Source organism: Salvelinus fontinalis, chromosome 4 (genome assembly GCF_029448725.1).
Source record: "Salvelinus fontinalis isolate EN_2023a chromosome 4, ASM2944872v1, whole genome shotgun sequence".
Lineage (NCBI taxonomy): Eukaryota > Metazoa > Chordata > Actinopteri > Salmoniformes > Salmonidae > Salvelinus > Salvelinus fontinalis.
In genome coordinates, this window is record NC_074668.1 from 51,902,885 (window position 1) to 52,047,063 (window position 144,179).

The window sequence follows — 144,179 nt, forward strand, 5'->3', positions numbered from 1 at the left end:
TTGGCACAACGCATCCTGGACAAAGGACCACCTCCGCACGGCAAGTGCGGGGAGCTGACACAGGACGCACTGGGCTGTGAAGGTGCACCGGAGATAGAACGCGTAGAGCTGGTGTAGGATATCCTGGACCGAGGAGGCGCACTGGAGACCAGGCGCGCTGAGCCGGCACCACCAGTCCTGGACAGATGCCCACTTTCGCACGGCAAGTGCGGGGAGCTGGCACAGCACGCACCGGGCTGTGGATGCTCACTGGAGACACAGTGCGTATCACCACAAAACATGGTGCCTGCCCGGTCACACGCTCCCCAAGGTGAGTACGGGGAGTTGGCTCTGGTTTAAACCCTGGCTCTGCCATCCACCCCGTGTGCTTCTGTCGTAGTTGCGAACCCCGGAGTCGTCGTTGATCCTCCTTCGCTGCCTCCCCCTGCTTCCATGGTAGGCTCTTGTCTCCTGCCATGATCTCCTCCCACGTCCAGGAAGTCCTCCACTCCCTTCTCTCCAGTGCCCAGGATCCCTGCTCCTCCTGGCCACACCGCTTGGTCCGTTTGTGGTGGGATCTTCTGTTACGTTCGTTGATGGAAGGATCGGACCAAGGTGCAGCGTGGTAGGCGTACCTCTTTCTTTTATTGATGAGACCGAATATAAAATAAAAATACAAAACGAAACGCACAGTTCTGTAGGGCTGGAAAGCAACAGTACAAAAACAAGATCCCACAAACTAAAGTGAAAAAAAGGCTGCCTAAGTATGAACCCCAATCAGAGACAACGATAGACAGCTGCCTCTGATTGGGAACCATACCAGGCCAACAAAGAAAAAGCAAACATAGATTGCCCACCCTAGTCACACCCTGACCTAACTAAATAGAGAATTAAAAGGATCTCTAAGGTCAAGGCGTGACAGCCATAGTGAATAATTGTAATGTTTGTTTATGTGTCAATTAATCCCATAAGGGATAGGATGCCAATTGGCGATTTGACACAACAACAAAAAATCATAATACAGAATAGTACTAACAGAATGTGGAGAAGGAGCAAGAGAAGGTGAGGAAGAGAAAGTTGACACAGGGAAATTTAGTGACCTTTGCCGTTGGAGACCAGGTCCTGAGAAGGAACATCCAGAGCCAGCAAAGGAAGTGTGGTAAATTGGACCATGACCAGTTGGGCCCATATACTATTGCCAGAATTTAGGGGAAGAATGCAGACCTGCTTTCTAAGGAATGGATGTTAACCCCAATGATAAACACTAACGACCTGGTCATGTTCAGAGAGGAAAAGGAAAGAATCCCACACAAATCCTGTCGATTTACTACCCCATCTGCTGCCTCTTCTGCTGGTCACACTGCAGGCCCCTCTGTTTTATTTGATTTATTTTAGTGTATTTTGTTCACCTTCATTGTTCTTTTGTTGTCCTTCCTGAGTAATTTACTTCAACCATCTCATACTTCATCCTTCCTTCACCAATCTTGTTCCGTTTTGCCAACCTCCTAAAGCAGTTCCCCAACCTTAACCGACCTCAGCCTGCCACCATCACTAGACCTCAGCTTCTGCCTGCCACCATCACCAGACCTCAGCTTCTCCCTCCTACAATCACCAGACCTCAACCTCTGCCTGCCACCATCACCAAACCTCAGCTTCTGCCTCCCACCATCACCAGACCTCAACTTCAGCTTCAGCCTCCCACCATCACAAGACCCCAGCTTCAGCCTCCCACCATCACCAGACCCCAGCTTCTGCCTGCCACCATCACCAGACCCAAGCTTCAGCCTCCCACCATCACCAGACCTCATTCTCAGCTTCGACCTCCCACCATAACCTGACCTCAGCCTCTGCCTGCCATCATTGTCTCTGCTCCCATCATCCCCCATATCCTCTTATCCTGTTTCCCCTCCTGTGTCGCCAGCCTCCACCATTGGTGCATCAAGACCTTTCAGGGATGCATCTGGCCTCAAGGCTACTGATATAGAGTGTGTGGTGACTTATTTCTGTATTTACCAAATGAGGAAAGTTACAAACTTCACACACCAGTCAGAGTTATACTTAAACTACATCTTTAATAATAAGAGCTTTACAATAGCCTTTGACTTTCAATGATGCGCCATCTCTAATGAACCATTGAAAGTGACAACAGAAAAGTACAAAGATCTTTTATAGCCAAGATTACATCCCTCTCAACCTACATGACGAACCACAGATCTTAGGAACAGTTCACAAAGGGACTTTATAATTGAGAAAGCCAGATAACATTCACTATAAATTATCATTCAGTTTGGTCCCTAATATGAGGTTCTAATCTCGTTCCTGGTACTTCATAGCACCAAAACATTACCTCATGTTATCTGGAATGCTCTTTAGATTTTATCAACCAAAGACATAAACCTCCTCTGTCAGTGCTATCTCATAGAGGCCCATCCTCAGTGGAACACGCACACAATAGTTAACAGAATACTCTATTCTGTCGAATAAAACAACCATTATAACGCAATACAAGCATTATAACATAATCTTGCAATTTTCCACGGCAAGTGTGAGTTCTGATTCAAAGTAACACATTTATCCACATTCAAATTAATAAATGGTCAGAACATCTTGTTTCCTCCAGGGCTGAATGACATCTAGGCTGGGAAAGCTGGGGGCATTTTGTGGAGTAGTGACCCTATAAAAACTGTTGTCATGGAAATTACCACCAGGGACACCTGAAGTCAATCTTAAATGAATCATTCTTTATTAACAGCAAGCTGGAGAGGTCACAGTCAAACTTACATGCATAAACTACAGGTCTGAAGTGAGCTCCACCGGGGCAGTCCCGTTAGTTCTCTTATATGCTGCTTACACAGACAAGTTATATTTGCATGATTTTGCTTTTTCATCATTCATAATTAATTCATCAGCATCTGGTTCATGCATGTGACCGACCAATACCTCACAACAATTCTTTTCTCCAAGCTGAGACCTTGAAACTGAGATATCCCTTTCCATTCTCAAAACAATGTTGTGGGCGTACTGCAAAATTGCAGTTACTGATAGTGATGATTCCTGTCACGTTCCTGACCTATTTCTGTTAGTTTGTTGTATGTGTTAGTTGGTCAGGACGTGAGTTTGGGTGGGCATTCTATGTTTTCTGTTTCTATGTTGGTTTAAGGGTTGCCTGGTATGGCTCTTAACTAGAGGCAGGTATTTGGCGTTCCTCTAATTGAGAGTCATATTTAGGTAGGTTGTTTCACTGTGTTCATTGTGGGTGGTTGTCTCCTGTGTCAGTGTTTGTCGCACCATACGGGACTGTTCGGTTTGTTTTTGTACATCGTCATTTTGTGTAGTCTATTTTCCCTGTTCGTGCGTTCTTTGTGTTTAATGTAAGTTCGTCGTCCAGGTCTGTCTACTCCGTTTGTTGTTTTGTTAGTTATAGTGAAGTTCGTGTTTTTTTCGTCTTGTCTTTGAATAAATTATGTGTTCACAACCCGCTGCGCCTTGGTTCCATCACTACTCCTTCTTTTCCGTTGAAGAGGAGGAGGACCACCAATACAGATTCCTCCCAGGCATGATCAATCAGTCACTTGCATGAACCTAGTCAAATTGGTTATTAGAAAAGCACAAACACAGCATTTTCCTTCATATTCCCTCCTCTCCTCTTCTGTGTTAATAATCGTTCAATTTTAAGGTAAGCATTAGATTATAGCTTCTATCAAAATGTTATATACTTCTATTAAAGTAAGGGAAATCAACACATAAAACCAGACACTTCATCATTTAAAAGCCTTCATTCTGGCTTTTACAATCTAATTAGTATGGTATGACTATCATCATAATAAAGGTTATACTTCTATTAACGGGAGTGAATTTATCAAAAATACACACACATACACAGCATGTTAATAACACAATTAGGCAAACTAAGAAAAAATACACACGCTGCAGCTCATTTGGAATTTGGGATCCCCAACTTCCAAACCATGTTGCAACTTTCACTCTGGCTGTGGGGAATTATTCTTAGAAACAGTGTATTTGGCGAGATCAGTCATATTAGAAGAGTGATCTGGGACAGAAGTACAACATTCATCGCCAATGATTGCACGAGTGCCCCCTTTCCTGCCAAAAGATAGTCAAGAGCCTCTCTGTTTTGCAGAGACAATTTACGCAATTCTTTTAGCATTGCCACTTTTCTCCACGTGTTTAAAGATCTCCCGAATTTGATTTAGGGCATATGCAACTCCATATCCAGGGAAAAACATACCAAAGAACCTGGAGGCAAGTGCCTGAGTGTGAGATGTCATCTAGAGACCTCTTATCTAGAGACCTCTTATTTGATCCATTAAGATTCATAGGACATTGTTGGTCATAGTCTTAAAATTAATTTCTTGCCAATTGGTAGGTTCTAAATGAACCTATTAAAAAACTCACGGACGCTTAATAAAGCTCAAACAAAGTTTATTCACCAATTGGGTCAATACAGCGGCATAAGACAAAAGACATATTGACACAAGCACTGATATTTAACCCTTTATCTTATGCTGAGTCACCTCCTACACATCTGAACCCGGACAAAATTCCCCAAACACTTCCCAATTGTTAGTGCAGTTCAAGTCTGCAGACATTTTCTCATCTCCCGTCCTGTACACACGTGTTCATATCTTCCGTCTGTTGCCTGCATCGCAGTCATAGTTGTTTTCGTAACCAATGATAACTTTGGAGATGTGTGCGTTTCTATCAAAGTAAGTGCCTTATTACGTTATAATAGTTTATGCATGTCATTATGTCGTTTCTACTGTAGCATAATATTTTGTGTATATTCCTTATAACACGCGAGGTAACATTACTCATTTCATAACCTTTATGGTGTTATACTCAATGCTTAGGTAGTTAGCTACATTCTTCTATTAGCTCTGGAAAACAATGCTAATTGCATCAGAGAAATATTAGCAGGTGTTGTATTTTGAAGCTACCCTGGCCTTATGACTCCCAAGTGGCAGAGCTGTAAGGAACAGCGTCTCAGTGCTAGAGGCGTCACTACAGACACCCATGTTCAAATCCAGACTGCGTTTCTATCAAAGTAAGTGCCTTATTACGTTATAATAGTTTCTGTATGTCGTGTTATACCGTTTCTACTGTAGCTCACTGTGTGTATGGAGCATAATATATTTGTGTATATTCCTTATAACCGCAGACACCCGAGGTAATGTTACTAATTTCATAACCTTTATGGTGTTATAGTCAATCGTGCTTATGTAGCTAGTTACATTATTCTATTAGCTCTGTAAAACAATGCTAATTGCATCAGAAGTATTGGCTTGTTGTATTTTGAAGCTACCCTGGAAATGTTTTAAAATATCTTCTTATACCACTTGGTTGTTTTCTGAGTGCATTACACAAAGCTGTTTTATCATGTCCGCGTTATCCACTGCCCCCATTTTGAGGTTATAGTCAAGTACACAGTCTGGTTTGATTTTTCTTTCTCCCGTCAGGTGGTCCACCTTCCCTGTGGCCGACGTGGTTGCTGTATGGACAGTGGAGAGGACATGGATGTCTCGTTTGTCATGCCACTTTACTGCCAGATGTTGACATTTCTTATTTTGTATAACAGGTCATTTAGGATGGCAGAAGCATTGTTGATGAAATGCAGTTTAAAGAGGGTGGCAAAGAAGGGAGTTGCAAACATACGATCTGTGATCCAGTATTCTCTTAGGGAGTTCTTTACTATTCCCATGAGAAGGACTGTCACCAGGAAGGTATACATTTCACAAATTGTGGTTGTCCCCCCCCACTCCTGGCTCTCTCTTCTCCAGTAGCTCCAAGGCATAGCGATTGGTCTCTGCTATGTCTCCCACCAGCTCCTCTGTCAGAAAGAACAGATGAAAATGGCAAGGGGCGTTGCACTCCAGACTGGGACTCATCAAAGCAAACAGCAGGGCCAGGAGGGGTGAAATGGCTGGCAGCCTTCCAGCTACCACAGAACTCCTGTACTTCATCCATTGTCGGTCTGCCTCCATCAGCATCTTCAAAGGGAACTGGAACTTTGTCAGTGTAAAAGGGGTCCTCAGATTCAGGGTTCTCAATGGCTGGGGGGCAGCTCCCCACTGTCAGAATCTGATTCCTGACTTTCAGTCTCATTGTCAGAATTGTTTTAAATCTCCAGAATTTCCGCATTTGTGAGTTGTCTCCTTTTGAAAGACATTGCTAATGCTACAACTTAGCTCACTAGCTACATACATAAACAACAAGACTTGAATGGCTCTGAGTGAGCGGTTACGTGATTGACTGCCTGCACGCGCCATTTGTATCAATAAATCACTATCAGAAAATGTTTTGTGTGGTAATTATTGATATATTTACTGTATGCATTCCGATTCTTGCATAGATTGTAATGGGCACATAGTGTGTGTGTAAAATACTTTTTTGAAGGTTGTACGGATTATGATGAGCTAAGCTAATTCCAGCTATGTGTGGAGCCATGTTTGTTGACATACAATGCATTCTGGGGTCACGTAATTGTCTATCGGACCAAAGATGTTATACCAAAATGAGGTGAGTCAGGGTTCACAATTTTTTTTGAGTACTTCAGGAAGTGAATGGTGGGATGTGAACGATGGTAGACGACACACCCCTTCAACATGCATACTACAAACAGACCAAACTCATCTTGTCTTCTCTTATTATCTTTGGTTTCTTTGAGGAAAAAAAGCATGGCTACGCACTGAAACTAATCGTTGGAATACTTTAGATTTCTAGAAAGTGTTTTACTCAATTATTTTTATCAACGGTGAGCTCACCCGCCATGTGATGAATTATACATAGTAATTGCTATTAGCTAAATCATATTGTAGTTTATGTCAGCCGAGAGTTAGAAAATATGACCGCTTGTTAACACAAGCGTCAATATTTTCTCAGTTAGCGCTAGGACAAATGTAGCCTACATTTTTCCGGTTAGGATGATTGTGTTATGCTATAGATACTTCTGTGAATATCTGAACATTGCATCCAAAAATAAACTGCTCACACTCTAGACATAACTTTGTAAGGACTGTGTTTGTGTAAATAGTTTCAGCAAAAAATTGTGGCCAGTTCAAATGCTGATTGTTGCGTCATTCGAAACTGGCCGTTCTAAATATGCGTTCCAGGACCTCCAGTAAAGGGTGGAAGGAGGACGAGAAGCTGAGAGATGCGGATGAGAGTAAGCCCCAGCAGGAGGTAGCCACGGTAACAGAGAAGCCGTGGATGCTTCCGTATGATGCTGGGTTCTGACCTTAGTTCCTTTTTTATGTCTTTATTTTGGTTGGTCAGGGTGTGAGTTGGGGTGGGCATTCTATGTTGTTTTTCTATGTTTTGTTCTGTTGTTATATTTCTATGTGTTTGGCCTAGTATGGTTCTCAATCAGAGGCAGGTGTCAGTCGTTGTCTCTGATTTGGAGCCATATTTAGGTATCCTGTTTTCTATTGTGTTTTGTGCGTGATTGTTTCCTGTTTCAGTGTTTGCACCATACGGGACTGTTTCGGTTGTTTGTTCGTGTTTTGTTCTGTGTTCATTTTGATTTATTAAAAATCTATTATGGACACTTACCACGCTGCACATTGGTCCGATATTTCCTACTCCTCAGACGAAGAGGACGAAAAGCCGTTACAATTTTAAAAAACAACAACACTGCCGGTTAAATCAAAATAACAAATACAATTTGAATTACAACCCTTGATAACTCGATCTTAAAATAATTGTATTGCATAAGGTAATTAAAGGAATGGTAAAATAGACTCGAGACAGGTTTCTCTCATTCAGGGGCAGCGCTCTCTCTGTCCTTCTCTGGTGGTCCAAATCACACGTAGGACTGTTGATAAATTATAAACTTCTTCACAATGATCAGTGTTTGCATATTACATTTAAATCTTATCCAATGTCTCTAGCCTGTGTTGTTATTTTGCTGAACACTAGATGGTTGAATTTTATTTTTGGCAGTGAAACGAGGCTACTCAGGCAAGAAAAAAAAAACTCACCAAAAATGTTGTTTTGTTGTATTGAAAAAAAAATGTGAATCACGTTTTTATTTGGCATAGCCCCGATGGCATTGCCAGGGGTATGTGTGCCCCAGTTTGGGAATACCTGCCCTAGTTGATCCTGCCCAGTGGAGCCTCCTCAGAGGAGGGAGGAGAGGACCATCTTTCATTCAGAGACTTGTCCCGAAGTCTCTGCATTGTCTTGGCTGTGTGCTTAGGGTCGTTGTCCTGTTGGAAGCTGAACCTTACATTTACATTTACATTTAAGTCATTTAGCAGACGCTCTTATCCAGAGCGACTTACAAATTGGTGCATTCACCTTATGACATCCAGTGGAACAGCCACTTTACAATAGTGCATCTAGATCATTTTAAGGGGGGGGGGGGGGCAGAAGGATTGCTTTATCCTACCTTCACCCCAGTCTGAGGTCCTGAGTGCTCTGTAGCAGGTTTTCATCAAGGATCTCTCTGTACTTTCCTCTGTTTTCTTTCCCTAAATCCTGACTAGTCTCCCAGTCCCTGCCACTGAAAAACATCCCCACAGCATGATGCTGCCACCACCATGCTTCACCATAGGGATGGTATTGGCCAGGTGATGAGCGGTGCCTGGTTTCCTCCAGACGTGACGCTTGGCATTCAGGCCAACGAGTTCAATCTTGGTTTCATCAGAGCAGAGAATTTTGTTTATCATGGTCTGAGAGTCCTTTAGGAGCCTTTTAACTTCTCTAGGATAGGGGGCAGCATTTTCACGTTTGGATGAAAAGCATGCCCAAATTCAACTGCCAGTTACTCATCCCCAGAATATAAGATATGCATATTGTTAGTAGATGTGGATAGAAAACACTCTGAAGTTTCTAAAACTGTTTGAATCTGTCACGTTCCTGACCTTATTTTCCTTTGTTTAGCTGTGTTTAGTTGGTCAGGACGAGAGCTGGGTGGGCAGTCTATGTTGTTTGTTTCTATGTTTAGTTTCATTGTTAATTAGCCTTATATGGTTCTCAATCAGGGGCAGGTGTTTGACGTTTCCTCTGATTGAGAACCATATTAAGGTAGGCTGTTCACACCATTTGTTTGTGGGTGATTGTCTTCCGTGTCAGTGTATGTACCACACGGGACTGTTTCGTTTGTCTAGTCTGTTCCTGTTCGTGCGTTCTTCGTTTTATGTAAGTTCATATGTTCAGGTCGGTCTACGTCATTTGTTATTTTGTAATTTCTCAAGTGTGCTTCGTGTTCGTCTTTAAATAAATTCATCATGTATTCCACACAAGCTGCGTTTTGGTCCGATCCATGCTCCTCCTCAGACGAGGAGGAGAACAATCGTTACAGAATCATGTCTGTGAGTATAACAGAACTTATTCAGCAGGCGAAACCCCGAGGACAAACCATTCAGATTTTTTCTTTTAGGTCTTTTCAATGGTATTTCATTGGGAATACAGATTTCTAATTGACCTTCTTGCAGTTCCTACCGCTTCCACTGGATGTCAACAGTCTTTAGAAAAGGTTGAGGGTTTTTCCTTTGTGTAATGAAGAAGTACGGCCATTTTGAGTCAGGGTCACTTGTTGTGTCCTGTTTGTTAGAGGCGCATGACCAGAAGACTAGCTACAGTTTGTTTTAATCCTGTATTGAACACAGATCATCCCATCTTAAATTTTATCGATTATTAATGTAAAAAAATACCTAAAGTTGTATTACAAAAGTAGTTTGAAATGTTTTGGCAAAGTTTACAGGTAATTTGAGATATTTTGTTATCACGTTCCCCACGTTGGAACCGGTGTTTTTCAGGATCAAACGCGCCAAATAAATGGACACTTTGGATACATATCGACGGAATTAATCGAACAAAAGGACTATTTGTGACGTTTATGGGACATATTGGAGTGCCAACAACAGAAGCGCGTCAAAGGTAAGGCAAGGTTTTGTGTAGCGCCTGCAGGGTTGAAATATGCTTCTCGCTCTGTTTAATATGGTGCTATTCTCAGATAATAGCATCGTTTGCTTTCGCCGAAAAGCCTATTTGAATTCTGACAGGTTGGCTGGATTCGCAACCAGTGTAGCTTTAATTTGGTATCTTTCATGTGTGATTTAATGAAAGTTAGATTTTTATAGTAATTTATTTGAATATTGCGCTCTGCATTTTCTCTGGCCTTTGGCCAAGTGAGACAGTAGCGTCCCACCTAAACTCAGATTTTTGGATATAAATATGAACTTTACCGAACAAAACATAAATGTATTGTGTAACATGAAGTCCTATGAGTGTCATCTGATGAAGATCATCAAAGGTTAGTGATTAATTTGATCTCTTTCTGCTTTTTGTTACTCCTCTCTTTGGCTGGAAAAATAGCTGTGTTTTTATGTGGCTATGTACTGACCTAACATAATCGTTTGGTGTGCTTTCGCCGTAAATCCTTTTTGAAATCAGACATGTTGGCTGGATTCACAACAAGTGTAGCTTTAATTTGGTGTCTTTCATGTGTGATTTCATGAAAGTTGGATTTTTATAGTAATTTATTTGAATTTGGCGCTCTGCATTTTTACTGGCTTTTGGCCAAGTGGGACGTTAGCGTCCCACATATCCCAGAGAAGTTAACAAACTCCAAGTGGGCTGTCATGTGCCTTTTACTGAGGAGTGGCTTCCGTCTGGCCACTGTACCATAAAGGCCTGATGGATGGAGTGCTGCAGAGATGGTTGTCCTTCTGGAAGTTTTCTCATATCTCTACAGAGGAACTCTGGAGCTCTGTCAGAGTGACCATCGGGTACTTGGTCACCTCCCTGACCAAGGTCCTTCTCCCCCGATTACTCAGTTTGGCCAGGCGGACAGTTCTAGGAAGAGTCTTGTTGGTTCCAAACTTCTTCCATTTAGGAATGATGGAGTCCACTGTGATCTTAGGGACCTTCAATGCTGTGTACAGTTTTTGGTACCCTTCCCCTAGATCTGTGCCTCGGCACAATCTTGTCTCTGAGCTCTACGGACAATTCCTTCGACCTCATGGCCTGGTTTTTGCTCTGACATGAACTGTCAACTGTGGGATCTTTTATATAGACAGGTGTGTGCCTTTCCAATTCATGTCCAATCAATTGAATTCACAATAGGTGGACTCCAATTAAGTTGTAGAAACAGCTCTAGGATAATCAATGGAAACTCAATTTCGGTCTCATAGCAAAGGGTCTGAATACTTATGTAAATAAGGTATTTCTTTTTTTATTATTTATGAATTTGCCAACATTTCAAAAAACCTGCTTTTACATTATCGTTATGGGGTATTGTGTGTATATAGATGAGGATTTTAAATTTATTGAATCAATTTTAGAATAAGGCTAATGTAACAAAATGTTGTAAAATTGAAGGGCTCTGAATACTTCCAGAATGCACTGTAGCTACATTAAATTATATTATTTGCTACTAAAAAGACTGAGTCGAGTCCAAGAAAGAGAGAAGCTCGCAATTTGGGGCATTCCTGCATTATACTTCTATTGGTCCATTTTTAAGCTAGGACTCCTGTACACAGGCGGCAAGCAGAGGTGGTCCAGTACAGTAGGTGGCGGTAATGTACCATAACGTTGTTGCCAACTCTCGATAAACCCCACAGAAGAAGAGGCAGAGGTGACAACGCCGGTAGCTAGCTAGGACAACGGTAATGTGATTCCATACATTAAAACTAGTTAGATGGAGTTTGTCTTCTCCCTCTCTCTCCCTGCAGTCTAGAACTGGAAAGCTGCAAGAATGAGTCATGTGGTTTGTGATGTTTCTTTGTGCACTACTAGCTCCCCAATTATGGCCATAGGGCTAAAAACATGGTATCACATTATACTTGTGTGCTAGGATGGAAGTTTTTCTTTGTCAATACACCCAACAATAATAATTTGGCATATAACCCATAGTATATCAACTGTCAATACCTTTCACATTTATAATTGTATGTGTCATGAACCCATTGTGACAAAAATAACTGTAAGGTCAATTTCCCCATCTCACTCGCAGGTTCTGGCCTCAAGAGATTGATCTTCAACAGAAAGCTCCTCTGGCACCCATGTGAGTCGATGTTGTCTACTGGATATTTTTTTTACCTATCTGCCAATAGGTGCCCTTCTTTGCGAAACCATTGGAAAACTTCCCTGGTCTTTTTGGTTGAATATGTGCTTGAAATTCACTGCTCAATTGAAGGACCCTACAGATAATAATGTGAGGGGTACAGAGATGGGCACAGTGAGTCCATGCAACTTATTATGTATGTTAAGCACATTTTTACTCCTGAACTTATTTAGGCTTGCAATAACAAAAGGGTTGAATATTTATTGGTATACAACAATGAAAATGTGGGCAGGGAACAAGCTACCATTTCCACTGGTACTTGAAGAACTTGAATGAATGGCTTAACACAATTGACTTTAGGACTACAGTCCCAATTTTAAATGAATCATGTAACAATTAACTCATTAGGATCTGGGGCACCACCAGAGCAGTTCTTTAGAGTTACCACCTCACAAATTAAACTCTTAAAAAGGTCTTTACCTATCACATCTATAAACAGTAAATTGTTAATCATAACCTCGTATCATATCATAATTCTGAACAGTCGTAACCTCCTTGCATCTGCAAAAACCCAAACCTTACTTATGATTCAATACACACAAATTGGTTAAATTATTTATTTACTAGCTAACTAAATGGTAACACAAGATAAACATACACTTAATATGTTAAAAACAGGTCCCTAGCGGACTGACACCAATATGGCTGCTTGTTACAAAAGACATAGAGAGAGAGAGGGGGGAGGGGGGAGGGGGTGAGAGAGAGAACATTGGTACATTTAGAAACTACTCTCACTTATAGTACTCTTATACTTTGCACACGAACCACCGCCTGCTTGGAGTAAAGAAATCGTTAATGTATTTACATGAAATGGGTGTATCTCTCTCAGAACCAGGTCGCCTTGGAAAGGGGGTTGGGCCTTTTCGCGGCATGCTTGTAAGGCTTTGATTGTCCAAAAATGGTTCCAACATGTCTTCTACTGTTTGTCTCTGCAGTTGTCCGGTGACTTATCGTGTAGTCCTGAACAGAACTACAGAGTTTATTTTTCCTTCAATTCACTTTACTAATTACTTTACTTAGGACAGCTAATCAGCCGTACCAGTGATTGCCCCGGAAGTGAGTTTATCGTCTCTACCTCGTATTGAGATTCAGAGTTCAGACCACTTTAAACATGCAGCTCTACGTCTCTCGGGTCTGATATGTTCATTCTTAACTCATTATTTTATACAGCTTGTTCAAAAGGGCAGTTCTGTCAGGCTGACACGCTCTCTGACCTCACTCAGGGGCGTGACTTGTCACATGTACAAAGGTATGTAAAACTATCTCTTATAGTTTCTCAAATCACATCCCTCTCAACAAAAACACCATCATTTTTTCATATTTCATGCACAACGCATAGGATGGACACTTCACACATGCAGTGGGTATACTTTCCAAGGTACAGTTTTCCTTTGTTATTTTGTGATGTCATTAAAAATGTTATAATCAAAATGACATTAGTGTTCTTTAGATCGCCTCTGACCACTCCCCACGTTGTACGTTAGAAATATTGTTCCTGTAGTTGCTTTTGAACCTGTTAGTTTCGGCGGGAAAAAGTATTCTTGAAACAAAGCACATTCCTTGGGTGAATTTGGAGAGGGAGAAATTATTGTTTTGTCCTTGATTTACAACAGGGTGTGGGTTGTTAACCCCACCAGTTCCCTCCTCCCCCCCTCTGCTAGTGAGAGGGGGTCTGGTTGAAGTCATTCATTGCAAACCTTATCTGACCTATCCTCACATGACACTCTCATAGTTAGCTAATCTGACACACAAATCACAGACTTGGAGCAGCACATACCTGTAACTTTGACTATTCACAAGTCCTGGGAGTCTTCCACTTCCTGAAAACCACTGTAGACCCCAAAAGGCAATTGATATTTGGCTCAGATGGCATTTACCATGCAGGATGGGAGAGGAATCCGGACTCCTGGACCCAGTGTCTAACCGTAGAGGACCCACTCCAAAACGATAGGGTATAAGACCAGTCTACACTGTCTGGAAAGACAATTATAGATCTATGGTCAAAATGGATTTGAGAATCAGGAGCAGCAATAATTTTTTAACAACATGAAAACAGCTTCTTATTTTCTCTTCTTAGATTTTGTGGTTATTTCAAGTTCAATATGTAGACTTATGACTCGCTCGAGGGGGGAGACGTTCATGCAGTAACCAATATGATGCTTGAGGGTGGGCCGTTCCTGCAGATTCATTAACGCCCACATGCAGGAATGCCCCAAACTGCGGGACGCATTCACACACTATTGAGGAAAGATGAGATTAGTAGAAGTAGTAGCCTTTTAGCCTATGCATGACGTCTTTTCTTATTTCATTAAACTTTGTTTCCTTCTCATTTGTAGCCTAATTCGAATAATATATTATTCAGACAGTCACTCCCATTTTATATTTAGTCTATGCCCATGTTTTTTATTTTACATCTGTAATTGAATTACACTGAACAAAAATATTTTGTCCCATTGTTTCATGAACTGAAATAAAATATTCCAAAAAGATTCTTTCTATATTAGTGAGCATTTCTTCTTTGCCAAGATAATCTATCCACCTGACAGGCATATCAAGAAACTGATTATACAACATATTCATTACACAGGTGCACCTTGTGCTGGGAACAATAAAAAGACACTCTAAAGTGCATGCAATGCCACAGATGTCTCAAGTTGAGGGAGCTTGCAATTGGCATGCTGACTTCAGGAATGTCCATCAGAGCTGTCACCAGATGATTAAATGTTAATTTCTTTACCATAAGCCAATGTCGTTTTAGAGAATTTGGCAGTACGTCCAACCGGTCTCACAACCGCAGACCACATGTAACCCCGCCAGCCCAGGACATTCACGTGCGGGTTCATCTGAGACCAGCCACATGGGCAGCTAATGAAACTGTAGGTTTGCACAACTGAAGAATTTCTGCACAAATTGTCAGAAACCATCTCAGGGAAGCTCATATGCATGCTCATCATCCTCACCAGGGTCTTGACCTGACTGCAGTTCAGCATCGTAACTGACTTCAGTTGGCAAATGCTCACCTTCGATGGCTACTGTCACCTGGAGAAGTGTCCTCTTCTCTGATGAATCCCAGTTTCAACTGTACCGGGCAGATGGCGAGCGGTTTGCTGATGTCAACATTGTGAACAGAGTGCCCCTTGGTGGCGGTAGGGTTATGGTATGGACAGGCATAAGCTACGGACAACAACATGATTGCATTTTATCGATGGCAATTTGAATGCACAGAGATACCATGACCAGATCCTGAGGCCCATTGTTGTATCCTTCATCTGCCGCCATCACCTCATGTTTCAACATGATAATGCACGGCCCCATGTCGCAAGGATCTGTACAGAATTCCTGGAAGCTGAAAATGTCCCATTTCTTCCATGGCCAGCATACTCACCAGACATGTCACCCATTGAGCATGTCTGGGATGCTCTGGATCAACATTGGCTCCTGAGTGGTGCAGCGGTCTAAGGCACTGCATCTTAGTGCTAGAGGTGTCACTACAGTCCCTGGTTCTAATCCAGGCTGTATCACATCTGGCTGTGATTGGGAATCCCATAGGGTGGCGTACAATTGGCCCAGCATCGTCCGGGGTAGGCCGTCATTGTAAATAACAATTTGTTCTTAACTGCCCCAAAACTCTGTTATTTCTACTTTATATAGCTTGGCCTCAATCTTTTTATTTTTATAATGAATTTTTATAAACTTAATTGTTTTTCTTCCACTGCATATACACACTTATACATACAAACAACAATTTACAGATGCACACAAACAATGACTACAATCTCATCTGCCCGGACCCGCATGCTCACATCCCCATCTCAAGTACCCGCATTATTGCTTGCAACTTGGCCTCAAATTCTGGACCCAACAGCATTCCCAGAAAGCATGGACCATTATCATTATTATCCCTACACCTAGACATGATTCCGCCACAGAATCTGTGAACCTTGTCTCCTGCACAACAAAACTCTACACAACAGTTTACAGTACACTGGACCAATCGCACATGTTCGCAAACTGCAATTTATGCTCCAACTTTCCCTCCATCTTGTGCCAAAATCATCTCTTTTTAAGTCTTGATTCCAGTAGTCAAATATTTGTATCAACTGTATCTACATTGGTCAATCAAAAATTAATAATAATAATTGTCACGCCCTGGCCTTAGTTATCTTTGTTTTCTTTATTATTTTAGTTAGGTCAGGGTGTGACATGGGGGATGTTTGTGTGTTTTTGTGTAGTCGAGGGTGTTTGTAGTGTCTAGGGGGTTTTGGTAGAGTTTATGGGGTTGTGTTCAGTGTAGGGGTCTAGGTATGTCTATGGTTGCCTGAGTGGTTCTCAATCAGAGACAGCTGTCTATCGTTGTCTCTGATTGGGAGCCATATTTAAGGCAGCCATAGGCATTAGACAGGTTGTGGGTAATTGTCTATGTCTATGTTGCATGTAGGTTTGTAGCTTCACGGTCGTTTGTTGTTTTGTATTAGTTTGTAAGAGTTTGTTTCGTCTTCGTTATAATTAAAGAAGATGTATTCGTATCACGCTGCGCCTTGGTCCTCTCTTCCACATAAAGACGATCGTGACAATAATAATAATTAATAATAAATCTACTTCCTGTTTCCATGTTGACCAATCCATCGGTGAACTCCGAAAAGCCATTCAAGGACCGCTCCACAAGGCCGTGCTCCCAGGGAATGACACTGGTTCCTGTAGAATACGCCTCACTCTCTTCCACAATGTTATAGTGTTCTTAACTATGAAGTTGTTAATGTTCTTAGCTTTATCCTTTGAAAATGGACAAGTAAAAAGATACCCTGTGCATGCTCACCCATTGTTCCTCTTGGTGCATTTAGCTACATGTAAAAGCCTTGGGTAGCGAGTTGATAAAATTCTGTCTGGAATGTTAAAACCACACTCAGAATTAAGAATATGTAAAACTTTCATTTTTATACTATGAATTTGCCCTCAGAACAGCCTCAATTCGTTGGGGCATGGATTCTACAAGGTGATTCGAAAGTGTTCCAAAGGGATACTGACCCATGTTGACTCCAATGCTTCCCACAGTTGTGTCATGTTGGCTGGATGTCCTTTGGGTGGTGGACCATTCTTGATACACACGGGAAACCATTGAGTGTGAAAAATTCAGCAGCATTGCAGTTCTTGACACAAACCAGTGCGCCTGGCACCTACTACCATACCCTGTTCAAAGGCACTTAAATATTTTGTCTAGCCCATTCACCAGCTGAATGGCACACGTAGCACACCGCTGTGGCGGTCCCGAAATTTCGTCAGCCGGTGATTGTCAAGCAAATAACATGAACACATTTAGCATCTCCTGGCTCCCACACATAGCCTACAAGCCACTGCTGCTGACTTTTGGAACACCTACTGTCACGGATCCCCCCGGTAATGCTGCTCATTCTGTTTCCCAGTTCCAGAGGTCTACGTCACCGGCTTTCTCGGCTTCACTGAACGGGATTCATTATCATCAAACCCGGAATGTCTTGTCTGATTACACACACCTGGTTTCCATTTCCCCTGATTAGAATGTTATATAAACTCAGCAAAAAAAAGAAACATCCCTTTTTCAGGACCCTGTCTTTCATAGATCATTTGTAAAAATCCAAATAACTTCACAGATCTCCATTGTAAAGGGTTTAAACACTGTTTCCCATGCTTGTTCAATGAACCATAAACTAGTAATGAACATGCATCTGTGGAACGGTCTTTAAGACACTAACAACTTAGACGGTAGGCAATTAAGGTCACAGTTTTGAAAACTTAGGACATTAAAGAGGCCTTTCTACTGACTCTGAACAACACCAAAAGAAAGATGCCCAGGGTCCTTGCTCATCTGCGTGAACGTGCCTTAGGCATGCTGCAAGGAGGCATGAGGACTGCAGATGTGACCAGGGCAATAATTTGCGATGTCCGTACTGTGAGACGCCTAAGACAGCGCTACAGGGAGACAGGACGGACAGCTGATCGTCCTCGCAGTGGCAGAACACATGTAACAACACCTACACAGAATCGGTACATCCGAACATCACACCTGCGGGACAGGTACAGGATGGCAACAACAACTGCTCGAGTTACACCAGGAACGCACAATCCCTCCATCAGTGCTCAGACTGTCCGCAATAGGCTGAGAGAGGCTGGACTGAGGGCTTGTAGGCCTGTTGTAAGGCAGGTCCTCACCAAACATCACAGGCAACAACGTCGTTTCTGGACCAGACAGGACTGGCAACAAGTGCTCTTCACTGACGAGTTGCGGTTTTGTCTCACTAGGAGGGATGGTCGGATTCGCGTTTATCATCGAAGCGGGATCGATTTGGAGTTGGAGGGTCCGTCATGGTCTGTGGCGGTGTGTCACAGCATCATCAGACTGAGCTTGTTGTCATTGCAGGCAATCTCAACGCTGTGCGTTACAGGGAGGACATCCTCCTCCCTCATGTGGTACCCTTCCTGCAGGCTCATCCTGACATGACCCTCCAGCATGAAAATGCCACCAGCCATACGCTTGTTCTGTGCATGATTTCCTGCAAGACAGAAATGTCAGTGTTCTGCCATGGCCAGCGAAGAGCCTGGATCTCAATCCCATTGAGCACGTCTGGGACCTGTTGGATCGGAGGGTGAGGGCTAGGGCCATTCCCCCCAGAAATGTCTGGGAACTTGCAAGTGCCTTGGTGCAAGAGTGGGGTAACATCTCACAGCAAGAACTGGCAAATCTGGTGCAGTCCATGAGGAGGAGATGAAATGCAGTACTTAATGCAGCTGGTGGCCACACCAGATACTGACTGTTACTTTTGATTTATTTTGACCCTCCCTTTGTTCAGGGACTCATTATTCCATCTCTGTTAGTCACATGTCTGTGGAACTTGTTCAGTTTATGTCTTAATTCTTGAATCTTGTTATGTTCATACAAATATTTACACATGTTAAGTTTACTGAAAATAAACGCAGTTGACAGTGAGAGGACGTTTCTTTTTTTGCTGAGTTAATGGGCCCTCTGTTCCCTCTGTCTTCGTCGGTTATTGTTCCCATGTCCGTTGGTCGTGTGAGTACCTATGCGTTGGTGCAGCTGTTATGCTGCGTGCTTTATATATTGTGTATTACGGGTATCGTCCTATGTCGTTCACTGGATATTTTCTCCAAACGATTTGAGGGAGTGCGCCCATAGGACTATTCTGTGTTGAGCGGTTAACAAAGAAATAGGTATTCCTATATGCTTAATTTAGAGTTATTAATGTGACTTTAGTTGTACAAACGTTGGGCTATATGTTTTGATTTTTAATACGTTGTAAGGCTGCATGATGCAACTAATGATGTCGCTTAAAAGGCAGATTCTTTTTTGCGCAGGCTGTACACACTACATCATTCACAATTTGACAAGCACTTGATAATGCCTAGAATTTCACGGCGGCATGCCCTTTGTATGGCCGTAATGCACCCTAAAGAATTCTATGCTTTTTCTAGCCAATGGCCGTTGTGCCCTTCTGCCTGAGTGCTGCACGTGCCATCATGTGATCAGGTCTTTCTCACAGGCTACAAGTGAAGACAGACACATCGGGGACGCAACTGCGCGCGTCCTTATCCAATTGAAGATATTGAAGATTTTATAATATTGGAAGAATTGTCCACATTTACTTTTCGTCAGCCAACAAGATGAGTAGGCCTAACAAACAGCAAACGCACTAGCCTATATCAATCTACTATCCCCCGTAGTACAAAGGACTACCTATTCTGTGCGAGAAATTAATATTCAAAACATAGTTTGGGACAGTTGTGGGATGCGATAGATCCCAAACAAATACAACCACTAGATCCCAAATTAATACAACAACAATACAACCACCTTTTCTACGCAATATGGCTGACACAACAGATCAGAACGTTTAGCTTAAAATGTTGATAAACTATTAGGCTATTTCTTCACATTATAAGCGCAGCAATGCGCACATGGTAGTAGGCTATAAGCGTGAATGTTCCATTAGCTGAAAACACCATTATCAAAAGTGACCACAAATGCAATTATGCAAGTAATGCTTTTATTATAAAGGTGCATTTTTATGGTGAAATTATCTTCATTTTTATGGTGAAAAGTATCTTCCCCAAACTTGAAACTCACCCGCTGCTTATGTATGGCAGTTAGGTATTACACCCCTTGTAAAGTGGATTCATGTGCTTAATTTATTTGGCCACTTTAGTTGTGATATAAACCTTATTGAAACATGTAGACCTATGGGCTAGGCTACATGAAGTGTGCGACTATGATTCGAAAAACTCTCAAAAAACTGATAATATATAATTCACAAGTGAAAGGCTAATATTGTCACCCATTTATTAATGATTTTATCTTGTATTTACGTATACTAAATAATATATGAGTGACATTTTTAAAAATGTATGATGGAACGTTATCATGCACCTGTATTGAAACAGGGGTAGTGGGAAAAAAGATATGTCATCTATGCACTTAAATAGCGAATGGAGGACGTTTTCCCCCGTGATTTATTTTCATGCAAGCCAGGTAGGCTATACTCCTGTTGTAAAGATAAGCAATGTGCTTAATATTAGGAAAGTTGAGAAATAAATATAGTAGGCGTAGTCTATATAAAGCTGATCCTCCTCTTTTTACTAGAGGCCATCACTCGTGCAATTGCATAACCTATTGAAATGTTGCGCAACATGAGCTCATGGGCTCTCAATAAGTGTTTGATTAGATTTTCAATAACATTTGCATTGATGTCAGAGTGATTACAGGGACAATCGAGTGCCGAGTACAAGACAGTTAGTAAGTTTGGTAGGGTACTAATGACCATCAGAACTTGGAAAATCCTAATCACAGTGACTAAAAGGTCACGTGGAATTTGACTGCCATCATGACTCGTGACCGCAGGTGTGGCAGCCCTAGGCACATGTACACTATCCATATCTCAATTGTCTCTAGGCAAATCCTTCTTTAACCTTTCTCCTCCCCTTCATCTACACTCATAGACTGACTAGGTGAATCCAGGCAAAAGCTATGTCATGGAAAGAGCAGGTGTTCTTAAAGGGGAATTTAACCCTGGGGGAATCTGGGCTTGTTTTCATCATGTCTGAGGCATTTCTAGGACAGTGACCCCGTCCCTCCCCCAAGGCGGAATTTTTTGAAAAGGGGACAGACACTAACAACAATCCTTTGGGCAAAACTGAAAGAACTGACCATACACAATGGCTTCAAGTGATATCTCTCATCAACACGAATTAGACGATGGAGCATCTATTAACTACATGGTGACATTCAACATGTATTGCATATCCAGCAAGCTAGCTAGCTTACTCCCAAGTTTACTAGTAAACAGTGAGGAGAACCAATAATACAACCATTTACTGTTGTAGATCTCTAAAACTGAAGCTGGTTTTACCATAAAAAAAATATTTGCCTAAGCATACCTGATAGCCATTGCTGTAGGTATATCCTGTCTGCCTACCTAGCAAGGCTCATTTGTACGATCTGGTCATTGTGCAAATGTTGACGGTTATGCCATATTTCTTTCTATTAGGCTATATATTATTGTGAATGTAATATCTGTGCCTGTGCACATGTATGCACGTTTAACTAGTCTACCCTAATGTTGATGTTATGCTGGCATGGTTCAACTGTTGTTCAAACTGTACAATAGAAAATTAATACTTTTTTTTGTCTTACATACGGTATAGTGCCTGGGATTCTTTCTGGAGTGGATTCTAGATACAGAAACAGAATTCCATTACCTGCGTGTGTCATTGTAGCAGAACTGTATCCTGTAAACTTTATCCCTATTGAAAGATTAGACATTATGCTGGATTTCAAGCAGATGACTCATGAGGAACTGAATGGTAGTTTGATCATGACAACACTCCTCCCACAGCTTTACAAGTATTCCCTGAACTACTGTATGTGTCTTTGGAGTGGCAATTTCACCATGACCCATCATCTGCTGATCACCAGTTCTCTTAGCTACAGATTGTTACACCAGATAATGTGATTTAACCAAAGATTTTTGCTATCCATTACTTGGAGTTACAGGATAGGTACTGTTTGGTGTAGCACAGAGAATTTTTGACCAACCTTAGCGATGCTGTCTTCATCCTCGATTCAGGGAAAAAGGAGCCTCATAAAATGTCCTTGTCCAGTGACAGGGGTCAGTTCGAATTTAGAAAATGCTCCGTTATTAAAATAAAATAATTCTCCATAAAGTAATTCATGGAGTGTCTATTTCAAGTCTTCTCACTCATTGATTGAGACAGGTCTCTGACATGCAGCACTTTGGGGTGGACACCCACCTGTCTCGATCAATGAGAGAAGACTTGGAATCGACAAGATGTCAGCAGAAATCTTTGGGTAAATCACATTATCTTCTGTAACAATTCTAACTACAGTTCTCTGAACTTGTGTGTCTTTACACCTGAAAAATACTTGGACACACTGAACTGTACTACACTATTGATACTATTTGTTTTGTATGTTACTTTTACCATATAACATTGTTCTTGAATACCCAGGTCTCTTGAGTTAGCATTAAATATTGTACACTCTAATGTATTTTACATTTGACAAATAAACAAACATTATTTTGATATCTGGTTGATGCTACATAGCCCTGTACATCTTATTTAAATACTTGATCTTCTGTGAATCCATAAGGGCAGACAAATTTAGAAGATTTTGATAAAAATATATCCATATTTATGCTATGGTGGTTCTACATCAGGGCTATCCAACCCTGTTCCTGGAGCGCTACCGTCCTGTAGGTTTTCAATCCAACCCTAATCTAGCCCACCTGATTCGAATAATTAGCAGCGTTTACACAGGCAGGCCAATTCTGATATCCATTAATTAATTGGTCTTAATTACATCAGATCTTTTTTAGAACTGATCTGATTGGTCAAAAAAAATCTTAATTGGGATGCCTGTGTAAAAGCAGCCATAGTCCTTTATCTGGCTTCGATACACTGGCAATGGTGGGCTGGGGAAGCTGATACTCTTTGTGCTTATGGCAATGGGCTTGTCCTGTCTGCGGTGAATAACCAGCTGAATAAGACTCTGCCGATAATGGTGTAGGGCTTCTTAACCACCTACTGTTTGCTCCTCTTGCAGAATATTTGCTTGTACTGCACCTCTCCTGGAAAGACATGGTTGTTGTCTTAGCATTTTACACTTTTTGAGGAAGGTACGTAGGGCAACACACCTTTTGTTGGTAAAGGTATCAACCTAATGGGACCAGCTAGCATATTCATTATGGACAATGAGAGGACATTGGGAGCTGCTTTTGAGAGGAAAGATCAGTCAATGAAGTGAATGGGCTGGGAGACTAAAGGTGTGAAAAGTCTTAGGAAGGCAGTTCTCACACAGTATGAATTGTTGTGTATGGGAGATTGAAGAGAAATGGCACCTCAATCGCTCTCATACACAACAATACATTTACTGTCTAAGCACAACTCTTTCAACCAAAACCCCCTTCCTCATCTCAAAGTACTGTATGTAAACCTCCCCCAGCCCATTGACTTGACTGATCATTCTTGTCAATAGTAGCCCTTTGCAGGGTAATTTTGTAGACGTGTCTTGGTATTGTGTTTTGAGGATAATCTCTGCAGAGAGAATAATGAGGTGGTTGTAATTACTGTTGTAGTCTTGATTTTCTACCTTTCAGTGTCCCTTACTGGTTTGTGTTCCACAATATTGTTGTGCTCCATAACCGCAATGTGTGTCAGCTCCCTCATGCTTGTGTACACAAAAGCCCCCCGCTTTGCAGTATTTTTCAGCAGGGCACTGTGGAATGACTCCAGATAACCTGAGTTTTACAAAGAGAAAAGGTACAAATTGAAGATTAGTAGACTAAATTGATTACATGGTCCATAACACAAACCATACCAACACTACCCAATTCATGTGTATACCATGTTAACCCACTATTCCCCGGGCACGATGGCCTTTCCCTTGCTGTGAGCTAACTAGTGTCACTAAATTGGCAGCAACATTGCTAGCCAGCTGAGATTGGCTGAGAACCAGCTAAACAACCATAGACGATTTATAGAAATGCATCATTGCTACCAACAGTTAGCTATATCGACAATTATATTTTTAGTAATGGAGTTTTTTCCAGACAAGTGTAGAATAGATGGCTACCAAATTGATACTCTTTATCTAGTAAAATTAACTAGTTTACATTAGCTAACATCAGTCAAAGATAGAATGAAAGAACAAACAAACATATTTACTCTACTGAAGGTAAGCTACCAGTCTAGCAGTGACTACCATGGCATAGACAAAATTGAATAACAGTGTTGTGGCAGACCAGGGGATTGGGTCAAAATGGGTACACAGATTAGATACGGACAGAATAGGATTAGCTCAGTTTCAAAGGTGTTTATTTAAATAATAGTTCAAAAGAAAAGAATAGGTCTCCCCCATGAGACCCTATCCGGGATACCGTCTTCTTGGCTCCGGGACTTGCTGTATCCTGTGGGGATCAAAAACTGAACTCACTCCTGTTACCTCTGTCCCCAACTATATGGGAGTCCTGTCTTCCCCCACTCTCTCCCCTGTGTGCTGCCCTTCTGGCAGCTTTATGGGACTGGTACCGCTGGTGAGCAATCAGTCCCAATTAGTCCTGGCACGTCCAGCAGATGGAGCCATCGCCTCGTGATGTATACTCTGTCTGTCACCAGGCCTCGACGAGTCTCCCCCTGGTGGCTGACCTGCTGTATGCCACAGTGTGTATACCAAAAGATAGCTATATGATTTACAGGACTGTAACGTTAGCTAGTTAACTTAGCAAGCTAGCTAACGTTAATTGAGAATGTTCCGTTTTCTGGTGAAGAAAAAACATTGCTGGTATCGCATCACTTCTCAGCTGTCGTCGAAATGTATTCCCCATCAGTTCAGCCTGAAAATCCTTCTGATAATATTTGGTCACCTATCATTCTTGATAGCCCCAAGGCACTGGCAGAATCGGAGTGAATCTCTGGTAGGCAGAATGGTGAAAGATAATTCATTTTCGCGCTTGTTTGTAACTAGCACAGCCACAGAACACCACACGGTCATGATAACAAACAGTGATAAACAAAGGTCATCATAAAAAATCTTGCCTAGAGAAGTTATGAGATTACTGCGTTCGAAGTAAACAATGACATTATTCAGGTTTGTGGGCATGCCCCCTCTACCTAGCGGGCGGTATCAGCATTCGCTATGAATGCCAGACTTTGTGGTTCACTATGAGCAGATCAATAAACAGGGAGTCCAAACTTCCCGATTCTACCAGTGAAATAAAAATGTGCTTGTTCTAGCTTCTGGTTTGGATAATTGTGATGTTTACGATAAAAATGTAATGTCGTTAATATAGTAATGACTATATGTCGTGGCAGAGCCAGGGTGAAATTCCCCTTTATGTTTTGTATACTCAGTGTAGAATTTCAATACTTATATCGGCACCTAAGTATCATTGTAATATCGTATCTTGAGGTCCCTGGCAATTGCCATTTTATAACCTCATATGCCGCACAATGTTGTATTCAGGAATTCCTATAATTGATTGAAAATAAATGTTCTCAGTAGTAATCAAGCATATGTTGTTTGCTGTTGTTGCTAATATTTGAACGATTACGCTATTTGTTATTTGTGTCATGTATTATATATGATCTATCCTACTGGATGTCATTTTTCAAAGTTCTATGTATGCAATCTCATATCCTCCCCTCCCTAAGGCTACTAGGTAAATCCATTGCTCCATTGAAAAGGGAAGTGACCCCTGATTAAAAAAAAGTACATGCCGTATATCTTGTGACAGAAAAATATGAAGTGGCGTTATATAAAAGGCTGTTGTTATTCCGTATCAAAACTAGAGTCATGCACTGTTGCTTGAGTGCTTGCGTTGCTATCAACATTAACCTTGCATAGAGCGGCTGTGGTCTTGTGTAGCCAGGCGTCATGTTGTTTTCATGTTGTAAGGCAACAGCAGCAGCAAAAGTGGTTTCTTTTCTCTTTAGAAATCTTGAAACGCATTGACACTAAAACACAATGGCTACCGTTCATTACAGTGCATTTGCATTTTAGAAGACAATCATACCAGTCTGTATGATTTCCTGTCAAAAAGTTGCTACTCGTTTAGCACTACTGATATACCATAAACCAAGTGCTACTTGCTTTGTAAAAATGCCATGGAATGAACCTTGGGATGCATTGTTCACCTTTTGTTGTCTGTGACCCACTCTGGCATTCATCACCATCTTAGTGTGGCTTTAAGTTGCTGCTTGGCTGGTGAGAATGAGTAACTCATAAAGATGAAAGTCCATTAACAGATAACAGACCACTGCTTGGACGACTAGGATCTTAGAGCTCACCTGAACTGGCAACAGTAAAACATGGTGTAGGGTAAGGTTGCCCCCTAGACGCTGATCTTGGGTTAGTTTATTATATCCCCCACTGATGGTTAAAGTAACTGTCCAGTGTTTACAGATGAATTACAATATGATTTAAATATTTTTCCATCCAAAAAAGGGCAATTAAGTCTGTTAAAAGGAAAATGTTCTGTTGTAATAGTGTGGGTGTACTCCCACAACAGAATGGTGTGGGTGTGTACCGGTCATTAAAAATATGAATGATAGTAGACCGCTGATTGGCCAGCTCATTCTCCTCAAGAGGAAATAGCAAGCATTTTTTAAACTATCTGTTTGAGATACAAGTTTGAGGTGGGGTTTTTGAAATGCTTTTACTCCAATTTATTCTTTGGCCACATATGAGTATAATACAACAACATTGTTTGGGTATGTGGTAGCAAAATATGAACTTTTAAAAGTGAGATTTTCGCTGGATAGTTACTTTAAGGTTAGGATTGGGAGAGGGGAAGCTGATCCTAGATCTGTGCCGAGTGGGAAACTTTACCCCGGAGCTAGTTGGAGGGGTTTTAATGTGTTGGGAAGGGCTCAGGTGGTTCCTCAGAGCATTCCAGGGGCCCATGAGTGGTCTGGTCCATGTTTTGAGTGTGGCTGGCTCCAGGGTGAAGTCCCGTCATGATGCTCTGGTGTGAAAGGGAAATCTGGAGCACGGATGAGGCAAAGAAGTCACTCAATTGTTTCTAGCCGTAGCAGCAGGTGGACTGGCCCCTCCCTCCATTCAAATGAGTCCCCAACCAATCAGAGGACCCCCATTTCCAACCTCTGTTCAAAACCAAAAGGTGGATAAGAATTATGAGCACACACAGTTGTCTTTTTCTCTCTGACTGGCCACACATTCACTGACAAACTGATTTATTTGGGTCATTGAGGATTCCTTTGGAGCATGGATTGAGCCAAGTAATGTGGAGAAGGGTTTTATTTAGGCTAGCAGTCTAAAGTCTTTGTTTACTGTTGAGCATCATTATGATATGGACGACTGTCAAGTTGCAGTGATAAGTTCAGGCAAAGTCAGACAGACATCCTCAACCCTTTTACAAACCTTTGGTGAGTTTTTCTGTTTCTACTTTCTTTATGGGTTTGTCTGTTTCTGGACGCTGACAATATGTTACTGTTTTAGTAACTTAACCTAATGACCTAATATGCCTTTGTTTTTATTTTGAAACGTTGAATCAACCCAAAAGTTTGTATTTTATTTAGGTTGTTTTTCATCCTATTTATGTGCACATTTTTATGGTGTTCTTTAGGGGGCCTTTTGGAGGCTTAGCGGGGGGGGTTTCTAAAAGGAGATTGGAATTCCAAACCCCCTTCGTATTTAATAATTAATGTTTGGCACAACAGTAGGAAGCTTGAGAGAGTAATAGAGTAGCATGACGGGAAAGTGGGAACCTGGGGTTCGACTGTGTGTAGTCTTGATTTGGCAGCGCTGCCACTACACCCAACCCTGGTTTGCATCCCAATTGGCACTCTATTCCCTATTTAGTGCACTACTCTTGTCAAAAGTAGTGCAATATATAGGGAACAAGGTTTAAGGCTTTGTAAATTACAGGTTTAATTGTGGAATTGAATTAGTTAGAATAATTAGAAGGATTGGTTAGTTCTGCTCTTCATTATGGCCTTCATGTGACCAAACATGCCTAATCATCCATACGGAGGCCATAATTATCTGATTAATAAGTTATCAATGTGTCACATTTAAATAACATACTGTCATCATATGATCCAGGACAGCCCTTCCTGCGCCTTGCTCCTGTTTTTTACTGTACGCCCTACTGAATGTTTCTTCTTTCACATATAGGTCAGCTGAGAGTGTCAATAATGCCACAAAATGGCTGCCTTAATATTCAGAGTAAGTATGTTATGCAGTATACTGAAGATCAGGGCCCATATTCATAAAGGGTCTCAGAGTACGAGTGCTGATTTAGGATCAGTTTGGTATTTAGATCATAATGAATAAGATTACTTGGACAGGGGTGACCTGATCCTAGATCAGCACTCCTACTTCCTAGATACATACGGCCCCTGGTTGTGGTTGAATCTTGAATGTGTGGTAAAGTTAATGAAATTATTAATGATAATATGGGTCTGTGATTGAATAAACCGTTTGGACAACTATCCCGGGCTCAAGTTGTTCTCCCCATTAAACACTTTTTATTTTATTGACGTTAAATAAGTGTAAGTATTCCATGTTATTTGGTCTGCAGTAGACGGTTGGATGTGTAACCTCTTGTGTACTCGTCACAACTCTTCATTCACAGTCATTGAAGCCAGAGGACTCCTGGGGAATGAAAATAGGAAATGTGATTTTTATGTCAAGGTAAATTCTTGCTTCCCTTAGTTTGTTTACAGTTGAAACTAACACCGGGATTCAATCTGATCATTCGTTGTAGCGCGCTTGACATTGGTTAATTTTTGATTGAGACGGCATAAGCAGCATTTCTCTCTGTGAAAAGGCGCATTATCGACATGGCTCTACAATGTGTAATTGGATTGAATCCCGGCCTAGGTGTTCAAACAATTACTCCATTCTTTACAAACAAGAACATAAACAAAAAATGCATAGCTCCAAAAATTCAACTACCATATGGATGTCACCTTCTAGCATTACATTTACCCACCAAGTGGCAGGGCTGCAGTTTTTCTGAAAAAACTAATCCCAGATTTTAACTTTAAATGTCTTGTCTGCTGGTCTGTTTGTGTTTTATGAGTCCAATTATTGTCAATTTCAGCTAGCGATGATCCCAGACCTCAATCACAGTACTCATCGGAAGACAGAAACTGTACTAGACTGCAAAAATCCTCTCTTCCTTGGGACCTTTTTGCTGTGAGTGGTGTTTTTTGAAATTCTTGTGAAATCCCCTTCAGTCTGTTGAAATGTTTGATACATACATATGTTAAGCCTTATTATAAGATATTATGAGAGCGCTTACATACTTCAAGATTTTAATAAGCTAAAGTGTTATCTATCTGTGTTACTCAGGGCTATTAGTGTGGAGGATTATCAGAAGAGACTGCTGGTCACTGTGTGGAATTGCAACCCATCCTCCAGGTATTTGGTCTTTCATTTTTTTCATTATTTCAAGTATTATTTTGTTTTTGATAATGATGATAATTATAATTCTTATTATTAGTTGTATATAGCTTTGTTCGTTGAATATATGGTTTTATTATGGTATTATTATATGGTTAATTGATTATATTATTATATGTGTGATGAAGTTTGTCAACCTCCGGTCCATGGAATGTTGTTGGCTGGTCCCTGAGATGGTTAACTGACCCCAATTTAATCAGTTATACAGTGCTAATGTAAGCAGCCCCTTAAAGAGGATAAACTATAGCTTGCCAGTCCCTGGCATCAGAAAGGTTGAGAAACACTTGGCACAGGGCAGTACAAGAAGATCATTTTGAATTTAGGCAGATTTCACTGTGATCTAGATTTCACATTTCCAGGCAAGCATCTCCTTGAAGCCCTCTCCTGTCAGCTGTTCCAGTATTGGGCAGATTACAATTTATGATATGGAGGAAGGAGAACTCGGATTACATTTTCATTGACTGGGAAAATTAGAAAAACAAGGGTCATATTTCTAGTGACATTTCCCTTTGGAACCGTGGATGTAGGGTATAGTTGCCCCTATATCTTGGGTCAGTTTAGCATTTTCTCCATTAAAGGTTAGGAATGGGGGAGGGGAGCTGTTTCTCGATCTAAGGGAAACTTAACTCTGGAGCTCTTGTGTCTACAGGAGGAGTGAGTTCCTGGGCTGCATGAGTTTTGGAACACACTCGCTCATAACTTCATCAAAGGTGACTATAACCCCCACGGATTATCTTCTAATACTACAGGTTGGGACTCCTTTTTGTTGTTGTGTGTTTGAGAAGAAAAACCGAATAAAAATGTTTTGGTCAGGTACACAGTTTTGCAGATGTTATCGCTGGTGCAGCGAAATGCTTACGTATGTTTCTAGTGCCAACAGTGCAGCAATATCTAGCAATATAATATCAAGAAATTAAGACCTATCAGAATGAGTAATATCAGATTGAGCAGAGTCCGGAATATAAATATGCAGTATATAGGATGGGAACCATGACTAGAATACAGCATCTACACAAAACATGGGCAAAACAGCATTAAGTGACCAGAACACATGCTTGTGCTGTCGAGACAATTATTTTATTAACTGCTATTTTTTTTAAATCTCATCCACTGTTTACCGCTACACAGCTTTATATAACACACACACACACACACACACACACACACACACACACACACACACACACACACACACACACACACACACACACACACACACACACACACACACACACACACACACACACACACACACACACACACACACACACACACACACACACACACACACACACACACAAACAGCCATCTGTGGGCTCTGGGCTGGCCTTCGGTTGGGCATCAGCTGCTGGAGTGCAGTGAACCTCAAAGTTACTGTGCATGCAACCCTGAGGGAGGCGGTCATGAGATAGAAAACTTCTACTTCATCACAATCCCGGATCCGGGAGCACCCCCATCAGTATAAAAGCTGACTAGCATAGCCTAGCATAGCGTCACAAGTAAATACTAGCATCTAAATATCATTAAATCACAAGTCCAAGACACCAGATGAAAGATACACATCTTGTGAATCCAGCCATCATTTCTGATTTTTAAAATGTTTTACAGGGAAGACACAATATGTAAATCTATTAGCTAACCACGATAGCAAAAGACACCATTTTTCCACCATTTTTTTTCCTGCATAGGTAGCTATCACAATTTTGACTAAATAAAGATATAAATAGCCACTAACCAAGAAACAACTTCATCAGATGACAGTCTGATAACATATTTATTGTATAGCATATGTTTTGTGTGTGCATGTGCATATTTCAGGTATAAATCATAGTTTACCATTGCAGCCACCATCACAACTCTCACCAAAGCAACTAGAATAACTACAGAGACCATCGTGTATTACCTAAATACTCATCATAAAACATTCCTGAAAAATACACAGCGTACAGCAAATGAAAGACAAAGATCTTGTGAATCCAGCCAATATTTCAGATTTTTTAAGTGTTTTACAGCAAAAACACAATATAGCATTATATTAGCTTACTACAATAGCCAACCACACAACAGCATTGATTCAGGCCAACAATAGCGATAACGAATAAACCAGCAAAAGATATGTGCATATCGAAAATGTGCATATTTTGCGGCACAAATCGTGGTTATACAATGAGAAAAGTAGCCAAGCTGCCAACAATATGTCGGGAGAAATCTTGGGAGAGGCACCTAATCTAATCAGTAACTAATCCTAAACTAATCCTAATCCTAAAAAATACAGGTTGGACAGCAAATGAAAGATACATTAGTTCTTAATGCAATCGCTGTGTTAGATTTTTAAAATGAACGTTACTACGACATACAGCGTGCGTTAAAGCGAGACCGCACCGAAATTAATGGCGGAATATGAGTTTTACATTTTTCAACAGAACAACGAATTAACATCATAAATAGTTCTTACTTTTTGATGAGCTCCCATCAGAATCTTGGGCAAGTTGTCCTTTTTCCAAAAGAAACCATTGCTCGGTTGTAGATTGTCGCCTTCAACGTTGGAATTAGCAGTAAACATTAGCCATGTGGGCCAGATGTGCCCAACTCCCTAGAAGGCAGCACAAATAAATACCCGAAAATCGCAATATACTGATATAAACTGATATAACTCGGTTTAAAATAACAACATTATGATGTCTTTAACACCTATATCGAATAAAAACAGAGCCGGATATATCTAAGGGCTATAACGGGAGTTTTCTAGAACGACATCCTGATGTCCTTTTTGCGTCATGGCGAAGAGAAGAAAGGAAGGACCCCACGTTGCCAGCCCATTTATAAGCTCTCAGATCTGCCTAGCAACACCATTTCAATTCTCACTATTCGAGTTCTGTTTTACTCACAGATATAATTCAAACGGTTTTAGATACTAGAGAGTGTTTTCTATCCAATAGTAATAATAATATGCATATTGTACGAGCAAGAATTGAGTACGAGGCAGTTTAATTTGGGAACGAAATTATTATAAAGTGCAAACAGCACCCCCTATTGAGAAAAGGTTTTAAGTTAGCTGGGCAGGGCTTTGGCGCTGCTACACGTCCTCGTCATGAAAGCATTCTGAAAGTCACAAAGTAGAATTTAGAAAATCAACCTCCCTGCAGTCTCTGTTATTTTAACCTATTTTATTCTCTCCTCTCCTCTCTTTCTTCATTGTCTCTATCAACCCTGTCTCTTCATTCATTCTCTCCTCTCTCTTTAATGCCCTACTCTTATTTTCTTACTCATCCCGTTTCACAGCAACAAACACATTAACCCACAGAAACATATAAATGTTAACACTGGCGTGACCAATCATCAGACAGATTTTGTTTAATTTTGACCCCCCCCCCCCCCACCATCAGAGGCTTATGACTTTGACTGACCGTATTATACTGTGTCTGCTAGGTGATCAGTGGCTGGTATTATCTCCTGGGCGAAGAGCTGGGGAGAAGCAAGCATCTGAGAGTGGCTTCGAGACACCTCACAGGCAGGCAGGACTCTGCTGGTGAATTGAGACGGGCGCATCTGGCTTCTAAGCCACGGGGTAGGTGGGATTCACCGGATATTGAGTCCAGTTGGACAGATTTTTCTCATTCTTTTTCCTGCTTACAACTGTGGAAAAGGAAAGTGCTGCGCAGCTACTCTATATCTAATAACATTTTATGGCTTTTCGAACGTTACTATTGTAACGGCTCTCGTTTGTAGAAGGAAGAGTGGACCAAGGCGCAGCGTGGTAGGCGTACATCGTCTTTTTATTGATGACACCAAAACAAAATAACAAAGACAAAAAACGAAAGTGAACAGTTCTGTCAGGCACAGACACTAAACAGAAAACATGATCCCACAAACCCCAAAACGAAAATGACAATTTATATATGATTTGACAGTACCCCCCCCCCTCCCCCCAAAGGTGCGGACTCCGGCCGCAAACCTGAACCTATCGGGGAGGGTTCGGGTGGGCATCTACTCTCGGTGGAGGCTCCGGTGGGGGACGCAGGCCCCGCTCCGCTTGAGGCTCCCCCCACTTCGGTGGTGCCTCTGGTGCAGGGATCGTCGCCGGGACCTCCGGACCATAGATCGTCGTCGGGGACTCCAGGCTAGGAACCCCCCCCCCCCCCCCCCTCTGTAAGCTCCGGACTGGGAACCGTCGCTGGAGGCTCCGTGCCATGGATCATCACTATAGGCTCCGGGCCATGGATCTTCACTGGAGGCTTCGTGCCCTAGATTTTCACTGCAGGCCCTGGTCCATGGATGATCACTGGAAGCTTCGTACCATGGATTATCACTGGAGGCTCCGGGCCATGGATTATCACTGGAGGCTCCGGGCCATGGATCATCACTGGAGGCTCCGGGCCATGGATCATCACTGGAGGCTTCGTACGTGAAGCCGGAACAGGTCTCACCGGACTGAGAAGACGTACTGGAAGCCTGGTGCGTGGAACAGGCACCGGATACACTGGGCCGTGGAGGTCTCGAGTGTAGAGCTGGCTTACTTTCGCCCGGCAAATGCGGGGCGCTGGGCCGAAGAGACGTACCGGAGAGACGAAGAGACGTACCGGAGACCAGGAGCGCTGAGCCGGCACAATCCGTCCTGGCTGAATGCCCACTCTAGCACGGCAAATGCGGGGAGCTAGCACAGAGCGCACCGGGCTGTGAATGCGCACTGGAGACACAGTGCGCATCACCACATAACACGGTGCCTGACCGGTCACTCGCTCCCCACGGTAAGCACGGGGAGTTGGCTCAGGTCTAAACCCTGACACCGCCATTCTCCCCATTTTTTTTTTTTTGGGAGCTGCCTCTCGGGCTTCCATTGTTGATCTAATTCCTCGTATCGTCGCCGTTCCGCTCTCGCTGCCTCCATCTGCTCCCTTGAACGGCGATACTCTCCAACCCGCGTCCAGGGTCCTTCTCCATTCAGGATTTCCTCCCATGTTCACTCATCCTGGCCACGCTGCTTGGTCCATTTTTGGTGGGATCTTCTGTAACGGCTTTCGTGGTAGACGTACATCGTCTTTTTATTGATGACACCAAAATAACAAAGACAAAAAACGAAGCAAACAGTTAGTGTCAGTCACAGACACTAAACATGATCCCACAAACCCCAAAAGGAAAATGACAACATATGATCCCCAATCAGAGACAACGATAGACAGCTGCCTCTGATTGGGAACCACACTCGGCCAAAAACAAAGAAATAGAAAACATAGACTTTCCCACCCGAGTCACACCCTGACCTAACCAAACATACAGAATAACAAGGATCTCTAAGGTCAGGGCGTGACAACTATGCCTTTAGTGAAACCGATATGTCCCGTAAACAAATTCATTGAAATGTTTCACTTTGGATTGTCCTGAGTGATTCAACATCAGGGAAACAACTCAATTGGAAAGGCAAGCTGCTGAATGGGATGCCTGACATATACCTCACCGTGCTCTTTACTCATCCATTTTTCTCATCCACTTTGACATGCAGGCGATTACGTTTGATCTCCTCTGAGTGGAAGGAGGAAAGGTGGGAGAGAGGGAGGAGGCTCACTCTGACATGGAGCTGTTTAGAATGTGCGAAAGCAGCCAATGGTATTGTCTCCGTTGAATGGCTCCCTTTCATCCAGGATGTTTTAGGAGACAGTGTTACTTGAGAGAGTTGTAATCACCAAGGTTACACTGAGGAAGCCCTAGTGACAGGATAGGGGGTAGGAGTCAGGACGCATAGGACGCATCCCTTCTGCTCTGTGTCTCTGTAAACAGAAGTCTATGTAACCGCAATCTAGAGTGATCTCCACATCCCAGAGCTCTCAGCACACTACTCTCTCTGAGTTGAACTCCAGAGCCTTGACTCGCTACTGGAAAGCTTAGCAGTGCACTGCACATCAGAGTGCAGAGAGCTAGTCCGGACGCTGTTTCTTTCATTGCAAAGTGGCTGCTACTTTTGAGCTGAGATGTTTTGGAAGAGCAGTGCTTCAGCTTGGGATTCTTTGGACTATGTTTCAGAAGCTGCCTTGTCCAACCATGATGCTCCAGCCTCTGAGACGGTGCTGCCTCCAAGCCCAGAGAATATGCTATGCATAACAGTGAGTAGTACTCCATCTCTCCTCCTTTCCAGTTCTAGAGAGGACAGTACAGTATAGATGAAAGTGTGTTTGACATCCATGTGATTGCCAAAGCATGTGTTGGAAAAATTCATACTGATTCATGGATATCGGCAGTGTTTCTAAAAGCTTTAAAGGCACATTTTCATATTTTTATTTTATTTAACCTTTATTTTAGCCTGGAGTCCCCTTGAGACCAAGTGTCTTTTTCAAGGGAGCCCTGCATGAACACAATTTATTACATTTACAACATACAAAGTAATAAGTATACTTTGTTACAAGCAATTTAAAAAGCAAAGCACATTCCTCAGCAATTAACACCTGAATTGCCCTAGAGGCACCAGAGCATGAAGGTGCAGAGTACTCTGCAGATCGTTTCATAAATGGGGCGCAAAGAAAGTTTACTGTATTTAATTCTGTACTGATCAACGGGACCTCTAGAGTTAGCCATCCCTGTGATTGGCTCTGGTGGCTCGAATGTCTGTAATTTAACAATGAGTAATCTGAGAAGTTTGAATGAGGGCTTTATAAACAATAAGAGAGTAGTGCATTGATCTATGAGACTTGAGAGCCATCCTACTTTCCGATACGGAATGCAGTGATGTGTACTGAACCTATTGCTCGTAATAAAGTGTACTGATATAATGATAAACTATGATTTGTTTTATGTTATTTAATGAAAAGCATGACCTATTCCTATAAAAATGTATTATACATTTCTTAACTACATCACAAACATGCGTTTTGAAAGATATCTTTTCATCAGTCCAGATGCCCAGATATTTATATAGTACCGTCATACCTTAATGGCTCATGAGCCAAGTACAACTAATTGTCTTACCCTATCATAACCCAAAGTAGAAGGTTGTTGTACTCCATTGTTTATCTTTTTGTTGTAATTTAGTTTTTGTAAACAAACAATGTACAGTGGCAAGAAAAAGTATGTGAACCCTTTGGATTTCTGCATAAATTGGTCATAAAATTTGATCTGATCTTCATCTAGGTCACAACAATAAACAGTCTGCTTAAACTAATAACACACAAACAATTATACGTTTGTCTTTATTGATCACACCGTGTAAACATTCACAGTGCAGGGTGGGGAAAGTATTTCAACCCTTGGATTGAATAACTGGTTGACCCTCCTTTGGCAACAATAACCTCAACCTAATGTTTTCTGTAGTTGCGGATCAGACCTGCACAAAACGGTCAGGAGGAATTTTGGACTATTCCTCTTTACAAAACTGTTTCAGTTCAGCAATATTCTTGGGATGTCTGGTGTGAACTGCTCTCTTGAGGTCATGCCACAGCATCTAAATCAGGTTGAGGTCAGGATCCTGACTGGGCCACTCTAGAAAGTGTATTTTCTTCTGCTGATGATTTACTTCTGTGTTTTGGGTTGTTGTCCTATTGCATCACCCAACTTCTGTTGAGCGTCAATCAGCGGACAGATAGGCTAACATTCTCCTGCAAAACGTCTTGAGAAACTTGGGAATTAATTTTTTCAGTCGATGATAGCAAGCTGTCCAGGCCCTGAGGCAGTAAAGCAACTCCAAACCATGATGCTCCCTCCACCATACTTTACAGTTGGGATGAGGTTTTGATGTTGGTGTGCTGTGCCTTTTTTTCTCCACACATAGTGTTGTGTGTTCCTTCCAAACAACTCAACTGTAGTTTCATCTGTCCAAATAATATTTTGCCAGTAGCTCTGTGGAACATCCAGGTGTACTTTTGCAAACTTCAGAAGTGCAGCAATGTTTTTTTGGACAGCAGTGGCTTCTTCCGTGGTGTCCTCCCATGAACACCATTCTTGTTTAGTGTTTTATGTATCGTAGACTCGTCAACAGAGATGTTAGCATGTTCCAGAGATTTCTGTAAGTCTTTAGCTGACACGCTAGGATTCTTCTTAACCTCATTAAGCATTCTGCACTGCCACCTCTAGGGAGAGTAGCAACAGTGCTGAACTTTCTCCATAGACAATTTGTCTTACCATGGACTAATGAACATCAAGGCTTTTAGAGATACTTTTTGTAACCCTTTCCAACTTTATGCAAGTGAACAATTCTTAATCTTAGGTCTTCTGAGATCTCTTTTGTTCGGGGCATTGTTCACGTCAGGCAATGCAGCTTGTGAATAGCAAACTCAAATTTTGTGAGTTTTTTTCTATATTGCAAGGCAGCTCTAACCACCATCTCCAATCTCATTTCATTGATTGTATTCCAGGTTAGCTGACTCCTGACTCCAATTAGCTTTTGGAGAAGTCATTAGCCTATGGGTTCACATACTTTTTCCAACCTACACTGTGAATGTTTAAATTATGTATTTAATATAGACAATAAAAATAATGTTTGTGTTATCAGTTTAAGCACACTGTTGTGATTTAAATGAAGATCAGATCAAATTTGATGATAAATGTATGCAGAAATCCAGGTAATTCTAAAGAGATCACATACTTTTTCTTGCCACTGTATAGCTTCAAAATATGATTGAAAGTTGATGTCATGGATGGTCAGTCCTTGCATCCATAACACCATCTATGTGGTTACATTTCTCTAGCGCCATCCCTCAGCTTTTTTGTAAACACAGTGGTGGTGCTACCATTGGGCTAAAACACAAACTCGGGATTGTGGCTTTAACTTAATTGAGTATGTGTTAGGAAATAATTTTTCAGACGTGATCAAACATTCGTAAATTATGAATTGATGTGCACTCACACAGTTGTATTAGCTGATTGCATGTTGGTCCCACCAGTGCTAAATGTTTTTCATTTTGACTGTCATTACAGAAGGCAGATTTTTGTATGCATATTGAAATTGTTCTTTTAATTTTCCAAACATGAACCAGACATTACTAATACTATGTGTTCAAATTGAAGATGCATGGATGATGTGCATAGGGTTTGGCTTTGTATCCCGTTACACTACTAGCTAGCTATTACATTAATTGTGTCATTCCTCTTTACTTAGAAATGTCCTTGTTTTTGAAAAAAAAGCACAGAAAATCCATTAAAATAACATCACATTGATCAGAAATACAGTGTAGACATTGTTAATGTTGTAAGTGGCTATTGTATCTGGAAACGGCAGATTTTTTAAATGGAATATCTACATAGGCGTACAGAGGCCCATTATCAGCAACCATCACTCCTGTGTTCCAATGGCACGTTGTGTTAGCTAATCCAAGTTTATAATTTTAAAAGGCTAATTGATCATTAGAAAACCCTTTTGCAATTATGTTAGCACAGCTGAAAAGTGGCCTCCTTTTAGACTAGTTGAGTATCTGGAGCATCAGCATTTGTGGGTTTGATTACAGGCTCAAAATGTCCAGAAACAAAGCACTTTCTCCTTAAACCCGTCAGTCTATTCTTGTTCTGAGAAATGAAGGCTATTCCATGTGAGAAACTGAAGATCTCGTACAACGCGGTGTACTACTCCCTTCACAGAACAATGCAAACTGTCTCTAACCAGAATAGAAAGAGGAGTGGGAGGCCCCGGTGCACAACTGAGCAAGAGGACAAGTACATTAGTGTCTAGTTTGAGAAACAGACACTTCACAAGTCCTCAACAGGCAGCTTCATTAAATAGTACCCGCAAAACACCAGTCTAAACGTCAACAGTGAAGAGGCGACTCCGGGATGCTGGCCTTCTAGGCAGAGTTGCAAAGAGAAAAACATATCTCAGACTGGACAATAAAATAAAAGATTAAGATTGGCAAAAAAACACAGACACTGGACAGAGGAACTCTGCCTAGAATGCCAGCATCCCGGAGTGTATATACAATTGAAGTCGGAAGTTTACATACACTTAGGTTTGAGTCATTAAAACTCGGTTTTTCAACCACTCCACAAATTTGTTGGTTAGGACATCTACTTTGTGCATCACACAAGTAATTTTCCCAACAATTGTTTACAGACAGATTATTTCACTGTATCACAATTCCAGTGGGTCAGAAGTTTACATACACTAATTTGACTGTGCCTTTAAACAGCTTGGAAAATTCCAGAAAATGATGTAATGGCTTTAGAAGCTTCTGATAGGCTAATTGACATAATTTGAGTCAACTGGAGGTGTACTTGTGGCTGTATTTCAAGGCTTACCTTCAAACTCAGTGCCTCTTTGCTTTACACCATGGGAAAATCAAAAGAAATCAGCCAAGACCTCAAAAAAAATTGGAGACCTCCACAAGTCTGATTCATTCTTGGGAGCAATTTCCAAACGCCTGAAGGTACCACGTTCATCTGTAAAAACAATAGTACGCAAGTATAAACACCATGGGACCACGCAGCTGTCATACCACTCAGGAAGGAGACGCGTTCTGTCTGCTAGAGATGAACATGCTTTGGTGTGAAAAGTGTAAATCAATCCCAGAACAACAGCAAAGGACCTTGTGAAGATGCTGGAGGAAACAGGTACAAAAGTATCTATATCCACAGTATTGCATGCTCCCAAACAGCTTCACCTGGAATGCTTTTCCAACCTTTTTGAAGGAGTTCCCACATATGCTGTGCACTTGTTGGCTGCTTTTCCTTCACTCTGCGGTCCAACTCATCCCAAACCATCTCAATTGGGTTGAGGTTGGGTGATCGTGGAGGCCAGGTCATCTGATGCAGCACTCCATCACTTTCCTTCTTGGTCAAATAGGCCTTACACAGCTTGGAGGTGTGTTTTGGGTCATTGTCCTGTTTGAAAAACAAATGATAGTCCCACTAAGCGCAAAACAGATGGGATGGCGTATCGCGGCAGAATGCTGTGGTAGTCATGCTCGTTAAGTGTGCCTTGATTCTAAATAAATTACAGACTGTGTCACCAGCACAGCACCCCCACACCATCACACCTCCTCCATGCTTCACACTGGAAACCACACATGTGGAGATCAACCGTTCACCTACTCTGCGTCTCACGAAGACACAGCAGTTTGAACCAAAAATTTAAAATTTGGATTCATCAGAGCAAAGAACATTTTCCACCAGTCTAATGTCCACTGTTCGTGTTCCTTGACCCAAGCAAGTCTCTTTTATTGGTGTCCTTTTAGTACTGGTTTCTTTGCAGCAATTCAACCATGAATGCTAGATTCACGCAGTCTCCTTTGAACAGTTGATCTTGAGATGTTCACATTTTATCTTGAGATGTGTCTTACTTGAACTCTGAAGCATTTATTTGGGCTGCAATTTCTGAGGCTGGTAACACTAATAATCCTCTGAATCAGAGGTAACTCTGGATCTTACTTTCCTGTGGTTGGCCTCATGAGAGCCACTTTCATCATAGCGCTTGATGGTTTTTGCGACTGCACTTGAAGAAACTTTCAACGTTTTTGAAATTTTCCGGCTTGACTGACCTTCATGTCTTAAAGTAATGATGGACTGTCATTTCTCTTTGCTTATTTTAGCTGTTCTTGCCATAATATGGGCTTGGTATTTTACTAAATAGGGCAATCTTCTGTATACCACCCCTTGTCACAGCACAACTGATTGGCTCAAACGCATTAAGAAGGAAAGAAATTCCACAAATTAACTTTTAACAAGGCACACCTGTTAATTCCATGTGACTACGTCATGAAACTGGTTGAGAGAATGCCAGGAGTGTGCAAAGCTGTCATCAAGGCAAAGGGTGGCTACTTTGAAGAATCTCAAATATAAAATATACATTGATTTGTTTAACACTTTTTTGGTTACTAAAGGATTCCATATGTGTTATTTCATAGTTTTGATGTTTTCACTATTATTATTCAATGTAGAAAATAGTAAAAATAAAGAAATACACTAGAATGAGTAGGTGTGTCCAAACTTTTGACTGGTACTGTATATATAGCCTTATCCATATAGATCATCTTTTTACATTTTAATGTCAAATTTGACTTCTGCTATTAGGTTTTGCGTTAGCAGAGTTTTAATGGAAAGGAATGGCCTAACAACAACATCCACAAACCAATCATGTCAATGGTGGACCTCCCCCCACCCCCCACTCTTACTGTAATAAGTTATAAGTGCTTATGCTGATAATAGAAAAAGGCAAAATAATGACAGGGAAGTGTAGGCTATTGATGTTGGTGTCTTTCAAATAGCACTTCATTGTCCTGCCCTCTAACTCTCTTACTCCACCTTCCCCCGGTCCGCTTGGCAGTCGCTACTTTTCCTAGTCCCACAGACAAAGATGGGAAGTAGCAATTATTATTATTTTTTTTAATCTGCTGTTTGATTCCACTTACAAGTACTGTGGGTGTGTCCGAAATGGTACCCTATTCCCCATGTAGCCTAGTGCACCACTTTTGACCAGAACCTATGAGAATAGAGCTATGAAGCTCTGGTCAAAAGTAGTGCACTACAGTATACAGGGAATAAGGTGCCATTTTGGAAGCACACTGTGTTTTCCCTCCTGTAGAGGGAGGGGCCTTTTCAGCCCACAGTGGAAGCTGGTCAAACAAATAACTCAAATAACCTTTTCTTTGCCTCAGAATCAGGGTTCACAAACCCTCACTTTTTGAATCATATTTTAATGTCTTTACGATAAAAAAAGTGTTATTGTCTGCTGTCCAAAGCATTACTGTTATTCTGTGGTGGAAATTAAAAAAGAAGTTATGTTGAGTCATTTAATCGTAACACAATAAAAACAACACAAAGAAAATATTTGGAAATAAATATAAAATTAGATCGTACAATACACTTTTTTTTCTAGTAAAACCATCCTTCCTAGTCCTTCCATGAAGGCACTTCAAAGTACTTTACACATCTTTTCACAAACCCTGATTCCTATGAAGGTGACAAAGTCAATTTATTGGAAATTTGTGTGTGGGTTAACATGAGTCACATGAGACTAGTGTAAATGTACTGAGAGTGGAGGGACACCACTGTGTCTGTTTAGTTCAGGAAACACGTTGGCTTATCAAGCACAGACATACTGCTTGGCCACAGGTTGGGGGTTGGAAGGTGGTTTCCTGCTATTCTTCTGCCGAGTTGGGTTCCCATGAGTGGAAATGCTTGGTTCACAGCATTAGAGTCCAGCAAAGCAGGCTACTGGTCCAGCTTCACATTGCACTTGCTCTATCTGATATCCTACTGAATAATATGCTATCTGCCGCATGTATAATTTAATCTGCTGAAGCTATGCATACCATTCACGGGCTTTGCAGGGTCTGCATCGGACGGAATCTGCCTCAGGTTTGTCACACTACTTTCTTCAGGTCTGACACAGTTGGGGGGTAGAGAAGGACTGGGGAACTTCAGATTACACTGCACACAGTGATACTGTGCACTGGGAGACTAATAAATATAATACATCAGCAGTGTTGTATTAGCAGTGCTCTCATTAGACTGCCACTTCCATTATACTGTATAGGTGCAGGGGGAAATTGACCCTAGACACTGATCTTGGCATTTTCCCCACTAATGGTTATGGTTAGGATTGGGGGGAAGGTGATCCGAGATCTGTATTTAGGGGATTGTATTGATAGCTTCTAGTTAGTTTCAGTCATGTCAATATTCTGGATGGTACTGTAGTTTGGATGTTCAACCGGTAGAGTAAAGACTTGATGGAGAAATGTTGTTCATACTTCAAGCTTCAGGGATTTCATCTGAGCTGTACAGTTGAGTTCCTATGTACACCTTAGCCAAATACATTTAAACTCAGTTTTTCCACAATTCCTGACATTTAATCCTAGTAAAAATGCCCTGTCTTAGGTCAGTTAGGATCACCACTTTATTTTAAGAATGTGAAATGTCAGAATAATAGTAGAGATAATTATTTCAGGTTTTATTTCTTTAATCACATTCCCAGTGGGTCAGAAGTATACATACACTCAATTAGTATTTGGTAGCATTGCCTTTTATTTATTTTTTACTTGGGTCAAATGTTTCAGGTAGCCTTCCTCAAGCTTCCCACAATAAGTTGGGCAAATTTTGGCCCATTCCTCATGACAGAGCTGGTGTAACTGAGTCCGGTTTGTAGGCCTCCTTGCTCGCACACGATTTTTCAGTTCTGCCCACACATTTTCTATAGGATTGAGGTCAGGGCTTTGTGATGGCCACTCCAATACCTTGACTTTGTGGTTGTTAAGCCATTTTCCACAACTTTGGAAGTATGCTTGGGGTCATTGTCCGTTTGGAAGACCCATTTGTGACCAAGCTTTAACTTCCTGACTGATGTCTTGAGATATTGCTTCAATATATCCACATAACTTTCCTACCTCATGATGCCATCTATTTTGTGAAGTGCACCAGTCCCTCCTGCAGCAAAGCACCCCCATGCTTCACGGTTGGGTTGGTGTTCTTCGGCTTGCAAGTCTCCACTTTTTTCCTCCAAACATAATGCTGGTCATTATGGCCAAAAAGTTATATTTCTGTTTCATCAGACCAGAGAACATTTCTCCAAAAAGTACGATATTTTTCCCCATGTGCAGTTGCAAACGGTAGTCTGGCTTTTTTATGGCGGTTTTGGAGCAGTGGCTTCTTCCTTGCTGAGCAGCCTTTCAGCTTATGTCGATATAGGACTCGTTTTACTGTGGATATAGATACTTTTGTGCCTGTTTCCTCCAGCATCTTCACAAGGTCCTTTGCTGTTGTTCTCGGATTGATTTGCACTTTTCGCACCAAAGTACGTTAATCTCTAGGAAACAGAACGCGTCTCCTTCCTGAGCGGTATGATAGCTGCGTGGTCCCATGGTGTTTATACTTGTGTACTATTGTTTGTACAGATGAACGTGGTACAGGCGTTTGGAAATTGCTCCCAAGGATGAACCAGACTTGTGGAGGTCTACTTTTTGTCTGAGATCTTGGCTGATTTCTTTTTATTTTCCCATGATGTAAAGCAAAGAGGCACTGAGTTTGAAGGTAAGCCTTGAAATACAGCCACAAGTACACCTCCAGTTGACTCAAATTATGTCAATTAGCCTATCAGAAGCTTCTAAAGCCATTACATCATTTTCTGGAATTTTCCAAGCTGTTTAAATAAAGGCACAGTCAAATTAGTGTATGTAAACTTCTGACCCACTGGAATTGTAATACAGTGAAATAATCTGTCTGTAAACAATTGTTGGAAAAATTACTTGTGTCATGCACAAAGTAGATGTCCTAACTGACTTGCCAAAACTTTAGTTTGTTAACAAGAATTTTGTGGAGTTGTTGTAAAACGAGTTTTAATGACTCCAACCTAAGTGTATGTAAACTTCCGACTTCAACTGTAGATCTAAGTTGGCTCAACTTGAAATACATAGCTTAGCTAGCTACTCACAAGCATGTGAGCTTGAGAGATTGTTTATGAGATCTGTGCTAATTCTCTATAATGCCTGCTACATGTACATTATTAGTGAATGGTGCATGGTTCTGGTTAAATTTGTAACAAAAGGGGCATTTTCATAGACCGACTTGAAAGCCAGATCAGTGATTATTGCAAAAAAGTGCAGGTTAAACTATTTTGATAAAATAATATAATTATTTGTGGGTCTTATGGTTGTGGATAGGCTAACGTGTAGCCTACAGAATATATCCTTTTGGAATATAATCAAATATGGGGCCTATTGCAACCATCGATTGGCACTAGATTATCGCCAGATTATGACTCGCCAGCTGACGTCTCGTCGAACCGTGCTGAATTCCACTGCACAGCTGATCTCAATTGCAACCATTATAGGTCACCCTAAAATATGATGTCCGTATTACCTTAGTCCTGTTTGCAACCAAAGTCTTTCAAGATATGTTCGCCCTCTGGTTGGTATTGTATGATTGGAAACTAATGTTGGTGTGGCTTATTGTTAATACTTTATTTGTTTCCTATTTTATGTAATCCTAAAGTGTCTGGTATGGTAATTTCTTATCAAGATCGTGGGTAAAATATCCCTGGACAGTCCATATTTGAAATGTGTAAATACATAAAGTCAATCAAGGGGATTGAGTACTTTGTGCAGAAGAGTGTGGGCCAGAATCAAACCCACACCGACCTGGTAGGCCTATATGTGCACGCTGAAGGCAGTGGCCTAACCCCTAGACCACCGCATGCCATGTTTGAACAAAATGTTGATCTTAGGATACACTTGTATGTCATATTCTAGTGGGGTTATGCAGACATACCAATATCTATCTGGGGTTATTCATCTATAGAGAACGATGGTTGTTGACGTGTATGTCTGCATTTCAGATACATTTTTGTACATTTGAACAATCGGGAGATAATTATTTTGATAGCAAGCCCTGATCCCAATGACTTGACTGCCCCTGCATGGAGAGAAACTAAACTGCTATTTTTCAGTGATTTGCAAAGTTCATTTGAATTTCAGGAAGCAGGAAAATCCTCTGCGACAAAAGAGTGATCAAGTTAAGATCAACATCTGTAAAGCCAGTCAACATCTGTGATACACATTGTGTTGAAAACCTGTTTATCATCCTTAACAATGACTACTTTCTTGGCACCAACCCATACTAAACTAAAGGAATTCATTGGAATGCTAGTTGAATCATTTCAGAATAACTGTGCCAGTAGCTCGAGTGTTGTAGACCTAAGTCCACATAACCAGAGCTGAGATGCTTTATTTCCCCATTTCTGTTTGAACTGGTGCCTCTAGACAGACATCTTGATTGGGACTATTCAAACACTGTCACTGTCTTTACTGTTAGTCCAGGCCGTGGTTAGTAAATTAAAGGTCAGTCCACCTCAAAAACCACAAGAAAGAGGATTTCGACACCCACCATCTCAGATTGTTGAGAAATTAATACTGCAGTTAAAAAATTATGACTAGCATTCCTTATTTTGTAGAACTATAATTTGATCTCTGGGAAATTAAGCTAATTGATTGCACCCAAATTGCCCATTTAAATGTATAGGATTCATATAATATTCAATAAATATATTACCTAACATCCGATTTGAATCGCACTTTTTTCTAAAAATGAGTTAGACCAGAAGAATCCATACAAATAGTTCTGACCACTAGATGGTGCTGTTCCTGGTATTAATGTTAAAGGTATAGTTCACTCAAATTACAAAATGAAATATTGGTTTCCTGTAAGCAGTCTATGGACAAGGTATGACAGCAATCCATGCTTTGGTTTTGTTGTCCACTGTTTCAAATGCTAACTTTTTAGCATTTGTGGCACAAATCCAATGCAAGTCAGTAGTACCTAATATTATAATTTTCACGCTTCATGGCCAAATCATCCTAAAGTATCTACAAATATATTGTGTAGCTCAATGATGTTACTTATAGAAATGCTAATATAGTGTCCATTGAATTGCATTGGATTTGTGCCACAAATGCAAAAATGTTAGCATTTGAAACCGTTACCAGGTAAACAAAACCAAAACATAGGTTGCTTTCATACTTTGTCCATAAACTGCTTACAGGGTAAGGACACCAATGTGTAATTTGGGTGAAATATCCCTTTAAAGTTGAGCGGGGGAATATTGTTTTACAAAAAAATCACCTAATAGCAGGAACAGCACCACCTAGTGGTCAGAACCTAGTAATATCAGGTTGTAGTATGCAACATAAACCTAACAACTTCAATAACTAATTTCTCTGATCACCAAATTCACTGAGAATGCATTACATAGGGTGAAGACACAATACTCAGAGCCACAGCTCCATACTACTTGTCAGACATAGAGAACTGATACTGTCGATTTGTTGTTGGGCTGGGATTGGCGGGGGCGTCCATGGGTGGCTTTTGACCATTTCTTTGGATTCCTCAAAGTTTAGTCCAAATTGGATGTCAGGTACTGTTGAATATTATATGAATCCTATCAAATGAAATGGGCAATTTGGGTGCAATCAATTAGCTTAGAGATCAAATTATATTTAAAGAAAATAATGTTGCATGAATGCTAATCTTATCTGCTTTTAACTACAGAAATGATTTCACAACAATCTGAAATTATGTGGAACGACCCTCAAGGATGTTCGGAACAGTTCCCATGTTTGTCAGCAAATGTCTCCTTGGTCAGATCTCCCAGCAACAGCGTGCTCCGCTGTTTCTCTGGCTTCTCCACTCTTTAGTGTTTTTAATATCGCTGGCGGCTTGAGGCCGTGGCATTAAAGCTTTTGTCCTGGGAAAGCTCCCATGGAGCCCAACTTTTCATTCTTTACTGACCTGGTTACAAGGGACTCTGCACTACTGCTGCTGCTGCTATTAGTGGCTGTAGGGGGTCCAAGCCAATGGAAGATGTCACATTTGTAATGTTTACTTCTGGCCTAGGGATTTTCATGAGAAACTGATTCGCATACTGTACTGTATAGCTGCGATCACACTGCACTTAGCCCAGGGTTAACATCCTTCCTAGCCCTGGGTTAAGAGAGATTTCAGCCCAGGCTAAGAACAATGCAGTGTAAAAAGACATTATTTCTCAATGTTTGTACACTTAGACAGTGATTGATTAATTCTACGATTCAGTGTCAGTTTTTCCTTTTAAATTTGTATGAATACAATTACATGGAGGAGGGACCTCATTCTACATCAGCAGTTCTACCCTGAGACGCTTTATGAATGTGCTCCCTAATCTAGCTCCACTTTCTTACATGGGTAGGAAGGCAGCAAGTTCAATGGGAATTCAAAGTAATATGATCTCTTTGGCTCTGGCAGGTGACTATCCTTCGGGGTAAAGATGGCTTCGGCTTCACCATCTGCTCGGACTCACCTGTGCGTGTTCAGGCTGTCGATCCAGGTAAGTTGTTGCCTGGTCCCAGATCTAATTGTGCTCTCTTGCCAGCACTATGGTAAGGATGTTTGAGCAAGGCACTTAACCCTAATTGCTCCAGGGTCGCATGATAACAGGGCAATTCCACAGTTACAGAATGATGCTGAATCTCAGATTCTTTTGTTTAAAATGTATATTAAACCGAAAACAATGATTGCAAAGTTTTAAAAAACAACATATGCATAAGGACGACTTTTAACAATTTCCACTGACTATTTCATAAAAACACGTTTACTTGAAGAACAGTGCAGATGCAAAGTTTGGTAACAGAATGACAGTTTGTGCTGTTTGTGCCGTCATTCTGTTACCAAACTTTGCATCTGCACTGTTCTTCAAGTAAATGTGTTTTTAAATAAAATATTCAGTAGAAATTGTTAAAAGTTGTCTTTGTGCATGTATGGTTTGTTTAAAGCTACAATCCTTAGTTCCTACAGTGGTTCCTCAATTGAACGTTTTGAAGTTATGCTACGGTGCATTGAGATACTTTATGATATAGTACAGTATATTGCGTCACCGCAAGGGGGAGTTAGAATGCTGATTATGCTTTTGGGTTCAGTGTAATGCATTGGTACAAAGGCGCTAATGTGTCTCTCCTCACTGAATGAATGACGTCAATTGAAGAATGATGGAAACCAGATAGAAACTGATAATTGTGCATATGACTTCACAATTGAATTTGAATGAACTGAATAATGAGGATAAAGAAGAAGAGGGTGATTTGAATTTAGAACAATAGTGTAAGAATTGTTCTTCTTCTGGGCCTCAGTGGCACAGCGGTCTAACATGCTGACCAGACCACTCGCGTCTGCATGTTGATTTTGTCCACCCACATCAGACGCGTATCAGGACACGCAGGTTGAAATATTAAAACAAACTCTGAACCAACTAAATTAATTTGGGGACAGGTCGAAAAGCAATGAAACTTGCTTGCTGTTGTCCAGGGACATAAACATTTGACCACCAGAGAAGCATTTGATAGACTTCAATATTGGCTGTACTAGAGAATTTAAATATTTTTTGTAAGAACACTATACGGGATTGATTTTAAGAAATGTAGCTTAATTAATATGATACATTTAATGGTGTTTCTATTCCATGACATGAAAAATGAAACCCTTAGGGTTTCCGTTAGGATGTAACGGAAAATATGGCGCTGTACAATGTGACGGTCGGGAGTAGGCTTCAGTACTAAGAGCATAACAATTCCACACCCTAATTGGAGTCTAACCAATACCCAAACGGAGATTCAGTGAAAATAAAAATGTTATTGATTTATCCGACCCTAGCTGTGACCCCACTCTCTGAGGGTGTCTCAGGGAGAGTTAGAATATGCGAAGAACACATTTCCTATTCACACATACATATTAATACACACGTGTAAATGTGTGAAATAGGACAAATATAGGCACCCACCAAATTGTTATTTATTATTATTGTCAGGTAAGTGGTAATATAATCTCGGGCCCACCTATAACCTTAAATTTCACAATTTCAACAATTCGGTTTAGGGGGGAGAAGTATGAGATACAAAACTAGCGGAAGTGCCAGAACCACTTTAGTAAATCCACCCAAAACATGCTCGGTGCAGGTGAACATGCTCAAAACATGCTCGGTGCAGGTGAATTCTGATTTGTCCTAATATCCAGTGACACAAAATCAGCACACAGGCACAATAGTTCCTCGTTATTCGTCATATCCCACAGTCTGGTGACAGATGTAACAATACCAATTATGTTACGTAAGTCTGTCCATGAGAGGTAAGGTGTAATAATATGACTATCTGTTCAATGAGGAGTCTGAGAGTTACCTTTTGGCAATTCATCCACCCAAACAATCATTTCATTGAATGGTGTTGTCTATAAATTAGTCTCTTGTGATAATGAAAACGCCTTGGTCAGGAGGGGGTGCACCTACACCTGGCATCTTTTGAATTTCATAAGGAGAGGTCTTCATTTGGCCCCGAGAGTGTCTCAGAGGAGAGGGTGTGGACTTGTCTGCTACCATGCCAGCTCGCCGCAGGCCAATGCTCACGCAAGATTTGGTGTTGGGTTGGCGAGATTAAACATTAGTGGTTGTTCATGGAGTTACTGGATGTGTATGGCTTCTGTTACTACCATACCGTGTAGCATTATTGTTAATATTGGTTGCATTTTCATTTATACCTTCTGTTTCGTTATGAGTCATTGTGTTCTGTTGGGTTCTGTGTGTGTGTGTTTGTGTCTCAGGGAGTCCAGCGCACCAGGCTGGCTTACAGCAGATGGACACTGTGCTGCAGCTCAATGGCTTACCAGTGGAGCAATGGAAGTGTGTCGACCTTGCTCACGCATTCAGGTAGCCTACAGTCCTACACTGTCCGATCTCCCTTTGGGTTTCACCTGTCCTGAACATACAGTACATTAGGGCTGACCCGATTTTGTCGACTAGTCGATTGTTTGGTCGATAGGCTGTTGGTCGACTGAGATTTCTTTAGTCGAGCAGTCGCAATATTTATTTTATGTATGTATATATACACTGCTCAAAAAAATTAAAGGGAACACTAAAATAACACATCCTAGATCTGAATGAATGAAATATTCTTATTAAATACTTTTTTCTTTACATAGTTGAATGTGCTGACAACAAAATCACACAAAAATTATCAATGGAAATCAAATGAATCAACCCATGGAGGTCTGCATTTGGAGTCACACTCAACATTAAAGTGGAAAACCACACTACAGGCTGATCCAACTTTGATGTAATGTCCTTAAAACAAGTCAAAAGGAGGCCCAGTAGTGTGTGTGGCCTCCACGTGCCTGTATGACCTCCCTACAACGCCTCGGCATGCTCCTGATGAGGTGGCGGATGGTCTCCTGAGGGATCTCCTCCCAGACCTGGACTAAAGCATCCGCCAACTCCTGGACAGTCTGTGGTGCAACATGGCGTTGGTGGATGGAGCGAGACATGATGTCCCAGATGTGCTCAATTGGATTCAGGTCTGGGGAACGGGCGGGCCAGTCCATAGCATCAATGCCTTCCTCTTGCAGGAACTGCTGACACACTCCAGCCACATGAGGTCTAGCATTGTCTTGCTTTAGGAGGAACCCAGGGCCAACCACACCAGCATATGGTCTAACAAGGGGTCTGAGGATCTCATCTCGGTACCTAATGGCAGTCAGGCTACCTCTGGCAAGCACATGGAGGGCTGTGCGGCCCCCCAAAGAAATGCCACCCCACACCATGACTGACCCACCGCCAAACCGGTCATGCTGGAGGATGTTGCAGGCAGCAGAACGTTCTTCACGGCGTCTCCAGACTCTGTCACGTCTGTCACATGTGCTCAGTGTGAACCTGCTTTCATCTGTGAAGAGCACAGGGCGCCAGTGGCGAATTTGCCAATCTTGGTGTTCTCTGGCAAATGCCAAACGTCCTGCACGGTGTTGGGCTGTAAGCACAACCCCCACCTGTGGACGTCGGGCCCTCATACCACCCTCATGGAGTCTGTTTCTGACCGTTTGAGCAGACACATGCACATTTGTGGCCTGCTGGAGGTCATTTTGCAGGGCTCTGGCAGTGCTCCTCCTGCTCCTCCTTGCACAAAGGCGGATGTAGCGGTCCTGCTGCTGGGTTGTTGCCCTCCTACGGCCTCCTCCACGTCTCCTGATGTACTGGCCTGTCTCCTGGTAGTGCCTCCATGCTCTGGACACTACGCTGACAGACACAGCAAACCTTCTTGCCACAGCTCGCATTGATGTGCCATCCTGGAGCCACTTGTGTGGGTTGTAGACTCCGTCTCATGCTACCACTAGAGTGAAAGCACCGCCAGCATTCAAAAGTGACCAAAACATCAGCCGGGAAGCATAGGAACTGAGAAGTATCTGTGGTCACCACCTGCAGAACGACTCCTTTATTGGGGGTGTCTTGCTAATTGCCTATAATTTCCACCTGTTGTCTATTCCATTTGCACAACAGCATGTGAAATGTATTGTCAATCAGTGTTGCTTCCTAAGTGGACAGTTTGATTTCACAGAAGTTGACTTGGAGTTACATTGTGTTGTTTAAGTGTTCCCTTTATTTTTTTGAGCAGTATATATATAGCAGTATATTTTTTTATGGTGTACAAGACACCTGTCTGATTCACGCCTGTCTCAGGGTACTAATCCATTGCGGAGGCCACAGGGATAGCACAATCCATTACTGTAAGACGTGATACTGAAATTGTATATGGTTGTTTTTAATTAAAAACAATGGTGCAACATTGATAAATCTAATATTATTTTATAGCAAATGCACTTTCTCCCGCATTGGATACGGTCGTTGTCCGCGGTTCTGAAACATATTCTTTCGTGCGCCGTAGAATTTGCACCTTTCCCTTTGTTGCTATATGCATAATAGAAAAGTTAACCAGCATTTTGGGATTGAGAACAATTTTTTATTTAACTAGGTAAGTCAGTTAAGAACAAATTCTTATTTACAATGGAACAGTGGGTTAACTGCCTTGTTCAGGGGCAAAATGAAATATTTTTACCTTGTCAGTTAGGGGATTCGATCTAGCAACCTTTCGGTTACTGACCCAACACTCTAACCACTAGGCTACCTGCCACCCCAAATTCAGCAGAGGCAGCAGCAGCAGCAGAGACGAGGAGCAGCCCTTCCTTAGCCTAATTGTCTAAGAAAATTGAGAGAATAAACCCTGATTTAATTAGGTCTATAATCAATAGCCTAACTGTTAAATGGGCCTGGCTTTATAAATCATCCATATACAGTCCATTCGGAAAGTTTTCAGACCGCTTGACTTTTTACACATGTTCTTACGTTACAGCCTTATTCTGAAATGGATTCAATTGTTTTCTACATCAATCTACACACAATACACCATAATGAAAAAACAAAAACAGGTTTTTAGAAATGTTTACAAATGTGTATTAAAAATGTCAAACTTAAATTTTCAATTTACAAAAGTATTCAGACCCTTTACTCAGTACTTTGTTGAAGCACCTTTGGCAGTGATTACATCCTCGAGTTGTCTTGGGTATGACGCTACAAGCTTGGCACACCTGTATTTTGGGAGTTTCTAACATTCTTCTCTACAGATCCTCTCAAGCTCTGTCAGGTCTCTCCAGAGATGTTTGATCGGGTTCAAGTCAGGGCTCTTGCTGGGCCACGCAGGAACATTCAGAGACTTGTCCTGAAGCCACTCCTGCATTGTCTTGGTCATGTGCTTAGGGTCGTTGTCCTGTAGGAAGGTGAACCTTCAAACCAGTCTGAGGTTCTGAGCGCTCTGGAGCTGGTTTTCATCAAGGATCTCTCGATACTTTGGTCCGTTCATCTTTCCCTCGATCCTGACTAGTCTCCCAGTCCGTGCCTCTGAACAACATCCCCACAGCATGATGCTGCCACCACCGTGCTTCACCGTAGGGATGGTGCAATTTTTCTTCCAGATGTTTATGCTTGGCATTCAGGCAAAAGAGTTCAATCTTGGTTTCATCAGACCAGAGAATCTTGTTTATCATGGTCTGAGAGTCCTTTAGGTGACTTTTGGCGAACTCCAAGCGAGCTGTCATGTGTCTTTTACTGAGGAGTGGCTTCCGTCTGGCAACTCTACCATAAAGGCCTAATTGGTGGGGTGCAGCAGAGATGGTTGTCCTTCTGGACGGTTCTCCCAACTCCACAGAGGAACTCTGGAGCAAGGTCAGAGTGACCATCGGGTTCTTGGTCACCTCACTGACCAAGGCCCTTCTCCCTTGATTGCTCAGTTTGGCAGGGCCCAGCTCTAGGAAGAGTCTTGGTGGTTCTAAGAATGATGGAGGCCACTGTGTTCTTGGGGACCTTCAATGCTGTGGAAATGTTTTGGTACCCTTCCCTAGATCTCTGCCTCGACACAATCCTTTCTCGGAGCTCTACGGACAATTCTTTTGACCTCATGGCTTGGTTTTTGCCCTGACATGCACTGTCAACTGTGGGACCTTATATAGACAGGTGTGTGCCTTTCCAAATGATGTTCAATCAATTTAATTTGTAGAAATATCTCAAGGATGATCAATGGAAACAGGCTGCACCTGAGCTCAATTTCGAGTCTCATAGGAAAGGGTCTGAATACTTTCCAAATGAACTGTACTGTATATCTACAGAAATAAGACTGATCTAGCTTATGTTGCCTGTTTGAGTGTTTGTTTAATAGACTACTGATTCCGTGAGCACCAAGCCTCAAGCAAAGGAAAAATATCTGATAAAGCAATTTCACAGATTCTGCTGTTTTTATTCTTTGCTATGCTGTTTTTCATGAGAACAGACTGGTATTACTTATAACAGACATAAAAAATATATTGTAATCGAACAGCATCTGTTCACCTCGTTCCTATACCCTCCCTTTTCTTGATCTGATTACAATTATCATTATTATGATCATCATTATAATTATTAATGTCGTTATCGTTAGTAGGCTTTGTAAAATAGCCTTGTATAACCACCATCAAGCCGTAGGACCAAAGATCGTGTCCTGTTTAGTTTTTATACCTTAACTAACTTAGGCCTATATTTAAATATAGGCTACCATATCAATCAATCATTAATTCATTCAAGCCATCACACAGCATATGAGACATTCAATGCTTTGAAATAAAATCAAGGATTTTAGTTTTAAAATGAAATAAGGGGGCTTTGAATAATTAGCCTAAACAATAACTAAACCAGAATTCACGAATGCATGCAACAGGTTTCGTCTGCTGTAATAAAGGCTTTATATGTTTATTTATTTTCATTAGAATAGACTCTGTGGTACACTTATTTATTTAGTGTTGTGTATACTGTTCCAAATGGTCAGAAAGAATTATAATATTGTAATCTAACAGCTACTGTTTGGCACACAATACTCACACAACTCTTGATCCTATACTTTCCTTTTTCAGAATCTCCAGTAGTTTCCACAACTAAGTCAAATGTCTTCCCCTTCCCTCCTGAGCAACGAGTAAACATTTGCCCATTTCAAGTTTATTTTTCACGTCCTCCGCATCCATTTTGCTCTCATGTGTTACTGTGTTCGGAGTTTGTTATAACCAATTTATTGATGTGAATATGATAGGTTTTAGATCAGGCCCTGTTGGTCACATGCATGTGATGCTTACATGTTTCACGTAAAGAGAGCAAGGGTTGAGAGAATAGGGAATGTTTTTGAGGGATAGGGAATGGATTTGGTATCATACGTTTTCAGTCAGAAACAAGTAAGAAACTAAAATGGCTGTAGTGATGTTGCAGCTTCAGCACAGACAGCGCAATAATCACTTTCTGTGCTGTGGTGCCTTTTAACTGGCTTTTCACTCCAGTCACACGGGCACTCGTAATTTTTTTAGCACAGTTTGACCATCAGTCTCTTTCTTGAGTCGTCATTTTGTTATTTAATCAAACAGTGTGCTTAAAGCATCAGACAAGCTCAGTGCATATGTAGTTGAATTTATTCAAACATATGGAATATGGAAATATGCATTTAAACATTTAGACCAATCAATTGGTTGAAAGAACAGGATGACTCTCGGTCGACCAAGATTTTTTGTTGTTGTCAGGGACAGCCCTACAGTGCAACAGGTTCTCTCCTATCAAATGTGTTGTCTGAATCAACTGTCCTCTCCGTTCACAGAAACTGCCACAATGAGATCACTGTAGTGGTATGGAGGACCCTACCTATCATGAAGCCGTATTTTGAGGGCCTGATCCACAGACCATCTTATAAGGCATCTGCCTACGACACTGTGGTGTCCCCGGTGGGGAAGAAACGAGACAAGACCCCGCCTTTGCTGACCCACCCCGCCCATGGCAGACGGAGTGGACGTAAGCAAGGGCTGGTGTCAGAGGGCGGCCTTGGATCCTTGTGGAGGGACAAGCGAGAAGACAAGGGAGAGTACTACAAGGGACAGGAGCCAGACTACGGGAATACTAAGATGAGGACTCGGACCCTCAAAGGCACCCGGGTGACCTCATCAAATGGTGACAACTACATTATCCTCTCCCCTGTGGACCCGGGAAGCCAGGTGATTGTATAGACTACATTATCCATGGAGCTCAGCAAATCTTTTTGTGACTCATAGGCTGTATTCCCAAATGGCACCCTATTCCCTATGTAGTGCACTACTTTTGACCAGAGCCTTATGGGCCCTGGTCAAAAGTAGTGCACGAATTAGGGAATAGGGTGCTATTTTGAATGCAGGCTTAGGTTTAGCGCTCACTGTTCCTCTCTTGATTCATATTCAGCTTATGTTTACTCAACGTATGTAGTTCTGTCCTTGAGCTGTTCTTGTCTATTGATGGTCTGTATTGTGTCATTCTGTATTATGTTTCATGGTTTGTGTGGACCCCAGGAAAAGTAGCTGCTGCTTTTGCAACAGCTAATGGGATCCTAATAAAATACCAAAATTATACATGTCACCGCATGCACCACCGTCCATACTGTAGACCTTTAACCTCCTTGTCATCTTCTGACCTCACTAGACGGTTTTAATGCTTTTCTACTTCTCAGATCTTGCATCCCGTTTATCAAGACCGGAATGGTACACTTGGTAAGCAACTTTGATAAGATTAACTTACCAGATTTGGTAACACTTTACTAAACACTTTAAAAACGTAAGCTTGCAGGTATAATGCCTTTTAACACTTGTTAAAAGCATGTATGAGGCTTATAATACGTATTTGTTTGGGTAGTGAAGCTGCTACTTTTAATTTGGCTCTATACTCCAGACAAGATGAACTGGCAACAGACAGGGAACACAGGAGACAAAGGGTTGTGAGACAGTGGATAGTGGAATATATATGGAGGGAACGGGGCAACAGAAGACAAATAGCAGAGGGGCTAAGGATCTTGGAGATGGGGAAAGAGACGATAAAATAGAGGGACAGTTTTCTGGACTCTACCCAGAGGTGCAGATCCCAAGTGGACAGCCATCCCCTCTGCCCACGACGCTAGCAGGGAGCAGGGGTCCGATGGCGGTCCACCTGTCGTCGGTACCTGGAGGTGGTCTGAGAAGAGCGGCCCGGGCTTTCTTCCAGGTACAGCGACAATGAAGGACAGAAGGTCAGGTGTGCTGACATCTGCCTCTTGCTCCGGGAAGAGCGGGGGATGATAACCTAGGGACCACTCAAAAGGCGAGAGGGCCCGTAGCAGAAAAAGGAAGTCTGTTGCGAGCATATTCCACCCACACGAGTTTCTGGCTCCAGGTGGTGGGATTAGTGGAGACGAGGCAGCGTCTCCAGGTTGTCTCCAGGTCCTGATTGGCTCGCTCCGACTGGCCTTTGGACTGGGGATGAAAACCAGAGGACAGGCTGGCTGACGACCCAATAAGGGTGCAGAACGCCTTCCAGAACCGGGAAGAGAACTGGGGACCGCGATCGTAGACCATGTCGACCGGCAGTCGAAGGATCAGGAAACCCTGCTGCACAATGAGCTGGGCCGTCTCCTTAGCTGAGGGCAACTTAGGAAAAGGAATAAAATGGGAGGCTTTGGGAAACCGTTCCCCCGCCACCGGGGTACGGCTGGGAACACTGTGCCTTGCAGATCAGACTCTCGATTCCCCAGACAATAGCAGCCGCTAGAAGGGAGGATGGTCTCGGGGTCCGAGGGTGTAGTAGCGGGGCTGTAAAGACGTGAGAGCATGCCATGCTTCACATTCTTAGACACCGGGCCGAAGGAAGCAGTGAAATGGAAGCGAGTGAATAACGGCCCATCTCGCCTGCCTGGAGTTGAGGCGCTTGGCGGTGCGGAGATATTCCAGGTTCTAATGGTCCGTCCACACCAAAAATGGCTGTTCTGCCACTTCTAACCAGTGCCTCCACTCCTCCAACGCCATCTTGACACTGAGTAATTCTCCTTTTCCCACATCGTAGTTCCTCTCGGCGATGGGAAAGGAAGGCGCAGGGATGCAGCTTCTGGTCTTGGGCAGAGCGTTGGGACATGACAGCCCCCACTCCGACGTCCGAGGCTTCGACCTCCACCACGAATTGTTCAGTGTTATTTAGAATGGAATATGTATGTGTTTATGCAACAAATGTTAGTGCATCGTATTTTCCATATGCACAAAAAGCTTATTTCTCTCAAATTTGCTGCACAAATTTGTTTACATCCCTGTTAGTGAACATTTCTCTGGCCAAGATAATCCATCCACCTGACAGGTGTGACATATCAAGAAGAATGTGTTCATTCGTGTTCAAAAACATATTATATTCTTATTTACAATAAGTGACTCCAAAGTGACACAGTACATTATTTAGCATTAATTTCTATTGGGCACAACATAATCTGAAACACAACCAGAACAAGCGTCAAATGTATCCAACAACTTTGTAGAGCCACAAGTTTGATGTGGTCATTGCGTGCTAGGAATATAGGACCAATTACTAAACGTTTGACTACTCTAAAGACCGACTCCCCCTAAAAAGCAACTTCTTGTTTTGAAAATGACCTATGTGGCATCGATATGAGACAAACATTTAATCTGGAGTCAAATTTTACTACAAAGTGTACAGTAAAAATAATAATTCTGGTCATAAAGTCAGTCTCGTCCTAAACTGGGATTTGCGAGTTGAACAAAATGGTATGTCATGGAATGACACAGCCGGCATCACCCAAGTAATCATCAATTGCACGCGACCCCATCGTAATGCCCATGGTCAATTTGGTTTGGCATTCGATATCCCTATGGGGCTAGTTAGGGACCATCAGTAAATGTTACTCACCACCTGGATTCGGTCTTATGTAGCAAAATGTGAAAGGGTGTTTTTTACATTAGATAAAAGTAGAGACTCAGAGCTACAAAATGGTATATCATACACTGCATTTGAGGAACAATGGGAAAGTAATTCTGCTTAGAAAGTTGATCAACTTGTAAACTCACTTTTGAGAAAATCGCATTTGAATGTTTTGGTATCTAGTGAAGAGCTCTTCTTTGTCTACACCCATTCAGCATCGTTCACACCCTGTTAACACCCTGTTCACACCCTGTCAGGAATTCCATACCATGGTTGCCCTTAGTTTGAAGATGTAATCCGGAGACAGGTGTTTTCTCCATCTTTAGCTATCATACACTAATTCCACTGATTTCAAAACTTGATCCCCCAGAAAATGGAGAGGAACACTTATGCAGCTCCACTACACAATACATTTTTTTTAAAGCCGCGTTCGACAGGATTACCAACACAGACTGATGAGCTTAAATAGACAGACGCCTTCAATATGGCAGACCAACCCGAACTCCTCTCTCGGCATGTCCAGCCCACTCTTTATCTCAGCCAATCATGGCTAGAGGGACGGTTGCTAACTTTTTCTGGGGCTTAACCAACAAGGCTCGTAAGTTAACAATTTTATTCGTATTTACTGATGGCATACAAGTTTGTTATTAAGGCACATTAACGTTCAAATGTTCGAGAAGGCATTTCTGCCAAAATAAACGCATTTTGATCAAAACATTTTTTTTTTACGTTCAAATGGCTCTCCTGTGAAGTCGTGACTTGTGACATATGCCTAGTTTCCTGAATAGGGTCACAAATTACGCAATGTACATGGGACAATATTTTTAAATGTCAATAGCTCCAAATTTCAATGACTTAAAAACCTTAAATCAACTATACTGTAAATTGTTGAAATTCATTTACAAATATTGAAAGCATTTAATGAGACAACTAAAAGATCCCAAACATGAAAACATTATCCCATTTACATGGTGTAATTTATTGACGGTCCTTAACTATCCCCAGAGATAGGCTATCCAAAGTCAAACCAACTTTGCCACAGTTGCTCACCAGCCGGCTGAAGCTAATTGGCAAAATGATTTGGCTAACTCTTCCCACCTGCAAACAAACACAAGAGATACTCACATCAAACCACACCCCGAAACAACTGACGTTTGAATTCAGTCATGGCTGCTAGCATTTCTTAATGAACCAAATCTAAATATCATACCCCCCCCAAAAATGTATACTCCCCTGTGAGAGGTTAGCATGTCTTGGGAGTATGATCTTTGAGCCTCAGTAACTTTCTCACGCATCATTATTCACGATTCATTAATGATTATCTGTAATCAAGGCAGCGTCCACATTAATGTAGACGTGTTCAGAAACGATTATATTCTTACTTACAATAAAAGTGACTCCAATATATTATTTACCATTCTTTTCTATTGGGCACAACAACCTCAAACGCAACTAAAACAAACTGCAAATGCAAGTTTGTAGAGTCACAAGCTTGATGAAGTCATTGCGTGCTATAGGAATATGGGACCAAATACTAAACATTTCACTACTTTAATACTCATGTGAATTTGTCCAAATGCTTATGACACCTTCAAAATGGGGGGACTAGATAAAGTTGAAGTCGGAAGTTTACATACACTTAGGTTGGAGTCATTAAAACTCATTTTTCAACCACTCCACAAATTTCTTGTTAACAATCTATAGTTTTGGCAAGTCGGTTAGGACATATACTTTGTGCATGACACAAGTAATTTTTCCAACAATTGTTTACAGGCAGATTATTTCACTTATAATTCACTGTATCACAATTCCGGTGGGTCAGATGTTTACATACACTAAGTTGACTGTGCCTTTAAACAGCTTGGAAAATTCCAGAAAATGATGTCATGGTGTAACAGTCCTGACCTGTTTTATGTTGTTTTTATGTGTTTATGGTCAGGGCGTTAGTTTTGGGTGGGCAGTCTATGTTATTTGTTTCTATGTTGGTTTTGGTTTGCCTGGTATGGCTCTTGATTAGAGGCAGGTGGTTTGCGTTTTCCTCTAATCAAGAGTCATATTTAGGTAGGGCATTCTCACTGTTTGTTTGTGGGTGATTGTCTCCTGTGTCTGTATGTATGTTCGTACCACATGGGACTGTAGCGTTTGTTTGTTTCGTTTCGTTTCGATGTCGTCTGTTTCCTGTACGTAAGTTTATGTTTAGTTATGTAAGTTTATGTTCAGGTTTCGTCAACGTCGTTTTCTTGTTTTGTAGTTTGAAAGTGTTTTGTTTAGTTTCGTGTGGCCATCGTATTTTTAATAAAGATGGCTTATTTCCCAACTGCTGCGTTTTGGTCTGAAGATCCTTCTCTGATCACCTCATCTGAAGATGAGGAGAACACCACCCATTACAGAATCACCCACCACGCTAAGACCAAGCGGCAAGGGAAAATTAAACGGAGTAAGGGACAGGAGAGAAAGGAGCAATGGACATGGGATGATGTTTTGGACGGAAAGGGTTGCTACACTTGGGAGGAGATCCTGGCTGGGAGGGATCGCCTCCCATGGGAACAGGTGGAGGCACTGAGGAGAGCAGAGGCTACCGGGGAGAGGAACCGGAGCTATGAGGGAACGCGTCTGGCACGGAAGCCGAAAAAGCCCGTAAGTAATTCCCAAAAATTTCTTGGGGGGGGGCTAGGAGGTAGTGGGCCAAGGGCAGGTAGGAGACCTGCGCCCACTTCCCAGGCTTACCGTGGAGAGCGGGAGTACGGGCAGGCGCCGTGTTACGCAGTAGAGCGCACGGTGTCTCCTGTACGAGTGCATAGCCCAGTGCGGGTTATTCCACCTCCCCGCACTGGTAGGGCTAGATTGAGTATTGAGCCAGGTGTCATGAGGCCGGCTCAACGCGTCTGGTCTCCAGTGCGTCTCCTCGGGCCGGCATACATGGCACCTGCCTTACGCATGGTTTCCCCGGTTCGCCTACATAGCCCGGTGCGGGTTATTCCACCTCCCCGCACTGGTCGGGCAACCGGGAGTATTCAACCAGGTAAGGTTGGGCAAGCTCAGTGCTCAAGAGTGCCAGTACGTCTCCACGGTCCGGTATTTCCGGCACCACCTCCCCGCCCCAGCCTAGTACCTACAGTGTCTACACTACGCACTAGGCTACCAGTGCGTATCCTGAGCCCTGTTCCTCCTCCACGCACTCTCCCTGTAGTGCGTGTATCTAGCCCGGTGCCTCCAGTTCCGGCACCACGCACTAAGCCACCTGTGCGTCTCCAGAGCCCTGAACACACTGTATCTTCTCCCCCTACTAATCCTGATGTGCTTGTCCTCAGCCCGGCGTCACCAGTGCCGGTACCTCGCATCAGGGATAGAGTAGGCTTTGAGAGTACAGTGTGCCCTGTCCCTGCTCCCCGCACTAGTAGGAAGGTGCTTGTCATTAGCACGGTGCCTCCAGTTCCGGCACCACGCACCAGGTCTACAGTGCACCGTATCCGGCCAGAGCCATCCGTCTCCCCAGCGCCATCTGAGCCATCCGTCTCCCCAGCGCCATCTGAGCCATCCGTCTCCCCAGCGCCATCTGAGTCATCCGTCTGCCAGGAGCCTGCAAAGCCGCCCGTCTGCCATGAGCCTGCAAAGCCGCCCGTCTGCCATGAGCCTACAGAGCCATCCGCCAGACAGGAGCCGCTAGAGCCGTCAGCCAGACAGGAGCCGCTAGAGCCGCCCGCCAGACAGGATCTGCCAGAGCCGCCAACCAGACAGGATCTGCCAGAGCCGCCAACCAGACAGGATCTGCCAGAGCCGCCAACCAGACAGGATCTGCCAGAGCCGCCAGCGAGCCATGAGCAGCCAGAGCCGCCAGAGAGCCATGAGCAGCCAGAGCCGTCAGAGAGCCATGAGCAGCCAGAGCCGTCAGAGAGCCATGAGCAGCCAGAGCCGTCAGAGAGCCATGAGCAGCCAGAGCCGTCAGAGAGCCATGAGCAGCCAGAGCCGTCAGAGAGCCATGAGCAGCCAGAGCCGTCAGAGAGCCATGAGCAGCCAGAGCCGTCAGAGAGCCATGAGCAGCCAGAGCCGTCAGAGAGCCATGAGCAGCCAGAGCCGTCAGAGAGCCATGAGCAGCCAGAGCCGTCAGAGAGCCATGAGCAGCCAGAGCCGTCAGCCTGCCATGAGCGTCGAGAGCCGTCAGCCTGCCATGAGCGTCGAGAGCCGTCAGCCTGCCATGAGCGTCGAGAGCCGTCAGCCTGCCATGAGCGTCGAGAGCCGTCAGCCTGCCATGAGCGTCGAGAGCCGTCAGCCTGCATGGACCTGCCAGAGCCGTCCAGCCAGGACCTGCCAGAGCCGTCCAAACAGGACCTGCCAGAGTCCTTCAGCCGGGATCTGCCCCTTGTCCCGGTGTTGCCCCTTGTCCCGGTGCTGCCCCTTGTCCCGGTGCTGCCCCTTGTCCCGGTGCTGCCCCTTGTCCCGGTGCTGCCCCTTGTCCCGGTGCTGCCCCTTGTCCCGGTGCTGCCCCTTGTCCCGGTGCTGCTCCTTGTCCCGGTGCTGCCCCTTATTCCGGTGCTGGTCCTTATCCTGGTGCTGCCCCTTGTTCCGGTGCTGCCCCTTGTCCCGGTGCTGCCCCTTGTCCCGGTGCTGGCTGTTTATTTAGGGGAAAGTAGTTTTAGGGTGGTCAGTGGAAGGGGTAGACAGAAGAGGGGAGTGACTATGGTGGTGTGGGGACAGCGTCCTGAGCCGGAACCACCACCGTGGTCAACTGCCCACCCGGACCCTCCCCTGGACTTTGTGCTGGTGCGCCCGGCGTTCGCACCTTGAGGGGGGGGTACTGTAACAGTCCTGACCTGTTTTATGTTGTTTTTATGTGTTTATGGTCAGGGCGTTAGTTTTGGGTGGGCAGTCTATGTTATTTGTTTCTATGTTGGTTTTGGTTTGCCTGGTATGGCTCTTGATTAGAGGCAGGTGGTTTGCGTTTTCCTCTAATCAAGAGTCATATTTAGGTAGGGCATTCTCACTGTTTGTTTGTGGGTGATTGTCTCCTGTGTCTGTATGTATGTTCGTACCACATGGGACTGTAGCGTTTGTTTGTTTCGTTTCGATGTCGTCTGTTTCCTGTACGTAAGTTTATGTTTAGTTATGTAAGTTTATGTTCAGGTTTCGTCAACGTCGTTTTCTTGTTTTGTAGTTTGAAAGTGTTTTGTTTAGTTTCGTGTGGCCATCGTATTTTTAATAAAGATGGCTTATTTCCCAACTGCTGCGTTTTGGTCTGAAGATCCTTCTCTCCTCACCTCATCTGAGGATGAGGAGAGCACCACCCGTTACACATGGCTTTAGAAACTTCTGAAAGGGTAATTTACATAATTTGAGTCAATTGGAGTTGTACCTGTGGATGTATTCCAAGGCATACCTTCAAACTCAGTGCCTCTTTGCTTGACATCATGGGAAAATCAAAAGAAATCAGCCAAGACCTCCGAAAAAAATTTGTAGACCACAACTCTGGTTCATCCTTGGGAGCAATTTCCAAACGCCTGAAGGTAAGGGTGTTCATCTGTACAAACAATAGTACGCAAGTATAAACACCATGGGACCACGTAGCCGTCATACTGCTCGGTAAGGAGACGTGTTCTGTGTCCTAGAGATTAATGTACTTTGGGGCGAAAAGTGCAAATCAATCCCAGAACAAAAGAAAAGGACCTTGTGAAGATGCTGGAGGAAACAGGTACAAAAGTACCATTGTTATGTTTGGAGGAAAAGTGGGAGACTTGCAAGCCGAAGACACCATCCCAACCGTGAAGCACGGGGGTGGCAGCATCATGTTGTGGGGGTGCTTTGCTGCAGGAGGGACTGGTGTACTTCATAAAATAGATGGCATCATATGGAAGGGATATTATATGGATATATTGAAGCAACATCTCAAGACATCAGTCAGGAAGTTAAAGCTTGGTCGCAAATGGGTCTTCCAAATGGACAATGACCCCAAGCATACTTCCAAAGTTGTGGCAAAATGGCTTAAGGACAACAAAGTCAAGGTATTGGACCTCAGCCTGACCTCAAACCTATAGAAAATGTGTCGGCAGAACTGAAAAAGCGTGTGCGAGCAAGGTCGCCTACAAACCTGACTCGGTTACACAAGCTCTGTCAGGAGGAATGGGCCAAAATGCACCTAACTTATTGTGGGAAGCTTGTGGAAGGCTACCCGAAAAGTTTGACCCAAGTTAAACAATTTAAAGGCAATGCTACCAAATACTAACTGAGTGTATGTAAACTTCTGACCCACTGGGAATGTGATGAAAGAAACAAAAGCTGAAATAAATAATTCTCTCTACTATTATTCTGACATTTCACATTCTTAAAATAAAGTGGTGATCCTAACTGACCTAAGACAGGAAATCTTTACTAGGATTAAATGTCAAGAATTGTGAAAAACTGAGTTTAAATGTATTTGGCTGAGGTGTATAGTTGAAGTTTACATAACTTCCGACTTCAACTGTACATACAGACAAGTGCTTTCATTTCTAAATGGCAAAACAGATAAGTATGAAAATACCCTCAAATAAAAGGTGACATTCTATATTGTCGCTTCGTATGAACATTTTATCTCAAATCCAAAATACTGGAGTTTAGAGCCAAATTAAATGTTTTATCTTCACTGTCTAAATAAATACGTAGGGGAGTGTACTGTACAGTATGTTAACTCTATGTATATTTTTCTGAGAGGATATTGTTGCATTCATGTTTTACCAAAACAGGTAAGATTTATCAAACTCAACCAAGCGGTGGACTTCAGAAGGGCAATGGCTTTCTACAGGACACTGCTAGCGGGCTACAGGCCACAGGCTTATCTTCTCAACGCTCCATCATCGGTAAGACGGCTACCATGCTGCCCCCATCTGGCTACCAACCCAGCTATGGCAATTACCAGAACTGCACCATTGTCCAGTCTCATCTGCCCTACTCCAATTACGGAACCTACGTCACGCTGGCGCCCAAAACCCTCATCTTCCCCGTCTTTGTTCAGGTTGGCTCTTTTGTTTTATTAATTTGTGTTATTACATGATCATGTTTTTCTAGAGCTGACTGGTGGGTCTGTTGGTGTTGTTGCTGTCAGTCATATTTGTCCCTTGGCTGAACTGATCAGATGCATGATTGGTGTGTCTGGATGAGAAGCAAGTAGAAGACTATCAAACTGACAGCAGGGTAGTGTTTGAGGTGACGTTGTAGCGAAACATATCAAATTGTTGTGGAACGCAAAGCGAAAACAATTGTTTCTTATCTGACAAGTTCCAACAGTACCTCCTCATTTGATTGTTTTCTTCCTTTTCGGGCCTAGTGAACATGACCCAGCATTAGTGAGATTCATGATTGTGATGGTGTAATGTTATTTAGCATCCAATTTAAACTCGACCTAAGAGGTTTGATTTCAGAGAGATAGACAAAGTCATATCCTGTGTGTCTAACTTGGTAGAGCATGGTGCTTGCAACACCAAGGATAGTGGGTTGATTCCTGCTGGGGCAAACCATATAAAAAATGTATGCACGCATTACTGTAAGTCGCTTCGGATAAAAGAGTGTACTAAATGGCATATTCAGTATATATGATATAAAATCATGCATTATTAGCACAGTGGTGTTTACTGGTCTGTTCTCTCTTGTAGCCCCTGGAACTGTGTAGCGAGCGAACACTTCTTCTCTCAGAGGAGATGATCCTGCATGAGAGCCAGTACATGGTTATCAAGGTACAACGTCCTTTCTCTTCTGTTGTGTTATTTACGCTGACACTTCACATTGTTGCTCTTCTACCTGTGTAATTACACTGTAATGACATAGTTAGATTATTACATAATAGTTTAGCCGTAGCTTTGTAATTGCACAGCAATGAAGTTGAGTGGTTCTTGTTTTTACACCAGTGGAATAAGGAACATTCCCTATTCTTCTTGTGCATTTATAAAAAAAGCTAAACTCCGTTTCTATTGAATTATAACACAACTACTGAATCACCATTGTAATACCAAGTAACTTAATGTTAGAATAATGATCACATAAGCTATGCACAACAATTAACATTGACATTTCCTACGAATACGCCTTTTTTTTATTTAGTCTTGGAATTTGTTAAATAGTTATATTTCCTACATTATTGGTCTGCCTTTGCACCAGAGTCATTTTTCAGCACAAATGTACATTTTCTCTGTCAGGTTTCTAGTTTGCTCCAGTGACACCCCATAGAGAGATGCACAACCATGCAGTATTATTAGGACGGATTAAACATTACCTGGTAAAAGCCATATCCATATCACTGAACAATGTATTAGAAATGGAATGCTATGACTGTGTCCCAAATGCCATCCTATTGGCTATGTAGTGCACTACTTTTGACCAAGTCACGTAGGGCATTGGTCAAAAGTAGTGCACTATAAAGGGAATATGGTGCCATTTCGGATGGAATGATATGGGTGTCTTTAATGGTGATGTAGGATACACAGAACTTGATATAGTTTCTTCTCAGATACAGACTGACGGTTTATCATAAAGTAATACAAATGTGTGCTGCCTTTTCACCAAGAAGAAAGGAGATGGCTGGATTTGATGTGTCTTACAGTAAACTCAGCAAAAAAAGTTACGTCCCTTTTTCAGGACCCTGTCTTTCAAAGATAATTCGTAAAAATCCAAATAACTTCACAGATCTTCATTGTAAAGGGTTTAAACATTGTTTCCCATGCTTGTTCAATGAACCATAAATAATGAATGAACATGCACCTGTGGAACGTCGTAAAGACACTGACAGCTTACAGACGGTGCTTACAGACGGTAGGCAATTAAGGTCACAGTTATGAAAACTTAGTACACTAAAGAGGCCTTTCTACTGACTCTGAAAAACACCAAAAGAAAGATGCCCAGGGTCCCTGCTCATCTGTGTGAACGTGCCTTAGGCATGCTGCAAGGAGGCATGAGGACTGCAGATGTGGCAACGGCAAAATCCGTACTGTGAGACGCCTAAGACAGCGCTACAGGGAGACAGGACGGACAGCTGATCATCCTCGCAGTGGCAAACCTCATGTAACAACACCTGCACAGGATCGGTGCATTCGAACATCACACCTGTGGGACAGATACAGGATGGCAACAACAACTGCTCGAGTTACACCAGGAACGCACAATCCCTCCATCAGTGCTCAGACTGTCCGCAATAGGCTGAGAGAGGCTGGACTGAGGGCTTGTAGGCCTGTTGTAAGGCAGGTCCTCACCAACATCACCGGCAACAACGTCGCCTATGGGCATGAACCCGTCGTCTGTGGACCAGACAGGACTGGCAAAAATTGCTCTTCACTGGTGAGTTGTGGTTTTGTCTCACCAGGGGTGATGATCGGATTCGTGTTTATCGTCGAAGGAATGAGCGTTCCACCGAGGCCTGTACTCTGGAGTGGCATTGATTTGGAGGTGGAGGATCCGTCATGGTCTGGGGCGGTGTGTCACAGCATCATCGGACTGAGCTTGTCGTCATTGCAGGCAATCTCAACGCTGTGCGTTAAAGGGAAGACAACCTCCTCCCTCATGTGGTACCCTTCCAGCAGGCTCATCTTGACATGACCCTCCAGCATGACAATGCCACCAGCCATACGCTTGTTCTGTGTGTGATTTCCTGCAAGACAGGAATGTCAGTGTTCTGCCATGGCCAGCGAAGAGCCCGGATCTCAATCCCATCGAGCACATCTGGGACCTGTTGGATCGGAGGGTGAGGGCTAGGGCCATTCCCCCCCAGAAATGTCTGGGAACTTGCAGGTGCCTTGGTGCAAGAGTGGGGTAACATCTCACAGCAAGAACTGGCAAATCTGGTGCAGTCTATGAGGAAGAGATGCACTGCAGTACTTAATGCAGCTGGTGACCATACCAGATACTGACTGTCACTTTTGATTGTGACACCCCTTTGTTCAGGGGCACATTTTTCAATTTCTGTTAGTCACATGTCTGTGGAACTTTTTCAGTTTATGTCTCAGTTGTTGAATCTTATGTTCATACAAATATGAGTTTACATTTTATGGTCCTTATTGATTTAGTTTATAATAACTTTTTATTAGCCGGGATAGTCCACTGAGTAACACTTGCCACTGTTTTCCAGGCAGTCCTGGAATAGTATTTTAGGCATATTGTCTCAGCTTAGCTTTGCTTCCCTTCAACAGTGCGCAGATGTATGTATTTCATGGTTCTGTTATTTTATAAAATGTTATACTATACATTACTACAGTCAGGTCCATAATTATTGACACCATTAAAAAAAGATGAGCAAAAACAACTGCATAAAATAAATAATACAAATACTGTGCTATATTGCATGCATACACCACAAAAAGTGTATTTTATACTACTACAATTTCTTAGAGACAGATTTTGTTTAACAAGTAGTAAAAAAAAAATCTTTAAAAGATAGGAGTCAAAATTATTGCCAACCCTGTTTTCAGTAATCCAGCACCCTGACAGCACTGAAACTTTTTCTAAAATGTTTTATGAGATTAAAGAACACTCTAAACAGAATCTTTCCAGATCCTTGATATTCTTTGTCTGTGCTTATGGACTGCCTTCTTCTACATTCAAACCACAAGTTTCAATGGGGTTCAAGTCCGGAGACTGAGATGGCAAAAGAGTATGAGTCATAATGTCCATTAAACCTAGCGGTCAAATAAGGAAATAGTTCCAATGGTTTTTCCACCATTCATTTTTCCCATAGGGGATTTTAGAAACTCTTAAAATAAGGGTTGTGTTTCGTGTAGGCTTACCCTGGCGTGACATTTTGATAACCGTGTAAATCTCTCTAGTACAAGGTGACTTTCATCATGCGTTCTCTTTATTTTCAAACTTTCCCGCAAGTTATTTTGGCTGCTGTATTTAACATTCAGCAAACAAGAGCAAACTTGCATCCCTCTTCCAAAAGTCTATTAGTATAAGAAAGGCACTCACTTCCTCATGCTCGTTGTGCAGTATGGTAAATCTACACACAGTAACCTATAATGACAAAGCCAAAACAGGTTATTCAAAATGTTTGCTAATTTATATAAAAAAAAAAAACATACCTTATTTACATTAGTATTCAGACCCTTTGCTATGAGACTTGAAATTAAGTTCAGGTGCATCCTGTTTTTCCATTGATCATCCTTAAGATGTTTCTATAACTTGATTGGAGACCACCGGTGGTAAATTCAATTGATTTGACATGTGGAAAGGCACACACCTGTCTATAGAAGGTTCCACAGTAACAGTTGACAGTGCATGTCAGAGCAAAAACCAAGCCATGATGTTGAAGAATTGTCCGTAGAGCTCAGAGACAGGATTGTGTCAAGTTACAGACTTGGAGAAGGGTACAACACATGTCTGCAGCATTAAAGGTCCCCAAGAACACTGTGGCCTCCATCATTCCTAAATGGAAGAAGTTTGGAACCACCAAGACTCTTCCTAGAGTTGGCCACCCGGTCAAACTGAGCAATCGGGGGAGAAGGGCCTTGTTCAGGGAGGTGATCAAGAACTCGATGGTCACTATTGCAGTGCTCTAGAGTTAATTTCTAGAGATGGGAGAACCTTCCAGAAGGACAACCATCTCTTCAGCACTCCACCAATCAGGCCTTTATGGTTGAGTGAACACTGGTCAGTAAAAGGCACATGACAGCCCGATTAGAGTTTGCCAAAATTCACCTAAAGACTCTCAGACTCTCAGAAACAAGATTATCTGGTCTGATGAAACCAAGATTGAACACTTTGGCCTGACTGCCAAGCGTCACATCTGGAGGAAACCTGGCACCATCCCTACGGTGACACATGTTGTTAGCAGAATACTCCTGTGGGGATGTTTTTTAGCGGCAGGGACTGGGAGACTAGTCAGGATGGATGAAAAAATTTATTAAGCGAAGTACAGAGAGATCCTTGATGAAATCCTGCTCCAGAGCGCTCAGGAGATCAGACTGCTCACCTGCCAACAGGACAACTACCCTAAGCACACAGCCAAGACAACGCAGGAGTGGCTTCGGGACAAGTCTCTGAATGTCCTTGAGTGGCTCAGCCAGATTTGAACACGATCGAACATCTCTGTATAGACCTGAAAATAGCTGTGCAGTGATGATCCCCTTCCAACCTGACACAGCTTGAGAGGATCTGCAGAAAATAATGGGAGGAACTCCCCAAATACAGGTGTTCTAAGCTTGTAGCGTCATACTCAAGAAGACTCAAAGCTGTAATGGCTGCAAAAGGTGCTTCAACAAAGTACGGAGTAAAGGGTCTGAATACTTTTTCATTTATTTATTTGCTATTTAATTTTTTTCCACTGTATTTAACCAGGTAGGCCAGTTGAGAACAAGTTCTCATTCACAACTGCGACCTGGCCAAGATAAAGCAAAGCAGTGCGACACAAACAACAACACAGAGTTAGTTACACATGGGATAAACAAACGTACAGTCAATAACACAATAGAAAAATCTATATACCGTGTGTACAAATGTAGTAAGATTAGGGAGGTAAGGCAATAAATGGGCCATAGTGGCGAAATAATTACAATTTAGCAATTAAACACTGGAGTGATAGATGTACAGAAGATGAATGTACAAGTAGAAATACTGGGGTGCAAAGGAGCAATAACAGGAGCAAATAACAATATGGGGATGAGGTAGTTGGGTGGGCTATTTACAGATGGGCTGTGTACAGGTGCAATGATTGGTAAGCTGCTCTGACAGCTGATCCTTAAAGTTAGTGAGGGAGATATAAGGCTTCATTGATTTTTAAAATTTGTTTCAGTCATTGGCAAAAGAGAACTGGAAGGAAAGGCAGCCAAAGGAGGAGTTGGCTTCGGGGATGCCCAGTGAAATATATCTGCTGGAGCGCGTGCTATGGGTGGGTGCTGCTATGGTGACCAGTGAGCTGAGATACGGTGGGGCTTTACCTAGAAAATACTTATGACCTGGAGCCAGTGGGTTTGGCTACGAATATGAAGTGAGGGCCAGCGAACGAGAGCTTACAGGTCGCAGTGGTGGGTAGTATATAGGGTTTTGGTAATGAAACGGATGGCACTGTGATAGACTACATCCAATTTGCTGAGTAGAGTGTTGGAGGCTATTTTGTAAATGACATCGCCGAAGTCCAGGATCGGTAGGATAGTCAGTTTTACGAGGGTATGTTTGGCAGCATGAGTGAAGGATGCTTTGTTGCAAAATAGGAAGCCGATTCTAGATTTAATTTTGGATTGGAGATGCTTAATGGGAGTCTGGAAGGAGAGTTTACAGTCTAACCAGACACCTAGGTATTTGTAGATGTCGACATATTCTAAGTCAGAACCGTCCAGAGTAGTGATGCTAGACGGGCTGGCGCGTGCGGGCAGCTATCGGTTGAAGAGCATGCATTTAGTTTTACTTGCATTTAAGAGCAGTTGGAGGCCACGGAAGGAGTGTTGTATGGCATTGAAGCTTGTCTGGAGGTTTGTTAAGACTGCCAGAGGTCCGGACAACCGGCCCTCCGATTTGACACACTGAACTCTATCTGAGAAGTAGTTGGTGAACCAGGCTAGGCAGTCACTTGAGAAACCAAGGCTGTTGAGTCTGCCGATAAGAATGCAGTGATTGACAGAGTTGAAAGCCTTGGCCAAGTCGATGAAGAAGGCTGCACAGTATTGTCTCTTATTGATGGCGGTTATGATATCGTTTAGGACCTTGAGCGTGGCAGAGGTGCCCCCATGACCAGCTCGGAAACCAGATTGCATAGCGGAGAAGGTACGGTGGGATTCGAAATGGTCGGTGATATGTTTGGTAACTTGGATTCCGAAGACTTTAGAAAGGCAGGGTAGGATAGATTTTGGTCGGTAACAGTTTGGGTGTCGAGTGTCTCCCCCTTTGAAGAGAGGGATGACCGCGGCAGCTTTCCAATCTTTAGGGATCTCAGACGATACAAAAGAGAGGTTGAACAGGCTAGTAACAATTGCGTAGGATAATTTAAGAGAGAGAGAGGGTCCAGATTGTCTAGCCCAGCTGATTTGTAGGGGTCCAGATTTTGCAGCTCTTTCAGAACATCAGCTATCTGGATTTGGGTGAAAAATAAATGGGGGAGTCTTGGGCAAGTTGCTGTGGGTGGTGCAGAGTTGTTGACCGGGGTAGGGGTAGCCAGGTGGAAAGCATGGCCAACCATAGAAAAATGCTTATTGAAATTCTCGATTATCGTAGATTTATCAGTGGTGACAGTGTTTCCTAGCCTCAGTGCAGTGGGCAGCTGGGAGTAGGTGCTCTTATTCTCCATGGACTTTACAGTGTCCCAGTACTTTTGGGAGTTTGTGCTACAGGATGCAAATGTCTGTTTGAAAAAGCTATCCTTTGCTTTCCCAGCTGCCTGTCTATATTGGTTCCTAACTTCCCTGAAAAGTTGCATATCGCGGGGGCTATTCGATGCTAATGCAGTATGCCGCAGGATGTTTTTGTGCTGGTCAAGGGAAGTCAAGTCTGGAGTGAACCATATCTGTTCTTAGTTCTACATTTTTAGAATGTGGCATGCTTATTTAAGATGGTGAGGAAAGCACTTTCAAGGAGTAACCAGGCATCCTCTACTGACAGAATGAAGTCAATGTCCTTCCAGGATACCCGGGACAGGTCGATTAGAAAGGCCTCCTCGCTTTAGTGTTTAAGGGAGCGTTTGACCGGGGACCCATTAGGGACGCAGTGTAACGGTGTTCCTCCTCCTCTTCAACCGAAGAGGAGGAGTAGTGATTGAACCAAGGCGCAGCGTTGTGAAATGACATATTTTAATTAAACAAGACGGAAAAAACACGAAACGAAAACACTTGAATAATTAACAAAATAACAAAACGAATGAAGACAAACCTGAACATACGAACTTACATAAAACACTAAGAACGCACGAACAGGGAAAAATAGACTACACAAAAAGAACGATGTACAAACAAACCGAACAGTACCGTATGGTGCGACAAACACTGACACAGGAGACAACCACCCACAACGAACACTGTGAAACAACCTACCTAAATATGACTCTCAATTAGAGGAAACGCCAAACACCTGCCTCTAATTGAGAGCCATACCAGGCAACCCTTAAACCAACATAGAAACAGAAAACATAGAATGCCCACCCAAACTCACGTCCTGACCAACTAACACATACAACAAACTAACAGAAATAGGTCAGGAACGTGACACGCAGGCAATGAAGCAGTGATCGCTGAGACTTTTGTCAATGTGATATTTTAGTTAGAATTTTTTTATACATTTGCTCAAATTTCAAAAAATTTGTTTTTGCTTTGTCATTATGGGTTATTGTGAGTAGATTGATAAGGGGGGGAAACGATGTAATCAATTGCAGAATAAGTCTAATGTAACAAAATGTTGAAAAAGTCAAGGGGTCGGAATACTTTCTGAATTCATAAGCATTCACATCCCTGTTAGAATTACCTTTGGCAGTGATTACAGCTGTGAGTCTTTCTGGGTAAGTCTGTAAGAGCTTTGCACATCTGGATTGTACAATATTTTAACATTATTCTTTAAAAAAATGTAAAGTTAAAGTTTGTTGTTGATCATTGCTAGATCTTCAAGGAGATTTAAGGCAGAATTGTAACTAAGTTTTGGAAAGCAACTCTTGTCTATATTTGGCCTTGTTTTAGGATATTGTTCTACTGAAAGGTGAATTTGTCTCCCAGTGTCTGTTGGAAAGCAGAGTGAACTATGGATTTTGTTGTGCTTAGCTCTATTCCGTTTCTTTTTATTTAAAAAAAACTCCCTTGTCCTTGTCGATGACAAGCATACTCATGACATGATGCAGCCACCAGCAGGCTTGAAATTATGAACAGTGGTACTCAATAACGTGTTTGGAAGGATGCCTGTTTCTTTTTAGTGACTGGGTGTATTGATACACCAGCCAAAGTGTAATTAATAACTTCACCATGCTCAAAGGGATATTCAATGTCTGCTTTGTTTAAATTGTTTATCCATCTACCAATAGGTGTCCTTCTTTGCGAGGAATTGGAAAACCTCCCTGGTCTTTGTCGTTGAATCAGTGTTTGAAATTCACTGCTCAAATGAGGGACCTTACAGATAATTGTTTGTGTGGGGTACAGAGATGAGTTAGTCATTCAAAAATCATGTTAAACACTATTATTGCACACACAGTCCATGCAACTTATTATGTGAGTTGTTAAGCAAATGTTTACTCCCGAATTTGGGTTGAATATTTATTGACTCAAGACATTTCAGCTTTTAATCTTTTATTAATTTGTCAACATTTCTAAACATAATTCCACTTTGACATTATGGGGTATTGTATGTAGGCCAGTGACACAAAATCTCAATTTAATCAGTTTTGAATTCAGGCTGTAACACAACAAAATGTGGAAAAAGTCAAGGGGTGTGAATATTTTCTGAAAGCACTGAGGCTACGGCCCTGGGTGGGTTTGACTTTGAAAACTAGAAGCATATGCAGAAAAGTACCTGATACCTACGGGAGAATATGGTGGTGGCTATTTTGCTTCCACTTGTCCTGGGGCCCTTGTTAAGGTCAACAACATCATGAACTTTACCAAGTACCAGGAGGTTTTAGCCAAACACCTGGTTGCCTCTGCCAGGAGGATGACACTTTGCCACAAGTGTATCTTCCAGGAAGACAATAACCCCAAGTACTAATCAATATCCACAAAGAAAATTGTTAATTGACCACAAAAATCAAAATTTTGCAATGGCCATCTCAGTCTCTGGACTTGAACACCATAGAAAACCTGTGGTTTGAATAGAAGACAGAAACCGTAAGAGCAAACAAAGGATATCAAGGATCTGGAAAGATCCTGTATGGAGGAATGGCCAAGATCCCTCCCAATTCGTTCTCCAATCTCATAAAACATTTTAGAAAAAGTGTCAGTGTCGTTATCATCACAAGGGTAGGGTGTAAGAGTATTATAAACAGGGGTGCCAATATTTTTTACCACTATTTCTTTATTTTGTATTACTTGTTAAACAAAATCTCTTTGTCTGAGCAACTGTATTGGTATAAAATAATGTAATTTCCCCATTCCTTTGTTGAATACAATAATATAGCTCAGTATTTGTATTATGGATGGACTTTCCAAATAAAGTGTTACCATTTATTTTATACAGTCTTTTTTGCTGATCTTTTCAAGGGTGCCGATAATTATGGAGCTGACTGTATATACACTGAACAAAAATATAAAACGCAACATGTAAAGTGTTGGTACCATGTTTCATGAGCTGAAATAAAAATTCCTGAAATATTCCAAAGACAAAAAATGTAATAAATAAATGTTGTGCACAAATTTGTTTACATCCCGGTTAGTGACCATTTCTTGTTTGCCAAGATAATCCATCCATCTGACAGGTCTGGCATATCAAGAAGTTGATTAGATAGCATGATCATTACACAGGTGCACCTTGTGCTTGGGACAATAAAAGGCCACTCTACAATGTGCAGTTTTGTCACACAACACAATGCCCCAGATGTCTCAAGCTGAGGGAGAGTGCGATTGGCATCTGTCCAACAGATCCGTTGCCAGAGAATTCAATGTTAATTTCTCCAACATATACCAGCTCCAGCCTTGTTTTAGAGTATTTGGCAGTACATCCAAACAGCATCACAACCGCAGACCGTGTGTAACAACGCCAGCCCAGGACATCCACATCCAGCTTCTTCAATTGCGGGATCATCTGAGACCAGCCACCCGGACAGCTGATGAAACTCTGGGTTTGCCCGATCGACTTTCTGCAAAAACTGTCAGAAACTGTCTCAGGGAAACTCATCTGCGTGCTCGTTGTCCTCACCAGGGTCTTCACCTGACTGCAGTTAGACTTGATGTCAACATTGTGAACAGAGGTGTCCTGTGGTGGCGGTGGGGTTATGGTGTGGGCAGGCATAAGCTATGGACAATGAACACAATTGCATTTTATTGATGGCAATTTGAATGTACAGTGATACCGTGACGATATCCTGAGGCTCATTGTCGTGCCATTCATCTGCCCCATCACCTCATGTTTGAGCATGATAATGCAAGGATCTATACACAATTTCTGGAAGCTGAAAATGACCCAGTTTTTCCATGGCCTTCATACTCAGACATGTCACCCATTGAGCATGTTTGGGATGCTCTGGATCGACGTGTACGACAACGTGTTCCAATTCCCGCCAATATCCAGCAACTTCGCACAACCATTAAAAGAGAGTGGGACAACATTCCACAGGTCACAATCAACATCTTGATCAACTCTATGCGAAGGAGATCTGTCACCCTGCATGAAGCAAATTACTGGTTTTCTGATCCACGCCCCTACCTTTTTTCAAGGTATCTGTGATCAACTGAAGCATCTCTGTATTCCCAGTCATATGAAATCCATAGATTAGGGCCTAATGAATTTATTTATATTGACTGATTTCCTAATATGAACTGTAACTGTGTTTATTTTTGTTCTGTGTACTACGCTCTGTGACTCAGTGCCTTGCCCTCTGTCTCCCCCTGAAGGTGACATTGCTCATCTACACAGACCTGATGCTGCTGACTAGGGAGGATGAGGCAGGCCACTGTAATGTGCTGCAGAGCCCCCTGTACCTCCACCAGCTCCGCCTGCAGGATGGTGAGCGCACACACACACACACACACACACCCACACACACCACACACACCACACACACACACACACACACACACACACACACACACACACACACACACACACACACACACACACACAGAGAGTTAGACATAGATACACATAGTGCACACACACTTACACACAAGCCTGTGTTGTGTTTTTGTTGGCTGATGGGACCTCTTTGTGCTGGAGGGATGGGGCCGGGTGGATTTGGGGACTGTGGAGGCCTCAGTGACTTTGGAACTGGAGCTCAGCTGATGCCCCATTGATGCCTTGTCTGCTTCGAACAATGGACTTGTCTCCAGCTCCGACAAGTACAGAGGCAGGCGAGGTGTTTGGATGGACGGGGGGGCTGTGTATCCTTGACCTTCCCGTTACACCCCATAGCAGCACTCATCAGCTGGGGGATCTATGTGGGAATGTCCTATCGGGCTGAATTATCAAATTCCTCCCTACTCGTCTCTACTTGGAAATGTCAGAGGATGGAAGTGATATGAAGGATGAATTTTTGGATGATGCGATCGAAGGATAAACAAAGTCTATTTAAGGATGTGGGATTTGCAGTCCGTTTCTCTATGCTGTGTAAGATGTCTTTTTTCTCTCATCCTGTACAGTTCCTGCTGATGTTTTGAGGTTGTACATCATCCACTGGACAGAGGTAAACATGAATGAGCTTTTGTAATTTGTTTTAATTATTTGACTTATTATATACAAATCCAACAATACAAATTTCCATACAAAATACAAATACTGTATTATGTTTCAGGTAAAAACCCAAATGCAGACTGCATTGAAGTAACAATGTTCATTACAGCAACAGGGATGTTCTGGGACCTAAAACAGTGCATATGAGGAGAGACGAGACATAAACGAGCTGGTTTTAGAATATTGTGTTGTAGGACAGCTGAGTTACTGAAGACCGCAGGCGTTCAACTCTCAGTAGTAAATATTACCCCTATTTCTCTGTGTTGTCTATTGTAGAGGAGTGAGTGCCTGTTCAGTCTGGAGGCGTACACGGTGGAGCAGAAGAGGCGGGTACATCAGTGCCTGCGGGAGAACATTGACAAGCATCTGGAGCAGAGAGATACACTTGTACATGACCAGGTACACTGCCTACTAGGGTTCAATTGAAATGGACACCCTCCACTTCTTTCCAACTTTCGAGAAATTCTGGTTGGCGAATTCCATATTTCCTGCTTATGCCTTCCTGATTCCAGGAATATTTCAACCAGGATTTCTGGAAAACCAGGACATTTTTGGAAAGTTATGTACATTTTTCAACTTTTGCAATTTTCCTACTGTCTGCATATCTGTTTCTTATCAAGTCCATTCAAACTCACACTGTGCAGTGTCAGATGAGGCTAGAATTATACAAAATGATATCCTTTTGTGAAAGGCAAGTTGCAGAATGGTTAACCTTGATCACATAATGATATGTAGTTATTTGGATGTGAGGTGATTTGTAGTTCAGGGATTCTGCACAATCCCACTGCAATGTAGTTATTTCAAAGGCACATTCGCTACATTCTAGATCGCCTCCAAAGCTAAAGCAATGAACCAATGATTGAATAGCTGAGTGTTGCCCCGCTGTGTGTTGACAGATGTTGGAACCAATGGCTGATGTCCATTGTGAGCTCGGTATCCTAAATCTGGGCCGTCAAGCCACCGAAGAGCCCTCCTCGCATGGCCCTTCCTCCGAACCCTACAGCATGAGCAGCACGCCAGCCAATATTCTGAACCTCATCCCCCTGGTGGTGCGCAGCACAGAGGACCTCGGACAGAAGTTGCCCCTCACGCCCCCGCCGTGTACCATAGGTAAAACCTGCAAAAGCATGAGCCTGGAGAGAACGGGCATCTGGAAGGAAAGGGAGAATGTAGGGGAGGAGGGATACGAGGAGAGGCAGCAGGGTGAGGGAGAGAGCGCCACTGAGATGTCAGAGACAGCGTGCATGGGTGCCATACCTCTATCCCCCTCTCCGTCCTCCTCACTCACAGTCCCAGACGTGCGCTTCCTCGATCGCTCCTTCAACACAGAACCCATGGGGGAAGGAGAAGAAGAGGAGGATGAGGAGGACTGTGACAAAGACGGCCTGGAACGTCGGAGCATCGGGGAGTGCTCTCCCTTTAGGAAGCGGGGTGAGGGCGTGAGCGGCGGTGACGAGCCGAGGGTCCTCCACAGACGCACGCTTAGCGAAGGCAGTCTGCTGCAGGAGCTGCGCTCGCCACGTTTCATCTCCGACAGCACCATCCACCGCCTGGACAGAGGCCATGCTCCCCCACCGGGCGGCTGGATGCGGCCCTCCCCCAAGACCCTGAGGAAGGAGTTGACAAGGAACGGAGGCTCGGTGCACCAGCTCTACATGCTCCTCTCAGGGAGGAAGGTAAGTCTCTGCAAGTACCACTGCAAGTAAGATGGCGGTGCTGTTCACCTCAAGATAAAAACGTTAGACTAAATATTAGCACTTCACATACTGGTGGGCAATAACCTTCAATCTGGATAACAACACAAAACGTTTAAGATTGAAATGGACGTTAATGAACTTTAAAAGGAGAACATCTTTCTGAGATTAGCCTTACTTGACATACAGACTAGCTCAAATTTGCTTTCTTTAAAGAGAAATGAATGGTTAAAAGCCTGGGTAAAAGTCTTACTGGCACAAAAATAGGCATGATCTGTTCCCGAAGGAAATTGCAGAACGGCGCAAAGTTCTGTACCCAATCTTCAAGGAGAATAGATTAAAAGGGAAATGTGTAGCTCTTGTAGTCGATAAACTGTATATTGATAATCAAATGTTCCGAGACACAAATACTACTCTATGGCTATTCTAAATATAACAAAGTTCCTATAGAGGAGTCGAATAATGGAACACCCAATAATAGCCATGGTAGGGATTGTGAGAAAAATATAGTGCCTTTGGAAAGTATTCAGACCCCTTGACTTTTTCCACATTTTGTTACGTTACAGCCTTATTCTATAATGGATTAAATAAATACAATTCCTCAACAATCTACACACAATACCCCATAATGACAAAGTGAAAAGAGGTTTTTATAAAAAGACTTTCTATTGATCGTCCTTAAGATGTTTCTACAACTTGATTGTAGTCCACATGTGTTACATTCAATAAATAGGACATGATTTGAAAAGGCACACCCCTGTCCCACAGTTGACATAGCATGTCAGAGCAAAACAAACCAGGACGTCGAAGAAATTGCCCGTAGAGCTCTGAGACAGGATTGTGTCTAGGCATAGATCTGGAGAAGGGTACCAAAAAATGTCTGCAGCGTTGAAGGTCCCCAAGAACACAGTGGCCTCCATCATTCTTAAATGGAAGAAGTTTGGAACCACCAAGATACTTCCTTGAGCTGGCCGCCCGGCCAAACTGAGCAATCGGGGGAGAAGGACCTTGGTCAGGAGGGTGAAAAACTCAAGACCATGAGAATCAAGATTATCTGGTCTGATGAAATGCCAAGCGTCACATCTGGAAGAAACCTGGCACCATCCCTACGGTGAAGTATGGGGGTGGCAGCATCATGCTGAGGGGATGTTTGACTGGGAGACTAGTCAGGATTAAGGCAATAATGAACAGAGCAAAGCACAGAAAGATACTTGATGAAAACCTACTTGAGAGCGCTCAGGACCTCAGACTGGGGCGAAGGTTCACCTTCCAACAGGACAACGACTCTAAGCACACAGCCAAGACAATGCTGGAGTGGCTTCGGGACAAGTTTCTGAATGTTCTTGAGTGGCCCAGCAAGAGCGTGGACTTAAATCCGATACAACATCTCTGGAGAGACCTGAAAATAGCTGAGCAGCATTGCTCCCCATCAAACCTGTCAGCTTGAGAGGATCTGCAGAGAAGAATGGGAGAAACTCCCCAAATACAGGTGTGTCAAGCTGGTAGCATCATACCCAAGAAAAATAAAGGCTATAATTGCTGCCAAAGGTCTTTCAACAAAGTACTGAGTAAAGGGGCTGAATGCTTTTTTTTTAGCTAAAATGTCTAAAAACCTGTTTTTGCTTTGTCATTATGGGGTATTGTGTGTAGATTGATGAGGGAAAAAAACTATTTAGTCAATTTTAGAATAAGGCTGTAGTGTAACAAAATGTAGAAAAAGTCAATGAGTCTGAATACTTTCCAAATGCACTGTAGAAAAGCAATAAAATACAATACAATACAACAAAGAAATAATAATTAAAGAAATAAAGTACAACTACACTATTCCATTCTAGATAGGGGATGTTGGAGAATAATTTGTATTACATTTTCCATTTATAGTATTTCATCAATTGATAAGACACTATTAGAAGAAAGGATAATTAGCTCAATAATACATCTTCAAATATCAACATGGTAAAGATAAAACACAGCAAACCGAGGACATGGAAAGCACAGTACGTGGGTATGTGCGGATGTATTGGAAGGTGGGGTGTGTGTTTTTGTGTTTGGAAAGTGTGGAGTTAAGTGAGGGAAAAAATATAAAGGTTGCAAATCCAAGAGCCCATGTGTGTTTGTGAGCAGGGGTTGTGAGAGAGCTTTCCATTTTGTGCAGATATTGGATATACCATTTTAAAATAAAAGATAAATATAGTTTATTTATTTATTGTCCTAACATGATGGAATGGTTCCCAAACCTATACCCTAGACAGCCACCTGAGTGACCCCATATACTGTTTTTTGGGCCTACTGTAAGTAGCCTATACACATACACATCAGAAAGATGAATGCGGTCAGAGACCGCAGGGTTGCAGGGATGGTCCTACAAAGCCCCCTGATGGGAGAGCATAATATTCAAGGAAATTCTCAAAGCTGCTAATGAGAACCTTGATGACCTTGTACCTAGCCGGTGGGGTGCCCCCACCCATGTAGTGGCAGTGTTGGCAACATTAGCTGCAGTAACCCATGGGAAGGGGGTCACACTCGGACAATCAGAGAGGGGCCATATTATTGTGGCCCTGGTGGCACAAAATCATCAAAGGTCTGACTGCACAGAGATGCCTGGGAAAATGGTCACAACGGGGGACCAGCGTGTGTGTGTTTCAGGGGAATGGGGTGTATCTGATCTCCATCACCTAGGACTTGACAATGGTTAATCAAATCTTCACATCAAATCGCAGATTTTTGCCCAATTTTGCATGCCTTCTCAAACAGCTGCAACGGTAAATGCATTCGTAAATCAAGTCCTTTCCTGAGTTGGGCTCAGAGATGGAAAAACTGTTGAGAATCTGAGTTTGTTTGTTTGTCGGGGAAAGGGGTTGACTGGGTTTGTGTGTGTATATGTATCCCACAACTTTTTGTAGGGAGTAAAGCTGTTAGGGACAATATAGGATGATTCACAATAATTGTTTGCTAAAATAATAATTGCTTGCCAAAAATTACATTTTTTGTAATGGCAATCCTGGTTCGAGGTAACAATCCTTTGCAAGAAATGCTTACATTATTACTAATATGGTTTGTTAATTATGGATTTTTATATATATATAATATATATATACAGTATATACATATACATATACAGTACCAGTGAAAAGTTTGGACACACCTACTCATTCCAGGGTTTTTCTTAATTTTTTATATTTTCTACAGTGTAGAATAATAGTGAAGACATCAGAACTATGAAATAGCAGATATGGAATCTTGTAGTAACCAAAAAAAGTGTTAAACAAATCAAAATATATTTTATATTTGAGATTCATCAAAGTAGCCACCATTTGCTTTGATGACAGCTTTGCACTCTTGACATTCTCTCAACCAGCTTCATGAGGTAGTCACCTGGAATGCATTTCAATTAACAGGTTTGTTAAAAGTTAATTTGTGTAATTTCTTTCCTTCTTAATGCGTTTGAGCCAATCAGTTACGCTGTGACAAGGTAGGGGTGGTATACAGAAGATAGCCCTATTTGGTAAAAGACCAAGTCCATATTATGGCAAGAACAGCTCAATCAAAGAGAAATGACAGTTCATCATTACTTTAAGACATGAATGTCAGTCAATACGGAACATTTCAAGAACTTTGAAAGTTTCTTCAAGTGCAGTCGCCAAAACCATCAAGCGCTATGATGAAACTGGCTCTCATGAGGACCGCCACAGGAAAGGAAGACCCAGAGTAACCTCTGCTGCAGAGGATAAGTTCATGAGAGTTGCACCCCAGATTGCAGCCCAAATAAATGCTTCACAGAGTTCAAGTAACAGACACATCTCAACATCAACTGTTCAAAGGAGACTGCGTGAATCAGACCTTCATGGTTGAATTGCTGCAAGGAAACCACTACTAAAGGACACCAATAAGAAGAATAGACTTGCTTGGGCCAAGAAATACAAGACATGGACATTAGAATGGTGGAAATCTGTCCTTTTGGTCTGATGAGTCCTAAATTTAGATTTTTGGTTCCAATCGGCGTTTCTTTGTGAGACGCAGAGTAGGTGAACGGATGATCTCCGCATGTAATGGCGCCGGAGGGGATGGCTGCCATTTTACGGGCTCCTAACCAACTGTGCCATTTGTTCGTTTTTTCGCATTTTTTGTAACTAATTTTGCTGCTACCATCTGTTATGACCAAAAAGAGCTTCAGGACATCAGAACAGCGATTACTCACCTCGAACTGGACAAAGATTTTTTCTTTAATGAGTCTGACGCGAAGAATATGATACGAATCTTTGTCAAGAGAAGGCCCAAATCCCAGTCATCAGCGTGAAGAAAAAGACGGAGGAAAAGGGGGAGGAGGGTGGGGTGCCTTGTAAGAGTTCACAGACGAGTAGGTAAACCACAACTTCCCTCCATATTATTGGCCAACGTGCAGTCAATGGAAAACAAACTGGATTACAATTATAATTAATCTACAATTAAGACTATCGTACCAACGGGACACTAACTAATATCTTATGTTTCACCGAGACGTGGCTGAACGACGACACGGATAATATAGTAGAGCTGGCTGGCTTCTCCGTGCATCAGCAGAACAGAGCAGCTACGTCTGCTAAGACGAGGTGTGGGGGTGTGTGTGTCTATTTGTCAATAACTGCTGGTGTGCATTGTCTAATATTAAAGAAGTCTCAAGCTATTGCCCGCCTGAGGTAGAATACTTAATGATAGGCTGTAGACCACGCGATCTACCAAGAGAGTTCTCATCTATATTATTCGTAGCCGTCTATTTACCACCACAAACCGAAGCTGGCAGTAAGATCACACTCAATGAGTTGTATAAAGCCATAAGCAAACAAGAAAATGCTCATCCAGAAGCGGCGCTCCTAGTCGCCGGGAACTTTAATGCAGGCAATCTTAAATTTGTTTAACGTAATTTCTACCAGCATGTCACATATGCTACCAGAGGAAAAAAACTCGAAACCACCTTTACTCCACACACAGAGACTCATACAAAGCTCTCCCCCGCCCTCCATTTGGCAAATCTGACCAATTCTATGACTCGCTCAATACGGAAGTAGTCAGATGATGCGGATGCTAAGCTACAGGACTGTTTTGCTAGCACAGACTGGAATATGTTCTGGGATTCATCCAATGGCATTGAGGAGTATACCACCTCAGTCACCAGCTTCATCAATAAATATATTGACGACATCGTCCCCACAGTGACTGTACGACAATCCCCAACCAGAAGCCATGGATTACAGGCAACATCCGCACTGCGCTAGAGGGTGGAGCTGCTGCTTTCAAGTAGCGGGACACTAATCCGGACGCTTATAAGAAATCCAGCTATGCCCTCAGATGAACCATCAAACAGGCAAAGCGTCAATACGGCACTAAGATTGAATCCTATTACACAGGCTCTGACGGATGTGGCAGGGCTTGAAAAATATTACGGACTACAAACTCTGCGATCTGCCCAGTAATTCTAGTCTACCAGACGAGCTAAATGCCTTTTATGCTCGCGTCAATAAAAGCAACACCGAAGCATGCATGAGAGCACCAGCTGTTCCGTACGACTGTGATTACGCTCTCCGTAGCGGATTTGAGCAAGAGCTTTAAACAGGTCAAAATTCACAAAACCATAGGGGCAGACGGATTACTGGGACGTGTACTCAAAGCATGCGCTGACCAACTGACAAGTGTCTTCACTGACATTTTCAACCCGTCCCTGACCGAGTCTGTAATACCTACATGTTTCAAACAGACTGTGCCCAAAAAAGCAAAGGTAACCTGCCTAAATGATTACCGCCCAATTGCACTCACGACAGTAGCCATGAGGTGCGTTGAAAGGCTGGGCATGGCTCACATCAACACCATCATGCCGGAAACCCTAGACCCACTCCAATTCGCATACCGCCCTAACAGATCTACAGATTACGCAATCTCAATAGACAAAGGAGCAGATCATGGACTATAGGAATAGGCTCCCATTAACATCGACCAGGCTGAAGTGGAGCGGGTTGAGAGTTTCAAGTTCCTTGGTGTCCACATCACCAACAAACCATCATGGTCCAAACACATCAAGACAGTTGTGAAGAGGGCACGACAACCCCTTTTTCCCCCCAGATCCTCATAAAATTCTACAGCTGCACCATTGAGAGCAATCTGACCAGTTGTATCACTGCCTGGTATGGCAACTACTCAGCATTTGACCGTAAGGCGCTACAGATGATAGTGCGTACAGCCCAGTACATCACTGGGGCCAAGCTTCCTGTCATCCTGGACTTATATAATAGGCGATGTAAGAGGAAGGCCCCAAAAAATGTAAAAGACTCCAGTCACCCAAGTCATAGACTGTTCTTTCTGCTACAACATGGCAAGCGGTACCGGAGCGCCAAGTCTAGGACCAAAAGACTCCTTAACAGCTTCTACCCCAAATCCATAAGACTGCTGAACAATTAATCAAATGGCCACCCGGACAATTTACATTGACCCCCTCCCCTTTGTTTTTACACTGCTGCTACTCGCTGTTTATTATCTATGTATAGTCACTTTACAATTTACCTCGTCTAACCTGTACCCCCGCACATTGACTCGGTACCTGTTCCCCCTGTACATAGCCTTGTTATTGTTATGTAATTTTATTGTGTTACTTTTTGATTTTGTATATATATATATTTTTTTCTCACTTTAGTTTATTTAGTAAATATTTTCATAACTCTTTTTAACTGCATTGTTGGTTAAGGGCTTGTAAGTAAGCATTTAACGGTAAGTCTACACCTGTTGTATTCGGCACATGTGACAAATAAAATTTGATTTTGATTTGTGGTTCCCACTGTGAAGCATGGAGGAGTGATGGTGTGGGGGTGCTTTGTTGGTGACACTGTCAGTGATTTATTTAGAATTCAAGGCACACTTAACCAACATGGCTACCACAGCATTCTTCCGCGATACGCCATCCCGTCTGATTTGCACTTAGTGGGACTATCATTTGTTTTTCAACAATGACCCAAAACACACCTCCAGGCTGTGTAAGGGCTATTTGACCAAGAAGGAGTGTAATGGAGTGCTGCATCAGATGACCTGGCCTCCACAATCTCCCGACCTCAACCCAATTGAGATTGTTTGGGATGAGTTGGACCGCAGAGTGAAGGAAAAGCAGCCAACAAGTGCTCAGCATATGTGGGAATTCCTTCAAGACTGTTGGAAAAGCATCCCTCATAAAGCTGGTTGAGAGAATACCAAGAGTGTGCAATGCTGTCATCAAGGCAAATAGTGGTGTCACGTTCTGACCTTAGTTCCTTTTTTAGGTCTTTATTTTAGTTTGGTCAGGGCGTGAGTTGGGGTGGGCATTCTATGTTTGTTTTTCTATGTTTTGTTCTATACGTTATATTTCTATGTGTTTGGCCTAGTATGGTTCTCAATCAGAGGCAGGTGTCGATCGTTGTCTCTGATTGAGAATCATACTTAGGTAGCCTGTTTTCCTACTATGGGTTATGGGTAGTTGTTTTAGTGTTTACACCATTCGGTACGGTTTCGGTTTTCATTTTGACTCTCTTGTTCTTTTTGTATTTTGTATTCAGTCTCATTAAAAGTTATTATGGATATGTACCACGCTGCATTTTGGTCCTCCTCTCCTTCCACCAACGAGAATCGTTACAAGTGGCTACCAAATATATTTGGATTTGTTTTAACACTTTTTTGTATACTACATTATTCCATGTGTTATTTCATAGTTTGTGTTCACTATTATTCTACAATGTAGAAAATAGTAAAAATAAAGAAGAAACCCTGGAATGAGTAGGTGTGTCCAAACTTTTGACTGGTACTGTACTTGCTCTCTTCCTTATTTTTCTCTGCCTTTCTCATGTTCTAACTCTCTCTTTTTGTGTTCCTTTCTTTCCTCCAAGGTATGCAGTGAATCTGACTGTAACCGTGAGTTTAAACATGGCTGCACGAAAAAGAAGAAATCCATGAACCTGTAAGTTATGAAAAAATTTGGACATTGGAAAAAAATATCTTGTGGTCTTGACAGCATAATAGAAGAACTACACTGAATGATATCCCTATGAGTTTTGTCCCTAGGACATATCAAATATATCCAGATACAACACTATGACACATGAGTGTCAAACAATTTTACCAGTAGGACATTTACGAGTCACTACAGAGAAGTAGCTACCTGATGTTATCTTTTAGCTGCTACCGTAGCTAAAGCCCTAAAGCCAATGTGGCCGACTGTGTTACTTTTATATATGTCACTGGTTGCATCTCAAATGGCATCCCAAATGGAACCCTATTCCCTACTTTTGACAAAGTATTTTCATTTCAATTTAGTGTACTGTTAGCTAGCTAACATTAGCTGGCTCGCTAACTAACATAACGTCATGCGTTGGGATTCATTGTTTACCAAGCCAGCTATCTAGCTACATTTCTTAACAAAAGACTCTCTCGTCTTAGTGTGCCAGAGCGCAGAATAATAAGCATTTTTGAACGCTTTTGAATATGTCCGGTGTCAGTAAACGTTGGCAACAAAGCGCAATTCAATTGTTGTCAGCAGCACAGTTACAGTCACCAACGCTCTGGATAACATGAAAACTGCCTAACCAGCTCTGCTATTGGGAGTAAAATGGTCAGAGTGGGGTGATCTCTCATTATGTGTCTGGAAGTCGCTAGCCAATGTTAGCCAGTTAGCTTAGGTGCTTGACTGTCGTTGTGAGGTCAGAGCTTTCAGAACAACCCTACTTATTGGCCAGAGCGTCCAGTGTGCGGTCTGAACGTGAAACCACAGATAAGCTCTGGGCGAGTAATGTTCAGTGAGCTGTTCTCTCTCTCTCTTAGATGTCTGGAAGTAGCTGGCAAGTTAGTACAGAATGGTTGGATCAACCCTCAAAGAGATGGGTGGGCTTAAGACGGTGTGAACAATGCTTAAAGGGTGTAGACAAAGAAGGGCTCTCCAGTAGTTGTACCAAAACATTGAAAGACGGTTTTCTCAAAAGTGAGTTTAGAAGTTGATCAACTTTCAAAGCAGAATTACTTTCCATTGTTTCCTCAAAAGCAGTAGATCTGAGTCTCTACTTTTATCCAATGTAAAAAACAGAAATTGAAATTTTGCTACATAAGACCGAATACAGGTGGTGAGTGACGCACTCTATCATAGTCGCTATGGCTAATTTGCATATACATTGTGTTTAGTCAAAATGTCGATTTTTCGCTGTTTGGGAGTTTCATCTGGTTTTAACAAAATAATGTCTTTGCTTTCATAATCTGCACGTCTTATTGCCAAATTCAGAGTATAAACATAGATTTTAATATTATAAATGTAGAATGAAACATAGCAACTGAGCACTTTCACATCGGTTCGGTGGAGGCTAGCTTGTAACACATCAGGCTAGCTAGATTAGCTTTCTACTGCATTGATGGATTCCCAGGAGAGAGAAATAGTAATGTTGTGGTGGGAGCTGGTTCAGATGATCAGTAGTGACTACTTTTTGACAGCTGAGCTAGAGAACATCTCCATCAGCAACTCCGCAGACAGCACAGACACCGACGAGCTCGCCAAAGTCGAGGTCAAGCCCCTTAATCGAAGACCACCCCGTTAATGGTGGATCCATCAATTACGGTGCTTCAGTCAGTCGAGGGGGAATATGTCAAAAATGGAAGTCCAACAAAGGGAACCCCTGTTATTTTATTTTTATCCCAGAGGAGATGGTCAAGAGACATGACCAGATGAATTAACTCACCAATGGTAAGTGCTTGTCATTCAACTGTTAGTGAAGTTTAGTTGGCTGTGAGGGAGTAATGTGTACAGTGTGCACGTTTCTGTATCTGGTTATCTGTCAGCAGGGTTGGGGAGTAACAGATTACATGACATATGTCATGAAGACGGGTTACATAAATGCATGAAAAATGTCTAGTGCTCATTGGCAAGATCGCTGGTTCCCGTGAACCTCTGCAAGAAAACGGTCCTGCACATGTATGTTTTCTTTAGAGTAATACAACTATGTTTTCTGTTATTATTGGGGCTGCAACAGAATTAAAAAGTTAATGAGGTATTTAAGAACACCTTCCTAATATTGAGTTGCATCCCACCCTTTTGACCTCAGAACATCCTCAATTTGTCGGGGCATGGACTCTGCAATATGTCGAAAGCGTTCCACAGGGATGCTGGCCAATGTTGACTCCAATGCTTCCTACAGTTGTGTGAAGTTGACTGGATGTCCTTTGGTTGTTGACCATCCTTGATACACATGGAAACTGTTGAGCGTGAAAAAAATGCAGCAGCGTTTCAGTTCTTAACACAAACTGGTGCGCCTGGCACTTACTATCATACCCCGTTCAAAGCCACTTCAATATTTTGTCTTGCCCATTCTCCCTCTGAATGGCACACACACACACACAATCCATGTCCCAATTATCTCAAGGCTTAAAAATCCTTCTTTAATCTGTCTCCTCCCCTTCATCTACACTGATTGAAGTGTATTCAACAAGTGACAAAAAGGGATCGCAGCTTTCACCTGGTCAGTCTGTCATGGAAAGAGCAGGTGTTCTTAATGTTATGTACACTCAGTGTATGCACATATACATGTAAAGTAAATGTAGCCAATACATTCTGCGGCTTATATGTTTCCAAACGTATGTGTACAAATATGTACATGTATACACGTGCAAGTGTATAAATATACGTGCACGTACGTGCGCAACAACGATGCAGACAGACACTATGTCTGTATAGTTAGAGCAAGATGTAATTTATATGTAGTGTGTGTGTGAGTCTGAGTGACAGTGAAAGAAGAAGAACATGGGCACTCATGTCAATGGAGTTGGTTTTGTATTAAGTAAATAGTTGTTATTAACTAACTATTTAAATACATGTCTTAAAAGTAACTGAAAACTTTGACTGGTTTTTCTCAAAACATAGTTTGGTGACACTCAGCATGTAATGGCACGTAACTCGCTTTATTTTTGGGATATGCATAGGCACTTAACCTGTTTGGGCTGCAGGGGCAGTATTGAGTAGCCGGATAAAAGGTGCCCATTTCAAATGGCCTCGTACTCAATTCTTGCTCGTACAATATGCATATTATTATTACTATTGGATAGAAAACACTCTCTAGTTTCTAAAACCGTTTGAATTTTATCTGTGAGTAAAACAGAACTCATTTTGCAGCAAACTTCCTGACAGGAAGTGGAAAATCTGAAATCGATGCTCTGTTCTAGGGCCTGCCTATAAATGTCCTTGATATATATCAGTATACATGCACTTCATACGTCTTCCACTAGATGTCGACAGGCAGTGAGAGAAGAAATGGAGTGTATAACTTGATCTGGGGTCGAATAAATGCTCTTTGTATGACGTGTCACCAGTTTCCTGTTTTCTGGAGAGCGCGTGAAGGGACCTGGTTTTGCCTTCTGTACAGCTGTCGTTATAGATGACTAATATCTCCGGCTTTGATTTTATTTGATACATGTGACAATATCATCGTAAAGTATGTTTTTTCAATATAGTTTTATTAGATTATTGAATTTTTTTCAGGACGTTAGGCGTGTTGCTTTGTTTGCGTATGTTCAGGAAGGAGAGCTTCGCGCCACTTTGCTAGCTTTCCGTGCTAATTGACTGGAGAAGAGGACATTCTAAATCCAAACAACGATTGTTCTGGACAAAGGACCCCTTGTACAACATTCTGATGAAAGATCATCAAAAGTAGGACCCATTTTATGATGTTATTTCATATATCTGTCGAACATGTTGTACTAGTAGTTTGCGGCCAGGTTTTGGGCACGCTCTCGCCATAACGTAAACTGCATATCGTAATGAAGTTATTTTTAGAATTCTAACACGGCGATTGCATTAAGAACTAGTGTATCTATCATTTCCTATACAACATGTATTTTTTAGTTATGTTTATGAATAGTTATTTGGTCAGAATATGTGAGTGCCAGAAAAATATCCGGACGTTGTGGGAAAAAGAAGCTATGTTAGCACAATGTATAACCACTGATTTCAGCTCTAAATATGCACATGTTCGAACAAAACATTAGTGTATGTATAACCTGATGTTATAGGACTGTCATCTGATGATGCTTATCAAGGTTAGTCAAAAATTATATATCTTTTGCTGGTTTGTTACGATCGCTAACTTTTGCTGCTGGGGAATGGATTGTGTTTCTGGCTATTGTGGTAAGCTAATATAATGCTATATTGTGTTTTCGCTGTAAAACACTTAAGAAATCGGAAATATTGTCTGGAATCACAAGATGCCTGTCTTTCATTTGCTGTACACCATGTATTTTTCAGAAATGTTTTATGATGAGTATTTAGGCATTTGACGTTGGTGTCTGTAATTACTCTGGCTGCTTCGGTGCCATTTCTGACGGTAGCTGTGATGGTAGCTGCAATGTAAAACTGATTTATAGCTCAAATATGCACATTTTTCGAACAAAACATAGATTTATTGAATAACATGTTATAAGACTGTCATCTGATGAAGTTGTTTCTTGGTTAGTTTGGTTGGTTCTTGGTTAGTTAGGTTGGTTTTGTGCATCCTAACTGTGCTGTGAAAAATGTCTGTCCTTTTTTGTATTTGGTGGTGAGCTAACATAAATATACGTGGTGTTTTCGCTGTAAAACATTTTAAAAATCGGACATGTTGGCTGGATTCACAAGATGTTTATCTTTCAAATGCTTGCTGTGTTGGACTTGTTAATGTGTGAAAGAATATATAAAATCTGTAAAAAATATATTTTGAATTTCGCGCCCTGCACTTGAAGTGGTTGTTGTCATATTGTGCCCGGCTTCGGGCTTGCAGCCAGAAGAAGTTAAATAACGTTTAGTCTTGTGTAAAGCTTATTTAAAGCTACAAAAGTGTCAGTGTTCAACCTTAACATGTGTTGACAATACAACAGAACAGATTAACCGGAATTACATTTTCTCTCACAGGTGGCCAAAATTAACTATCAGAAAGAACCACCCCTACTAGGCCACGCCTCCAGTCTTCTGATCTGACCCTGTAGATGGCTCAATAACCCAGCATCAACAGCCAAACTTAAAGAAATCATTAGGCCAAATTAACCCAATGTGTGTTCTGTCCAACATTTACCCAAATTTGGTTGTTTTTAAAGCAGCATTCTTTTGAGTGCACGCTGCTTCCTAGTCTGTGGATGTTGTAGAGCGTGAACCTGCAAGAGCAAGTCAGTGCTGTGATGTTTACAGAGAACAACAGGCTGTTGTCCAGGGTCACGCCAAGATTCTTTGCACTTTGGGAGGGGGACACTGTGGAGTTGTCAACCGTGATGGAGAGGTCTTGTGGCGAGCAGGCCTTCCATGGGAGGTTGATCTTGAGGTGGTGGGCCGACATACAAGCTGAGATGTCTGCCAGGCACACAGAGATGTGTGTCGCCATCTGGGTGTCAGAAGGGGGGAAGAGTAGTTGAGTGTCATCCGCATAGCAATGACAGGAGAGACCATGTAATGTTTTGACTGAGCCGAGTGACTAGAGATAAGAGGAAAGGGCCTAGAACCTTTGCCCCGAGGAACACCAGTAGTGAGAGCACGTGGTGCAGACACAGATCCTCTCCACGCCACCTAGCAGGAGCGGGCTGCCAGGTAGGATTGTGCAGAGCCTGAGACACCTAACCCTGAGAGGGTGGAAAAGAGGATCTGATGGTTCACGGTGTCGAAAGAGGCGGATAGATTTAGGAGGATGAGAACAGAGGAAAGAGAGTCAGCTTTAGCAGAGCGTAGCACCACTGTGACACAAAGGAAAGCGATCTCAGTTGAGTGAGTCGCCTTGAAGCCTTACTGGGTAGGGTCAAGAAGATGATTCTGAGAGATAACGATAGAGTTGGTCAGAGACTACACACATGTGTTTTGGAAAGGAAAGAAAGAAGGGATACCGGTCTGTAGTTTTTGACATCAGGGGGGTTGAGTGTTGGTTTCCTGAGGAGGGGAGTGACTCTGGCCCTCTTGAAGTCAGAGGATGCAGCCAGTGGTCAGGGATGAGGGAAGTGAGGAATGGGAGAAGGTCTCCAGAGATGGTCTGGAGATGGGAGGAGGGGATGGGGTCAAGTGGGCAGGTTGTTGGGCCGGTGGACATCACTAGTCACAGGATTTCATCTGGAGAAAGAGGTCAAGCCATAAGGTAGTTCTGTGTGAGTGGGAGCAGTTTATGAGTGAATGATGAGCGGATGTCGTCAACCTTTTTTTCAAAGTGGTTAACAAAGTTGTCCACAGAGAGGGAGGAGTGAGGCGGTGGAGGAATAAGGAGGGAGGATAAAGTGGAGAAGATTTTCCCATGGTTGGAGGCAGAAGCTTAAAATGTAGAGTGATAGAAAGTGGACTTGTCAGCGGATACAGAGGAAGAGAAGGTACAGATGTGGGATCTTAACTTGATCACTTTTGTCGCAGAGAATTTTCCTGCTGCATCAGGAAATTCAAATGAGCCTTGTGAATCTCTGAAAATGAGCAGTTCTCCTCTCCATGCAGGGGAAGTCGAGTCATTGGGATCAGGGCTTGCTGTCAAGTAATATTCTCTCTTCAGTGTGCACATATAGTCCTACCGTGTTCGTGTGGGTTTGATTCCAGCCAACACCCATCTGGCACAAATAACTCAATCTCCCCGATTTACTTGATTAAGTTACACGTTTCAAATATGGACAGTCCAGGATATTTTACCCACAATCTTGATAAGAAATTACTATACCAGACACCTTTGGATAAGATAAATAGGAAACAAATAAAATAATATATATATAGGCTACATCAGCATTAGTTTCCATCCATACAAAGTGTTGGATAAATTGCCACAGTAGATTTGGCATGGTAAACAAGTAAATATTTTTTTTATATTGTACGGCCCATTGTCTGATCAAAAAGGGCTAAATTGTTCAAATGGCAACACTTAGGTAACACCAACATCATCTTTTAGAGAGCGATAATGAGGTAACCAATAATGGTTGCAATTGTGATCAACTGTGGGGGTGAATTTAGTGCGTATTGATGGTTTAACGAGACATCAGCTGGCAATAATTGAATCTAGTGCCATCGATGGTTGCAATAAACCCTATGTTATTTGATTATATTCCAATAGGCTACCCGATAGCCTAGCCATGCGATAATTTGATTTGGGCCATCAGATGATTGACAGATGTAGGCCTACTGTAGAGCGATAAACTTTCCTCCAGTGTGGATGCTCACCCAAGTTTTATAGTTATGTGACAGTGACTGCATGGAATTCAAATGAGGAGATAGACAGGTGATAGAGGGAATAAAGAGAACATTTTCACTAAGGAAAAAATGAGTAGCCCTGTGCCACCACCGTGATGACCAGATGCTCTCAGATTATGAGAGCACACATAGTCAGATAACGAGATAGCAGCTGGAGTAGCAGTGTCCTCTGGGGTAATCCATGTCATGGCCAAAAAGTGTATGGACAGAGCGAAGATTGAACACACACTCGCATCATTAGCAAAGAGAAAGAGCAGGCAAGCCAGTGTGAAGCTGTATTGCCTTAGTGGAAACCAAGACTGTTCTCAGGGCAGGTCTGACTAGCAAAAGTGACTTTTCGTTGCAGGTTAGGAGAATTTACGCAGCAGTTTTAGCAGAATTAACGTGGCAGGTATGGAGAATTAGGTTAAGGTTAGGAAAGGGTTAGGGTTAGCTAAAATTGTCCCAGGCCTGCCCCCCGAAACTGTCTTGGTTTCCACTAATGCTATGCTGCCAGCACGATGGAGAGATGGGGCAGGCAGAAAGTACTGTGGTGTGCATATGTCTTGGTAATCAGTATCTCTTGTCTTGCATGCTTTGCAAATTCACCAATGTATGTGTCACAACTTTTCCCCCCATCTTTTCATATTGAAATGAACAGCTGCAACACAGGGAGATCGGCTGACATGACAAAATTGTGGGTGCTATCCTGTTTGACCTCCTCTGGTTTCTTCTCTGTTCTTCAGCTGATGCAGACTCAATCACAATCATTACCAAATGTTGCTATGCTCAAATGTTTCTATCATGATATAACTACTCTCATTTTCAATCCCAAAATGATCTCCTCATTTTGGAACAAGAACTGTGGAGACTAGAGACATTTGCTTCTTAAAACCTGTTGGGGATGGGGGCGCTGTTTAGACTATTTATGCTAATGTGGCTAATTTTTTAAACGGCTTCCCACAAAATCCTTGATCGTACAATATGCATATTATTATTATTATTGGATAGAAAACAGTCTATAGTTTCTATAGGAGTTGAAATTTTGTCTCTAAGTGGAACAGAGCCCATTCTACAGCAATTTCCCTGACATGGAGTCAGATTTGAGAAACGTTGGCCACTTTTCTGAAGTCATTTAAACGGGCACTGTCGTTGCTATGACTATACGGACACTTCTTACGTCTTCCCCTGGATGCCTTTACGTGATGACGATTCCAACGGGCTCGATTGCTCGTTCACAGGCCCTACAAATGAAAAAAACCTTTAGCTAGCAAGTCTTTTCTTGCTGCGTAACGCGCGTGGAAGACACCGACCCTCTCCTGTTCCAAGCGTTAGTTTAGCCTGTTATATTTCTCCGGTCATCTTTTCACTCGTTATAGGAGTTACAAACATCACAAAGTAGTTAATTTAAAGCGTTTTATAGCAATTTATATCCGTTTAGTGCGATTTTGGGACATTTATTTTTGCAACGATGTGAAAAGTTGGTCACGCTTTTCAGTTCATCCCGAACGTAGTTGACATTTCCACATGGCAAGAGGACAGCTTTCCACCAAAAGACGATTTCTCCCAAGAAAGGATCCTTTGCCCAAGATACTGATGGAAGAACAGCTCAAGGTAGGACATTTTTATTATGATAAATCGTGTTTCTGTCGAAACATTTTAGTGGCTTAGGACGCCATGTTTTTTGACGTAGCTTCGCTTGGCGCAAACTGTATTGAAAAGTAAGGATAAATTAAAAAATGTAATAACGCAATTGTATTAAGAATTAAATTGTCTATCAATCCCTGTCCACCCTATATTTTTTAGTCACGTTTATGAGTATTTATGTATAAGAGTAGATCACTGTCTAAGTGGCGCAAGGACGTTTTCTTTACCAGCTTGTCTACATTTCACATTGTCTAACCATGATTTTGGTGGCTAAATATAAACATTTTCGATCAAACTGTATATGCATGTTGTAATGTGATGTTACAGGAGTGTCATCGGAAGAATTCTGAGAAGGTTAGTGAAAAAATTAATATCTTTTGGCGATGTTGACTTTTATCGCTCACTTTGGCTAGAATCAATGCTGGGCTGCTAATTGCTATGTGCTAAGCTAATATAACGATTTATTGTGTTTTCGCTGTAAGACACTTAGAAAATCTGAAATATTGTCTGTATTCACAGGATCTGTGTCTTTCGATTCGTGTATGCTGTGTATTTTTACGAAATGTTTGATGATTAGTAGTTAGGTAAACACGTTGCTCATTGTAATTATTCTAGTCCATTTGTGATGGTGGGTGCAATTGTAAACTATGCCATCTACCTGAAATATGCACTTTTTTCTAACAAAACCTATCCCATACCATAAATATGTTATCAGACTGTCATCTAATGAGTTTTTTTGTTGGTTAGAGGCTATAAATATCTTAGTTTAGCCGAATTGGTGATGGCTACTGGTGTTGGTGGACAAATAAAAGATGGTGGAATATGCTAATGTGTTTTTAGGTAATAGATGTACATCTTTACATATTGTGTCTTCCCTGTAAAACATTTTAAAAATCGGAAATGTTGACTGGATTCATAAGATCTGTGTCTTTCATTAGCTGTATTGGACTTTAATGTGTGAAAGTTAAATATTTTAAAAAAATATTTTTTTTGAATTTCGCGGCACTGGTTTTTCAGTGGGGGGGGGGGGGGGAGTGCCGCTAGCGGCACGCTGATCCTAGACAGGTTAAAAAAATAAATAAATCTGATTTATCTTATTTTTGATTTACCTAGAATGTTGTTGTTTCATCCAAACCTTTTTCATTTTCTTCAAGCTCATATAATCTGTTAGCTAGCTTGACTCTATGGGTTATACTCACCATAAAAAAATATGTTTTCTACAGGGCCAAGGACATGAAAAATCGCTTGACTTTCTTGAGGAAGAACGATTTCTATGGCAGCAACCCAACAAACGGTCTGGAGAAAGTCCTGAAGTCAGTCAAGTAAGAGCCTCCTTGTAAAGAACACTCCGGATATGAGTTTCCCCTAGTTAGAGATCTAGGACCAGCTTCCTCTCCCCCAGTCCTATCCTTAACCATTAGTGGTGGAAATGCAAAACTGACCCAAGATCATCGTCTAGTGGCAACTTCACCCTACACTGTAAAGCACACTCCATCCACTGGTGCATGACTAGACCTCAGAGGAGGATACTGTGACTCAAACTGACTTCATACACTAGTCATTTGAAAAGCATTACAATAACAAACCAATACTTGTCGTTCAGTGTGATCAGCATGTCATGTTTTTGCAATGAGAGAACCGTTACTGTTACCGTTTTCCTCAATCACCTCAACTCCGTGCTGCTCACAGTAGGAAATACTTTTAATCATAGTCAGAGTATAATGATAAACACTTACAGTACCAGAGGCACAGTGTGAGAGAAGGGTTTTTCTTTGAAAAGATCACACACAATAATAAGAAACGTGATGTATTAGTCCTTTGTCTTTCTGTGCTGTCATTTTTAGGCCCTCGCCAGAGGAGGCCCTGAAGTGGGGGGAATGCTTTGATACGCTGCTGGCTCACAAATGTACGTGTTTCAACGCACAAAGATCCTAATGTCTTTATTTAAAGGTGCTACACATAGGATTTTTTATTTTTCATTGTAATTTCAGAAAATGTCCATAATGTATTTGCCGGTTAATAGTGGAATGATAGTATTTCACAGTATTACTTCCCCGCCAGTGTTGTGATTGGCTGTGATATATGCCTGTTGATTTCTCCCGCCGGAGCGACATCTGTTGTCACAAAGGGAAAGAGGTTCTGACTTTGTGGCTGTGTTATCTGGTGGCAATATGATTTTACAGCGATTTAGATGGTACAATGATTCCCTACACTATTCAGTGCTTGTTTTCTCACATAAATTGAAATTGAGCGAACAGTGTAGAATTTTAGCAAGCAGGAAATGAGAGATTTCCACTAGATAACACAGTCAGAATCGCTTTCCCATTTTGGCAACAGATGCCTGTCATCAATAGACGAATATCACAGCCAATGATCAAGTTTGCAGACGACACAACAGTGGTAGGCTTGATTACCAACAACGACGAGACAGCCTGCAGGGAGGAGTTGAGGACCCTCAGAGTGTCGTGTCAGGAAAATAACCTCTTACTCAATGTCAGCAAAACAAAAGAGATGATTGTGGACTTCAGGGAACAGCAAAGGGAGCACCACCGTATCCACATCGACAGGACAGCAGTAGAGAAAGTTTTAAGTTCCTATCACCGACAAACTGAAATGGTCCACGCACAGTGTGGTGAAGAAGGCGCAACAGCACCTCTTCAACCTCAGGAGGCTGAAGAAATGTGGCTTGTCCCCGAAAACCCTCACTAACTTTTCCAGGTGCACAATCGAGAGCATCCTGTCGGGCTGTATCACTGCCTGGTTCGGTAACTGTACCGCCCACAACCGCAGGGCTCTCCAGAGGGTGGTGCGGTCTGCACAACGCATCCCGAGGAGCAAACTACCTGCCCTCCAGGACACCTACAACACCCGATTCCACAGGAAGCAAAAAAGATCATCAAGGACAATAACCACCAACCAAGCCACTGCCTGTTCACCCCGCTTCCATCCAGAAGGCAAGGTACATCAAAGCTGGGACAGAGAGATTGAAAAACAGCTTCTATCTCAAGGCCATCAGATGTGTTAAACAGCCATAACTAGCACAGAGAGGCGGCTGCCTACCTACAGACTTGATATCATTGGCCACTTTAATAAATGGAACACTAGTCACTTTAATAATGCCACTTTAAGAATGTTTACATATCTCGCATTACTTATCTCATATGTATATACTGTATCCTACACTATCTATTCTATACTATCTATGGCATCTTAGCCGCTCTGTCACTGCTCATCCATATATTTTATATATTCTTATCCCATTCCTTTACTAGATTGTGTGTATTAGGTTTTGTTGTGGAATTGTTAGATATTACCTGTTAGATACTGCTGCACTGACGGATCTAGAAGCATAAGCATTCCGCTACACTCGCAATAACATCTGTTAACCATGTGTATGTGACCAATCAAATTTGATTTGATTACAAAACTTTAAGAATTACTGTGAAACACTATCATCCCACTATTAGTGCCAGATACGTTATGGACATTTTCTGAAATGCACATTTATTTTTGCATTGTCATCACCTTTAACTTTTGTTTAGACTTTTGTTGAGGCAATGTATATTTTCCAAGGGAGCCATGCAAAAAATACCTTGGTCTCAAAATGACTGTGTCAATGAATGAATTTGACAATTTTAAAATGTACAATTGCAATGTGAATACTGCAAGCATAAGAACACAGTCAACAGTCTTATTTCCATTGCGGTCCTGTATTTTGAAATATACTATTTAATAGCACAATATTTAATACAAAAACACTATATAATATGATATATTGTCTTGGACAGATGGAGTGGCAGTCTTCCAAAGGTTCCTGCAGACAGAGTTCAGTGAGGAGAACTTGGACTTCTGGTTGGCCTGTGAGAAGTACAGGAAAATCAAATCCCAGTTCAAAATGGCCTCCCGAGCAAAACAAATCTTCTCAGAATACATGTCCATACAGTCCTGTAAAGAGGTAAAGCCAATACACAGTACACAAACACCATGGTTCATCTTTTAGAGTAATAATTTAGTGATGCTGCTACTATTTGAGCAGTTAGAGTTTTTCTGAGAAAGTGTGTTACAGATAAGATGTATTGTTCTTATTTATACCATTTAGAGATACAACATGGAGTAGGGTGAAGTTGCCCCTAGGTGCTGATCTTGGGTCAGTTTGTCCTGTGTTTTATATATATATATATATATATATATACACTGCTCAAAAAAATAAAGGGAACACTTAAACAACACAATGTAACTCCAAGTCAATCACACTTCTGTGAAATCAAATTGTCCACTTAGGAAGCAACACTGATTGACAATACATTTCACATGCTGTTGTTCAAATGGAATAGACAAAAGGTGGAAATTATAGGCAATTAGCAAGACACCCCCAAAAAAGGAATGGTTCTGCAGGTGGTGACCACAGACCACTTCTCAGTTCCTATGCTTCCTGGCTGATGTTTTGGTCACTTTTGAATGCTGGCGGTGCTTTCACTCTAGTGGTAGCATGAGACGGAGTCTAAAACCCACACAAGTGGCTCAGGTAGTGCAGTTCATCCAGGATGGCACATCAATGCGAGCTGTGGCAAAAAGGTTTGCTGTGTCTGTCAGCGTAGTGTCCAGAGCATGGAGGCGCTACCAGGAGACAGGCCAGTACATCAGGAGACGTGGAGGAGGCCGTAGGAGGGCAACAACCCAGCAGCAGGACCGCTACCTCCACCTTTGTGCAAGGAGGTGCACTGCCAGAGCCATGCAAAATGACCTCCAGCAGGCCACAAATGTGCACTGCCAGAGCCATGCAAAATGACCTCCAGCAGCCCAAATAAATGCTTCAGAGTTCAAGTAACAGACACATCTCAACATAAACTGTGGAAGGTACTGCGTGAATCAGGCCTTCATGGTCGAAATGCTGCAAAGAAACTACTACTAAAGGACACCAATAAGAAGAATAGACTTGCTTGGGCCAAGAAACACGAAATGGACATTAGACCGGTGGAAATCTGTCCTTTGGTCTGATGAGTCCAAATTTGATTTTTGGTTCCAACTGCCGTGTCTTTGCGAGATGTAGAGTTGGTGAACGGATTATCTCTGCATGTGTGGTTCCCGCCGTGAAGCAAGAAGGTGGTGTGATAGTGTCACCAGGAAAGCACCCCAACAACATGTGATTTATTTAAAATTCAAGGCACACTTAACCAGCATGGCTACCACAGCATTCTGCCGCGATACGCCATTCCATCTGGTTTGTGCTTAGTGGGACAAGGACCCAAAACACACCTCCAGGCTGTGTAAGGGCTATTTGGCCAGGAAGGAGAGTGATGGTGCTGCATCAGATGACCTGGCCTCCACAATCACCCGACCTCAACCCAAATGAGATGGTTTGGGATGAGTTCGACCACAGAGTGAAGGAAAAGCAGCCAACAAGTGCTCAGCATTATATGGGAACTCCTTCAAGACTGTTGGAAAATCATTCCTCATGAAGCTGGTTGAGAGAATGCCAAGAGTTTGCAAAGCTGTCATCAAGGCAAAGGATGGCTACTTTGAAGAATCTCAAATCTCAAATATATTATTTTTTTTAAACTTTTTTGGTTACTACAGAATTCCATATGTGTTATTTCATAGTTTTGATGTCTTCACTATTATTCTACAATGTAGAAAATAGTAAAAATATAGAAAAACCCTTGAATGAGTAGGTGTGTCTAAACTTTTAACTGGTACTGTATATATACACCTATCGGTTTTGATTCAGAAAATGTGTACTCTTCCACCTAAAATAATTATTTCATATTATTTTTTGTGGCTGACTGCAACAGCAGATGTGGGTAACAACTGCGCATGTGCGCTCTCATGAGGCAAACTCTTACAGGCTGACTACACTGCTCGCGTCGAGTGTGCGAGTGGTGCAATTTTTTGGGGAAATCTATATTATTAAATGATTGCACCCACACTGCTCACGTGCGCCAACGAGCATCTGCGTTGCCAAGGGCTAAAATAGAAGTCAGTTCTATTTGTGACGCAGATCGCGCTGCAAGTCCTGCCTCTCACATCTCCTCATTGGTTTATAGAAGCAGGTATCCACGTGCCATTTCCTCATTGGTTATACCCACGTGGGTGACTGAAAGATGAACAAGGTCGGTTAAGGTAGTGCACCTAATTTATGAAAGTTGCCAATCTCAATATAAAGTCCAGAGAAGAAAAAGCCTGGGAGGAGAGATGACTAGAAACAATTCGGTTGACCGTTTTTATGTGTGGATTAATTGTTGGAGTAGAGAACCTTGTGCATTTCAGGTAAAATAACAACTAAATGTTTATATCCCAGGACAAATTAGCTAGCAACAGCAAGCTAGTTAAATATGACACATTAGCTAGCAAGCGCAAACTAGCTAGCTAAATTGCCATAAATGTTTAATGCTTTTTGACCTGTCCCCAAATTAATGTAATTGGTTCAGAGTTTGATTTGATATTTTAACCTGTGTGCCGTGATCGCGTTTGGTGTGGGGGGACAAAATAAATGTATGCACGATGGCGCACGCGGCTTCGGTTCCGTGTGAGTTTTATGGGGGAGAAGGAGCTGGCGCAAAAGTTAAAACCAGTTAGCCTGAAGTTATTTCTGAAAAGTGAAAATCCGAAGAGATGGTATCAAGAGCAAGGTGGAGTTCGGTCCCTGGCTGCAAGAAATCTAGGGAAGAAGACACAAAATGTCACTGTTTTTCGTAGATGACTCTTAGCGATGACACAAAACTGTAAATTCGATGTCAACACTCCTACAGCCAATCTTGCTAATCTACGTGTGTGTAGTAGCCTTGCACTTCATTGACTACGAAAGAGATATACAATCAGAAATGGGGGAAAAACACAGAAAACTCAGACAACGGTTCCTTCTATATTCTGCATTGTTGTATTTGGGGCGTTTGACAAATATAATTTGATTTGTATTCCCATGGACTGGATATGGTACCGTGCCAAAATACAGAGGCGCTTATGAGAAAAGTGTCAAAGCGAGCATCTGGAGGTAGGTAATCTAATCATTGCAGTTTGAGTTGATCGTATTGTGTTGTAACCATTGCACCATATAATGTAGATATGGCCTGGGCGCTCTACCGGTTAGCATGTGTGGCCTGTCTTTATGACAAGGGGTTGAAGAGATGAGACAGTAATTGTGTCATCTAACATTGCAGAATAGAATGTAAGGTTGTTGCATTTTAATTACTTGTCTACTCGCTTATTTCATAATCAGAATCTCCAATGTCTGATGTGTGCGCTAGCCATGGTTTAATTCCATTTAACATTTCATGCTTTTAACAACTGTATATATCACGTTTTAGGGAAGACCTAGATGCAGACAGTGTCAAACTAACAAGCATTTATTACTAGAACAGGGGGCAGGCAAAACGACAGGTCAAGAAGGGCAGGCAGAGGTCAGTAATCCAGATCAGATTCTAAAAGGTACAGGACGGCAGGCAGAATGGTCAAAACCGGGAAACTTGAAACCGGGAAACTTGAAAACAAGAACTAAGAAAAAGACAGGACCAAGGGGGAAACCGCTGGTAAGCTTCACGAACGAAACAAACTGGCAAGAGACAAACAGAGAACACAGGTTTAACACAGGGGATAATGAGGGGAGATGGGAGACACCTGGTGGGGGGTGGAGACAAGCACAAAGACAGGTGAAACAGATCAGGGTGTGACAGTTTTGCAATGCATGAACTACATGGCCCCAGGTAGGCCTATTTGGTTGCATGTAGCCTGGTCTATTGTGTATTCATAACCTCCACCTCCCCTGTCGATAGTGGCCATGAGTATCCTAACAATATAATTACTTTTAGCCCCATGGCCATAAAACATTCATTAGATATTATAAACATGGTATCACATTATACTTGTTAGGATGGAAGTTTTGCTTTGTCAATACACATAAGAATAATAATTTGGCATACAACCCATACTATACCAACGGTCAATTCCTTTCACATTTAGAATTGTATATATAACGAACTACCATTGTGCCACAAATAACTGTGAGGTCAATGACCCCAACTCACTCGCCGATTCTGGCCTAAATAGATTGGTCTTCAAAGATCCAAGCAACAGCAAGCTCCTCATGTGAGTTGATGTTGTCAACTGAATATTTTCACAACTTTTCCTGATGTGTTGCCATCAGCCATGGCGTATTATTAGCATGACAACATTTCAGGCAACTGTATAGCCAACTGACATTTACTCCTGAGGTACTGACCTGTTGCACCATCTACAACCACTGATTATTATGTGACCATCCTGGTCATCTATAAATGTTTGTTCTAAAACGATTTTCAATCTGGCAATGTACTCTTATTTCCACCCGGCATAGCCAGAAGAGGACTGGCCGTCCCTCAGAGCCTTGTTTCTCCCTAGGTTCCTGCCTTTCTAGGGAGTTTTTCCTAGCCACCGTCCATCTACATATGCATTGCTTGCTGTTTGGAGTTTTAGGCTGGGTTTCTGTATAGCCCTTTATGCTGACGTAAAAAGGCTGTTATAAATACTTTTGATTGATTGCGTGGAATACCTTGGCCCAAGATCCACCTGGGGTATATGATTGCCCATAGTCTGGTGTGTTTATTTGTATTTATTTTTGCAGTCACAGTACCTAACCTAACACACACACACAATACAGTGCATTCTGAAAATATGCAGACCCCTTCCCTTTTTCCACATTTTGTTACATTATAGCCTTATTCAAAAATGGATTAAAAAAAATTTGCAAATGTATTAAAAATGAAAAACAGGTATTCAGACCTTTTGCTAAGAGACTCGAAATCGAGCTCAGTTGCATCCTGTTACCATTGATCATCCTTGAGATGTTTCTACAACTTGATTGGAATCCACCTGTGGTCAATTCAATCGATTGGACATGATTTGGAAAGGCACCCACCTGTCTAATAAAGTCCCACAGTTGGCAGTGCATGTCAATGCAAAAACCAAGCTATGTAGTCGAAGAAATTGTTTGTAGAGCTCCGAGAAAGGATTGTGTCGAAGCACAGATCTGGGGAAGGGTACCAAAACATTTCTGCAGAATTGAAGGTCCCAAAGAACACAGTGGCCTCCATTATTCTTAAATGGAAGAAGTTTGTAACCCCCAAGACACTTCCCAGAGCTTGCCGACCGGGCAAACTGAGCAATTGGGGGAGAAAGGCCTTTCTGAGGTAGGTGACAAAGAATCCGATGGTCACTCTGACAGAGCTCCAGAGTTCCTCTGTGGAGATGTGAGAACTTTCCAGAAGGACAACAATCTCTGCAGCACTCCACCAAGCAGGCTTTTATGGCAGAGTGGCAAGACGGAAGCTACTCCTCAGTAAAAGGGACATGACAGCCCGCATGGAGTTTTTTTTAAATGCACTTAAAGGACTCTCAGACCATGAGAAACAACATTCTCTGGTCTGATGAAACCAAGATTGAACTTTTGGCCTGAATGCCAAGAATCACATCTGGAAGAAACCTGGCACCATCTCTACGGTGAAGCATGGTGGTGGCAGCATCATGCTGTGGGGATGTTTTTCAGCGGCAGGGACTGGGAGACTAGTCAGGATTGAGGGAAAGTTGAACGGAGCAAAGTACAGACAGATCCTTGATGAAAACCTGCTCCAGAGCACTCAGGACCTCAGCCAAGACAACGTAGGAGTGGCTTCGGGACAAGTCTCTGAATGTCCTTGAGGCCCAGTCAGAGCCTGGACTTGAACCCGATCGAACATCTCTGGAGAGACCTGGAAGTAGTTATGCAGCCAAAGGTGCTTCAACAAAGTACTGAGTAAAGGGGCTGAATACTTATGTAAATGTGATATGTTTTTTTAATTTTGAAATAATTTGCAAACATTTCTAAAAAATGTTTTTTACTTTGTCATTACGGTGTATTGTGTGTAGATTGATTTCATTTTTAAAATCAATTTTAGAACAAGGTTGTAGCAAAAGGTGGAAAAAGTCAAGGGATCTGAATACTTTTCGAATGCACTCTACCTGTAACTTAGACTATTCACAAGTCCTTGGAGTCTTCCACTTCCTGAAAACCAGTGTAGGCGATAGATATTTGGCTCGGATGGCATTTACCACGGAGGACACACCATAGTGCTCTCCAAGCAGCACGTTAAGATATGGCAGCCCTTTTTGGTTTAGAGGCGAAAGAAACGCAAAGGTATTATGAGCGAGGTGCTGGCTAGCGGAGTAGAACACTTTAAAAATTAAAGGGAGAGCCGCACACTCTAGGAGCTCAGATGCAATAATTTAATAACCTAATAACCAAAGTTTCCATCAGGGTATCCTTATACCCTGATGGAAACTTTGGTTATTAGGTTATCAACACTGCGGGGTGACTAGTTTAGGTTATATAGTGTCAAAGGACACACACACAGGTGTCTGTAATCATTGGCGGGTGTGGCCTGATATCATTGGTTAATTCTCAGATGTAAAAATAACATACCAAAAATATGAAAGGATAGCATACGGTCATAGATACAATTTGGCTACACACATTTACAATCGCAAAATCACAATAATCACAAGAATGGCTTCAGATCAAAGTCTACGTTAAGACTGAAGGGAGCAAGGCTCTTTAAATTAAAGATCCAGGCAGCCTCTCATTTTATCAATAAATTGTCGAGGTCAACCCCTCTCCTAGGGAGGGTGACCTGTTCGATGCCGATATAACGTAGGGATGAAATCGAGTGGTTTGGCTTATCTTTCACATGAAGATGGGTAACACAACCTGCAACCCACCCTGATCCAAAGTAATTATTTTTAATGGAGCATAATCCATAATCACATATCAATGAAGCATGTTGCCAATTCCTGTTGTGTTATTTTTTTCTATTTGAGTTTTTCTGTCTTCTGTTGGGGTTGGGGGGTATTATATTGTTTGTTTTCATTATCTGTCTGTTTGTAAAACTGAAAATTCATAAACAAAATGTAAAAAGTACCATTCAACAATACATCAGCGTCCCTCCAGTAGTTTTTTTTCATCACTCGCAAGTATTTTGTCGTCAGACATGTTTGTAGGTTGTTGTTTACTTCTTAAAACTAAATCTGTAACACTATGATACCGTCTTCACTTTTCCTCAGAAAAAAAACTAGCCTCTGATTGTGAATAAGGGCCTTACGTGCAGTTTCTATGTAAAGGGATTCCCCCACGAGAGCGCACATACACAGTTACCTATCTCTGCTGTTGCAGTCTGCCACATAAAGTTAATGATATAAAATAATCGCAATCGTTTTAGGTGGAAAACTACACATTTTCTGAGAGGGGGAAAAAAGGCAAACGCCACCTACCTAGTTTCAGTGTATTTTAGGCAGACTTCCCCTTTAATAGACCAATAAGAAAGAGTTCCAAACCTCTCTGCCAATAACAGAGTTTTCTGTTTACCCCTCCCCACTCAGACCACTCCCAGACAATTATTGCTTAAGAAATTGCTCTTGCTAAGAAGCTATTTTTGTTTCTTGACCATTTTGAATGAAAACAAATCACAGTAAGGTACAGTATTTAACTCTTACCCAGAAAGGATTTGATAGTGAGATAAAAACAGCTGCATTGATCCTTTAAATCTAGAATCCTCAGTTACTCCATCCATTTTTGGACATATAAATTAGTGATATAGGAGCTTTGTTCAATTGTTGAACCAAAATATACGCTTTTTTTACTCCAATGTTTGTAAACAATGTACATGTGATTTTTTTTATTTTTTTTTATTTAACCTTTATTTAACCAGGTAGGCAAATTGAGAACACGTTCTCATTTACAATTGCGACCTGGCCAAGATAAAGCAAAGCAGTTCGACACATACAACAACACATAGTTACACATGGAGTAAAAACAAACATATAGTCAATAATACAGTGAAAAAAAAAAAAGTCTATATACAATGTGAGCAAGTGAGGTGAGATAAGGGAGGTGAAGGCAAACAGATATATGTATAAATAAATAAAAATATAAAAAGGCCATGGAGGCGAAGTGAGTACAACACAGCAAGTAAAATAAAAACTAAAAAAAACACTGGAATGGTTGGTTTGCATTGGAAGAAAGTGCAAAGTAGAGACAGAAATAATGGGGTGCAAAGGAGCAAAATAAATTAATAAATAAATACAGTAGGTAAAGAGGTAGTTGTTTGGGCTAAATTGTAGATGGGTTATGTACAGGTGCAGTAATCTATGAGCTGCTCTGACAGCTGGTGCTTAAAGCTAGTGAGGGAGTTAGGTGTTTCCAGTTTCAGAGATTTTTGTAGTTCGTTCCAGTCATTGGCAGCAGAGAACTGGAAGGAGAGGCGTCCAAAGGAAGAATTGGTTTTGGGGGTGACTAGAGAGATATACCTGCTGTAGCGCGTGCTACAGGTAGGTGCTGCTATGGTGACCAGCGAGCTGAGATAAGGGGGGACTTTACCTAGCAGGGTCTTGTAGATGACCTGGAACCAGTGGGTTTGGCGACGAGTATGAAGCGAGGGCCAGCCAACGAGAGTGTACAGGTCGCAGTGGTGGGTAGTATATGGGGCTTTGGTGACAAAACGGATGGCACTGTGATAGACTGCATCCAATTTATTGAGTAGGGTTTTGGAGGCTATTTTGTAAATGACATCACCGAAGTCGAGGATTGGTAGGATGGTCAGTTTTACAAGGGTATGTTTGGCAGCATGAGTAAAGGATGCTTTGTTGCGGAATAGGAAGCCAATTCTAGATTTGACTTTGGATTGGAGATGTTTGATGTGGGTCTGGAAGGAGAGTTTACAGTCTAACCAGACACCTAGGTATTTGTAGTTGTCCACATATTCTAAGTCAGAGCCGTCCAAAGTAGTGATGTTGGACAGGCGGGCAGGAGCAGGCAGCGATCGGTTGAAGAGCATGCATTTGGTTTTACTTGTATTTAAGAGCAGTTGGAGACCACGGAAGGAGAGTTGTATGGCATTGAAGCTCGCCTGGAGGGTTGTTAACACAGTGTCAAAAGAAGGGCCAGAAGTATACAGAATAGTGTCGTCTGCGTAGAGGTGGATCAGAGAATCACCAGCAGCAAGAGCGACATCATTGATGTATACAGAGAAGAGAGTCGGTCCAAGAATTGAACCCTGTGGCACCCCCATAGAGACTGCCAGAGGCCCGGACAACAGACCCTCCGATTTGACACACTGAACTCTATCAGAGAAGTAGTTGGTGAACCAGGCGAGGCAATCATTAGAGAAACCAAGGCTGTCGAGTCTGCCAATGAGGATGTGGTGATTGACAGAGTCAAAAGCCTTGGCCAGGTCAATGAATACGGCTGCACAGTATTGTTTCCTATCGATGGCGGTTACGATATCGTTTATGACCTTGAGCGTGGCTGAGGTGCACCCATGACCAGCTCTGAAACCAGATTGCATAGCGGAGAAGGTGTGGTGTGATTCGAAATGGTCGGTAATCTGTTTGTTGACTTGGCTTTCGAAGACCTTAGAAAGGCAGGGTAGGATAGATATAGGTCTGTAGCAGTTAGGGTCAAGGGTGTCCCCCCCCTTTGAAGAGGGGGATAACCGCAGCTGCTTTCCAATCTTTGGGGATCTCAGACGACACGAAAGAGAGGTTGAAGAGGCTAGTAATAGGGGTGGCAACAATTTCAGCAGATAGTTTTAGAAAGAAAGGGTCCAGATTATCTAGCCCGGCTGATTTGTAAGGGTCCAGATTTTGCAGCTCATTAAGAACATCAGCTGACTGTATTTGGGAGAAAGAGAAATGGGGAAGGCTTGGGCGAGTAGCAGAGGGGAGGGCAGTGCTGTTGTCCGGGGTAGGGGTAGCCAGGTGGAAAGCATGGCCAGCCGTAGAAAAATGCTTATTGAAATTCTCAATTATAGTGGATTTGTCGGTGGTGACAGTGTTTCCTATCTTCAGAGCGGTTGGAAGCTGGGAGGAGGTGTTCTTATTCTCCATGGACTTTACGGTGTCCCAGAACTTTTTTGAATTTGTGTTGCAGGAAGCAAATTTCTGCTTGAAAAAGCTAGCCTTGGCTGTTCTAACTGCCTGTGTATATTGGTTTCTGGCTTCCCTGAAAAGTTGCATATCACGGGGGCTGTTCGATGCTAATGCAGAACGCCATAGGATGTTTTTCTGTTGGTTAAGGGCAGTCAGGTCAGGAGAGAACCAAGGGCTATATCTGTTCCTGGTTCTAAATTTCTTGAATGGGGCATGCTTATTCAAGATGGTGAGGAAGGCATTTTTAAAAAAATGACCAGGCATCCTCTACTGACGGGATGAGATCAATATCCTTCCAGGATACCCCGGCCAGGTCGATTAGGAAGGCCTGCTCGCTGAAGTGTTTCAGGGAGCGTTTGACAGTGATGAGTGGAGGTCGTTTGACCGCTGACCCATTACGGATGCAGGCAATGAGGCAGTGATCGCTGAGATCTTGGTTGAAAACAGCAGAGGTGTATTTGGAGGGCAAGTTTGTTAGGATGATATCTATGAGGGTACCCGTGTTTACGGAATTGGGGTGGTACCTGGTAGGTTCATTGATAATTTGTGTGAGATTGAGGGCATCAAGCTTAGATTGTAGGGTGGCTGGGGTGTTGAGCATGTTCAAATTTAGGTCGCCTAGCAGCACGAGCTCTGAAGATAGATGGGGGGCAATCAGTTCACATATGGTGTCCAGAGCACAGCTGGGGGCAGAGGGTGGTCTATAGCAGGCGGCAACGGTGAGAGACTTGTTTTTAGAGAGGTGGATTTTTAAAAGTAGAAGTTCAAATTGTTTGGGAACAGACCTGGATAGTATAACAGAACTCTGCAGGCAGTCTTTGCAGTAGATTGCAACACCGCCCCCTTTGGCCGTTCTATCTTGTCTGAAAATCTTGTAATTGGGGATAAAAATGTCTGAATTTTTGGTGGTCTTTCTAAGCCAGGATTCAGACACGGCTAAAACATCCGGGTTGGTAGAGTGTGCTAAAGCAGTGAACAAAACAAACTTAGGGAGGAGGCTTCTAATGTTAACATGCATGAAGCCAAGGCTATTACGGTTACAGAAGTCATCAAAAGAGAGCGCCTGGGGAATAGGAGTGGAGCCAGGTACTGCAGGGCCTGGATTCAGCTCTGCATCACCAGAGGAACAGAGGAGAAGTACGATAAGGGTACGGCTAAAAGCTATGAGCTATTGGTCGCCTAGAGCTACTAGAGCAGAGAGTAAAAGGAAGTTTCTGGGGGCGATAAAATAGTTTAAAGGAATAATGTACAGACAAAGGTATGGTAGGATGTGAATACAGTGGAGGTAAACCTAGGTATTGAGTGATGATGAGAGAGATCTTGTCTCTAGAAACATCATTGAAACCAGGTGATGTCATCGCATATGTGGGTGGTGGAACTGAGAGGTTGGATATGGTATAGAGAGCAGGGCTAGAATCTCTACAGTGAAATAAGCCAATAAACACTAACCAGAACAGCAATGGACAAGGCATATTTACATTAAGGAGAGGCATGCTTAATCAAGTGATCAATAAGGGTCCAGTGAGTAGAGGTTGGTTGGGGTCGTGGCGATACAGACAGCTGGCCGGGTATATGGCTATCGGTAGCAGCATAGGATGGAGGTCTGTTTGTAGATACCTCGTGCGTTTCCGTCGGTAGGTTCCGTGTAGTGGGGTTTTGTTCAGATAGCAGCCGATAAGACAGCTAACGATTAGCGGGCCTCAGATGAGCGTTCAGGTAACGTCGGGACGGAGGTGCCGGTTGGATAAATCCCTCGGGCAGATAACGTCGGCAGTCAGTCGTGAAGGCCCGGTGGGGTTCCGTATCTGCAGCAGCAACAAAAGAAACGGGTCCGGATGGTGATGGAACTCCTCAGCTGGCTAGCTCCAGCATGATTTGAGTTTGCTCCGGGGTCGAATAAACACTGTATACCCTCAAAACATGGTTAAAATTATAATTTTGATATGATGGATGGTCAGTCTATGCATTTGAGAGTGGTTACATTTCTCCAGGCCTGTCCCTCAGCTTTTTACCAAAAGAGGCGGGGTAACCAATTTGTTTCAATTAAGGACTAATTAAGGACAATTAACATCACTCCGGAGTATATGAAACATTAGCAGGGTGTGATATTTAAAGTGGTAATCAGCTGTTGAAACAATAAAATGTTCTCCTCGCAACGGTTTCGCTAAAAAGCTGAGGGATGGGGCTGGAGAAATTTAACCACTCAAATGCATAAACAGAACTATTGATGCATAAGTATAGTTTTAACCATGTTTTGAGGCTATACAGTGTTTGTTTACCTTTTCTTACAAACATTAGAGTAAAACAAGCTTATATTTCGGGTTCTGATGGGGTACAACAGTTGAACTCCGCCCATGAGGCATTTGTTATATTCTACAAAAATCAATGGATACATATCATTAATTTATAAGTACAAAAATGTATGTAGCTACTGCAGATCCCTTTTAAGAGCCTCCTTCCAATAACAGGTGAATCTGGACTCCTACACCAGAGAGGTCACCAAGGAGAACCTGCAGAGCACCTCGGCATTGACCTTTGACCTGGCCCAGAACAGGATCTATGGCCTCATGGAGAAGGACCCGTACCCTCGCTTCCTGCGCTCGGACCTCTACAGGGACTTGACCAACCAAAAGAGGTTCAACACCATGGTGCCAGATCTGCCCTGAGTTGGAAGAGAGATTGAGGACATTGGATGAGTCCTGGTTCGTGTTCATTAGAGGGATGGACATTGGAGAGCTGTGCCAAGGTGACGTTCACGTTGTCTAAATTGGTTTAGATAATGGGTTGGTACTATTTTTGTCAGTGTTATATTTACCTCATCTGATTCTCCATGGGCATTTTCCCAACCTGGTTCTGTGGTCATTGGTTTCTAACGAGTCAATTAAACATTTTTTTTTTGAACAAATACACCTCCCATATCCTCATGGGCCTTCCTGTTTGTGGCATAGCCCAAACCTTCACTGCCTTCTATTTATGTGTGTAACACAGGCAGATTTCTGACACTTCTCTATTCCAAAGACTATAAGATGCTATACACTATATCTAGGAGGTGTTCAACATAGCCAAGAGGCCATCCGGTGTATTCAAACCGTTGTGCAATCCACAAACATGGTGCAATGAAATCCCCCCCCAAATAATTATACAAGCAATCCTATATGATCTTTTAATATTTCAGCATTGGAAGCTCTGCAATACAAGGTGGTTGTCCCTGCTTATAGAAAACCTTGACCATCAGCATCCAGATTCTAAGTGCAATATGAATGTTTTATGTACAGTGCCCTCAGAAACTATTCACACAACCTTTTCCTAATTTAAGATTAAAATGTATTTCATTGTAATTTTTATCAACGATTTACACAATACTTGAAAATATGTGCAAAAATAAATATAGATATAAATATAAAAGGAAAATTAAACACTAATATATCTTGATTAGATAAGTATTCAACCCCCTGAGTCAATACCTGTTAGAATCACCTTTGGAAGCGATTACAGCTGTGAGCCTTTCTGGGTAAGTCTCTAAGAGCTTTCTAGAACCTAGATTGTGGAACATTTGCCATTCTTTACAAAAGTAGTCAAGCTCTGTCAAATTGTTTATTGATCATTGCTAGACAACCATTTGCAGGTCTTGCCATATATTTAAGTAGATTTGAAGTCAAAACTGTAACTCAGCCACTCAGGAACTTTCACGATCTTCTTGGTAAGCAACTCCAGTGTAGATTTTGCCTTGTGTTTTAGGTTATTGGCCTGCTGAAAGGTGAATTCATCACCCAGTGTTTGATGGAAAGCAGACTGAACCAGGTTTTCCTCTGAAATTTTGCCTATGCTTAGCATAAACTCCCCAGTCCTTAACGATTACAAGCATACCCATAACATGATGCAGCCACAACTAAAGAGTTGAAGTCAGAAGTTTACATACACCTTTTCACAATTCCTGACATTGAATCCTAGGAACAATTCCCTGTCTTAGGTCAGTTAGGATCAACATGTTATTTTAAGAATGTGAAATGTCAGAATAATAGTAGAGAGTGATTTATTTCAGCTTTTATTTCTTTCATCACATTCCCAGTGGGTCAGAAGTTTACATACACTCAATTAGTATTTGGCAGCATTGCCTTTACGTTGTTTAACTTGGGTCAAACCTTTCGGGTAGCCGTCCACAAGCTTCCCACAATAAGTTGGGTGAATTTTGGCCCATTCCTCCTGACAGAGCTGGTGTAACTGAGTCAGGTTTGTAGGCCTCCTTGCTCCCACACGCATTTTTCAGTTCTGCACACACATTTTCTATAGGATTGAGGTCAGGGCTTTGTGATAGCCACTCCAATACCTTGACTTTGTTGTCCTTAAGCCATTTTGCCACAACTTTGGAAGTATGCTTGGGATCATTGTTCATTTGAAAGACCCATTTACGACCAAGCTTTAACTTCCTGACTGATGTCTTGAGATGTTGCTTCAGTATATCCACATCATTTTCCTACCTCATGGTGCCATCTATTTTGTGAAGTGCACCAGTCCGTCCTGCAGCAAAGCACCCCGACAACATGCTGGCACCCCCGCGCTTCACGGTTGGGATGGTGTTCTTCGGCTTGCAAGCCTCCCCTTTTTACCTCCAAACATAACGCTGGTCATTATGGCCAAACAGTTCTATTTTTGTTTCATCAGACCAGAGGACATTTCTCCAAAAAGTACGTTATTTGTCCCCATGTGCAGTTGCAAACCATAGTCTGGCTTTTTTTATGGCGGTTTTGGAGCAGTGGCTTCTTCCTTGCTGAGCAGCCTTTCAGGTTATGTCGATATAGGACTTGTTTTACTGTGGATATAGACACATTTGTACCCGTTTCCTCCAGCATCTTCACAAGGTCCTTTGCTGTAGTTCTGGGATTGATTTGCACTTTTCACACTAAAGTACGTTCATCTCTAAGAGACAGAATGTGTCTCCTTTCTGAGCGGAATGACGGCTGCGTGGTCCCATGGTGTTTATACTTGCGCACTATTATTTGTACAGATGAATGTGATATCTTCATGCATTTGGAAATTGCTCCCAAGGATGAACCTGGAAGAGGTGCGTACTGGCGGCAGAGAAGTCAGGCGCAGGAGAGCAAAAAAGGTGTTAGGCACTTACAATAAACAATTCCGGACAAGGACATGGGGGAACAGAGGGCTAAATACACAACATGTAATGATGGAATTGAAACCAGGTGTGTGGGAAGACAAGACAAAAATGAAAAATAGATCAATGATGGCTAGAAGACCGGCGACGCCGACCGCCACCCGAACAAGGAGAGGAACTAACTTTGGTGGAAGTCGTGACAGAACCAGAGTTGTGGAGGTCTACAATTTTGTTTCTGAAGTCTTGGCTGATTTCTTTTGATTTTCCCATGATGTCAAGCAAAGAGGCACTGAGTTTGAACGTAGGCCTTGAAATACATCCACAGGTACACCTCCAATTGACTCCAATTATGTCAATTAGCCTATCAGAAGCTTCTAAAGCCATGAAATAATTCTGGAATTTTCCAAGCTGTTTACATACACTAAGTTGACTGTGCCTTTAAACTTCTGACTTACTGGAATTGTGATACAGTGAGTTATAAATTAAATAATCTGTAAACAATTGTTGGAAAAATTACTTGTGTCATGCACAAAGTAAATGTCCTAACCGACTTGCCAAAATTTTATAGTTTAAGAAATTTGTGGAGTGGTTGAAAAACAATTTTTAATGACTCCAACCTAAGTGTATGTAAACGTCAGACTTCAACTGTACCTGGAAATATGGAGAGTAGTACTCAGTAATGTGTTGTATTGGATTTGCCCGAAACATAACACTTTGTATTCAGGAAAAAAAGTTCATTACTCTGCTTTTCTTACAGTATTACTTTAGTGCCTTGTTGCAAACAGAATGCATGTTTTGGAGTATTTTTTATTCTGTACAGGCTTCCTTCTTTTCCCTCTGTCATTTAGGTTAGTATTGTGGAGTAACTACAATGTTGATCCATCCTTAGTTTTCTCATAATGTGTGAGAACTGAGGATCACAGCCATTAAACTCTGTTTTTATGTCACCATTGACCTCATTGTGAAATCCCTGAATGGTTTCCCTCCTCTCTAGCAACTAAGTTAGGAAGGACTTCTGTATCTTCGTAGTGACTGGGTGTATTGATACACCACCCTAAGTGTAACTAATACAATAATAATATAATAATAACTAACACCATGCTCAAAGGGGTATTACACTCTTTTTTTTTTACTTGCTCAACTGAGGGACCTTACAGATGTGTGTTGTGTACACAGATGAGGTAGTCATTCAAAAAATAATGTTAAACGCTATTATTGTCTAATAAAATGCATTTGCTAGCACGTACCCAGAGAAAATTATTTTAATGTAGAGGTGCTGACTAATGGTGAATAAACTGTAAGCTATATAAAAAAAGACTTTTTAAACGCTATTATTGCACACTGAGTCCATGCAACTTATGAAGACTTGTTAAGCAAACTTTTACTCATGAATTTATTTAGGGGTTGAACACTTATTGACTTATTGAAAAACTTAATTACAATTTTGACATTATGGGGTATTATGTGTAGGCCAGTAACAAAAAGTATCTCAATTTAATCTATTTTAAATTCAGGCTGTAACGCAACAAAATGTGGAAAGAGTCAAGGGGTGTGAATACTTTCTGAGGGTACTGTATAAAAGAGAAATAGTATAGTACCCTGTACATTTTTGTATATTAGTATCTTATATAATAGTAATTGTTTTAGGGAGGCTCATATACTACATACAAGTAACAAACAGCGATAACATGGAAAAGCAATTTGTCATGAATAATTAATCTCATGACATCCACAGCACATATCTGACTTTTAGAGACCCCTAAGGAGAAAAAACATGTTAACTAAACAAAATGGGTCATATGAAAAAGCAAGACCGAAGTTATAGAATAACTGGTTTGTTACTTATGCTGCAAATGTACAAAGACACTGCTTATTAAGAGTGCATTTTGGTGTATTCACTATGTACAATCTAACACATGGAGGCATTTTAATTATCCTACAGTCAACTGACACGTGCGTGTCACACGATGTCATTTTGAATATTGATTAGCTCCCAATGTGTTTATTCCAGAGACTTACTGTTTCTTTCTGTGGCTGCAGCTCAATCCCCTCTTTCCACTGATATAAAGCTTGGCCTATTTCATAATATAGGGTTTGTGAAAGCGGTGTTTTTCTACACATGAGAGGATCCAGACAAGAAAATTGTCACAAAATCATATTTAAAACCCAAGCCTTTTGAGCTGGCAACTCATACGACCCCATCAGAGGAGACTCACAAACATGACAATGTCGTCTGAACTTTGACACCCACGTCCTAATTTCAAAGATGTCTGAACCGTTTGAGCTACAAACTAATAGTCACCAACATCAACAGATAAGACTCACAAACATTCAGCAATCACTTGTTTTACTATACATCGCACACAAGCTTCAGGGGCGTCATCGGAAGGTAACCTGTGAAAATGGGACAACATGAATAGGGTATAAAAAGTGCCATAAACAAAGTGACTAAATATGGGTATAGATATATATAAAAACATTTTTTTGCTTATATCTCCTACATATAGACCCAGTCGGTATTAGATGGACCGTCTCGGCTCAGCCTGCCTGTGGGGGAAACAAACTGTGGTAACCAAGGTTACTCTATTGGCTCACAGCAAAAACACAGTTTTGTTGTTGTCTGCTTGTTTTAGTCAATTACAATACTACATTTAAGAAAAGTACAACATGTATAAAGATAACTTTTCAGCATTGCCTGCTCCATAGCATTCTCACTACTTAGAAAGATGTAATATTGTAGGGCTTCCCTTATGCCCCTTTTCATGACGAAGCTCGCAGCCATGCGAGCGAGCGTGTGTGTGTGCTAGCTAGCTACCGACCGGAACATTAAGCTAGCCAAGACCAACAACACAAACAAACTGACTATACAGATACAAGTAGTGGGTGGACTTACAAACTGACTGTACTAAACAAGTTAAATGTCTTACCTGTGATGAAATGTTTCCCACACACATAGCTACGTGTAGCCTACTTGGACACTGAGTCCCCACATTTCCCACTCTCCTACGCTGAATAGCCTGAAGCCACAGGGCTCGTCTCGCAGGGTTCATTTTCCTACGTGGGAGCACTGCAAAATCAAAGACGAAGTTGGCTCTTGTACAATGGGAATATTTGTTTTCCCCAATTTGTGAGCGTGGTCGAGGGGAATTCCTTATTATTACGTGACTATTGACTCAACTATAGCACAGACACTTCAAAAACATATTCCTTTTGATTTATTTTTGGGCTGTTTTGCCATTTATGAATCTGTTGTCAATGTGTTTCTATGGGCTATAGCAGTAAAAGCCAAAAATTCAATATTTTATCAAATAATTGTTTTATATATTTGTTTTTATACCTAGAGGGGTCCTAAAAAGCTATTTAGCTAAATGATCCATGGCATGACTATCTTAAAACATGTTAGCTTAGTAGATAATGCAAACCAAGGGCTTAGATCAGATGTTTAAATAAAATGACTGATAAGTGCAGTGACTGTAGATTCTGAACTTGTATCATTTTAATTGTCAGTTCCTATTCAATGGATGCAAAGAGATATACTGATCGTTTTACTGTATTTCTTAATGTATTGTTAACATTAACTTCAATGCAGTATTACCACAATGTTACTTTTGTTCTCCACCATTAGGCAAAATAAAGTAATCTGTGAAATGGCTGTTGCTTTAGACATTTAAAAAAAATATTAAATGTCTGTCTAATCTTGTTGTCATGTCAGACTAGTCTTGTTTTTATCAATACCAAAATACAATAAAATCAAGTATAACATGGCCTCGTATCATTTAATTGCATAAACTGTTGTCATGACGTTGGCCTAGGGGTAGGTTTATGACAGTCATAAATACCTCTTTCCCCCCTTTTCCCTCTCCCTACTATAACTGATGTGACATAAGAAAACCCCTTGGTTAACAGAGATTCTGGGAACATCAGAAGTAGGGGGAAATTAACTATATTCTGGTAATCCGACCAACTGAACATATGCGGTGGTACTTAAGGTATATTATGTCAGTTCAGTTGCCGTCTGACACATTCTCATCAAGGATAGAATGACATAAACTCTACTGTGGAAAGTCTAAACGTCAGAGGTATCGGATTCACATGGAATTGTTGTTTAATTCAAATGTTTGAATATGAAATTATTTGTGAAGAGATTAAATGTAATTTTAGCTTCCAAATGAGAGATTTGGATTTTCATAAATTTGGGCTTCTGCTCAACTAGGGGCCCGCCCCTGTGAAGAGACATGGGTTATAAACTTTTCAGACACACCCCTCTCCCTCCACTATAAAAGCCATTGACAAAAATATAACTTCCTGTTCCGGGTACATTTAGGATGACGATCCGATGTCAGAATGGTTCAGATAATAACTACAGAACTAAGCCAACATCAGCATGGACTTTGGTTGTAAATGGTATGAACTTTGAACTCGTATTCACTACAGAAGTGATACCTCCTAGCCGTTGAGTTAGCAACAGCTGCTACAAACGTAGGTTAGGAAGGACAATCAGAGTATCCCGTCTACTACACACAACTTTACTCCAACGTATCCAGTGACCACCAGAGACATTCTTCAAAGGACAGAGGACTTGGGTTGGCGATACGTCTTCCATCTACCACCAACCTACTGAAGCGCAGCTCAGAGTAAATATTTATTGCATTTTCCTTTTTCAAATGGGCGGTAATTTAGAATACATAAAATACTGTATTTACGATAGCACAGCTCGCCTATGTTCCAGTCTCCCGCTCTTTCACTAAAATCCCGCCCCTTCCCTTTGTGTAACAAGCTGTCATATCTATTCTGCCCGCTAGGGACGTTTTCTTTATGACGGTACTTTGTAATCAAGTTATGATTTAATTGTGTATGTGTGTTTCTGTGTGATTAGTTAGGTATTTAGTAAATAAATAATTAAACCCAATTTTGTATTGCTGATTCAACTTGTTAGCCAAGAGTATACTCCGTAATCTAAGAATTTAACATTGTTCGATGATCCGGAAAGGATTTGAACATTTATGGAACTAGGCCACACGTCTTGGTTAATATCAACATAATGATGCCCCGTTGTGAGGAGTCTAAGATAGAATGACGCTTTCATTTTGATTCAGCCTGTATAAAATTGAAAAGCAGATTCCATAATATACAGTATATCACAAAAGTGAGTACACCCCTGACTTTTTTGTAAATATTTGAGTATATCTTTTCATGTGACAACACTGAAGAAATGACACTTTGCTACAATGTAAAGTAGTGAGTGTACAGCTTGTATAACAGTGTAAATTTGCTGTCCCCTCAAAATAACTCAACACACAGCCATTAAAGTCCAAACCGCTGGCAACAAAAGTGAGTACACCCCTAAGTGAAAATGTCCAAATTGGGCCCAATTAGCCATTTTCCCTCCCCGGTGTCATGTGACTCGTTAGTGTTACAAGGTCTCAGGTGTGAATGGGGAGTAGGTGTGTTAAATATGGTGTTATCGCTCTCACACTCCCATACTGACTGGTCACTGGAAGTTTAACATGGCACCTCATGGCAAAGAAATCTCTGAGGATCTGAAAAAAAGAATTGTTGCTCTACATAAAGATGGCCTGGGCTATAAGAAGATTGCCAAGACCCTGAAACTGAGCTGCAGCATGGTGGCCAAGACCATACAGCGGTTTAACTGGACAGGTTCCACTCAGAACAGGCCTCGCCATGGTCGACCAAAGAAGTTGAGTGCACGTGCTCAGCGTCATATCCAGAGGTTGTCTTTGGGAAATAGACGTATGAGTGCTGCCAGCATTGCTGCAGAGGTTGAAGGGGTGGGGGGTCAGCCTGTCAGTGCTCAGACCATACGCCGTACACTGCATCAAATTGGTCTGCATGGCTGTCGTCCCAGAAGGAAGCCTCTTGTAAAGATGATGCACAAGAAAACCCGCAAACAGTTTGCTGAAGACAAGCAGACTAAGGACATGGATTACTGGAACCATGTCCTGTGGTCTGATGAGACCAAGATAAACTTATTTGGTTCAGATGGTGTCAAGTGTGTGTGGTGGCAACCAGGTGAGGAGTACAAAGACAAGTGTGTCTTGCCTACAGTCAAGCATGGTGGTGGGAGTGTCATGGTCTGGGGCTGCATGAGTGCTGCCGGCACTGGGGAGCTACAGTTCATTGAGGGAACCATGAATGCCAACATGTACTGTGACATACTGAAGCAGAGCATGATCCCCTCCCTTCAGAGACTGGGCTGCAGGGCAGTATTCCAACATGATAACGACCCCAAACACACCTCCAAGACGACCACTGCCTTGCTAAAGAAGCTGAGGGTAAAGGTGATGGACTGGCCAAGCATGTCTCCAGACCTAAACCCTATTGAGCATCTGTGGGGCATCCTCAAATGGAAGGTGGAGGAGTGCAAGGTCTCTAACATCCACCAGCTCCGTGATGTCGTCATTGAGGAGTGGAAGAGGACTCCAGTGGCAACCTGTGAAGCTCTGGTGAACTCCATGCCCAAGAGGGTTAAGGCAGTGCTGGAAAATTATGGTGGCCACACAAAATATTGACACTTTGGGCCCAATTTGGACATTTTCACTTAGGGGTGTACTCACTTTTGTTGCCAGCGGTTTAGACATTAATGGCTGTGTGTTGAGTTATTTTGAGGGGACAGCAGATTTACACTGTTATACAAGCTGTACACTCACTACTTTACATTGTAGCAAAGTGTCATTTCTTCAGTGTTGTCACATGAAAAGATATACTCAAATATTTACAAAAATGTGAGGGGTGTACTCACTTTTGTGATATACTGTACCAAGTTTATTATACACATTTTTGGAGTGATAGACAAGCATTTTTGGGTGTGCGTGCTGAAGATTCCCCCGCCCCGCGTTGTTCTCTGACGCAGTCAGTGGATAACGTAAGCGAATACATTTCTTGTTAAGAGGCTGAGAAAGCTAATTATAGAAATCTGAGAAATAGAGCGTTTGGCCAAACGCAGGGCTATTTCTGCCTGGCGCGTTTCATACGCGGGTAGGCGAGGTCATTATTAATTTCTCGAGCGAGGACAAAGAGCCAGCCGATTGAAATTCAGGAGATATAGCTCGACCAGCGATAATTATATCTCTCTCGCGCGATTTCACGCGAGGAGACCACGGTGCATTTCGTGTTTGCCGCGTGTTCCGGTTAAAACATCGTCAAAAAACGCCGAAAAGGGTTCGAACATAATAAGTTATAAGTAAAGTCTTTCCCTTACCAAGGGAATCCTACGTGCTACATTTTCAGGCACAAAGGAGGGTTAGCTGGCACGAGGTGCTAAAGCTAACAAGGGAAAATAGCAATTTGTTTTTCTGGTGCCACGTTGAAATTCCTCCGCCTCGCGCCGTTTTATTTCAGCGTGTGAAATCAGTGACCGCTGAAGTGTGCCCAGTATATTCGTTCATGAAGAATTATTCAGATCACACTCAAGTCATTACTTATGATATCCAGATGAATATCAATGTCTTATCCAGTTGAACTAATAAGTGTAAATCTGGCCATTTAAAGTCTTAAATATATATTTTAAATAATATCCAAATTGTTGCATTCTCTAAATAAGACATTGCAAACTTTTTCCAAACTAATCTAGATGAAGCAACTTCTCAGGTTAATTCAAGTTTAATTCACAAATTGCCTATACAGGTTTGATTTATCATTAAATTGATCAATCAGTAAAATTTGGGTTTTTCAAAACCCATTCAGTAATCCAGTACTGACAGAAGCCCCGCCCCAGCGGGAATCCCATGTGGTTTCAGCCTTAGGGAGAAGTGCCACAGTGGTGAATGTGCCCAACATTTGGTTTACTGTTTACACTTATGATATCCAATCAACAGAGATTTTATGGATTATCGTCTCATTCAATTTAAAGTTAAATTGTTGAACATAATTTAATGTTCTTCCAATCAAATGAGACACTTTTAAACTTATCATATTAACCTAGATAAAGTTTAATACCCAGATAGCCTACACAGGTAGGATTAATCATTGGCATTGATTAATTAATTCAATTTGCTTTTGTAAATTCATTCACGTCCAACTTCCACATTACTGGTACAGTACTGGTAGTTTGTCAACATCTATAAATAGATTAAACTTGTCTTTTCAGCTTCCAATGAATTCCAAACCCAAACTTTGAATAAATTTAGGGAACATTTTTCCTCTAAATTTTTCTAATAATGTGCAAGCTATCAAAGGAGGTGGTCACCACTCCTCCGCTAAGTGGTGAACCTCCACCCATAAAAGGATTGATCTCTGACCTCAGCAACGATTCCAACCCTAATTATGCAATTAGCGAAAAAACAGCCGAAATTGCAAACGCTCTCCAAAATCAACCATCAAACGCAGGCTTTGTGACGGTTCTCCCCACTTTTGCACTGATGTATCGCCATAAAAATGTGGCATCGGTCCAATACCACCGTGCACAGCTGAAGCACGTGCCAGTCATGGCTAACATGAGGGGACAGGTGGAGAGAACTGAGCAACTATTGACAAAAGCAGGAAATGAAAACATTCTGCTAGTCGAGGAACTGCGTTTGAAATCTGAACAATTGAAAGTAATTGCAAATACTTATGACGATGAACGAGCACAAACTCTTCAACAAAATCGTTGTCTCCAGGAACAACTCGATTTAGCCTAAACTAAATACGAGGTAGTCCACTCCAAACTAGATAAATCTGTTGAGTTATCTACAAATAGGAGCGCACAATTTGATAACATGCAGGCAGTTTTGTTGTACGTTACTCAGAGTAACACGGCTCTACTCAAAATTCTGCAGACCAAAGACGATCAGTTGATGAACACAATGACGAAGTTGGATGAAAATTCAGCAGAACTCATTGAAGTCGCTGACCAAATGAATGATGAGAGAACTCGGGTGATGAAGATGGAAATCTTGATTTCTAAGCAAGTGGAAGAAATCTCATCACTGAATCTCTCGCTCCGTACTCAAGACATCTATCTGCAAGCCATGACAGATAAGTTTGAGACTGAAAAGAGCAAGTGCGACACTCACGTGTCCAAAATCAGTACTCTAAGCGCTCAAGTGGACTCTGCAATGCAGCAGAATACCACCCTTAGGTACCATCTGGAGGAAGTCCAGAAGGGTCACGCTCTTCAGCGTGACTATCTATCCAAGCAACCGGAGCCCGGTACTCAAAGGAGTGAAGACGATAGGTTTCAGACATTGCCTCCGTCAGGTGTCCCCCAGTCTTCTCCGCTTGGCCATTCGGCACTGAGTAATATGGCGCCTCTTGGCCAACAAAGCCAGAGCTTGGCTTCTCTTCTTGGCCTTTTGGCCCCACTTTCCCCACAGGATAAAGCCCACCCTCTCCGCCCGCTTGACGCGGAATACCTTGACAAACTCGTCAAGTATTGAGTTTTTTTTGTTTGACAAACACTGAGTTTATAGTGTTTTACCTCTTTGATCTATGCTCCAATCTGAAGAACCGACTTAATCCGCAACGTTATATTGGACTCGAGTGATACTTTTCCGTGTGCGCATGCACAGGCTAGACAGAGAAGTATCACTCAAGTCCAAGAAAATTGAATAATATAACGTGGCATATAATTTGTGTTTAATTGTTACTCGATTAAATTAATCATGTAACAACTACCTCATTAGGAATTTGGGGCACCATGGGAAAAGTTGTTTAACCTCTACCGAGTACCTAACCCGGATTCGGGAGCACCCCCCACCCCCCCCACACTGATTAGCATCGCTAGCATAGCGTCACAATTAAATAGTAGCATCTAAATATCATTAAATCACAAGTCCAAGACACCCAATGAAAGACACAGATCTTGTGAATAAAGCCACCATTTCAGATTTTTAAAATGTTTTACAGGGAAGACACAATATGTAAATCTATTAGCTAAACACGTTAGCAAAAGACACCATTTTTTTACTCCAACAGTTTTTTCCTGCGTCAGTAGCTATCACTAATTCGACTAAATGAAAATATATATAGCCACTAACCAAGAAACAAATTCATAAGATGACAGTCTGATAACATATTTATGGTATAGCATAGTTTTTTTTTTTTAAATGTGCATTTTTCAGGTATAAATCACAGTTCTACATTGCAGCTGCAATCTGATATAGTGCTGATGCAGCCAGAACAATTACAGAGACCAACGTCATATAACTAATTACTTGTCTTAAAACATTTCAGAAAAAATACACAGCGTACAGATATTGAAAGCCCAACATCTGGTGAATCCAAACAATATTTCAGATTTATTAAATGTTTTATAGCGAAAACAAAATGTAGCGCTAAATTAGCATAGCCACGCCAGCCAGAACCAGCTGGGCGCGCCCGACCAGTTCACATGCACGACAGATATATGAAATAACATCGTAAATTGGGTCTTACTATTGCTGATCTTTCATCAGAATGTTGATAAAGGTGTCCTTAGTCCTGATGAGTCGTTCAATCCATTCACAATGGCAACTTTCCCTCTTCATTTAGCATAGGTACTGGTCGACTAGCACGGTTCTGTCCAAAGTTAAAAAACTCACAGAACGGAACACGGCAAAACTCCCGAAAAAATTCAAATAATCTGATTAAACTATATTGAAAAAACATACATTAAGATGATATGGTCACATGTATCAAACAAACTTCGAGACGGAGATAGTTTTCATCCGTAACGGCAGCATAACAAAAGACAATTGCACCTCTAAAACGCGCGTTTCAGAGAACCGGAAGTTGTCGGTCACGCTAAAGAAATAGGTCTTATTTCACGTCAGTACAAGATAAACAAAATATTTCTCCTCTGACGTCTTCTTGACACCCAGAGGAAGACGAATGAAGTGTGTTTCGGGTCATAGGTGGCGTGACCATATATAGGCAGAGCGTTGAAGCGAGCATACACATCTTGCAATCTTCTTCTTGCTCAGGGAAAGTGCTGTCAAATGACTTATGTTTCACTCAGAGACAAAATTGAAACGGTTTTAGAAACCATAGCTTGTTTTCTATCCAATGGTATTAATTATATGCATATAGTAACAGCAATAATTGAATAAGAGGCAGTTTAATCTGTAGAGGAAATTATGCTAATGCGAAAACAGCACCCCCTGTATTCTCAAGAAGTTAACCTGTTTGGGCTGCAGGGGCAGTATTGAGTAGCCAGATAAAAGGTGCCCATTTCAAACGGCCTCGTACTCAATTCTTGCTCGTACAATATGCATATTATTATTACTATTGGATAGAAAACACTCTCTAGTTTCTAAAACCGTTTGAATTATATCTGTGAGTCAAACAGACCAGGAAGTGACCAGGAAGTGGAAAGTCTGAAATCGATGCTCTGTTCTACTTCCTGCCTATAAATGGGCATGATACGTATGAGTATACATGCACGTCATACACCTTCCCCTGGATGTCAAGAGGCGGTGAGAGAAGAAATTTAGTGTTTATCTTGGTCTGAAGTGGAATACAAGCTCTTTGTATGACGTGTCCCCCATTTCCGGTTTTCTGGAGAGCGCGAGGTGGTTCCTGGATTTGCCTTCTGTTTAGCTGCCGTTATAGGCGACTACTATCTCCGGTTTTGATTTTATTTGATACATGTGACCATATCATCGTAAAGTATGTTTTTTCAACATAGTTTCATCAGATTATTGAAAATATTTTCGGGAGTTTTGCCGTGTTCCGTTCTCTGACTTTGTTGACGATGGAGCGATTCGTGCCACTTGGCTAGTGCGCTTGCTAAATCGAGAGGGAAAGTGGCCGTTCTAAATCCAAACAACGACTGTTCTGGACAAAGGGCCCCTTGTCCAACATTCTGATGAAAGATCAGCAAAAGTAGGAAACATTTTATGATGCTATTTCATATATCTGTCGTGCATGTGAACTAGTCGTCGGCGCCCAACGTTTGGGTACTCTAGCTATACCGAAGTGGATGTCGTAATGAAGTTATTTTTTAGAATTCTAACACTGCGATTTCATTAAGAACTAATGGATCTATCATTTCCTATACAACACATATTTTTTAGTTATGTTTATGAATAGTCATTTGGTCAGAATATGTGTCAGAAAAAGTGTCAGAAAAAAATCCGGACGTTGTGGGACAAAATAGCTACGTTAGCAGAATGTATAACCACTGATTTCAGCTCTAAATATGCAAATTTTCGAACAAAACATAAGTGTATGTATAACCTGATGTTATAGGACTGTCATCTGATGAAGAATATCAAGGTTAGTCAAAAATTATATATCTTTTGCTTGTTTGTTACGATCGCTAACCTTTTGCTACTGGGAAATGGCATGTGTTTCTGGCTATTGTGGTAAGCTAATATAACGCTATATTGTGTTTTTGCTATAAAACACTTAATAAATCGGAAATATTGGCTGGAATCACAAGATGCCTGTCTTTCATTTGCTGTACACTATGTATTTTTCAGAAATGTTTTATGATGAGTAATTAGGTATTTGGCGTTGGTGTCTAATTATTCTGGCTGCTTTCGGTGCAATTTCTGATTGTAGCTGCAATGTAAACTATGATTTATACCTGAAATATGCAAATTTTTCGAACAAAACATAGATTTATTGAATAACATGTTATAAGACTGTCATCTGATGAAGTTGTTTGTTGGTTAGTTTGGTTGGTTCTTCATTAGTTAGGTTGGCTTTGTGCATGCTACCTGTGCTGTGAAAAATGTCTGCTTTTTTGTATTTGGTGGTGAGCTAAGATAAATATACGTGCTGCTTTGGCTGGATTCACAAGATGTGTACCTTGCATTTGCTATATTGGACTTGTTAATGTGTGAAAGTTAACCTTTGACGAGTATCTACCCCGGGTCCGGGAGCACCCCCCACCCCCCCCACACTGAGTAGCATAGCCTAGCATAGCGTCACAATTAAATAGTAGCATCTAAATATCATTAAATCACAAGTCCAAGACACCTAATGAAAGATACAGATCTTGTGAATAAAGCCACCATTTCAGATTTTTAAAATGTTTTACAGGGAAGACAAAATATGTAAATCTATTAGCTAACCACGTTAGCAAAAGACACCACTTTTCTAACTCCATCAGTTTCTTACTCCATCAGGTGCTATCACCAATTCGGCTAAACTAAGATATTGATAGCCACTAACCAAGAAAAAACCTCATCAGATGACAGTCTGATAACATATTTATGGTATAGGATAGGTTTTGTTAGAAAAATGTGCATATTTCAGGTAGATATCATAGTTTACAATTGCACCCACCGTCACAAATGGACTAGAATAAATACATAGAGCAACGTGTTTACCTAATTACTAATCATCAAACATTTCGTAAAAATACACAGCATACACTAATCGAAAGACACAGATCCTGTGAATACAGACAATATTTCAGATTTTCTAAGTGTCTTACAGCGAAAACACAATAAATCGTTATATTAGCATACCACATATGCAAACGTTACCAGAGCATTGATTCTAGCCAAAGAGAGCGATAACGTAAACATCGCCAAAATATATTAATTTTTTCACTAACCTTCTCAGAATTCTTCAGATGACACTCCTGTAACATCACATTACAACATACATATACAGTTTGTTCGAAAATGTGCATATTTAGCCACCAAAATCATGGTTAGACAATGACAAAAGTTGCCCAGCTGGTCAGACAATGTCGTGCGCCATATTAGACAGTGATCTAGTCGTATACATAAATACTCATAAACGTGACTAAAAAATATAGGGTGGACAGCGATTGATAGACAATTTAATTCTTAATACAATCGCTGATTTACATTTTTAAATTATCCTTACTTTTCAATACAGTTTGCGCCAAGCGAAGCTACGTCTAACAAGATGGCGTCATAAGCGATTAACATTTTTCGACAGAAACACGATTTATCATAATAAATTGTTCCTACTTTGAGCTGTTCTTCCATCAGAATCTTGGGCAAAGAATCCTTTCTTGGGTCTAATCGTCTTTTGGTCGAAAGCTGTCCTCTTGCCATGTGGAAATGCCAACTGCGTTCGGCATGAACTGGAAACCTGCCCGGCGCTTCAAAGTGTCTCAGAAATAAATGTCCCAAAATCGCACTAAACGGATATAAATTGCTATAAAACGGTTTAAATTAACTACCTTATGATGTTTTTAACTCCTATAACGAGTAGAAACATGACCTGAGAAATATTATTGGCTACACTAATGCTTGGAAAAAGAGCAGGTCGGTGTCCACCGCGAGTCCGGCGCATCTGGAAAAGAGTTCCTACCTACAGGTTTTTTTTCATTTATAGTGGCTGTGATTGCGCAATCGATACCATTCAAAGCGTCATCACGTAAAGGCATCCAGGGGAAGACGTAAGCAGTGTCCGTATCCTGATAGCGTTCACAGTGGCCTTTAAACTGACTCCAGATCAGGGGCCAAAATGTGTGAAATCTGACTCCATGTCAGGGAAATTGCTGTAGAATGAGTTCTGTTCCACTCAGAGACAAAATTCCAACGCCTATAGAAACTAGAGTGTTTTCTATCCAATAATAGTAATAATATGCATATTGTACGAGCAAGAATTTAGTAGGAAGCCGTTTAATCTGTAATGCAATTATGCTAATGAGAAAACAGCACCCCCTGTAGTCGCAAGAAGTTAAATATTTAAAAAAAAATATCTTTTGAATTTCGCGCCCTGCACTTGAAGTGGCTGTTGTCATAAGTGTACCGACGCCGGGCTGCAGCCATAAGAAGTTAATGAGTTACTATCTCCCGACTTCAACTCTAAAGATATACAGATATCTCTTACATCAATAATAGTCAATTACTACCTCAGTTTTATTTTGAATGTCGCATAATCCGTGGATCCACAAGAACCCCATCCATCCCTTCTGAATATGCAGGACTACACAAATGTATTTAATCATTTATTTATTAACTAACTAAATAATAACAGAAAACATATATTTACATGAGAAGTCCCTAGTGGACTGACATGATATGACGATAGAGGAAGTCGCCTTATTTTACATATATTTGGAAGTTACGCTCGCGGAAATATGAATACTTAGCACCCTAACACCCGCTCATTCGGATTAGGAATGCAATATATGTACTTACGCGTAGCTGTCTTTCTCTGTCGTCTCTCTGTTGAAACCAATTGATCCGTCTATAGGTAGTGGCTCGATGTAAGGCTCTGGTTGTCCATCAGAGGTCACCATGTCCTTCTTAGTTGTAGAGATTCTATGGTCTTGGAGTGTTCGTTAGAATAGATACTTCAAACGTACCAACAGTTGTCTCAAAGGGGATTGTCTTCCTTCACACCTCAAGTCTTTTAGTCAAAGTTCTAGGACCACCTTCTACATGCACAGCTGCAGACTGAACATTTCTTGGTGAGGTTATCTTCTTCTGTAGAGACTGAGAGTTTCAGGGCTTCTAACCATTTCGTTCCGCTCACGCGGTCTGTCACACTGGTCTTGTATTTTTAAGTTCCAGGTCACACCGTCTGTCTGACTGGTCTAATATGTTAATTCTTAGCAAGTCCTTTAAGCAATCTGGCCAAAGGGTGTTCCATCATGCTGGCACAAACTCTGAGCTCACTGGGGCGTGGCTACGGACTGGGTACAAGTTTAGATGAAAAACAATTATTATTTAGAAGGCTAAAATCACATTGCTATCTTCACAAAAGTATTGTCATACTTAATTATATTTTATACAACATTTAGATGTAAACCTGACAACTAGAATGTGTACACCTTCATAGATAGTTATTTAGTTATACCATCATTAATGACATCACAAAATAATAAATACTGTTCCAATGTCCAATATTTTGACGTTAAGAGTTTTTAGATAGCAAGAGTCTCTGCAGCAAAGGAATTTCTTTCCCAATACTGCAGGGCAAGAAAGTTGTCTTTAAATGTACAACCCGCTGTTAAGCAATAAAACCGGCCCAACTCCCCTCTCTCCTCTCCTGTGGGAGAGAGGGGTTCTGGCTGTCTGTCAGCCATTGCCAGTTGATCTGGCACATTTAATCCTCACCAAGGAGAGAGAGTCATGACAACCTGTACCACTATACTGAAGATTGTTGTTTCTAAAATGATGTATTTGGATGTTTTTGGATTCTTTGTTCATGTTATCTGTACCCCCTGCAACTGCAGAACAAGCATGAGGAAGTCGATTGCTGGTGGGGTAAGTTTCTCAAAATCAAGTGAAATCGCAAAAAGTAGTGTCTGGATACTCTACTACTAGTAGAAGTCCTTAAAGATGACGCCCCCCATGCATTTACCTCATATTCCAGACAGACACTCTCAAAGTAAACTACTATTTATTTAACTAGGCAAGTCAGTTAAGAACAAATTCTTATTTTCAATGACGCCTAGGAACAGTGCCTTGTTCAGGGGCAGAACGACAGATGTTTACCTTGTCAGCTCGGGAATTCGATCTTGCAACCTTCTGGTTACTAGTCCAACCACTAGGCTATCTGCCGCCCAACATGTAGTGATGTACAACAAATTGTAACATGTCTATGCACCCGCATGCCTATCGAATCAATGATAGGCTTTCTATGGTGGCGGGGCATGCCTTGCTTTAGCTGTTTACTGGTAGACCTATTTATAAAAAAAAAATTCAGGTTACGCCGTGTATAGCTTTATTTCATGAAGCTATACACGGTGTTGCAATATTGCAATTTTTTGACTGCTGGCTGGCGGCAAAAATGTAATAACTTTTTCAGTCACCCCTTACATCCCAAAGGTGTTCAATAAGGTTGAGGTCAGGGCTCTGTGCAGGCGAGTCAAGTTCTTTCACACCGATCGACAAATCATTTCTGTATGGACCTCGCTTTGTGCACGGGTGCATTGTCATGCTGAAACCGGAAAGGGCCTTCCCCAAACTGTTGCCACAAAGTTGGAAGCACAGAATCGTCTAGAATGTCATTGTATGCTGTAGCGTCCCTTTCCCCCAAGATTCTGAGCCTGCCTGGCAGGGTTGGTCCTGCAAAGCCAGAGCCCCCTGATGGGAGAGCATAATATACAAGGAAATTCTCAAAGCTGCTAATGAGAACCTTGACGACCTTGTACCTAGCCGGTGGGGATTCCGGTGGGGTGCCCCCACCCAGGCAGTGGCAGTGCTGGCAACACTAGCTGCAGTAACCCATGGGGAGGGGTCACACTCGGACATTGAGGGGGCATATTATTGTGGCCCTGGTGGCACAAAATCAAAGGTCTGACTGCATGGAGATGCTTGGGAATATGGTCAAAACAGGAGACCATGTGTGGGTATTTCAGGGGAAGGGGGTATATCTGACCTCCATCACCTAGGACGTGACAAAGTTTAATCAAATCTCCCTATTTCTGCCCATTTGCAGGCCTTCTCATATGACTGCAACTGTATATGCATTTGTAAATCAAGACCTTTCTTGAGTTGGGCTCTAGGATGGTGCAACTGTTGAGAATCTGAGTCTATGGTTGTTGTGTGGGAAAGGGGTTGTGTGTGTGTGTGTGTGTGTGTATACCACAACTGTTGCGAAGGAGTAAAAGATGTTAAGATGTTACAAATTTTTTTTGCTAAAATAATAATTGCTTGCCATACTGTAATGTTGGTAATGGCGAGACTGGTGAGACGTAAAAATTCCATAAAACTGCCTACATTACTACAAACATGAATGGCTATTTATGGAAAATAAGATAAACAAGATGTATTTATACACTGCTCAAAAAAATAAAGGGAACACTTAAACAACACAATGTAACTCCAAGTCAATCACACTTCTGTGAAATCAAACTGTCCACTTAGGAAGCAACACTGATTGACAATACATTTCAGATGCTGTTGTGCAAATGGAATAGACAAAAGGTGGAAATTATAGGCAATTAGCAAGACACCCCCAAAAAAGGAGTGATTCTGGAGGTGGTGACCACAGATACTTCTCAGTTCCTATGCTTCCTGGCTGATGTTTTGGTCACTTTTGAATGCTGGCGGTGCTCTCACTCTAGTGGTAGCATGAGACGGAGTCTACAACCCACACAAGTGGCTCAGGTAGTGCAGTTAATCCAGGATGGCACATCAATGCGAGCTGTGGCAAAAAGGTTTGCTGTGTCTGTCAGCGTAGTGTCCAGAGCATGGAGGCGCTACCAGGAGACAGGCCAGTACATCAGGAGAGGTGGAGGAGGCCGTAGGAGGGCAACAACCCAGCAGCAGGACCGCTACCTCCGCCTTTGTGCAAGGAGGTGCACTGCCAGAGTCCTGCAAAATGACCTCCAGCAGGCCACAAATGTGCATGTGTCTGCTCAAACGGTCAGAAACAGACTCCATGAGGGTGGTATGAGGGCCCGACGTCCACAGGTGGGGGTTGTGCTTACAGCCCAACACCGTGCAGGACGTTTGGCATTTGCCAGAGAACACCAAGATTGGCAAATTTGCCACTGGCGCCCTGTGCTCTTCACAGATGAAAGCAGGTTCACACTGAGCACATGAGCACATGTGACAGACGTGACAGAGTCTGGAGACGCCGTGGAGAACGTTCTGCTGCCTGCAACATCCTCCAGCATGACCGGTTTGGCGATGGGTCAGTCATGGTGTGGGGTGGCATTTCTTTGTGGGGCCGCACAGCCCTCCATGTGCTCGCCAGAGGTAGCCTGACTGCCAATAGGTACCGAGATGAGATCCTCAGACCCCTTGTGAGACCATATGCTGACACATGCACATTTGTGGCCTGCTGGAGGTCATTTTGCAGGGCTCTGGCAGTGCACCTCCTTGCACAAAGGCGGAGGTAGCGGTCCTGCTGCTGGGTTGTTGCCCTCCTACGGCCTCCTCCACGTCTCCTGATGTACTGGCCTGTCTCCTGGTAGCGCCTCCATGCTCTGGACACTACGCTGACAGACACAGCAAACCTTTTTGCCACAGCTCGCATTGATGTGCCATCCTGGATGAGCTGCACTACCTGAGCCACTTGTGTGGGTTGTAGACTCCGTCTCATGCTACCACTAGAGTGAGAGCACCGCCAGCATTCAAAAGTGATCAAAACATCAGCCAGGAAGCATAGGAACTGAGAAGTGGTCTGTGGTCACCACCTGCAGAATCACTCCTTTTTTGGGGGTGTCTTGCTAATTGCCTATAATTTCCACCTTTTGTCTATTCCATTTGCACAACAGCATGTGAAATGTATTGTCAATCAGTGTTGCTTCCTAAGTGGACAGTTTGATTTCACAGAAGTGTGATTGACTTGGAGTTACATTGTGTTGTTTAATTGTTCCCTTTATTTTTTTGAGCAGTGTATATACACTACCGTTCAAAAGTTTGGGGTCACTTAGAAATGTCCTTGTTTTGAAAGAAAAGCTATTTTTTGTCAATTAAAATAACATAAAATTGATCAGAAATATAGTAGACATTGTTAATGTTGTAAATGACTATTGTAGCTGGAAACGGCAGATTATTTATGGAATATCTGCATAGACGTACAGAGGCCCATTTTATCAGCAACCCACCAACCTGTGTTCCAATGGCACGTTGCGTTAGATAATCCAAGTTCATCATTTTAAAAGGCTAATTGATCATTAGAAAACTCTTTTTCAGTTGTTAGCACAGCTGAAAACTGTTGTACTGATTTAAAGCAGCAATAAAACTGGCCTTCTTTAGACTAGTTGAGTATCTGGAGCATCGGCATTTGTGGGTTTGATTACAGGCTCAAAATGGCCAGAAACAAATAACTAATGAAACTCATCAGTCTATTCTCGTTCTGAGAAATGAAGGCTATCCATGCATTGAAATTGCCAAGAAACTGTAGATCTCGTACAACGCTGTGTAGTACTCCCTTCACAGAACAGAAAGAGGAGTGGGAGGCCCCGGTGCACAACTGAGCAAGAGGACAAGTACATTAGTGTCTAGTTTGAAAAACAGATGCCTCAAGTCCTCAACTGGCAGCTTCATTAAATAGTACCCGCAAAACACCAGTTTCAACGTCAACAGTGAAGAGCCGACACCAGGATACTGGCCTTCTAGGCAGAGTTCCTCTGTCCAGTCTCTGTGTTCTTTTGCCCATCTGAAACTTTTATTTTTATTGGCCAGTCTGAGATATGGCCTTGTCTTTCAAACTCTGCCTAAGAGGCCAGCACCCAGTGCCACTCTTGATAATGGCAGACATTTGTATTTTTTGGAGGAGGGTGAATGGATAGCAGGCCCAGCTGTCAAAGTGAGAGAGGAGGCTATTCTGGATAGAGCAGGTACTGTTGTGTAGTCTATTTCTTGTGAGGTTTTCTGTCCTCAGATACAGAAAGCTGTGAAAGCCTGTCTGCAGATTAAGAGGTCCCAATGAAGAGCAGCGGTTCACAGTCCTGGTCCTGGGGACTCAAAGGGGTGCACATTTTTGTTTTTGCCTTAGCATTACACAGATGATTCAAATGATCAAGTCATCATCAAGCTTCAAGTGGTATTTATGTATTCATTGGTGACGATATCCTTGATATGATCCTGCTATTGTCACATGCCACACATGCATCTATCCAATGTCATCATGTTTTGTTATAAGGGATATTGTACTTAGATTATACAGTTAGTATTATTAAAAGAGATGCTTTACATTGAAATACAGATAAAGATGTAGTAGTCCCAGAGTTAATGATCAAAGGTCAGTTTTGCAGGTATGTTTTGATGTGAGAGGAAGCCAGTCCCTTCATTGCCTACCTCACCCGCTCTTAAGATAACCTTCAAGGCCGACTAGGAGCCCAAGTCTGGTTAGGAGACACCGCTAGAGACACCATGTAATTGTGATGAACTGAGACAATATTAGGGTAGCACTGTAATTCATTAATCATATGCTGTCTTCCCTGCTCCTCTGTTATCACTTTCCTTTTCTGTCTTCTACACCTCTCCCCACCTCTTTCTTCCTTTTTTTTATAATGCACACCATTGTGCATTGAAGTACAGATTGAACTTGTTTTATAATATAATATTACAACTAATATTTGTAATGCATGTATTATGTATTTATAACACCTGGATAATGAACTTTCAATCAAGCATTTCACATTCTCCACTGGTTGAAATTAAGTATCTCATTGAAATACTTCACCTATCCTGTGTCCTCAGATTAATGCAGACAAAGAAAGTTAGATATGCATAGGTGTAGTGTCCTGATTTTTTTCTGTATATATGAATTACAAACAACCCTTTATTTAAATCATGTTTCTAGTCTATTGCAGAGTTACAATGTGTAATCATTGATGGCCCAGGAGCAGGAGTGGTAAACACTGTTGAAGTGTATAATTGTAATACATACATGCAGACACAGCAACATTCAAAGAATGGAGTTTGATACACCTGGTATTGGATATGACTGAAAAAGAATGTCAGAGATTCATACCTGAACCGCACCTTTACTTGCCAAGGAAGAGTACATGATCAGTTAATATATTCAATGTACAGGCTACAATGTGGGGATCTCATGCGTGGTAATAACTACAGCACATGTATATAGGACTTGCATCCTTGGCACAATAACGTTATTATATTCTACTCAATCCATAGGCTTCATTAATGCCATTCAGACTTGAAGTCGATACAATACAACAACTAAACTCAGCAAAAAAAGAAACGTCCTCTCACTGTAAACCGCATTTATTTTCAGCAAACTTAACATGTGTAAATATTTGTATGAACATAAGATTCAACAACTGAGACAAACTGAACAAGATCCACAGACATGTGACTAACAGAAATGGAAGAATGTGTCCCTGAACAAAGTGGTGACCAGTAACAGTCAGTTTCTGGTGTGGCCACCAGCTGCATTAAGTACTGCAGTGCATCTCCTCCTCATAGACTGCACCAGATTTGCCAGTTCTTGCTGTGAAATGTTACCCCACTCTTGCACCAAGGCACTTGCAAGTTCCCGGACATTTCTGTGGGGAATGGCCCTAGCCCTCACCCTCCGATCCAACAGGTTCCAGACGTGCTCAATGGGATTGAGATCCGGGCTCTTCGCTGGCCATGGCAGAACACTGACATTCCTGTCTTGCAGTAAATCACGCACAGAACAAGCAGTATGGCTGGTGGCATTGTCATGCTGGAGGGTCATGTCAGGATGAGCCTGCAGGAACGGTACCACATGAGGGAGGAGGATGTCCTCCCTGTAACGCACAGTGTTGAGATTGCCTGCAATGACAACAAGCTCAGTCCGATGATGCTGTGACACACCGCCCCAGACCATGACGGACCCTCCACCTCCAAATCGATCCCGCTCCAGAGTACAGACCTCGGTGTAACGCTCATTCCTTCGACGATAAACGCGAAACCGACGATCACCCCTGGTGAGACAAAACCGCGACTCGTCAGTGAAGAGCACTTTTTGCCATTCCTGTCTGGTCCAGCGACGGTGGGTTTGTGCCCATAGGCGACGTTGTTGCCTGTGATGTCTGGTGAGGACCTGCCTTACAACAGGCCTACAGGCCCTCAGTCCAGCCTCTCAGCCTATTGTGGACAGTCTGAGCACTGAGTTTTTGTTGCATCTTGTACCTGTCCCGCAGGTGTGATGTTCAGATGTACCGATCCTGTGCAAGTGTTGTTACACGTGGTCTGCATCTGCGAGGATGATCAGCTATCCGTCCTGTAGCGCTGTCTTAGGCGTCTCCCAGTACGGACATTGCAATTTATTGCCCTGGCCACATCTGCAGTTCTCATGCCTCCTTGCAGCACGCCTAAAGCATGTTCACAGGGAGCAGGGACCCTGGGCATCTTTCTTTTGGTGTTTTTCAGAGTCAGAGTCAGTAGAAAGGCCTCTTTAGTGTCCTAAGTTTTCATAACTGTGACCTTAATTGCCTACCATCTGTAAGCTGTTAAGTATCTTAACTTCTCTGGGATATGTGGGACGGTAGCGCCCCACCTAACCAACAGCCAGTGAAATTGCAGGGCGCCAAATTCAAAACAACAGAAATCTCATAATTCAAATTCCTAAAACATACAAGTATTTTACACCATTTCAAAGATAAACTTCTCGTTAATCCAGCCAAAGTGTCTGATTTCAAAAAAGATTTACGGCGAAAGCACACCTTGCGATTATGTTAGCTCAGTACATAGCCACAGAAAAACAGCCATTTTCCAGCCAAATAGAGGAGTAACAAAAAGCAGAAAGAGTTAAAATGAATCACTAACCTTTGATGAACTTCATCAGATGAGACTCATAGGACTTCATGTTACACAATACATGTATGTTTTGTTTGGTAAAGTTCATATTTATATCCAAAAATCTGAGTTTAGGCGGGACGCTACTGTCTCACTTGGCCAAAAGCCAGAGAGAATTGCAGCACGCCAAATTCAAATAAAATACTATAAAAAACAACTTCATTAAATCACACATGAAAGATACCAAATTAAAGCTACACTGGTTGTGAATCCAGCCAACATGTCAGAATTCAAATAGGCTTTTCGGCGAAAGCAAACGATGCCATTATATCAGTTAGCACCATTGTAAATAAAGAGAGATAAGCATATTTCAACCCTGCAGGCGCGACACAAAACGCAGAAATAAAAATATAATTAATGCCTTACCTTTGACGAGCTTCTGTTGTTGGTACTCCCATATGTCCCATAAACATCACAAATGGTACTTTTGTTCGATTAATTCCGTCGATATATATCCAAAATGTCCATTTATTTGGAGCGTTTGATCCAGAAAAACACCGGTTCCAAATTGTGAAACGTGACTACAAAATATCTCAAAGGTTACCTGTAAACTTTGCCAAAACATTTCAAACTACTTTTGTAATACAACTTTAGGTACTTTTTAACGTAAATAATCAATAAAATTGAAGACGGGGTGATCTGTGTTCAATACAAGATTATAACAAACTGTAGCATGCTTTCTGGTCATGCGCCTCTATCTAACAGGACACTTCAAGTGACCCTCATTCAAAATGGCCGTACTTCTTCATTACACAAAAGAAAAACCCTCAACTAATTTCTAAAGATTGTTGACATCCAGTGGAAGCGGTAGGAACTGCAAGAAGGTCAATTAGAAATCTGTATTCCCAATGAAACCCATTGAAAAGAGAGTGAGAGAGTGTCCTCGGGGTTTCGCCTGCTAAATAAGTTATGTTATACTCACAGACATTATTCAAACAGTTTTAGAAATGTCAGTGTTTTTTCTATCCAAATCTACTAACAATATGCATATCTTATCTTCTGGGGATGAGTAGCTGGCAGTTGAATTTGGGTATGCTTTTCATCCAAATGTGAAAATGCTGCCCCCTATCCTAGAGAAGTTAACGACAGTTCCACATGTGCATGTTCATTAATTGTTTAACAAGCGTGGGAAACAGTGTTTAAACCCTTTACAATGAAGATCTGTGAAGTTGTTTGGATTTTTACAAATTATGTTTGAAAGACAGGGTCCTGAAAAAGGGACGTTTCTTTTTTTGCTGAGTTTATGATAGCTGAGGTTCAGAGATTCTGAACTAATATTCATACCAAGTTTTAGGGTCCATACACAGATCGGCTACATTCTGTAGCTGGCTACACATCCATAGGCATACAGTTATTTTTATCCTCCACTACACAATAAGCAAATAAATAGTTAGCTAGCTATGTCACTTCAGCTGCATTGAATGGTAAATATAAGCAAGGAAAGCTAACAATTGTACATTCAACTTGCAGTAAACACTTTAGCTAGCTAGATTCTTTACATCCACTGTTTCACAAGACAACAGCCTGGTTTGCTGGCTCTCACAAGTCCCTAAAACAACACAAATTACAAATTCATACTCATGTTATAACACTAGCTGGCTAATGTTAGCTAGTCAGCTAACTTGCTAAATAGCAATTTTTGTAAATTAACTTTATAGCAAACAAATATGCACAATCGTTTGTCTCAACATATTCCTCTCAATTGTACATTTGTTGCTCGACTCGTTATGACGTTGTAACTAATTACATTTGCTTCCACCGTAATGTTTTGTCAGCCATCTTTGCTGAAGAAAGTCCCCAGGGACATGTGGCTCGCATCAAATTCGTCATTGGAACCATTCGATATGATTGGTCATATAAAAACCTTAGGACCCAAATGCATAATGAGTGTTCTAACTTCCCCTTGCGGTGGTCTGGAGCAATGAAGTTGTGACACTGGGTATCTCCAAGTCCTGCGGTGTAAGCTCGCAACTATTAAAAGGAGAGGTACAGACATAAAGAGCACATGGTGGAATGTGTTGTCTCTGTAGCTGCTGCTTATTCCATTTGCTCGAAAAATTGCTAAATTGGGGAAAAAAAGTTAGGCCCACATCCAGAGACACATACTAGCTCTACTGGTAGTACTGCTACTACCGGTAGTACTACACCTGTCGACGACACAAGTTGTTCTGCTTCCACGAGCACATCCGTTGCTAGCATTAGTAATTCTACATTTGTTGTTAGCCCAGCTAGTATGGACACTGACTGTCCCCTTACCTGGGAACGCACCGAACAACAGACAGGGACGTTGGACCATCGAAGAGGCGCACATATGATGAGAACTACATTGGTTTGGGGACACCCCGGTACTTTGCTAAAGCATCTTCGGCAGCAATTACACCATCAAGTCTTAGGTATGACGCTACATATTTATTTAATACATTTTAGAATAAGGCTCTAATGTAACAAAATGTGGAAAAAGTCAAGGGGTCTGAATACTTTCCAAATGCACTGTATATCCATATTGGCTGTTATTGTTCACTAATATTAAATGATACAGTCCAGTTTGTCTTGGCATTTTATGGTTGTTTTTTTAGAAACACTTTACTGACACTTCACTAATAACCAAAATCCTTTGCTGATATTGACTGAAGTACTGCTGCCATATTGCAGCCAATTCATCCATATCTGATAATTTGATGCCCTACATTTAAGAACAAATTAATTTCAGCCATTATAATTTAATTAGAACTACATGCAATAATAAGGCTTCCCATCCATTGCATTAAGTGACAGCTCCACTTTTGGGAACCTACAAGACGGTAGCTCTCCCAGAACAGGGTTGAGAGCCCTGCACTAGTCCATCTTCAACCACAATGTAATGTTACTAACTGTAATATAGTAGGTTGCTGTTAATCACAATGATATAAAGTGTAACGGGGGCAGAATCCCTATCTACATGTTTTTTTTAACTATAGGAAGTTACACGATTATTTGTTTTAACAATTTATAAAAGTCCCGATTGGGCATTAAAAAAGGTAAAGTTCTGTTTTAATAATGTCCATTTAGAATGTTCGGTTGACCTCCGACAGCAGGCACACTCTGAAGGCTCAAATCCAGTGCTTGCAGTAGGCCTCTCCTGGGTCGTGTTGTACTGAGTGGAAGAAAAATATTGTGTCAGCAGATGGGGCTGTTGTGCTAAAGCACCAGAGAGCAAAATATAATTGATCTCAACCATAACTATATCTATAACTATATCTTAAATTGGAGAAGTACTTAACGTTTGTTAAGGTCACCTGTGTCTAAACTCTGGGCCCCATCCGTTTAGAGTTGAAGATCTGTCATACCTTTCTAGAGACCAAATCATACAGTGTGAAGGAGGGTGGAAGGGGTTTCCAAACGCAGGAATACAGTAATGGCAAAGAAAAAAATATGAATAATAGTAGATAAATCCACAACTCAACAGGGAAATCAACAACGTGTGATAAGGTCATTCAAAATCAAAGGTAAATGGACAGGAGGGGAATATGTTGAATGGAGATATACTTAGCTTTTCTCATTGCTTCAACTCTGGTCAAGGTCCACTCCAGTTCAGCTACAGCACAAGTTGTCTAGTTACCGCAACACATAGATCTCTCTGAACCCACTGAGGGGCCATACACCTTGACACTCTTTGTTAAGAGTTGAATATGTCTGTAGTACCTTTAGAGACCAAATCATGTTTTTTTATTTAACTAGGCAAGTCAGTTAAGAACAAATTCTTATTTACAATGACTGCCTACCCCAGCCAAACCCTCCACTAACCCGGACGATGCTGGGCCAATTGTGCGCCGCCCTATGGGACTTCCGATCACGGCTGGTTGTGACAGAGCCCAGGATGGGTGTGATGCAGTGCCTTAGACCCCTGCGGCACGCAGGATGCCTAGAGGGGGAATGTTACCTCAAACAGTTTAGTTAGTATTATAAAATAAATAATAGTTATAATAGTATTATAAAATGTTACTGATTCAAAGGAACAAGTGGCGCTGAAGATATAATTGCCATAGCCCTCTGTAGAATTTAAACTCCCAGGCTGCCTCTGGGGCCTTCCAATTGATTTATTGTCCGCAACAGTTCCATCTGTGTGCTGCTGATGGTGAACTGGATATGTGGCACAATCACCCCATCAGACCAGTAAAGAGCTGAGGCGCTAGTGGTTAGAGGAGCTGAGGTGGTAGTGCTGGTTGGAGGAGCTGGGGCGAACAAATCCAGTCAGAGGGTCAGATAGGCCTTCAAAATTGCCAGGGAACCCGATACGAACAACTGCAGAGCTGACTGCCGTTGTTCAGTCCAAGGTGGTTCCACTGACTGGCAAAACACAGCAAGATCTCTTTTCACCTGTGACAGGAACACAAAGTGCAGTGCCCACAGGTGCACCTCATTGTTGATGTCGATGATCTGCTCCGTCTCCAAGAAGGTGAACTAGTCATTGTAAACGTTGGAGACTCCATGCCAGACGTCCCCCCACAGCTGCTCTATCCTCTGGTTGTGAGTGCTACTTCCTCTGAGGGCACTTCCCCTCTCACCACCCCTGAACTGCTCCATGAAGACACAGATGTGGTTGTTTGCACCACCCCGATGACATCTCACCCGGGATAGTACTCCGTAGCTGATGATAGCTGCTTCAAATGACTCCATGACTGTGGCACTCCTGTTGTTGTCAGGGGCCTTCAGAAACACAAGTCTGCTGTAAGCATCCACAGCACCATGGGTAACAAACCTCCACCTAAAAAACAAGATACATTTGTTTTACAAAAACATTCTCTCTTATAGTGACACCATTCTGTTTTTATTATTGATAACATTATTGCAGTGCCTTGAGATGAGGTAGTCATTCAAAAATCATATGAACTTCACTAGGGTAGGGGGCAGCATTCTGAATTTTGGATGAAAAGCGTGCCCAAAGTAAACTGCCTGCTACTCAGGCCCAGAAGCTAGGATATGCATATAAATTGGTAGATTTGGATATAAACACACTAAAGTTTCCAAAACTGTTAACCTGTCTAGGATCAGCGTGGCGCTAGCGGCACACCCCCCCCCCCCCCCCCCCCCCCACTGAAAAACCAGTGCCGCGAAATTCAAAAAAAATATTTTTTTTAAATATTTAACTTTCACACATTAAAGTCCAATACAGCTAATGA

General features: G+C 42.0%; 1 protein-coding gene across 2 annotated transcripts; it reads left to right on the forward strand.

Annotated features, from left to right (window-relative positions):
• Positions 1-27,293: 27,293 nt before the first annotated feature.
• On the forward strand, positions 27,294-119,677 carry LOC129853977 (regulator of G-protein signaling 3-like). Of its 2 annotated transcripts, XM_055920552.1 has the most exons (23): positions 27,294-27,517; positions 28,269-28,319; positions 28,729-28,787; positions 29,200-29,294; positions 29,451-29,519; positions 30,211-30,271; positions 32,991-33,129; positions 35,580-35,659; positions 48,240-48,321; positions 50,580-50,685; positions 55,967-56,357; positions 56,843-56,882; positions 65,781-66,049; positions 66,687-66,767; positions 77,526-77,637; positions 78,270-78,313; positions 78,637-78,759; positions 79,257-80,036; positions 87,932-88,002; positions 98,097-98,195; positions 98,718-98,779; positions 100,662-100,828; positions 113,271-119,677. In XM_055920552.1, the coding sequence occupies exons 1-23, from the start codon at positions 27,442-27,444 to the stop codon at positions 113,466-113,468; spliced, it is 3,255 nt and encodes a 1,084-aa protein (XP_055776527.1). In that variant the 5' UTR covers positions 27,294-27,441; the 3' UTR covers positions 113,469-119,677. The 2 variants fall into 2 exon arrangements, with proteins under 2 accessions (XP_055776527.1, XP_055776526.1); XM_055920551.1 differs by lacking the exons at positions 27,294-27,517; positions 28,269-28,319; positions 28,729-28,787; ... (3 more) ...; positions 32,991-33,129; positions 35,580-35,659 and adding an exon at positions 42,678-42,830.
• The last annotated feature ends 24,502 nt before the right edge of the window (positions 119,678-144,179 follow it).

Bases quoted from the DNA above. Each gene is read 5' to 3' on its own strand.
- LOC129853977 (XM_055920552.1), top strand. From the start codon at position 27,442: ATGGACGACTGTCAAGTTGCAGTGATAAGTTCAGGCAAAGTCAGACAG. The intron at 27,518-28,268 runs GTGAGTTTTTCT...TTTCACATATAG, and splicing joins AACCCTTTTACAAACCTTTG to GTCAGCTGAGAGTGTCAATA. The intron at 33,130-35,579 runs GTAGGTGGGATT...ACTATGTTTCAG, and splicing joins TCTGGCTTCTAAGCCACGGG to AAGCTGCCTTGTCCAACCAT.